Here is a 123,030-nt window from a genome sequence, read left to right as displayed (position 1 = left end):
TCTCCGTGGCCAACGTGAGTAAGACATTTAAACGTGTTAACCCTCGCTAGGCTGCAGGCCCAGTTGGCATCCCTAGCCGCGTCCTCAGAGCATGCGCAGACCAGCTGACTGGTGTATTCAGTCTCTCCCTATCCCAGTCTGCTGGCCAAAGTTGGCCACCGTTGTTCCTGTACCCAAGAACGCAAAGGTAACTGAACTAAATTACTATTGCCCTGTAGCACTCACTTCTGTCATCATGAAGTGCTTTGGGAGACTAGTCAAGGATCATGTCACCTCCACCTTACCTGTCACCCTAGACCCACTTCAAGTTGCTTACCGCCCCAATAGGTCCACAAATGATGCAATCGCCATCACACTGCACACTGCCCTATCCCATCTGGACAAGAGGAATACCTATGTAAGAATGCTGTTCATTGACTATAGCTCAACATTCAACACCATAGTACCCTCCAAGCTCATCATTAAGCTTGAACCCCTGGGTCTCAACCCCGCCCTGTGCAATGGGGGTCCTGGAATTCTTGACGAGCCACCCCTGGTGGTGAAATGTAGGAAACAACATCTCCACTTCGCCGATGCTCATCACTGGGGCCCCACAAGAGTGTGTGCTCAGCCCCCTCCTGTACTCCCTGTTCACCCTTGACTGCGTGACCATGCACACCTCCAACTCAATCATCAAGTTTGCAGACGACCAAACAGTAGTAGGCTTGATTACCAACAACGACGAGACAGCCTACAGGGAGGAGGTGAAGGCTCTCGGAGTGTGGTGTCATGAAAATAACCTCTCACTCAACAAAACAAAGGAGATGATCGTGGACTTCAGGAAACAGCAGAGGGAGCACCCCCCTATCCACATCGACAGGACAGCAGTGGGGAAGGGGGAAAGTTAAGTTCTTCGGCGTACATATCACTGACAAACTGTCAGGTCCACCCACACAGACAGTGTGGTGAAGAAGGTGCAACAGCGAAATTTGGCTTGACACCTAAAACCCTCACAAACTTTTACAGACACAGAATTGAGAGCATCCTGTCGGGCTGTATCACTGCCTGGTACTGCAACTACACCACCCACAACCGCAGGGCTCTCCAGAGGGTGGTGCGGTCTGCACAATACATAACCGTGGGCAAACTACCTGCCCTCCAGGACACCTACAGCACCCGATGTCACAGGAAGGCCAAAAAGATCAAGGACAACAACCAACCCGAGCCACTGCCTGTTCACCCCGCTACCATCCAGGAGGCAAGGTCAATACAGATGCATCAAAGCTGGGACTGAGAGACTGAAAAGCAGCTTCTATCTCAAGGCATCAGACTGTTAAACAGCCCTCACTAGCACAGAGAGGCTGCTGCCTGAATACTGACTTGAAATCATTGGCCACTTTAATAAATAGAACACTAGTCACTTTAATAATGCCACATTAATAATGTTTACATATCTTGCATTACTCATCTCATATGTATGCACTGTATTCTACACTATCTATTGCATCTTAGCCTATGCCACTCTGACATTGCTCATCCACATATTTATATATTCTTATTCCATTCCTTACTTAGATTTGTGTGTATTACGTATTTGTTGTGGAATTTTTAGATATTACTTGTTAGATATTGCTGCACTGCATTTCACTACACTCACAATAACATCTGCTAACCATGTGTATGTGACCAATAACACATATTCAAAACAACACTGTAGGCTACTTGAAACAACACTATGACTCAAGAAGATCTAAATGCATATCCCCATGAAACTGAGACTGTGTTTAAAGTAGAAAGTCCCGCACATGCGCAGAAGCTTCGGGACCTTAAACTGTCTGGAAGAAGGGTTCAGAAAAGTCGTATCCGCAGACACTGCCAATTCATTTTGGCAGGGAAATTATCTCTAGCAATTTGCTGTAGGACTAACGAGCTAGGCGACAGGGGATATGGCTGAGACATGAATATGTTGCCAAAACATGAGTCCCTGTCCAAGCATTTGCTTTTCTTAACGGCCATTTGCAATTGCAAAATCAATGCAACATGAAATCAACTACATACACATTAACGGAAATAAACGCTGCAAAAAAACTAGAGAATGTCCAACTGTATTTAGCAACATGAGATAGCAGTCTCGTTCCTTCACTCAGCCATTGCTGATGGATGCCGGATCTAATAACACCTGGATAGGCATTTTACGTATCAGCTAAGCACGTGATGGTCGTGTTTCTCTCATCAGACATTGCTGACCCATGCCAGATCTTACAACGCCTTGATAGGAATTTTAGATATCAGTTCATCACATCGTATGTTATAACAATCTGTTGCCCGGCAGCACTGTCGATGACGTAGCACCCATTGGTTGATGCACGCAACTCCTGAGCAGGGAACACGACCACTTTGTAAGAAGAGGAAATGGAGCGCTAGCTATAGTCACGTGTGCTGATGGTTGTCTCGGTGCTCATGATCACACTTTGGAATAAAATAGTCCTCCTAGAACAGGCCTACACATTTGTGGGAAATCTGTCTTTTCAGAGAGCAGAAACAGACTGTAAAATCATATTTGTGAAGGAAATAGAGGTAGGCTAAAGGTAGGCCTAGCTCAGGGCTCTCCAACCCTGTTCCTGTAGAGCTACTGTTCTATTGGTTTTCACTCCAACCCTAATCTAGCGCAGCTGAATCTAATAATTAGCTGGTTGATAAAACGAATCAGGTTACTTACAACTGGGGTTGGAGTGAACAGCTTCAAGAGTGTAGCTCTCCAGGAACAAGGTCGGAGAGCACTGGCCAAGCTATTTCACAAACGTCAAACCGCTCGGGAATCAATTCGAGTCACACATCAAAACCATTTTATCACTTTATATGGTTTATTTGAATTACATAATGTATGTGTATCATAGATATTGAAGAACATTGGTTGGTATTAAATGAAATATATTACGTTTAATCTGACATGGTTAAAACCCTGTACAATCATATGTTGTGGCTAGAAAAGGTATGTTGCATTTTGACAATACCGTTAATGAACAAAGCAGATAAACATTTCATTTGGCAACATCATGATAGGGGTTTAGTTGCTTCGTATTGACTTAAACTTATATTTGCCATTGGTTACACTTGTATGCAGACCTCCGATTCGCTGTTTTAATGTATACTGTATGTCAAAGCAAATTGGTTCATTTTTTTTAAGCGACAGATTAATAGAAACAGTAGTAAACAAACACAGTTTGCAGTAGAATTGAGCTAACAAATCAAATGTACAGTAGCCTAAGGAATCAATCTCCTGGTCCATTTTACTGTTCATGCCTTTCTTTCTGAAATGTTTGAACACCATTGTGGGTTTTGATGTTGTAGTTGACAAGCAGGATTCGTTTCAGAAAAGATCTGTGCTCCAAAGTGAGGCAATGGCATCTCTTTGCTATCCCTTAGGTCATGGCCTAAAAATGTCAGTAGTTCCACTGAATTGATACAATTGGTGTAGCTCCACTTCTGCTCTGTCAAGACATTCTGTATTGCATTCACTTGGGGGTTAACATCAACATTCCTCTTCTCCACCATCACATTCAACTTCCACTAACACTCAACACCTCTGTTCCCAACAGAAATACAAGCTGCACAAATGGCTGGCTGAATCATTACATGTGAGATTAATTAAAGATGTAAGTAGCGAACAATAACACACTGAAGGACATGAAGACGTTGCCTTGATTGTATTAGTACTCTATGCAGCAGAGCAAACAATCTTGAACAAATGGAGAGTCAGCAGAACTATTTTGTAACCAAGCAACAAATATTCTATGCCATTGTTTCGAATAATAAAGTAAGTGATCCATTCATGTATATTGGACGGTCATATCATTGCTGTAGCCTCGGACACACCCAGGACGCATTTATTGATCTGAAATCAAAGTGTAGGAAGACATTTAAAAGGCAATATTCATTCTGTCTACGTTATAGAGACCATAACATTCTCAGGCATTTGTGTCTGTGATGGCACTTGGGTGACAAAGTGCAGCAAGTGCATGCTAAGCCGAACACTCCATAGAAGTAGCTGAACTGTACTGAAGGAATGTCGTTTGAGTTTTAGTCAATGAGGACAAAGTTATTTCTTTATACTGTACCTGGAACAGTATCATCAGCATTCATTATATCCATTCAAGCAGTGTCTGTGAAAATCACTCCAAGACTATTCCGTGATGGACCACATGCTGGGGGTGAGGTGTCAAACCACACAGTGTTCCTACCTCCAGACTAGCTGCACACTGGTCAACAGCTGTGGTCACTGGCTGATGTGAACATGCAGACCTGACTAAACCAGGTTGGTGACAGTGGGTGTTGGGGTAAGGGGTTGGTCATATGGCTGCTGGAATGATCTGATGTGCTGGTTGATCTAATAGTCATGTGTCCACTACAGTCCATGTGGTTGTGGAGTGGACAGGTAGAGTGAAGCAGTTACACTGGTGTGACATAGTTCCCTGGGAAAGTCCCAAAGGCATGTGTCCTTTCTGACGTACCTAAGGAAAGAGCAGAGCACATTGTAAACCAAAAGACTGTTCTCTCCTACTTTACATCATACAGCCAACCATACAACCCTGGTCCGTTCATCTGACTACATAAGTAATACTTGTAATATCATTTGCTGCCCGATAGGGGGCACACTTGTATTTAATTTGACTTAACTTAAGTGGCAATCCGCTGCCGAAACAATAACAAAGTGTCCTCCCCAGCACATTCCGCTAAAAAGCTGAGGGGCGGGGCTGGAGAAATGTAAGCACTCTAAAATTCAGTCAGAGCTATGGATGCAAGGACAGACCATCCATGAAATAAACATAGTTTTAACCATGTTTTGAGGCTATATAGTGTTTGTTTACATGTTAGTTTGTTTACAAACATTTGTGTGAAACAAGCTTATATTTTGGGTGCTGATGGGTATGATAGCTGAACAAAGCTCATGAGGCATTTAGAAGTTACATTCATCAAGAATCAATGGGTACATATCATTAATATATAAAGTCCAAAAATAGATGTAGCTACTGCAGATTGCCCCTTTCAAGTCTTGTGTAAATGTCTTACCTACAAACCAGCCATCATCACACTTCTCCATCACTTGTACGATGTCCCCCTCTCTCAGTTCCAGCTCATCTCTGTTCTGTGGGTTGTAGTTGTAAACTGCTTTGTATCTGAGTGAGAGCACAGACCAGGGTGTGTGATTTGATTTTTGGCATGGTGAGTAGACTGTGGCAGTGAAAAATGAGATAAACAGTACCTCAATTACATGACATAAAATCTGATTTTCATTGGCAAAAACATTTGACTCACGGTTGGCGTTGCACTACTGTTGAGCCAGCATTGTTGGTCGTTTTTGTTTTGGGGATGTTGTTCGGGGCTGCTCCTCCCCTGTGGGCAGATGGGGACATCTGATTGGATGGTGAATCAGCTCTGCCAATGGAGTTGTGCAAAGCCGGTTGTGCTCCTCCCCAGTGGTTGCTCTGGGGGGTGGGGGAGGCAGGCCCAGAAGTGGGGTGTGGCCAGTGATTGGGTGCTTCTTTAGAGAGTGAGGGATGAAGGGATGAACGTGAATGGGAAGCTACTGTCCCATGGGATATGGGTGAGGACGGCTTCAGGGGGGAAAATCCTGGTTCAGGGCTGCGGGAGGAGGGGGTCAGACTCCGAGGCGAGCGGGTCAAAGGAGAGCAGGGTGAGTGTAGAGGACGCCCTGGACTCATTGGCTCTGGGGATGTGGGTGACATGGGGCAAACTGGGTAGTCGTCAGAGGATGATTTGGTGCGGGGCAACTTGTTAACCTGGACATAGTTGGTGGGGAAGATGCCACTCCTGGTAGTCCCTGGTACCCGGCCCTCCAACCACCTGTCATCCACACGCCTGGTTACACTGATCACCTCGCCCTGAGATAGAGGAGCAGGGACATCATGGTTCATGACAAAAGTTCCATAACTCTCACGTAATACATTCAAACCTCAGGTAATAATTGTCACCATCTATGTAATTCTGAATACAGCTGTGTATCAACCATAAAGAAGGAAACACAGGCAGTGTAGAGAGGGAATACTTTGAATTATTAAAATATTCTAAAAGGACAGTCAACATCCTAAAGCTAAAGATGAGTAATACGTTATTAATCCCAATTTGGGAAATTGTTTTATCACAACATGCATCATCAATGACTTACAATGACAGGACACGCAACAATGACCAACACATGATAAAAAACAAAACACTGAAAGGCACATGTACCATAGTGTGGGGGGGGGACCTCATAAAACAGGTAATCAATTACACGTTAAAAAGGCTGTGGGCAGAAATGACCGTCTAAACCTCTCTGTGGAACATCTGGGCAGGATGGACCTGCAACTGAAGCTGCTCCTGTGTTGCAGTACTGTGCTGTGGAGGGGGTGTGTTATTGTCCCGTCCCTGTGTTTTTACTTGCAGCCTTTTTATGAACATGTCCTGCATTGATTCCAGGCTGGCTTTCTTCAGGATTTAATACAGGTATTAGGGTGTTAAAGATAGAATACATAGTAGGATGCTCACTTTACGGAAGGATAGCTCAACAGGCAGGTCTGCATTGAAGGTGAACAGAGCCACTGCCTGTCCGTAATCCAGCACCTGGATGGTGGGAGACTTGATGGGTGTGGGCTTCTCTGTAGGAGGGACAATCTGGGGCGGAAATGAGTGAGGTTCAGAATGACATGTGGAGCGCATCACATAAATCGACACTCAGAGGTTAGTTGGATGCACACCCACCTCCACATAGGTTGTGGGGAAGATACCGGCTCTCCCATGATGCTCTCCTTCAAACCAGTTGGCGTCCACCTGCCTGAGGATGTAAACAATGTCTCCCTTCTGTAGAGACAGTTCCCTAGGAAGAGGAGGATAAAAGTCAGACTGTGGCTCGAGGGACATGCATTAGATTAATTGAAGAGCTCAGCTTTACTAACTCGATATTAACATTATTGGGCTTTCTGAGAAAATCGGTTTGGTCAAATTAGGTTTGACTGGCCTAAATGTGATATAATTACATTGAGTGTGTTTCTTTTCACTGACAATACAGTTAAACGGACATGTGAGAGGGAATGGTTTGCAGCCGATCAGCAGGAATTATAACTCACTTGGGGGACTGAGCCTGGAAATTGAACTTGGCTCTTGCTGCTTTCATCTGCACAAACAAACACAAAAAAAGTTTATTGGCGAGATGTGAAAGTCTGCTTCTCACAAGGGCACAGGCCTGTTCCAGCTTGCAGTTGTTGATAGTTATAGCAAGATCCTAATCAGGGCAGCTAAAAGAAAACAAAACCATATGTTCATATATACAGATTATTTTCAGACCACAATACATAAAGCACCAAAACCTTCCGATGAACCTCACTCCTCAAAGAGCATAGATACAATTTAAAAATGTTTTCACATTGTGTACAGAATACACAGGTATGTATAATAATTGCATATCCCAACACCAAGAAGGATAAAGACATCTACCTGCTTCTCCTGTCTTTTGGGTGGGAACTCCATGACTTCAGGTGCAGGGGAGAGGCGTTCTATTGTAGAACAGCATGGAGACGTGGAGAGCAACAGATGAGAGTGAGGAAACAAGACACGGGTCAAAAGAGTGGAGCAGAATCACAAGGTTCATCAGGAAATTGTATAGCCTCCCAATCCAGCTTTTGATGCTTTAAGAGTAATTATATCAAGTCGGTGGGAAGATATGTAAACATTGAATGAACCCTCTCCAGTTCAATGTATGTTCTTCTAAAGAAGCCAAACCTTTGGGCTGGTTCTCAGACTAATCTCCAAGAAAAACAGTTGGATAAAGCTGATCTATAATCAAGGTTTCCGGCCAGCAGTCCCTATTTTCTGTGCTACCTCCCCACCCATACACTACAGCTCTTTCCATGCTAAAAGTAAGAAACCTCTCCTCTCACTAATCCAGATCAGTTTTATATCAAATTAATTCAGACAGATCAGGAAAGTCTGCAGGAAATGACAAGGAATCACAGACTTCAACAGTAGTCCCATATTGAATTACTGTATTCCGTTAGTAGAGGCTGTTTTTCCATGGAAGTATCACAGATTAGATTTTAAACATTAGTCACTATTAAAATGAATCAATTCCAACTACAGCATTCAAGTACACAGCAGTATTATACATAACCTACTGTTACTAGTCTTTACTGGGCCATTTTACGGAGACTGCATGTTGAGTGGCCTAGCCTTAGCACCACTCTTTATGAATAAAGGTTTTCATGTATGGATTGGATCCAGGATCAACTCCTACATAGCCTTACCATGTGTGGGACTAGGGTCTGCCCTCTGAGAAACAGCTGTTGTGGGGACAATGGGAGGATGGAGAGGTTGCTTTGCTCCAGTCAAAGAGCTGGAAAAAAATGACAGGAAAAGAGAACAGGTTTACTATATGACTGTATGCTCCCACAAACTCCAGTATGCTCCCACAAACTCCAGTCAATTAGATGTTTCCCAACATTAACAGCCCACATGGTGGAGCGCCACACGGTATAAGGACAGGGTACTGTGTGCAGTAGTATATACATTTGTCATGCAGATTTGGCCTCTGGCCACAGCTGCTGGTTTGCATATAAAGATCAAACAAAGTTGAAACAGATGACAAAATTGAGAGAGAGAGGAGACAGGAGAGAGAGGAAATTACTCTGGGGACCTTCTGCCTTTGGAGAACTTATAGTCATCATCATAGTCGCTGACTTTATTACCGTGTGTAAATGACAGGGAAACATCATGCAGGGTTCTCCAATAAATGTGAAGTTAAAAGACATAGCAGCATGAGCAAATCAGTATCATTATTAAACAAACATGTATCTGAGAAAGTGCATTAGATCAGTAAACAGCTGTCCACTGTCTGAACCAGATAAACACAGTCACAGAAAGGCATCACACCTGCCTATTGATCCAGTCAGAGTCTGGCAGCTGGCTGTGTCTGCCTGCAGCCAAACAGGAGGCCTGGACAACAGGAAGCCGTAAAAACCTGCCATATTCTTACTGTTGTATGTTTCCATTTTACATCTCCTTAGCAACCTGCTCAGTAACCGGACTCTGAGGTCTCGAGGTAGGAAGAAGGTCGCTTGGCCAAAACACATGAGCTCAGTTTAGCAAACAACAACTAGGAGAGATCTGTCCAGGAATGTATTACACAGTAGGCAATAAATTAACTGAACTTCAATTAGTTAAAAAGGTATGTAGCTCAACTATTAAGTATTCTATAAGAGTGTCTACTAGGCAGCAAGACTAACTTTACTTTGCTAAGTTCTCATTTCTAACTGATAGGGAACCAACGACTGTAAAGACTGTAACTTATTGTAAGAGTAGTGTGATGGACAAGTGCATGTATCCATAGTGGATGAAGAAATGTGTAACTGGATTAAGAACGTGGGAGTTGGGCTCAGAGGAGGTCTGGTATGTGGCCCCCAGCCAGACTGGGGCTCAACCATTAACCTGGCATGTCCTGGTGTTACCTCCCTCTGCAGTTCACACTGGCTTCATGCTGCACACTAACAGCACAATCTGGGATAATTTTGGAGAATATCTTTAGAAAGTCACAAGCTTTTGAATTGCATTGTCTTAAAAAAAAAACGGCATTGTTACTGTCGGGCGGTTATTTCACATGCCTGCAAAAATGCATTGACTGCAATAATTTGAATCATGGCTTAGACTTGCTTCATCTCTCTGCACTGGTCATCAAGCCGCAGTCTAGCTAGACTCTTCAATGACCAACCTGCCAGTGCACAGACACATGCCTGGGGAAGTGGGTCCCACCCGTTAGTATCAAGACAACAGCAATCCAAACGGTTGTAAACAGACTTGTAGATGCTTAGTCACTGAAGAGGCATCAGTCATCCAACTGTAATGCGCAAGCAATAGTCTCAATACCATTGACATACATGAATCTTGTAGGAACAACATGTGGATTTTCTACTCATACCCAAGTGGTATATTGAGTCAGAAATGATGCACACAGGTCAATAGTGCATCTGTAGCCTCTGTGGGACAATAAAGTTATTTTAAAAAAAACTTTATGGTCTAAAAACAAAGCACAATTCATGTCAGTGAGACCAACTGCCAGATTTGATCTTTGTCCAAAACAAAATATTGTCTGGATAAGGAAGCTTAAGAAAGGCCCCAATGATTTGAAAAAAGGCTAAAAGATTTGCTGAGTAAATCCCCTGTCATGAACAGATTTGTCAGAGCAAATTAAATAATGGCGCGTGAATCAGTAGATGTTGACATGGTTTTGGGGACGCAACTATAGTAGCAGGATACAACAATGAACAGTATAATAACTGTTTCCTGTATCGACAACAATTCCTGTACATATTTCTCAACATCAGAAAAGTGATGCAGCTACACCCAATGACCTACCCTGTACAACTTGAGACATAGTTTTACTGAAGGGATAAAACCATTGTATGTACAATCACACCAACAGACAAAGCAACAATGCTGTCCCATTACTCACCTGTTGTCCTGTGTTGTCCCTGTCCCTGCAGAAGTTCCTGGATCAGCATTCCTGGCACCCTGGAAGCAGAGATCACATTGAAGGCTGTTCTCTTTTGGAGGAAATCTCACAGCTACTCAGACAGAGCAGAGGTGGTGACCACTCCCAAATGAGCCAGAGGGAGAGAGAACTCCCCTGGGTCCTACACTCCATTGAATACAATGACAAGGTTGGTAACAGTATCTTTCTGTGGCATCTTTGATTGAGGACTGGCAGTATACAACCACATACAGCTGATTAGATGAGGTGCAAATTAAGGTTGTGAAGAGAATCAGCATCAACTTTTGAAGAGTGAAATGAAATCCTTCAATTTAAAAGCATACAAGGCATACAGTGTTGCAAACAGTTAAGTTCTTCATTGAATTGAACCTCTTTTTCTACAGAAAGCGCGAGGGAAAAATATAACAAATGCGTGTTGGATTTGCAGTCTGATTTAGATTTGTGGGGGGTTTAGATTTGTAGATGTGTGATTTGAGGCAGACACATCCAAGTGCAAGGCAGGCAGGTCCTGGGGGTAGCAGGGTCACAGGGCAGTGTCGGGGTTGGCATGCAGGCCTGTCTGTCTTTCAAACAGTCCTCACAGGAGGGGGAGATGGGGAGATAACAGGGAGGTATGGTATTGACATTATCCATGCAAGCAACCTGACCTCCTCTCAGTGTATTTCTAGAGGAGTGTGATAGTGAGGAGAGGGTTACAGGCAGGGTAGCAGGGAGGAGGGTTGCTTCAGCAGAGTCACAAGGGGGGCCTCAGTACCTCACCCCGGCCTCGCCGCGTCTGCTTCTTCTGGGAAAGCCTCCTCTCCAGGCCCTGGATGTCCGAGTCCAGCTCAGCCTCAAAACAGCTCAGCTCAGAGAGCAGAGACTCCTGGTCAACGCAGCATGGTGGTTGGAAGGAATGAATCAATCAAATATCCAACTAAATACAGTAACTCATGGTGGCCCCATACTTTCATGCTCCTGGCATGATTCAATCTGTCCATGCTAACTTTTCCTTTTTCTTTGCTAGCTCATTAAAAAAATCACTGCCTTTGGCCATCATGGTGGAGGTTATGACAACTATCATATCACTGTGAGCACTCACCTCGAAAGCAGATGGCTTAGACGGCTTCTCTATGGGGGACCAGGGTTTCTCTGTGGGTCTGTGCTGGGCCAGCTGTATCGGAGGCTGCTGGGCCAGCTGTATGGGAGGCTGCTGGGGCTTCTGGGCTGGCTGACTCTGAGGCTGGGGAACACAAACATATAGACTCTGAGCACACAGTCAGACAGGGAGACCTGAGAGTTGGTCATATACAGTGGGGCAAAAAAGTATTTAGTCAGCCACCAATTGTTCAAGTTCTCCCACTTAAAAAACCCCGCAGTTTGATTTACAGTAAAGCATGATCATAGTTTGGGACACATACAAAACCTGTGTTCTTTATGTAATTCAGCCAAACACAGAAGTGCGTTTCTGTAGACTACTTTATAGTCAGTCAATCTGATTCACTTCATTAACTCTACATCCACATAAATAATTCAACAGTCAGATGAAACCGAACTCATTCCCTCATTAAAGGCTCAATGCAGACATTTTTATATCAATATCAAATCACTTTGGGGTAACAATTAAAGGTCCATGTCACCAGGCAGGCCAAAACTCCAACGGAAACAGGCTGAAATTTCAGGTGGTCTTTTCAAACAGCTCTTACACTAAAAAGACATGACTATTATTTTCACAATTTCACAGTATTATTCCAACCTTAGTGTGGAAATATATATAAAACACAGGAAAATCACATTCTTGACTGCACTGGGTTTTTAAATACATTACCATACTAGTTTTCCAATAAAATTGACAAAAAGCTATTTCTCAAGCAATAATTTTGCTAGGACTGTCTGGGAGTGGGGAAGGAAAACTAAAAACTACCTGTTATTGGCAGGTTTGGAACTGTCTTTGTTATTGGTTTATTTACCAATTTACCACATTGTATAAACGAGTCATCCCGCAGTGTTTGTGATTATACCCTGATGAAGACAGCTTGGCTGTCGAAACGTTGGTATTAAATTTTTGCATCTGAGCTCCAAGAGTGTGCGGCTTTCTTTTATTTTCAAGTTTCTACTCCGCTGGCCAGCACCTCGTCTTAAAAGGTGTGCGTTTCTTTTTCTTCTAGATTGTATTTTCAAGCAGCAACTATCAGGAAATAACAGAGATCACATTTTTTCCCCAAAAAATTCAGTGTCATCAGCCAATGCAAAACACAGGCAAACTGGATTTTGACTGCACTGGGCCTTTAAGAAGACATATGTTCCAGTACCTTACACTAGAAAGAATTGCTACACTACTTTAAAAGGGTATAAACTTAAGAAACCTTCAACTCCCACCCCCTTTTTCATGTTCCTTGAAATACCTTGGCAGACTGAGTTCCTGTGAAAGCCAAAGTATTCTCTCAGTCAGTAGTCATCACTACAATCACAGGCAATGATATCACTACTCAGGAGTTCAGCACTTGATTTGGTCTGTCCTCTGTAATTGTGTGATTCTCTGTACACAGGCTGGCCTGAACTGAGTAGAGGAGTTGCTGGAGGTAGAAGCTGTACCTAACCACAGATCTAGGATCATATTACAATACCTCCAATCCTTAACCATTAGGGGTATTAAACACATCTGACCCTGTATCAGTTGGTGAGGGACAACTTCTACCTATTCTAGAGCAAGCCTGGTGATGACCTTCAGAGTAAATGAAATACGCCTCCATACTGTGAAACATTACGCACCACAAGAGGTTAACAGGCATAATCAGTATCACAAGACGCCTGGGTCCTGTATTTGTTTACTTCCCGCTGTGAGACGCCAGGCTCAATTTGCTCCAGATCTGGGGCTTGGTGACAAGAGCCATTCAAAACGTCAGCCCAGAGACAAACACACTCCTCTCTAAAACACTCAGAGTATTTTAACAGACAGATATACAGTATTCAAAGGGCCTCACGCACACACACACACACACACACACACACACACACACACACACACACACACACACACACACACACACACACACACACACACACACACACACACACACACAGTCATGGGTAGTTCCGAGTCACTTACTCATTTTAGTAAGGGCAGAAAAGTTAGATACATTTCCAAGGGAACACATGCATCAGAGACAGCAATACATACACTGTTGACCATCCAGTAGTTTATGGCAGTTCATGGTTAACAAACACTGTCTTCATGTTCTTTTGTTTGTTCTACAAATTATGATCTCGAAATTAAGAAGAAAGCCGGAACACAGCTGGTGTGGGTTTGCCATTGTAGCAATGATCGCATTAACAACTTCCTGATTACCTGGCGTGAGATGCTTTTAGCTGAGAAGCATTCCAGGGTATTGACACAAACTAATCCTAATAAGAAAGGGATAGGGTTTTTGCCACCATGAGCAGCTATTGTAGGCAGCCCACTCCACACTAACAAATACAGTACAAAGAAAACATCTCAAAAATAGTTCTGAAGCTAAGCCACAAATCTTTTGAAAACCTCAATGAAAAACATGTTGCTTTAAAATCAGGAATTATTTGCCACAGTGCAACCTTTAAATACAAACAAATATGTTCAATCCAAGTACCACCTATATTAAAATGTGTGATATTGCTACATGTTAAGCACCCTGGTAAAGGAGGGTAAGGCCTAACCTGGCTGTGGACCTCTGAGGTGGTGCTCTGTCCAGGCTCAAAGTCAAATATGCTCCTGGGTTGTGGTGGCTCCCCCCATCGGTCTGAAAGCTTATCTTCAACCCCCAGCTCACTCCTGAAACACAATCCCCAACAACACACATGCACGCACACACACACACACACGCACACACACACACACACGCACACACACACACACACACACACACACACACACACACACACACACACACACACACACACACACACACACACACACACACACACACACACACACACACACACACACACACACACACACACACACACACACACAACACAACACAACTTAATCATGGTTTCATTGTCAATGCCTGTAGGAACAGATCCAAACGTGTCTACCTGGCACTTGTTTTTGTCTCTCCCCACACTCCTTGTCTTGGGTTGGGGTTTGGAATTCACGCTTATACCATTCACCCAATTACCAGGTTGACTGAAGTAGCACGAACTGGGTGTTTCACAATGACTGACCACATGCTTCTGATATGCTGTGAACTTGGTCATGGTTATACAGTAACAGAAACAAATACATTCTAACATTCTCAACATGACCTCTACTGTTGGTTTAAATGAGGAGGTTGAACGTGGAATCTCCCAGTCCTATTCAGTCCCATCAGTCTCTCCCAGTCTCACCAGTCAGGGAGGGCTCCGTAATTGTCCATATGGGTCTGAGTCTGCTGCCCACCGGCTGAGTCAGCAGCAAGGGCCCGGCTCCCTGAGGATCAGTAAAAATTAGTGTTAGCAAAGACTGGCCATCTGACAGAGTAGATAAGTTACACCCCAGAACATGGCTATGTTATTTCCACTTTACTCACGTTCAGCAGACCATCGCTCAGAGTCCTCGTAGGTTTCTAACAAATGGGTAAAGATAGCAGAGTTAGAGGGATTTAGAGAACATTAATCATAAATAGTACACTCACCCCAACTAAGGGGCCTAGCCTGAACCATGAAAAACAGCCCCAGACCATTATTCCTCCTCCACCAAACTTTACAGTTGGCACTATGCATGCGGGCCGTTCTCCTGACATCCGTCAAACCCAGATTTGTCTGTCGGACTGCCAGATGGTGAAGCGTGATTCATCACTCCAGAGAACACGTTTCCACTGCTCCAGAGTCCAATGTTGACTTTACACAGCTCCAGCCGATGCTTGGCATTGCGCATGGTGATCTTAGGCTTGTGTGCGGCTGCTCGGCCATGGAAACCCATTTCATGAAGCTCCCGACGATCAGTTCATGTGCTGACATTTGAGGTAGCATGAGTGAGTGTTGCAACTGTGTTGCAAACAATTTTATGCGCTACACGCTTCAGCACTCAGCGGTCCCAATCTGTGAGCTTGTGTGGCCTACCACTTCACGGCTGAGCTGTTCTTGCGCCTAGATGTTTCACAGCTCTGGCAGGGCAGAAATTTGACGAACTGACTTGTTGGAAAGGTGGCATCCTATGACAGTGCCACAATGAAAGTCAATGAGCTCTTTAGTAAGGCCGTTCTACTGCCAATGTTTGTCTATGGCGATTGCATGGCTGTGTGCTGGAATTGCCAAATCCACAAATGTTAAGGCATGTTCATGTACTTTTGTATGTTATAGTGTATATTCTATTCAGTAGGGCCCGGATTTCGAATTCCGTCTCAAGTTAAGCTCACGTAAATGGACGTTATTCCCTCTCTATATATGCGTATTCTGACCTTGAACTTAAGCATGAGAATAGCGTGCTATTCATCCGCTATTAGTTTGGGGTGGAGATCAAATAAATGAAGGAGTGGCAGAGGTGTGTCTACAGAGATGCCGTATTCTGACCTTGATTTAATTCCCTCATAATTCCACCACCTTTACACGTGAGGAAACCACGAATAAGGTCGAGCAATCTGCCAGACCCAGGTTGAAAAAGCATCTACTTTATTTTTTCTGTTAGAAATAACAGCATTCTCCATGCACTGTAATTTACAACTTGAAAAGAGCTATTGACAAGAGCTATGTAAATGAGTAATCCGATTGGATAAGGGAGTTGTAAATATAAATGACACTTGTTTTAGATCTATTTTACCTTATAATCGATGGAGACAAATGTGAAACCAGTCATATGAAAGCAAACTGAAGCATATCAACATATCAGCTTTCCCACAGTAAAGTTTATGAAATACTGTGCCATTACGCTGAATTGAAATTATACAGTCTTTTAATTTGCAAGGATGGGCACTTTCAAATCTCTTAGTTATAGACTACCCCGACTTTCTCTGTTTCCTGTTTCTATCATGTTAAATATTAGCCACTATCGGTACCGACCCTCAGTAGGCATAATAACAACATATATTCAACTGCCAATTTATCATTCCATTTAATTACATTGTTTTTGTTAACTTCATTTGCTTTCTCTGTAAATGCCATCACGGTCATGTGGTTGTTGAAAAGGATGATTAGTAACAGTTAATAATATAAATATATATATATATATATATGCTAATTGAATTGTTATGGAGTGGAGTGCAGATCAAGCTGTAACAGTTTGAAGCTGACGCATTGTGCAGTACTTGGCTGTGTGATCACACAGTTCCACGGTTAGTGCAGGCAATAGATGAGGGTATAGCCTACTATTGTACACTATTCTACCTATTATAATGCTATGTACACTAATCTGCCCAGCTGCCCACTGCACTGAGGCTAGGTAACACGGTCACCACTGATAAATCCATGATAATCGGAAATTTCAATAAGCATTTCTCAACGGCTGGCCATGCCTTCCTCCTGACTACTCCAACCCCGGCCAACAGCTCCCCCCCCCCCCCCCCCCCCCCCCAGTTAATAAACAGATCACTGACCATTTCGAATCCCACCATACCTTCTCCGCTGTGCAATCCGGTTTCCGAGCTGGTCACGGGTGCAGCTCAGCCACCCTCAAGGTACTGAACAATATCATAACCGCCATCGATAAAAGACAGTACTGTGCAGCCGTCTTCATCAACCTGGCCAAGGCTTTCGACTCTGTCAATCACCGTATTCTTATGGGCAGACTCAATAGCCTTGGTTTTTCTAATGACTGCCTCGCCTGGTTCACCAACTACATTGCAGGCAGAGTTCAGTGTGTCAAATCGGAGGGCATGTTGTCCTCTGGCAGTCTCTATGGGGGTAACACAGGGTTCAATTCTCGGGCCAACTCTTTTCTCTGTATATATCAATGATGTCACTCTTGCTGTGGGCAATTCCCTGATCCACCTCTACACAGACGATACCATTCTGTATACTTCTGGCCCTTCCTTGGACACTGTGCTAACTAACCTCCAAACGAGCTTCAATGCCATACAACACTCCTTCCGTGGCCTCCAACTGCTCTTAAGCAATAGTAAAACCAAATGCATGCTTTTCAACCGTTCTCTGCCCACACCTGCCCACCCGACTAGCATCACCACCCTGGATGGTTCCAACCTAGAATATGTGGACAACTATAAATACCTAGGTGTCTGGTTAGACTGTAAACTCTCCTTCCAGACTCATTTTAAACATCTCCAATCCAAAATCAAATCTAGAATCGGCTTTCTATTTCGCAACAAAGCCTCCTTCACTCACGCCACCAAACTCACCAAACTATCCTACCGATCCTCGACTTCGGCGATGTCATCTACAAAATAGCTTCCAATACTCTACTCAGCAAACTGGATGCAGTCTATCACAGTGCCATCCGTTTTGTCAACAAATCACCTTATACCACCCACCACTGAAACCTGTATGCTCCAGTCGGCTGGCCCTCGCTACATATTTGTCGCCAGACCCACTGGCTCCAGGTCATCTATAAGTCTATGCTAGGTAAAGCTCCGCCTTATCTCAGTTCACTGGTCACGATAACAAACACCCACCTGTAGCACACGTTCTAGCAGGTATATCTCACTGACCATCCCCAAAGCCAACACCTCATTTAGCCACCTTTCCTTCCAGTTCTCTGCTGCCAGTGAATGGAGCAAATTGCAAAAATCGCTGAAGTTGGAGACTTTTATTTCCCTCGCCAACTTTAAACTTCAGCTATCTGAGCAGCTAACCGATCGCTTAGTCCACTTAGTCCATCTGTAAATAGCCCACCCAATCTACCTACTTCTCCCCATACTGTTTTTATGTACTTTTCTGCTCTTTTGCACACCAGTTTCTCTACTTGCACATCATCATCTGCTCATTTATCACTCCAGTGTTAATCTGCTAAATTGTAATTATTCGCTCCTATTGCCTATTTATTGCCTACCTCCTCATGCCTTTTGCACACACTGCATATAGACTTTCTTTTTTTTCTACTGTGTCATTGACTTGTTTATTGTGTTATTGGCTTGTTTATTGTTTATTCCATGTGAAACTCTGTTGTTGTTGTCTGTGTCACACTACTTTGCTTTATCTGGGCCAGGTCACAGTTGTAAATGAGAACTTGTTCTCAACTAGTCTACCTGGTTAAATAAAGGTGAAATAAATCAAAAATAAAATAAAAATCTTCTAACATTACCATGGGTCAAAGAATGGAATATGGCAATTTTCAGAAGGAATCAAACCACTGTATATTTGATTCATCATTATATTTTGTGTGTAAAGGCTCTTCAAACCATTTTTAAAAAATTATTCCGTACTTTCCTAACCCCAAAATTTGCCTATATAATCTTCAAGATCAGATATTTTTTTTATCTAACAGTTGGTGTTGAAACGGAGACGAATATGCATATATTTGGATTTCTTTCATTGACCCCCATTTTCTGCCTTCTGGATATTTTCTGTACTCTGCCAAAGGAATCCATCACCTGCACATTAATAAGGTTGGTGCCTACATTTAATTAGAATTTTGTCAACAGACTAGAATACATCGAGAGAACTCTCGATGTATTCTAGTCTGTTGACAAAATTCTAATTAAATGTACACCGTATTTAAAGGGATGGATTAAAATGCACTGAAAACCCAATTGAATGAAAACTCAATGAGAAAATCTGTTGGCCAGCTAGTGGGAGGGGTATCACCGGTTCAATTACATTTATTCAGCGGAGCAAGGTAACCACACCTGCAAAGCCTGTTACGCACCTTCATAAGGTAAGGTAAGGTAAGAATATCAACTACTGAGAAGGGCTGAAAGGCGTGCCTTACGAAAGGCGTAATTTCCTAAGTCAGAATCGGGCCCTAGTGACATTCCAATGCAATTCTGATATGTGACTAATGCAAATATTTTCTGTACTCTGCCAAAGGAATCCATCACCTGCACATTAATCAGGTTGGTGCCTATGGCACAATGAACCAGCGCAGTAGACACTGCTCTCAGGAGGGATCAGTGGCTGTGAAACCTGTAGTGGGTTAAAAGCCAACTGCCTGGAGAGTGGTGACACCTGAGAATCAGTTTTAAACTCCATCCTGGCCATTCCTGTCCTGTCACTCTGAGGACCTGAGTGCTGCCTGTCAATACCACCAAGCAGACATATAACCAGAAATAGACTACTGATATACAACTGGATATAAGAACTGGTATGAAGGAATACATTTAGGATGGTGCTAGATATGTGGAGATACTGTAGATACGTTGGAATGATTGGGTATAGATATCAAAACATCTTGAGAGTTCTCCTGTCCCTGCAATAATCTGCCTTCTGGATCAGCTCTCTGGAGGCTGACATTGATAGAAAGGAATTCTCTGTCTGGGCTGCTGTGAGTGAGTGTGTGTGAGAGAAGGTGAGAGGGAGGAGAAGTCATACCTTCTGGCTTCTTGTGGATCTGCCTGAACATGCTTCTGTACCAGTCTTTGGGCTTGTTCACGCTCTGGTGTGAGAAAAGAAGGAAACATGACAAAAACACCTTGTTAGACATATGAGAAAAAGCTCTCAGAAGTTTCAGAGTACATGAATGAGGACATTTTGGCTCCAGGTAAATGACAACTACAGATGTTGGATTTTAATTTGACTACTCTTTTGTTGCTGAGAATTTTGCTGTACCGCAGGAAATGCAAATGAGCTTCATGTGTTACATAAATTCAATAATAATTTATTTTTTAAATGTATTTTTGGATGTATCCTTAATTTAACTAGTCAAGTCAGTTAAGAACACATTCTTATTTACAATGACGGCCTACCCTGGCAAAACTCGGACAACGTTGGGCCAATTGTGCGCCGCCCTATGGGACTCCCAATCACGGCCGAATGTGATACAGCCTGGATTATATTAACAGTATTGCACTTTTCATGTAGCCTCATTTTGGACAGCTAATATCCTAACAATCGATCAAGCACCATTATAGACTAAACGTTTAAATCCTGTTTCTGCAGGATTATTTTGCTGCGACAACACTGGTCAAATTAAGATCCTACACCTGTTTGAGTGTACCAGTTTTTATTATCTGCGTGACCAGATTAAGAAAAAGTCTGGGCCCTAGGGCGATATATGGTTATAATATAATATAAATATAACTATAATATATGCTACGTAGCAGATGCTTTTATGTATGGTTATGCAAGCTGCTATCTGTCTGTGTTCATCTTACTGATCTTGAGGCGATGGGCATCCCTGTTTCATCCACTGGGCCGATCCCAGAGAACTTGATGAGGCGCTCCTCCCTTGTAGCAACCCTGCGTGGCAGAGTGGAAGAGCCCCTGGTCTGGACTCCATTAGAAAGACCCCCTGTTACAGAAAGACAGGACAGACCTGTTATCAAAAGCAATTCTAACTGAATTGTTTTCTATTACATTTCAGCTGAGTAGCAGTATGAAGCCTTCTTCACCACCATTGCCACTGGGTGGCCACAGAGTGCCACTGTGAAATGGAGTTGGTTTTCATTTATGAAGCAATTGTGTGGTTAATACCCTGCATCGTATAATACATTTTAGGGTGATAATAATATGATTGTGAAGGCTTCATTAAAGCTGATGATAAAAAATACATTATATATACATTAAGCCTTGACATTTGAAACACAGAGTTCTGAGAATCTTTTAGCAGAAGATTGCAGACTGCGACCGCAGCACATATCAGTCATGTCTCCATTGAGAGTATTCCAGAGTGTTCTGTCTTCTCTCCCACCAAATATCCCATAATACTTTGCACATTCATGACAAACTGTAATGCTCTATATGATCATTTCAAGAAAACTATAATCCTACCATTTGATTGAGCAGGGCCATAGTATGATCCAAAACGAAGAGGGTCGGTAAGAGGGTCACTCCCATTGACCTCTGAAACCTAAGATGGAAAATCAATTAGTCTGATATAAATATTAACAGTTGGAAAGCATGTGATTGTATATATGAATTGTGTGTAAATAGTATTTTAGTTGTCTCTTGGTGTCTTTACCATATATAACTCTTTATTTATTTTTTTTAAAGTAATATCTTATGTTGTTCTTGTCTATTACTGTTCTGTATTTTGTCGTGTACTTGTATGTTCTATGTGGGCCCCAGGAAAAGTAGCTGCTGCATGTGCAGGAGCTAATGGGGATCTTAATAAACTAAACTAAACTGTGGAAATAGTCTGTAGTGCAGGACACATTATCATATATTGGATTAACCAACACAAATTCAGGTCCTCTATCAATATCCAGTATATTCCAATCCAGAGGCATAACACTGAACCTGTGATACTAGACAATTCCACAGAAAGGAGCCGTTGTCTCTCAATATAACGTGTGATCTACACAGAATGTACAAAGCATTAGGAACCCTGCTCTTTCCATGACATAGACTGACCAGGTGAATCCAGGTGAAAGCAATGATCCTTATTGATGTCATTTTTAGGCCTTGAGACAATTGAGACATGGATTGTGTATGTGTGCCATTCAGAGGGTGAATGGGCAAGACAAAATATTTAAGCGCTGTTGGGCTTTCACACTCAACAGTTTCCTGTGTGTATCAAGAATGGTCCACCACCCAAAGGTCACCCAAAGGTCTTAATTTGATCACCCTGTTTCAGGAGAACTTTCCTGCAATGCAGGACATTTAAAACCTTTAGTGTATTTGAGGTTGAACAAGGCCTCTGAAGTTTGCAATTTCCACTTAGAAATGTCAGACTTGATTTTCCCTTAAGAAAAATGTATCAACCCCTACATAAATGTACATTAATTATAATTCATATAATAATTCACATTTCCTACTGCTGCAGGATTATTTTCCTGCTGTAGCAAATTGGCCCGAATTAAGATTCTACATCTGTACAATAACCATGTGTATCACCTTAACAGTTTTGTTTGCCTTAATGAGCTCCACGGGTGGCAGTCTTGTGGAATGGAAGGGGCTGAGAAGGGGGGTGGGGAGCCCCGGGGAGATGACCACCACCTCCTGGGTCAGGTCTGGAGGGGACAGGTGATACTGCTGGCTGGAGGGAGGGCCATCGTCAGAGAAGACAATACGAGAGTCGTTCAGATGGTCCAGGATGTCCACACGTTGCTACAGGAGAGAGGCAGTTGAACACTACATCTAAACACAGCCATGTCATTTTGTTAATGCTCTCTCTCTCTCTCTCTCTCTCTCTCTCTCTCTCTCTCTCTCTCGCGCTCTCTCTCTCTCTCTCTCTCTCTCTCTCTCTCGCGCTCTCTCTCTCTCTCGCGCTCTCTCTCTCTGAGGGAGGTCGGGTGGGCTTGTTAACAACATTGTTTTTATGTGGACATTAATTGACCCTAACAGTGGGGCTCCTGGTGAAAAGGCCTCTCATTTATTTAAAGCAGAGCAGCAGAAGGATGTGCTGTTCCACCCACTTCATCATCTCCCTTGCAGAGGCTGTAGAAAGGGCCCATTCAGGACCTAGATCAGGGGGCTGAAACAGGAGAGGCCCATTATAAGCCCATTAACCATCCATTCAGCTGGGCCTTGTGTTCTCCAACTAGGGGGAGTGGCCCAGGCCGAGGGGGTCGAAAAGGGGTCGCTGATGTTGACCGCAGTGAAAGTGCACCAGCATTAGTGATTCTCCCAAAGCCCTCCCCTGCTCTCTAAGTTTCTGTGTCAACTGGTCAGCCTCCCTCCTTGCTGCCCAACACTGCCCCTCTTATCCTACTCCTGCGTGTTTGAGTCCACAAGGGGCGTTTCAGCTCTCTCTGTGTGAACTCTGGGGGTCATGGGAAGCTCTTGTGCCTCTCACACAGGATGAAACTGTATCTAGCTATTCTGAGAGATACCATTATGGAGCTAGGACTGAGGCATTTTCATGGAAATTGTAGCCTATAAATACAGTAAATAGCTGTTATTTTCATTCTAACTTATGTGTTGTTGTTTTGCCTTGTTGTATAGCATCTTTAAAAGGCACCTCTCTGTATGCTGTTCATGCCAACTCTGCCAAGGCAGACTTCAAAGATTATTTTCTCTGACACAGCAAATTCTATTTGTTTTTAATATCTCTATCAAATCTTCAATACTTTGGGTCTGCCTGAATATGTTCTTTCATAGAATTCAGTTCTACTAAGAATCTAGCTCTCTTCATGTGGAGTTAGAGAAAGATGTCAGTTTTACTCTCAAATCCTAAATGAAATTTGTGAGCCAAAATGCCTGTACCTGAGACTGCATTTCATTTGTTATGATCCTGGCTGGGGTCTGACGCCAAAGTCCTCGTGTTATGATCCTGGCTGGTCTATGACACCAAAGTCTTCGTGTTATGAGCCTGGCTGGTCTATGACGCCAAAGTCCTCGTGTTACGAGCCTGGCTGGTCTATGACGCCAAAGTCCTCGTGTTATGAGCCTGGCTGGTCTATGACGCCAAAGTCTTCGTGTTATGAGCCTGGCTGGTCTATGACGCCAAAGTCCTCGTGTTATGAGCCTGGCTGGTCTATGACGCCAAAGTCTTCGTGCAGCCGCCAAAGTATTCACCTGTGATAAACAAAACACACATACTGGTTAGATGGTGAGCAAATAATTGATATCAAGTCACTCACATGCAGAGAACACCACGGTAGCATATTCTCTTACACAACACCCTAAAAGGAGACAAACAGATTTATGGTCAATTACCTCTTATTCCAGAGACAATTGCATTATGCCTTTTAGTTGGGTCACGTCCAAGTTTTGAAGGCAAATAACCCACACTGGTTGAATCAACGTTGTTGTGAACCAATCTGGAATACACATTGAGTTGTCTGTGCCCAGTGGGAAGGGACTGACCAAAGAGCTCAGGAGCTGCCTGCACTGATAAAAGTCACTTACAATGCAACAAACTGTGCTTCTTCAGTTATTGGATAATTTTTTATAAATGCCGAACATCACTCCCAGAGATCTGAACTTTGATGCAATTCCCGGCAGAAGAGCAGGCAGGCATTCAAGACTGAATTGTGTGTTCTCTAAAGACGAGTGAACGCATTCCAGATCAAAATAGCATTACTGTCTAGAAAACGTTGCACGTCTATATTACATGTTAATGTGTAACGTCCTTTGTTGGGTCTCTGTGGGATTGATTGATTCATCCTATGCCACAGACCATTCTTTTCAATGGAACATTTAACATTTAATCTCTGAGTCATTAGTCTGTCTGCCAAACAACCTTTTCGTCCATAAATCAAAACTAAGTCATGAGTTGAGTTGACTGGGGTTCTATTAACCCACTGTCAAGGCATTCTGAAAGGAGAACGTTTGTTATCCTCCTATCCCTGTTACCACAGCAGAGGCCATTCAAAACATGAGTCACAACTCTCCCTAAACTCTTCCATGACATACAGTGAAAGAGAGCTGTGGGAATGGCCACCGTGGCGAGAGTGAGCCATGTCAGGCTGAAGTCAGGTCCTAATCACCAGCACCTTGGAAAATCAGATTAGCTGTTTCTACATCAAAAGCCTTTGGGGACTCAAAGGGAGGTCATTTCCTCTCCTCTACAGTGGCTCCAAAAGCCCATAATAACAGGGTTGGCATGGAAACGCAAGACCTGAAAAGATCTACAACTGCTACCATGGGACTTGAGAATTGATACGTGATTATTAAGACTTTCCATTTGAGATCAACTTTCTCCGACTTGTGCCTTGGCCAGGCGAGGCTGAGAGCTGTCCAAGTGTATTTGGGTTGATGGGTTTTCCATGTGGCCCGCAACTTTACGGACTGTAATCATTATGGTCAGTGCTTAGAGACAGATATATGCAGTCTGTCTGTGTACAGTACAACAACAACAAGACAAAATGTAGCAGAGAGATCCAATCAGTGTTTCTGGTTCCGGACAATGATGTCACTCTTTCTGACTCATCACCTCCGAATAAATCAGGTTACGTAAGAGGGAAAATATGGGAAATGGGGGATCATTGTCTACAATAATACCATTACAACTCAGATACAACACAGATGTTAAGACTGCACTAAAAGTAATCATGTTTATGTGAGGGATACTTTAACAGTATATCACACTTGCCAACAGTGTTAATCAGTTAGGCTTTCTGGTTGTTTTCACTGTGGTATTTCAACATAAATATTCACACTTCCAATGGCCTTTAGGGCAGGCAGCATTATAGATGTTTGACATCATGTTGGTTTCTTTGGATTCTGTGGCCATTACAACCCTCAGGTCTGGCTGTATGTGGTGCTCTTTGGGCTGACATTCACTCTGAGATCCCATCTCACTGATGGATAACTAGACGTGTAATTCATTGGCATTTTGGACAAATAATATTTCCACATAGGAGGACTGTTCAATCCAATACTCCAAAAGGGCAAACAATTGAGCTCCTTTTTGTTCCTAACACTGCTGCCATTCATGTCTCAACGTCAATCACTGCAGCAATAGGGCTGTCTCTTATTTCTACTTTTCATGTATAAATATTATAAATTGTGTTATTACTGGAGAGACATATCGAATCATGATACATGAAGAGGGGGATCAACATGCATTGACTGTTTTGTTACAGACCTTGTAAGAAAACAGCTGCAGACAAACAGCCTCTCAGTTCACAACAGAACACCATTACGATATCTGCTCTGAGTGTGGGATTCAGTGAAACAGCCACTGTGGCACACCCACCCACACTGCATACTGCATAGACATGCATAACGTATGCACTGCAAAAATGAATGTGTTTATTAGAATAGTATCCTTTAACATTTTCTGATTCACCAAATTACTTCATATGCACTTCCAATTATGGCAGTAACAATATCACTTCCTTACTGCAGGTTTGAAAGAATTCCAGCCTAGGTACTTTTAGTATCTTTGGCATCACAACAAAAACAACTTTAAGATCCAATGCAGTGTTTTTTAAAATCTCAATATCAAATCATAAGTGCCGTATTGTGATTGTTTTCAAATTAAAATGGTCAAAAAGAAACACAAATAGCTTCTTAGCTAAGAGCAATTTCTCAAGCAATAACTTTATTAACTTGTGATGTCACCAGGCAGACCAAAACTCCATCCCAAAACAGGCTGACATTTCAGGCAGTCTTTTCAAACTAAAAGGGCATCATCATAATTTTCAAAATTTTACAGTATTACCCCAGCCTCATAGTGTTGAAATATATATAAAACACAGGAATATCACGTTTTTGACTGCGCTGGGCCTTTAATATATAAAATCATAGGTAGAAGTATCTCCATCAGTATGCATTAGAAGCACAGAAAAAATGCTTCTCCTTTTGTCTGTGCATTTGGCCTCCACCATTCTCCTTACCTAAATGAGTCTGGATGGAGGATGGAGGTCTAACTCTATCAGCCAGAGCTACGCATATTACCACTCATAGAGCACCAAACATGATCCAGCCTAATAAGGCAAAATCAGCTGTGATATCTGGCAACAAATCCTGCTCCAGAACCTTGCTTCTCCCTGGGATATGTTTACTTTGAACACCCCACACATTCTTATCTGATTAGTAACGTTCAAATACCATGACTATCTCATTCACATGGAGCAGATTCCTCCAACAGTATTAAACAAAGTCAGATACAATTCTACTAATCTAAATGCAATATACTGTATATATGAATAAAAAACACCTGCAAAGCTCATAATGTCTGGTATTCCATATAGGGTTGAAAATCCAAGATCAGGGCTGGTTTACTACTAGTGAGGAATGTCAGAGTCTGTCAACTTGACATTGATGTCCAAGATGTTTCTTGTACTCTGGATACCATGATTAAGTCACACAGGTATAATTTGGAATGCTCTCGTAATTTCGAACATTTCTCACACATGCAATATCTTATGTCAGATTGCTAGAGCTGCAGTGTGCCTTGTGTAATGCCCTCACCATGTCTTCCAGCATCTGCCTTGTGGCCTTATGGGGCAACAACCAGGCTGTTTTGGGACAAGGAAAGAGGATAGATAATTGAAGAAATATGACAATAGGAGACAGGGAGGATGTCTGTGTGGTAATCTCTCTCACATGGCCTCACACATCTCTGCTCAACAGAACTCATTTCGTCCCTTTGAACTTTGCCAGATGCTTTGCAATAGACTCACATTTCAAGAGAATGGGGTTGTCAATCAATGTGACTTTACCATTAATACATAAGCAGTTGCCTCCCATTTAATGAGATAAATGAATGTTAGATACAGATACAGAGATCAGTAGAGACCAGTAGACTAATTAGATTGAGACAACAGGCTACTGTACATTGCAGAGAGAGGAAGTAGGAGGTGGTGTTAGTAACAGTAACAGTGCACTATGATGCAGTGAGACAGAAAAGTGTTAGTCAGCATGGGGTCACTGAACTTCACCACTCCCTGCTGCTGATTCCCAGGAAATCTATGGGACGTTTCCCTCACGGCCCAGAATAGCAACCGTGTAACTGAGTAGAATGGAGACGCACAGTTACATAGATCAAGGAACCGACTCGATAACTAACAGCAAAGCTGCTGTATGACTATATCAGTGACGTAGGGTCAGGGTAGGCAGGGTCAGGGTAGGCAGGGTCAGGGTAGGCAGGGTCAGGGTAGGCAGGGGCAGGGTAGGCAGGGTCAGGGTAGGCAGGGTCAGGGTAGGCAGGGTCAGGGTAGGCAGGGTCAGGGTAGGCAGGGTCAGGGTAGGCAGGGTCAGGGTAGGCAGGGTCAGGGTAGGCAGGGTCAGGGTAGGCAGGGTCAGGGTAGGCAGGGTCAGGGTAGGCAGGGTCAGGGTAGGCAGGGTCAGGGTAGGCAGGGTCAGGGTAGGCAGGGTCAGGGTAGGCAGGGTCAGGGTAGGCAGGGTCAGGGTAGGCAGGGGCAGGGTAGGCAGGGTAGGGGTAGGCAGGGTCAGGGTAGGCAGGGTCAGGGTAGGCAGGGTCAGGGTAGGCAGGGTCAGGGTAGGCAGGGGCAGGGTAGGCAGGGTAGGGGTAGGCAGGGTCAGGGTAGGCAGGGTCAGGGTAGGCAGGGTCAGGGTAGGCAGGGTAGGGGTAGGCAGGGTCAGGGTAGGCAGGGTCAGGGTAGGCAGGGTAGGGGTAGGCAGGGTCAGGGTAGGCAGGGTCAGGGTAGGCAGGGTAGGGGTAGGCAGGGTCAGGGTAGGCAGGGTCAGGGTAGGCAGGGTAGGGGTAGGCAGGGGCAGGGTAGGCAGGGTAGGGGTAGGCAGGGTCAGGGTAGGCAGGGTCAGGGTAGGCAGGGTAGGGGTAGGCAGGGTCAGGGTAGGCAGGGTCAGCAATGCTGTGATAATCAAATAAAAAGCTGTTATGAAAAGCCAAATAGAAAATATAATTGTATCTTTTTTTCATCATTCTTTTTTGTTATCTAATGTTTTTTCCCAATGATTCTGGTTGTTTTTAGGCTCAAAATCTAAAAATATGCTAAGAATGCTACAAAACCATAGGAAAGGTGTCAAGGTATGCATGCTTTCCATTCAAATCCATTCAAATTGTTGACGGGCGTGGTCGTTCCTGACTAATTTGGCGCTTGCATCCCTTGAACTGAACAAATGTAGCGAGCAAGTAAAAACAGTCTGACGAATGGACACTATACTGCACCTTCTAGGCAGAGTTCTGTGTTCTTTTGCCCATATTAATCTTTTATTTTTATTGGCCAGTCTGAGATATGGCTTTTTCTTTGCAACTCTGCCTAGAAGGCCAGCATCTGATCAGTTGCCTGTTCACTAGTGCCCACAAAGCTAAGGACCCTGGGACTAAACACCTCCCTCTGCAACTGGATCCTGGACTTCCTGATGGGCTGCCCCCAGGTGGTAAGGGTAGCCAACGACACATCTGCCACCTTAATCCTCAACAGGGGGGCCCCTCAGGGGTGTGTGCTTAGTCCTTTCCTGTACTCCCTGTTCACCCACGACTGTACTCCCTGTTTACACTGCTGTTACTCGCTGTTTACTATCTATGCATAGTCACTTGCTCCTACCACCATGTACAAATGACCTCGACTAACCTTTACCCCCGCACATTGGTTCGGTACCTGTACCCCCTGAATGTAGCCTCATTACTGTTATTTTTTTGTGTTACGTTTTTTTTTAAATTTAATTTAATACTTTAGTTTATTTAGTAAATCTTTTCTAAACTCTATTTTCTTAGAACTGCATTGTTGGTTAAGGGCTTTTAAGTAAGCATTTCACGGTAAGGTCTACACTTGTTGTATTCAGCGCACATGACAAATAAAATTTGCTTTGATTTGACAACATCCTTTGATGCATTTGATTAATCAAGCTCAAATTTTGTTTTGATGAGACACTTTTTTGATGTTTTGAATTGCATTTTTCAGTCATTTTGATTGTTGGACATTTCGTTAGAATCTTATTATATATGTGTGTGTAATAATATTTCACATAATAATAATATTATTATTTGTGTGTGTGTGTGTGTGTGTGTGTGTGTGTGTGTGTGTGTGTGTGTGTGTGTGTGTGTGTGTGTGTGTGTGTGTGTGTGTGTGTTTGCAGTGCATTGGAAGTATGTAAATCTATTGTGAAAGGCTATGGTGTTTGTGTTGTAAATTATACTGATTGAATGTGTCCATATATTGTTTTTTTAGTGACACCTATTAGTTGTTTGGTTGTAACTGTGGATGCTACATCGGTCTATGGCTGAGCTGAGTTAAGCAGTGTTTCATTTCGTCGGCTAATTTAAAATATGATGCCATCGTAGGCTATCGCTTGTGTACAGTATCTTTGCTACATTGGTATTTACATTTGGTGAAAATTGTTTGTCAATCTCAGTCAATAGCCTATGTCACTCTGGTTGTTGGAGCGATCTGTCGTATGGTTCATCAAGGTTTATTTGTGAGTAAATCTGTCTTTGATAATAGCTAGTGCAGCGTTTCCCAAGCTCAGTTCTCGGGACCCCAAAGGGTACAGATTTTTGCCCTAACACTACACGGCTGATTCAAATGATCAAAGCTTGATGATTAGTTGATTATTTGAATCAGCTGTGTAGTGCTAGGGCAAAAACCAAACTATATTAGCTTTCATCGTAGCCAATAACGTACAGGGACATTTTTCATATATTTGCTTTAATCTTCAATCCCATAAATACCTTTTATTACAAGAAGGTGTTTCACAACAGGATTTCTCTAAGCACCAGTATTTTTTATGGTCAAATGTTGCAATAGGATGATCTCATGAAAAATGAGTTGGCACTCTGTTTCTCTGTCACCCAGATTTCTCCTCTGCTCCTCTCCTCCTCTTCTCTGCTGTAGGAGGCCACTGGGCAAAAACTGGTTGAATCAACTTTGTTTCCACATAATTTCAACAACAACTTTCAATATGATGACATTGAATCAATGTGAAAAACTGATTGGATTTGGAAAAAGTCATCAGTGTAAAGGTGGTGCAAGTTCCCGAGTGGTGCAGTGTTATAAGGCACTGCAGACCCGGGTTCGATTCCAGGCTGTATCGCAACTGGCTGTGATCGGGAGTCCCATAGGGCAGTGTACAAAAGGCCCAGCATTGTCCGAGTTAGGTGAGGGTTTGTCTGCGGGGGCTTTACATGTCATTGTAAATAAGAATTTATTCTTAACTGACTTGCCTAGTGAAATAAAAATACAATGTTGTTTTCTTTCACCCAAATATTGACCTACATCCATGGTGAAATGTATTGTTGAGTTCACATTGAATTCATGTCAGTTGACAACTCAACCAAATGTAACATTGACGTTGAAATGACATCTGTGCTCAGTGGGGGTTTTCCTGTGACTCGGCCCAGCTCTGACCTCTTCCACATCACCTCCACCAACTCCTCATCCATTGCATTGTTCTCCCAGGGAGTATGGTTGTCAGGACAGCGACAAAATACACCTCATGAGTTGTTGTTTTGGTTGTCGCGGTGGCGACCCCTGAACTGCTACCAACTGTATCACCACAACAGGCAGCCTGCCAGAGCCCCAGCAGGGTAGAGGGAGAGTTTACAGTCAGTTGGAATAACAAAATAAAAACTTGTCTTCATGCCAAACATCATGGAAACATTTTTCAGCTTGAAAGAGAATGGACGAAACTCAACAATTGAATTGAAGCATTGATTCACACAATTTAGACATTTTTCATGTTATTTGACATAAACCAAAAAGTGCAGTTCATGGTAGTATCATATAGGGCTGGGAATTGCCAGGGACCTCACAATACAATATTATCACGATACTTAGGTGCTGATACGATATGTAGTGCAATTCTCACAATTCCATATGTATTGCGATTCGATACTGCAATTTGATGTTCTGAAGAGAGAGCATGATGGTAAAGAGAGAGTATGAGAGAAAAGAGAGAGTATGAGAGAGACGAGAGAGCATGAGAAAATTTGTTTTGATCAGTCATGGAAATAAATGCGCTGAAAACATGTTGGCTCACTATTTAAAAGAAGATAGAGAACAAGCTATAAGAAAATACAGGAGTTTGTTGTAGGTACATCTGACTAGCCCGATTTAACACTATCTAGCAAAACATTTTTATAATATCGCAATATATCATTTTTTCCCCCATCACTAGTATCATAGCTTGAGTATAGTGAAATTGGTGTGCAAAGTCACTTTATGGATAACTCGATTTGACACCTAAAAAAGTCCCTGCAACTAATCAAACTGGCAACATCCTCTCTATCCATTGGCCTCTGTGTGAGGGGCTGTGTTTGGCAGAAGGAGCAGGTTAATCATTGACTCCATAATGTTGTTCCCAGCCATGAGAACGGATCTAAGTCCTGCTCAGAGTTAGACTAATAAGGACAGACCAAAACACCGACATGTCTGCTTAAAGTGGTCATTTTGTTTGTTTGTGTGTTCCTGTAGTGTAGTGCAATACAGGTCCTGAAAACATCTTGGTTTTCTTTAATATCAGACAGCATAAACATCACTTCATCTGCATGTATCCTTTAATGGATATATATATTTTTTTTTTTACATTTGGGCAAAAACTGATTGAATCAACTATGCTTCCACGTCCTTTCAACCCCAAAACTCTATGTGATGACATTGAATCAAAGTGGAAAAACTGATTGGATTTTCAACAAATCATCATCGTAAGGGCATTTTGTCATTTTTTTCACCCAACTTTTAACCTAAATCCAATAACATGAAATGTTTTGTTAATTTCACAATGAATTCCAGTTAGTTGAAAACTCAATCAAATGTAAATAAAAACTGTCGTCTGTGCCCAGTGGGCCATGTCTGGTCTCGCACAACTACTCTCCGGATGAGTAGGAGGCAGGTAATGCCTTATCAAATAATCTCACACAATGTAGTAAATTCCAGGGGATAAGTTTCGTATGAAAGCAATAAACCTGTAAAGACCGTCAATATCTTTTTGCTTGAACAGGATGTAAGATCATCGCAAATCCTTTTCAAAGACCTGACGGGTGACTCATCATCAGGTTGTTATTATAAAGATGTTCTCTAAAGTATCCTACAAGGTTAATCACACACTCCTGCCTTGTCTCCAGACTGCAACTTGGCCCATGTGAACACACAGCCGTAGACCATACAAGGACCTGGACCCAGCCTGTTTATGACATGCGTTTATTGAGCGATACACACATTTATCAGAAGGAAACTATTCTGCCTCCTTGTATGGTGATCCCTCCCCTCAGCCTGCTGCTTGGGGGAGACATGGCTTCAGTGTTACTTGTCAATGGAGATACTACATGTTCCCTGCTAGATTAGATGCTCTTCATCAGACATACCATAGCCTCACTTTGAGGGGGCCGCTAATAATATGACGGCTGAACCAGAGAGTGTTTGGAGTTTTCAGAGAGGTTACTGTACTCACATCAGGGCTCATGCAGTGCTATGAAAGGTAGTTCAGCCTTTACACTCCTTTATTTTTGTAATTATGATTGATATGATTTTTTTTTTTCAGTGAGTATAGGCTGTGGTGATGGAGCACGAGAGATCTCAGAAGAGCTCAAAGAGGATCAGTGCAGGGTGTAGAAATCCTCCTGACATCCATAATAACCCCCAAGGTAAAGGGAGAACATGTCTGGAGCCAGTGGGCCCTGTGTTAGGGGCAGTGTCCCAGGGAAGTGTCCCTGACAGGGATGTTTATTTCCACATGTCACATCATGGGAATCACACCTCTATACAGAGTTAATAAGAAAGCTCCCATGATTACAGTACAGTATTTCCAAACCCGTGGGCAGAGCAGTGAGTAAGGACCATAATAACACAGCCCCCTCCTCTCATGCCCACCCTCTGTGTTCCTGTAATGTGACAGGGGGTGCCTCAGAGCTGCCCTCTCCTCTCCTCCACTCAATCATCCACATGCCACAACTCAGACTGCTACTCTAGGACAGTTCCTAAATCACAGCATTGACGTCATCACTGAGGGTAGCAGAATAAATCAGCCTCTTTTGTCAGAATGAGACAGCCTTAACGTAAGTATATTTATATTGTACTGGGTCTCGCTGTATGGCCATCCTCTCAGTTTACTGAGAGTCTCTAAAAGAAACCACGGACAAATTCCTGGGAAAGTCTACCTCACCAAATCCTGTGAAGCAAGTAAGCAAGGAGCAGACAGGCCGACGGGCAGGCTAATCAACTCTTCAATAAAAACAGAGCAAAGCTCAACCTAGCACAACCACGTGATTACATAGTTACATAGTTAGTGCAAAATGTCTGTCTGGCTATATCTGACAAGTGTATCTAATGCTATGTCATCCTACAGTACTGCCTCATCATAGGAAAAATGTAGGCTACTCACCTCTGATGCAGAATCCCAGGGAACAACACACCTCTCAAAGTCCTGTCTGCTCCGTGGTGCATGTAAACCCAATATGTTGTGGGCAGTCACTCTCTACTCGCGCTCTCTCTTTCCCGCCCACCCGCCCTCCCTCCCTCCCTCCCTCTCTCTCTCTCTCTGGACTTGCTCCGCCTGTGAAGGACTTCCCGGTTGACAGGCATAGCCATGGCAACCCCTGGGCCGTGTTCAAAAGGCACCCTCCTCTTTGCTTGTCATTGTGGGGCTCCTTCAATGAAGAGGGCCCATTGTTGTGATGAGGTGATATTTCACAGCGCAGGGTTAACCAAAGGGGAATGCAAATAGTTCATCACCTCCACCTCTCCAACACCCCACCCTATCACACACCTCTCTCTCTGTCGATTTCTCTCCCATGAATCCCTCTCTTTTGTGCTGCTGTTTGTTTGTGTCTGTTCTGTGCTTCTACACCTGCATTGCTTGCTGTTTGGGGTTTTAGGCTGGGTTTCTGTACAGCACTTTGAGATATCAGCTGATGTACGAAGGGCTATATAAATACATTTGATTTGATGTTGATTTGATTCTGCGGGCATATACAGGCCAGGTCTCTGTCCAGTCAAAGGGATGGGAGTAGAGAGGAGGGGAGGGGAGAGAAAGAGCTCTCTCAGTCCAGGGGGGTTCTCTGATGATCCTCTGGCATCATTAGTCTTTTGGGGGGTCCACCCCATGTATCCTACTGACACTGGAGCCACCACTAGACCCTAGACAGACAGACAAAGCTGGTCTCTCTCACATCCCCTGCCCTTCCACACATCACTGATATCCAACTACAGCACGTTAGTACGATGACTAAAGAGAAACTATATGTGAGGGTAGGTGAATCAATTTTAATATGCTTCAGCCACTGATAGCAATCCAGAGATTATGTTTTCAAATATCTAATTTGCCTTTCATAATATTTAGCCCTTGGGGCACACAGGCCATACATCAAGTGCATGAGATATTACAGTACATGGCACTATACTGTGTTAAAGTGAAGAGAGCAGCACACTCTCATATTCCTTAGTTGTTCTCTCTACCATACATGGAAAATTAGAACTGGGTTCTACAGTTTGTATGCAGTGTTTTCCAATGGAAAGAAACTGGATTAAACCCTGAAGTTTTGTATGCTGACATAAATGTTTCTGTCACATGTTTCTCAGGTACTGAGTTAACCTTTACACATCCCACGTTGCAGGTGGTAGTCCACTCACCTTTATTGCACTTTCCAGACAGACCAGCTATAAACTACAAATGATTTGATAAGCTGTGTGCGGATGCGTGTATGTGCGCGTGCGTGTGTGGAAGCCAGTTCGCAGTTCTCTTTGGCCAGTTCCAGGTTGGAATTGAAAGAGTCAACTCTTTTTTAATAAGTCAGTGGTCTGGCTCGGGACAGTGAAACTCGGGCAAATACCAGGCAGTATCCACTTACTGAGTCTTCACACCTTCTTTAGAGCTTGTTTTTGCTAAAGGAAAGCAGAGTTTTTTAGCTCTAGGAGAAGAAATGGTTCTGGATAGTTTGGCCTGTAGTGGAGTAGGCTATAGGTCCCAGTTAGGGAAGTCAGGCAGGCACAGTCCCCCGCTGTGACCCAATCCTGCACCCTGTCACTCTGTGGCTCAATGAGGTGCAAGAGGGGATCGCTGCTTTGGCCGAGGACCCAGCACCTCTCTCACAAACACTCCCCCTAACTCTTCTCTCCTTCTCTCTGCCCTGTACACATACATATCTTTCTCTCTCACTGCCATCTTGCCTGTACCTCCCTCCAATGAGAAATACTATATTTGGAGAGGTGGGAACTGTAGCTTGTTTCACTATCCCACTGAGTTCATAGCATGGTTTTTGTAACAGTGATGGGATCCTAATAACTTAACCCTAGCAACTCTCAAGCTCTGTACCAGACTGGTAAATCCCACCTAGCAAAACACATTCAATCCTGTCCTGACTCAGTGGTATGTCACTATGTTCCAGTATGTTTCTATCAAACGCTGTCCAACCTCAGTGGTATTTTCCTGGATGTTCCAGGATGTTTCTATGAAACAATCGTGTGGGTCATTAAAATCCCAAATGCCAAGCCAAGTGAGTAAATACATCATGATATAAATCTCTGTCACATACCAGTGAACTACCTCACTTGATGATGGCTATAGGCTGCATACTTTTACTACTGCTTAGGAAAAACATTTCCTAGTAAAGCACTAGACTACAGTATCTGAATTTATAGCAAAATAGAATCATGCATTTGGAATTAAACAATCAAAACTGCCCATAAAAGGAACTATTTGGTTTCCATCAAGCCTTTAAGATTTAATACATAGTAGTACAATCCTATTACAAAGTATTGCTGAACACTGAAAGACGTTTCATATAAAAACTTCAGCTGGTTTATCCTTAGGTGACCTTTGCCTAAATGATCACCACTGTCTCCCATACTGCCTAAATGATCACCACTGTCTCCCATACAGCCTAAATGATCACCAATGTCTCCCATACTGCCTAAATGATCACCACTGTCTCCCATACAGCCTAAATGATCACCACTGTCTCCCATACTGCCTAAATGATCACCACTGTCTCCCATACAGCCTAAATGATCACCAATGTCTCCCATACTGCCTAAATGATCACCACTGTCTCCCATACAGCCTAAATGATCACCACTGTCTCCCATACTGCCTAAATGATCACCACTGTCTCCCATACAGCCTAAATGATCACCACTGTCTCCCATACAGCCTAAATTATCACCAATGTCTCCCATACTGCCTAAATGATCACCACTGTCTCCCATACAGCCTAAATGATCACCACTGTCTCCCATACTGCCTAAATGATCACCACTGTCTCCCATACAGCCTAAATGATCACCAATGTCTCCCATACTGCCTAAATGATCACCACTGTCTCCCATACAGCCTAAATGATCACCGCTGTCTCCCATACTGCCTAAATGATCACCACTGTCTCCCATACAGCCTAAATGATCACCACTGTCTCCCATACAGCCTAAATTATCACCAATGTCTCCCATACATCCTAAACGATCACCAATGTCTCCCATACAGCCTAAATGATCACCAATGTCTCCCATACAGCCTAAATGATCACCACTGTCTCCCATACTGCCTAAATGATCACCACTGTCTCCCATACAGCCTAAATGATCACCACTGTCTCCCATACAGCCTAAATTATCACCAATGTCTCCCATACATCCTAAACGATTACCAATGTCTCCCATACAGCCTAAATGATCACCAATGTCTCCCATACAGCCTAAATGATCATCACTGTCTCCCATACAGCCGGACACACACTGAGTGAACAAGACAATAGGAACACCTTCCTGATATTGAGTTGCACCCCCTTTTCCCCTCAGAACAGCCTCAATTCGTTGGGCATGGACTCTACAAGGTGTTGAAAGTGTTCCACAGGGATGCTGGCACATTGTAACTCCAATGCTTTCTACAGTTGTGTCAAGTTGGCTGGATGTTGTTTGGGTGGTGGACCATTCTTGATACACATGGGAAACTTGAAGGTGAAAACCCAGCAGCGCTGCAGTTCTCGACACAGTCATACTCTGTTCAAAGGCACTTAAATATGTTGTCTTGCCCATTCACCCTCTGAATGGCACACACACACAATCCATGTCTTAATCGTCTCAAGGCTTAAAAAGCCTTCTTTGACTCATCTTATCCACTTCATCTACACTGATTGAAGTGGATTTAACAGGTGACATCAATAAGAGATCATAGCTTAAATCTGGATTCACCAAGTCAGTCTATGTCATGGAAAGATAATATTTTGTACACTCAGTGTACAATGTGACAGTGTTCTTACAATGCCTTTCAGAAGGACACAACAGCACCATGGGGGTTGTTGGTTTGTTTTGCTTGTACACAAACCTTTGGTGACAGCGGTCGGTCCATCTCCCAACCCTATGAGCCATAATGCTGACTGATGGTGAAGCCAACCATTCCCATGCATACCTCTGCTTAGACTCTCCTTAGAGGAATGCTCTTCTGAGAGTTAACCTATGATAAGAAACCTCTATTTTGTTCTCTCTGTCAGCACTGAGATGCACAGCACTTATTCACCCTGAGTATAAGAGTAGAGGAATGAACACAAGAAGATATGCTTGTGGTGGTTTGCCCAAAGAAGAATCTGAATAATCATTATCCATTTGTAGCTCTCAAGGTTATCTACTACTAGGATAAAACAACCCAGCTAGGGCATCCTGAGTGGCGCAGCAGTCTAAGGCACTGCATCACAGTGCGTGAGGCGTCCTTACAGACCCAGGTTTGATCCCAGGATGTGTCACAACCAGCCGTCCCATAGGACGGCGCACAATTGGCCCAGCGTTGTCCGGGTTAAGGGAGGGTTTGGCTGGGGGGGGGGCTTTACTTGGCTCATCGTGCTCTAGCGACTACTTGTGGTGGGCCGGGCGCCTGCCGGCTGACTTCGGTTGTCAGGTGAACAGTGTTTCCTCTGACACATTGGTGCCGCTGGCTTCCGGGTTAAGCGGGCCAGTGTTAAGAAACGCGGTTTGGCAGTTCATGTTTCTGAGGACGCATGACTCGACCTTCGCCTCTCCCAAGCCAGTTGGAGAGTTGCCGTGAAGAGACAAAATCAAAATTGTGGAGAAAAAAGGGGGTACATTTTTTTTTTTAAACAAGCTAAACGGAGAACAAGCACCAAAACCATAGAAGTGGAAATTATAGTTAAATTACTAGTAAGCCCTTCACATATGGGATGGTAACAAAATGATCATGATAAAACACTGGCATGTTGAATGAATGAATGAACAAATTAACGTATACAGTATGTGTACATGAACATGCACAGCATAACCAGAAGTGCAACACTGAAGTGGTTTCATTCAGCATAGCTCTTAGCCCAAAACAACAGCCATGGAAACAGCAGAAACCTGTTTTTCCTTGGAGTTCTGATTCCTATCTGCTCAACCATAGACAGTGAAAGATAGCTCCTCCCTAACACAATGTTAGAACTCTACCAGAACTACTATGCTGTTACTGTTTAACAATATTCAGACGAAAAGTAATTGACACACATGGAGAACTAAAGATAAACAGAGTTCCAGTTCCCACAGTTCAAGTGTATAATCCTGTCATTATGCTCCTGATCTCTTCAGTCCTCTAAGTGATAGAGCAGAAGAGAGAGAGAGAGAGAGCAGGAGTCTCACAATATGAACTGTTTTTTAGTCTTGGTGTGGAGCACCAGAGACAGACAGAGAGAGAGAAAGTTGTACTTACAGAGCAGTGCAGGCTGAGTAGAGAGGTGTTCTTGAAAAAGAAGGAGGGAGGGAGAGAACCACTGCTGCTCTTTCTCACTCTCTCCAGCCAACAGGGTGTCTTTTATCTTCTGCGAGCTTGAGTTTGAATGTTTTTTTTGTGTCAGTGAGTGACTGTATGTGTGTATGTATGTGTGTGTGGGTGTGTGTTTGAGCATGCACCCCCCCACTCCACTATACAGCGACTTTGTAATAGTTTCCATCTGCAGCTGGAAATAATAGAAATCCCCATGCAGGCACAGCCTCAGTGGCACCGACCTTTTGTGTTCCATGAGCAGGAACCGAGGAGGCCATTTCCATAGCCATCTAAATAAACAGACTTTTGTTTGAGATAGATTCAGTAATTGTATGGTGCTCCATGTGAGCAGCCTGGTCTCATAAACTAGACTTGACATAGTAAATGTAAATCTGACTTGCATGAGTATGATATGTTACGTTTGGTGTGGTTACAAAAGACAGCACGTTACTTGGTTGGGGTGGATGGGTGAGAGTATAGTGCGAGCGTCTAGCAACCCAAATGTTGAGAGTTTGAATCTCGCCATGGACTACTTTAGCATTTTTGCTAATCAGCAACTTTTCAACTACTTACTACTTTTGAGTTACTTTGCAACTACTTAACATGTTAGCTAACTCTTCCCCTAACCCTAATCCTAACCCTTACCTTAACGTTTTTTAGCTAACCCTTTCCCTAACTCCTAACTTAACCCCAACCTAAGCCCTAGCCTAGCTAACGTTAGCCACCTAGCTAGAATTCGTAAAATATCATACATTTGGCAAACAATACGAATTGTAATTTTTATCATAGTGGGGCAAAAAAGCATTTAGTCAGCCACCAATTGTGCAAGTTCTCCCACTTAAAAAGATGAGAGAGACCTGTAATTTTCATCATAGGTACACTTCAACTATGACAGACAAAATTAGAAGAAAGAATCCAGAAAATCACATTGTAGGATTTTTTATGATTTTATTTGCAAATTATGGTGGAAAATAAGTATTTGGTCACCTACAAACAAGCAAGATTTCTGGCTCTCACAGACCTGTAACTTCTTCTTTAAGAGGCTCCTCTGTCCTCCACTCGTTACCTGTATTAATGGCACCTGTTTGAACTTGTTATCAGTATAAAAGACACCTGTCCACAACCTCAAACCGTCACACTCCAAACTCCACTATGGCCAAGACCAAAGAGCTGTCAAAGGACACCAGAAACAAAATTGTAGACCTGCACCAGGCTGGGAAGACTGAATCTGCAATAGGTAAGCAGCTTGGTTTGAAGAAATCAACTGTGGGAGCAATTATTAGTAAATGGAAGACATACAAGACCACTGATAATCTCCCTCGATCTGGGGCTCCACGCAAGATCTCACCCCGTGGGGTCAAAATGATCACAAGAACGGTGATGATACCATCGATCACCACATTCTTTTGGAGAGATTGGAAACCCAAATTGGTCTACACGGACATGTTCTGGCCTGGTTTAGATCTTATCTGTCGGAAAGATATCAGTTTGTCTCTGTGAATGGTTTGTCCTCTGACAAATCAACTGTAAATTTCGGTGTTCCTCAAGGTTCCGTTTTAAGACCACTATTGTTTTCACTATATATTTTACCTCTTGGGGATGTTATTCGAAAACATAATGTAAACTTTCACTGCTATGCGGATGACACACAGCTGTACATTTCAATGAAACATGGTGAAGCCCCAAAATTGCCCTCGCTAGAAGCATGTGTTTCAGACATAAGGAAGTGGATGGCTGCAAACTTTCTACTATTAAACTCGGACAAAACAGAGATGCTTGTTCTAGGTCCCAAGAAACAAAGAGATCTTCTGTTGAATCTGACAATTAATCTTAATGGTTGTACAGTCGTCTCAAATAAAACTGTGAAGGACCTCGGCGTTACTCTGGACCCTGATCTCTCTTTTGAAGAACATATCAAGACCATTTCGAGGACAGCTTTTTTCCATCTACGTAACATTGCAAAAATCAGAAACTTTCTGTCCAAAAATGATGCAGAAAAATTAATCCATGCTTTTGTCACTTCTAGGTTAGACTACTGCAATGCTCTATTTTCCGGCTACCCGGATAAAGCACTAAATAAACTTCAGTTAGTGCTAAATACGGCTGCTAGAATCCTGACTAGAACCAAAAAATTTGATCATATTACTCCAGTGCTAGCCTCTCTACACTGGCTTCCTGTCAAAGCAAGGGCTGATTTCAAGGTTTTACTGCTAACCTACAAAGCCTTACATGGGCTTGCTCCTACCTATCTCTCTGATTTGGTCCTGCCGTACATACCTACACGTACGCTACGGTCACAAGACGCAGGCCTCCTAATTGTCCCTAGAATTTCTAAGCAAACAGCTGGAGGCAGGGCTTTCTCCTATAGAGCTCCATTTTTATGGAACGGTCTGCCTACCCATGTCAGAGACGCAAACTCGGTCTCAACCTTTAAGTCTTTACTGAAGACTCATCTCTTCAGTGGGTCATATGATTGAGTGTAGTCTGGCCCAGGAGTGGGAAGGTGAACGGAAAGGCTCTGGAGCAACGAACCGCCCTTGCTGTCTCTGCCTGGCCTGTTCCCCTCTTTCCACTGGGATTCTCTGCCTCTAACCCTATTACAGGGGCTGAGTCACTGGCTTGCTGGGGCTCTCTCATGCCGTCCCTGGAGGGGGTGCGTCACCTGAGTGGGTTGATTCACTGTTGTGGTCATCCTGTCTGGGTTGGCGCCCCCCCCCTTGGGTTGTGCCGTGGCGGAGATCTTTGTGGGCTATACTCAGCCTTGTCTCAGGATGGTAAGTTGGTGGTTGAAGATATTCCTCTAGTGGTGTGGGGGCTGTGCTTTGGCAAAGTGGGTGGGGTTATATCCTTCCTGTTTGGCCCTGTCCGGGGGTGTCCTCGGATGGGGCCACAGTGTCTCCTGACCCCTCCTGTCTCAGCCTCCAGTATTTATGCTGCAGTAGTTTATGTGTCGGGGGGCTGGGGTCAGTTTGTTATATCTGGAGTACTTCTCCTGTCCTATTCGGTGTCCTGTGTGAATCTAAGTGTGCGTTCTCTAATTCTCTCCTTCTCTCTTTCTTTCTCTCTCTCGGAGGACCTGAGCCCTAGGACCATGCCCCAGGACTACCTGACATGATGACTCCTTGCTGTCCCCAGTCCACCTGGCCATGCTGCTGTTCCAGTTTCAACTGACCTGAGCCCTAGGACCATGCCCTAGGACTACCTGACATGATGACTCCTTGCTGTCCCCAGTCCACCTGGCCATGCTGCTGCTCCAGTTTCAACTTCCACCTGACTGTGCTGCTGCTCCAGTTTCAACTGTTCTGCCTTATTATTATTCGACCATGCTGGTCATTTATGAACATTTGAACATCTTGGCCATGTTCTGTTATAATCTCCACCCGGCACAGCCAGAAGAGGACTGGCCACCCCACATAGCCTGGTTCTTCTCTAGGTTTCTTCCTAGGTATTGGCCTTTCTAGGGAGTTTTTCCTAGCCACCGTGCTTCTACACCTGCATTGCTTGCTGTTTGGAAACATCATGCTTTGGGGCTGTTTTTCTGCAAAGGGACCAGGACGACTGATCCGTGTAAAGGAAAGAATGAATGGGGCCATGTATCGTGAGATTTTGAGTGAAAACCTCCTTCCATCAGCAAGGGCATTGAAGATGAAACGTGGCTGGGTCTTTCAGCATGACAATGATCCCAAACACACCGCCCGGGCAACGAAGGAGTGGCTTCGTAAGAAGCATTTCAAGGTCCTGGAGTGGCCTAGCCAGTCTCCAGATCTCAACCCCATAGGAAATCTTTGGAGGGAGTTGAAAGTCCATGTTGCCCAGCAACAGCCCCAAAACATCACTGCTCTAGAGGAGATCTGCATGGAGGAATGGGCCAAAATACCAGCAACAGTGTGTGAAAACCTTGTGAAGACTTACAGACAACGTTTGACCTCTGTCATGGCCAACAAAGGGTATATAACAAAGTATTGAGATAAACTTTTGTTATTGACCAAATACTTATTTTCCACCATAATTTGCAAATAAATTAATAAAAAATCCTACAATGTGATTTTCTGGATTTTTTTCTTCTCATTTTCTCTGTCATAGTTGAAGTGTACCTATGATGAAAATTACAGGCCTCTCTCATCTTTTTAAGTGGGAGAACTTGCACAATTGGTGGCAGACTAAATACTTTTTTGCCCCACTGTTTCATACGAAATGGGTGATGGACATCCACAAATGAATACATACCATACGAAACGTAACATATAATACTAAATGGACTGTCTCGGATTTACGTACAGAATAAAAAGAAATGCTCTGAGAAAGGTTGGTGTGAGAGAATGAGATTCAGATTTGCTAAACTAAACCTTGAGTCATAATGTAAGTTGACACAAAGCAATGCAATGCTAGGGTTGCTATCTCTGCACGAATACACAAATTCAAAATACAGACCTGGGCTCACACTAACACACTTAGTCACACATTTACATGATATACACATGCCCAAAGCTGGAGGAGAAGAATCAGTGTTTCCATGGTCTGCTCCAAAATCAGCCATCCCTATGCTGCAAAGGCAGGCCTATCTTGCCCACCCAGTTTGGGAAGTAGTGTGTTGCAGAGGAAAGTACTGTAGTATGTAGCAGGACAGCAGTGTAAAGTGGACACATTGGTAACTGCTTTCTACTTTAGAATACCAAACATGCTGAAGAACAAGAAACTCATTGAATGTGGTAGTGGTTGGAGAAATGACCTTTAAACTGTTGTAATGACAGCTGTTATGACAGCAGTATAAACAACCTGTTTCTCAACATAAACAACCTGTGCAGAAGTAGAGATAATCTGGTCCAGAAAGTGTACTTACAGTACAGGTACAACGTTATTCCTCCTGTTTCGGTTCACAGAGTTCCTTAGTTTTGTTGTTATTCCTGACAACCTGTGATAGAGAGGCTGGCTGGCCCCTCTGACTTACCCAGCGTCTGACTCAGTCCTCAGATATTCTTCAGGCCCATGGTGGACTAGTGGATTCCTCCTCTCTCTGGCTCTCTCTATCTTTCTCTGTCCTGACTGCAACCCAGCTCCGCTCTGCCATCCAAGATAAATATTTAACAGCCTGGCTGTGCTGTGAGATTAACAACCCTTTCTGTTCCCCTCCGTCCACATTATCTCCTCATGAGAGAAAACCAACTGTTCCAGGCTTCCAGCATCATGTCACCTTACCATCAGCTGAGTCACACCAACCATAAATTAAGAAGAAAGGTGTATAAGAAATTGATATTTAGTGGGTTATGGCATTGGTTTCAATGTGGCTCAAGTCTCAAAACTGGTCGTGTTAAACTTGTGGCCTGTGATCTGCCTCTTGAATTTAGAAGGTGTAGCCTAACTCTTCATTAAGAGGGTAACACTGCCACTTAGTGGTCAGATTAAGTATTTACCCAACATCATGTTGCCTAAAGTAGGAGTTACGGGTTAGGGTTTAGGGTTATGGTTATTGTTAAGGTTGAGCCAGGGTGTTGACATGAAGCTAAGATTAGGGTTGGGGATAGCGATTTTTGGGCCCATTTCAAAATGCCTTTGAGGGGCCCCCCATACCCTACAAAAGAGAAACATGTCCATGGACATTATCTGCTTTGATTATTATTATCCCACAATTGAAAATAACTCTTTCAAAACCAATTTTAGAAGAGAAATTATGCTGCCACCATAATACATGAAAACACAGAGGGTTCCAATATGTGTTGTGTTGTATTAGATTTGACCCAAACCGGTAGTTTTTCATTTTGGCCAAAAAGTACGAATATTTGTCTTGCAGTGTTAGTTGAAGGCCTTGTTGCAGAAATAATGAATGATTTGGAGTGGATTTTTTTTAAACACAGGTTTTCTCCTTTTAACTTTGGCATACAGGCCAGTAATGTGGATTGAATACAATGAATACAAACAAAATACAATGACTAAATTGACAGAACTTGTAAATGGGATTAAAAATATATATATATTTCTGACAAGTGTAGCATACGTTGTGCACTCTGCAAACAATGTTTCCATTCTGACAATGATAATGGGAAGACTGGAATAATAATGTTAAATGCATTAAAATGAATGACCGTAACCAATGTAACAAACATTGTAGAGTCGAAATGATAGGAATTAACTGTACATTTACTACTGGTGATATATGTAATGGGGAATTGATATAAAATAAGTAACAATCGAAAGCAAACAATTCACACAGAGCCCCAGCTGTTTTGAGCCCCACCTGTTCAGCTAAAATATATATCTAAAAAAGTTGAATAACAAAATTTGCAAACAAAGGACCACCGTGCCACCTTCCTGTTCAATTGAGCACAGTACAACAAGGTGAGTCCAAAATGTCTTGTATGCTGCTGCATTAATGACTTAATATGCCAGGGAGATATGTATACTGTAGTTAAGAAAGTACTACTGATTGTATGTTGTGTAGTAAGCTGTTAGTAGCCAATGTGCATCACCCTAATAATTTGGTCCCTTTTCCACTGTTCTGACTTGGTGGTGCGCATGTAGCCTATAGCCTGTTTTAGAGAAATGTAATCATAGAATATTGTAAGAGGTTTCATTGTCTGCTTTATGTGCCCCCTTTATTTATCCTACGGTTCTGACTTGGTGTTGTCACGGATCCCTCCGGAACACCTGTCCCCTATTTCCACTGATTAGCATTTGTATATATGTGTCCTTTGGTTTCCATTTGGAGGGTCGATTATTGTTCCTATGTCCGTTGGTGCGTGTGAGTACCTATGCTGTGTGTTTTGGCTTTCGTGCCATTGTGGATTGCGCAGATGATTACAGGTCTCATCCTGTGTGTTAATCATTGTGCGCATTTGTTCGAGGTACTCCTCGCTCTTTTGTTTGGGTTTCAACCCTGTGTTTTTGTATAGTGTTTGTTTGGTCTTCGTCCCCGTGCCTTTACACGGCACGCCATAATTTGGGTACGATAAAAAAAAAAGATTACGCATTCCTGCGTCTGTCTCCCGATCCTTCATGCTAACTGACAGGTGTACAGGGAGTATACTGTAAGAACGGCCCATGTTTTCAATTCTGTTGCTGTACATTTCGAAAGTGCAGAACAAATAGTTAAATTGACTACGTCCGTCCTAGCTCACTCATTCATGTCTTAATCGGAATTATGGATTGCCTCTTATCCGCTCGCCGTCCCCTTATACCATAGTTTGTACATCTCAATTGTTAGTAAAAAAACACATTTGTTTAAGAAAATCAGCCATAATAGATATGTTTTTTTTAAAGGCAGTAAATGAGTCTGAATGAAGTGTTTTGCTGCCAGACAAGGCTCCCCTGATGGCCAGTGGTGTTGGGACTGCTGTTGGGACTGCTGTGGGGACAGTTTTGTGTAGGCCCTAGCAGTTTGCGAGCACCGTTTGTCAATGTTGTAGTGCAATTAATGTATTGTTTAGTGTTGTGTAGTGGCTTTGCTGGCATGCATCCCAATATGTTTTGGGGGAGCTTGCCCCACCAAGATGTACATGCTAAAATGGCCACTGGCACAAATTGGCAGGGAGAGCACATTCTGAAGAGAGAAGTGCATTGTGCATCTGGGCGCATGGTCAATCAGACGTCCGCGTTGGCCATGCGCATTTATGGTGATACGGCCTCAGCAAAAGTCATGGCAGGAATGGCCTCATTAGAAGTCAGGGTATTAATACTTATTGCCCTTCACAGAGCAGTGCAGAGCTGTTGTCAAGGAAGTGAGTTTGTGTTTATACAGGATGTACCGCCCCACCTACCATCAACCAATCATATCAATGCTGAATTATACAGAGCCCTCCACATTGTTAAACATTTTTGGGAGGCACATGGCGATGCGTTACAGAGCTCGATATGGCCTCTGCATGCCTCTGGAGGCTCCACAATTGTGTCACACCCTCCATATGGAGCCTCCAACCACATTTTCTAATCAAACATAAATTGGCTTTTAGTCTAGGCCTCCACAATGGATTAAGTCACTGAGATGGGTGCAAATATATATATTTGTTACTGCTCGACTAAAACCATCTCTGTCGACCAACAGCCTAATGACCAAACAATCGACCAATCGAGTAATTGGGGTCAGTCCTACTGGGTAATTTAGTTTGCAGGAAGCTCTTGATGTTCTGGCGACACAGAGGGCAGTTTCCAAACTCCTGGATCACGCTGATGGCACACTGGAGACACAGGCACTGGTGGCCACACTGCAGGCTGATACAGGCCTTCTGGCTCATACACACCGCATAGTCCTCCACGCTCTCACAGTCTGCAATCAAATGAGATACGCTCAGTTACATGACCTATTAGGTCAAGTGGGACTTGGCTCAGGGTGGCTAGTGTTGTTGTGTCCATAAGGTTGATCCGGGTGTCATTTCTGCTAAACCTAGGATATGGCAAAGTTACAGGGCTGGGGGGAGGTATTAAAAAAAAAAAAAAAAAAACGGTTAAAGCTCATATACTGCACTTCTACACAATTTCAAAACTCTAAAATACTATTTGGAGAACAGCAAAAACTAGCTAAACTGTCTCCAGCCATTATCACATTAGCTGCTGTGGCTTAATTCACCTCAACACATGTCATACAGCAATTAGCTGCTCCACCATAGCTCAGCACTGGGATTAAAAACGAGTTTAGTTTAATGTCAAGTCAAACATCAGTTACCTAGTGTCCTAGTCATCTACAGCCACCTTCCATCTCTGCACTGTTTTGAGAGAAAAGTCTTGCTGTCCACCAGCCAGCTCCGAGGTGTCCACATGGGCCTTAAACATGCTCTCTGCTACCGCGCCAGTCTGCTCTGAGCCATCTGCATGGTCCTAAAGCCAGCCCACTGATACCACTAAACTGCATTTGCCTTTTAATGGGGATTGAAATTGTTGGTGCTGAGAGCTAAGGTATGGCAACCGCCATACTCTGCCATACCCAATAGATGCCCCTGAGTCCTACAGTACGTGAGGCTAACATATACTGTATCTATGTCCTTGTCTGTTGGCATTCCTGAAATACATTCTACCGCCATGGGAGACCCAAAACTCCAGCTCTGAGCCTGGCAGGCAGCAAGTTTCAGGCACAGGAGCGGCCCAGTGGCCAGGGAGGTCTGTGAGGTCTGGGATGGCCAGGGACGGCAGGGCTCTGGCAATAGGAAGCACATTGGTGAAGCCCACACGCATGGCTCCAAGCCAGGTCAGCTTGCACAACTCCACTCGCAGACGCACCCTCTCCTGGGGCCGTACCGGGCGGCTGCTGAAAACCAGGCCGTGTCTGAAGGTGACCCCAGTCCTGTCTGCCTGCCTGGCCCCCTGGCTCAGGCTCACCAAGGCACCCATCACATCCTTATGGAAGGTCAAGGGGCCCAGGCAGTGGGGTCCACAAATGTGTGCTGGCTCAGACTCTAATGGAGATTAAAAAAGAGCAACTGCAGTTAATCATTGGAATGCTACAGTACCTCAGTCATGATAAAAAAGATGGTTGTGATCAAACAAAACTAACAAAGAATGTATGTCTGAAGGTGACTGAGAATGAAACTGAAACTGCTTTACTGAAATAAATAAAAATTGTGCCAACAAAGTAGATCAGTATAAAGAAGTCTAGTCAAGGGATCTGAATGACAACTTGTTTCGCATTCAGTAACTTTAAATCTCTAATGATATCTGGTGCCATTCTAAAGTGTATAATGGCTCATGATAACAATAATCAATACTAAATGTTACTTCTAAAATAAAAAATTTGATGAGTGTTATTAGCTAACTAGTACAGGGTGGATCCTTTGAGTTTTGCATTGAAACTGTCAGCAGGAAAGGCAGTTATAGGTATAGATACATAAATACAGGAGAGTAACCTGGTTAAGGAAGAGGCTTGTTCACATCACATACTTGTTTACAATGAAAACTCAGCTGTGGTAACATGACTGCAAAAGGGTTTTCGAATAACCCGTACCCTAACCCTAACCTTTTTAAAATGATCAACTTGGATTAGCTAACACAACGTGCCATTAGAACACAGGAGTGATGGTTGCTGATAATGGGCCTCTGTACGCCTACAGTATTTACAATGCACTCAGCAAGTTATCTGATTTTGGCCCCCATTACATCATATGTCTTAATTTGTTTCAATGTAATTCTTCAACAAAACATAAGTTGTGATTGAATATCACATTAATAATTACCTAACCCTCCTTTCAACCCAGATCAGACAAGCCTTTGGAAAGCAAATCTTTTGTCAGTAGTAAATTAACTTGCTAGTCATGCCAAAAAAGCAATAAAATAAAATACTTAGCCAATCAACTGAATAGATGACTGGTTGCCACACAATCTCTTATTCTACTGTCCTCTCGGAAAGGAAGTCAAATCTGTTAAAGATTTGCACAGCCATATGTAACTGGCCATGTACAGTATGTCAGTGCTGTGAATTACTGGCTGTACTGTCATCTGTGCCTACCGGAATCCCTTGACGAATATGTGTATGATTAATTGAAGGAAAAATACAAAATCTTTGAGCGGTTTCAGAACTGCAGAAGAAAGCTTTTCTGATCTACTTAGAAACAAACTCAGCAAAAAAAGAAGTGTCCTCTCACTGTCAACTGTGTTCATTTTCAGCAAACTTAATGTGTAAATATTTGTATAACAAGATTCAACAACTGAGACATAAACTGAACAAGTTCCACAGACATGTGACTAACAGAAATGTAATAATGTGTCTCTGAACAAAGGGGGGTCAAAATCAAAAGTAACAGTCGGTATCTTGTGTGGCCACCAGCTGCATTAAGTACTGCAGTGCATCTCCTCCTCATGGAGGAGTGAGATGTGAGATGTTACCCCACTCTTCCACCAAGGCATTGATTTTCCATAAAAGAATCTGCCGTTTCTTGCAACAATAGTAATTTACAACATTAACAAGGTCTACACTGTATTTCTGAAAAATGTGCTTTTCTTTCAAAAACAAAGACATTTCTAAGTGACCCAAAACTTTTGAACGGTAGTGTTTATATGTATATATACACTAATCAAAAAAAGAAACGTCCCTTTTTCAGGACCCTGTCTTTCAAAGATAATTTGTAAAAATCCAAATAACTTCACAGATCTTCATTGTAAAGGGTTTAAACACTGTTTCCCATGCTTGTTCAATGAACCATAAACAATTAATGAACATGCACCTGTGTAACGGTCGTTATGACACTAACAGCTTACAGACGGTAGGCAAATAAGGTCACAGTTATGAAAACTGACTCTGAAAAACACCAAAAGAAAGATGCCCAGGGTCCCTGCTCATCTGCGTGAATGTGCCTTGGGCATGCTGCAAGGAGGCATGAGGACTGGAGATGTGGCCAGGGCAATAAATTGCAATGTCCGTACTGTGAGACGCCTAAGACAGCGCTACAGGGAGACAGGAAAGACAGCTGATCGTCCTCTCAGTGGCAGACCACATGTAACAACACCTGCACTGGATCGGTACATCTGAACATCACACCTGTGGGACAGGTACAGGATGGCAACAACAACTGCCAGAGTTACACCAGGAACACACAAACTCCATCAGTGCTCAGACTGTACGCAATAGGCTGAGAGAGGCTGGACTGAGGGCTTGTAGGCCTGTTGTAAGGCAGGTCCTCACCAGACATCACCGGCAACAACGTTGCCTATGGGCACAAACCCACCATCGCTGGACCAGACAGGACTGGCAAAAAGTGCTCTTCACTGACGAGTCACGGTTTTGTCTCAGCAGGGTTGATGGTTGGATTCGCATTTATGGTCGAAGGAATGAGCATTACACCGAGGCCTGTACTCTGGAGCGGGATCGATTTGGAGGTGGAGGGTCCGTCATGGTCACAGCATCATTGGACTGAGCTTGTTGTCATTGCAAGCAATCTCAATGCTGTGCGTTTAAGGGAAGACATCCTCCTCCCTCATGTGGTACCCTTCCTGCAGGCTCATCCTGACATGACCCTCCAGCATGACAATGCCACCAGCCATACTGCTCATTCTGTGCATTATTTCCTGCAAGACAGGAATGTCAGTGTTCTGCCATGGCCAGCGAAGAGCCCGGATCTTAATCCCATTGAGCACGTCTTGGACCTGTTGGATCGGATGGTGAGAGCTAGGCCCATTCCCCCCAGAAATGTCTGGGAAGTTTTCAGCTGTGCTAACATAATTGCAAAAGGGTTTTCTAATGATGAATTAGCCTTTTAAAATGATCAACTTGGATTAGCTAACTCAACAAGCCATTGGAACACAGGGCATGGTTGCTGATAATGGGACTCTGCACGCCTATATAGATATTCCATTGAAAATCAGCCGTTTCCAGCTACAATAGTCATTTACAACAGTAACAATGTCTACACTGTATTTCTGATCAATTTGCTGTTATGTTAATGGACAACAACAAAAAATATTTTCTTTAAAAAACAAGGACATTTCTAAGTGTCCCCAAACTTTTGAACGGTAGTGTATATATTGTACTACTAATGTTTGTAGATATAAAGATCAACATGGAACCATTATAATATAAGTGATAGTTCTGTATCTATGAAAATGTCCATATAGCGTTATCATTTTCCTCCTATAACAATTACAACACAGTTGTCATCATTCATCAATAAGAGGCCATCCTTACTAAGGCTTCTGCTGACCATCTCCCTCACCATCTTGTACTTGCTCTTCGTATGCTCTGCAATCTATAGTACATACACCTACAATAGGTTGAGTATAGTTCTAAGATGGTGAGAGTGTTTGCTGTTTTGATCCTCCTCTCAGTCCATGTGCCTGTAGTTTATACACAGATCATAACTCATCACATAAGGAAAGAGAAAGGGGGTGGCTAAGGGGAGGGACAGTTCTCTGGAAAATATCAACGTTCTAACAACGGATGCTGCTTATTTCTTCTGGTGCTAACACTCACTTGACTCTACGGAGTCATGTCAAGTCAAAAATCAAATCTATCATATGATTACTACGCTTTAGTTATTGTACTAAAATTGACGATTTTTTTATTCGTTTTATGCAACACCATTTTACATTTTATGATATCTTTGAAAACAGTACACATTTTTTTAAAGCATGATCAAACTGTTGTAGGAAATAAACCACAGTTTCTAACATCTATAGCACATCATATAGGTATCAAGTTAGAGTTGTAATCACTTTCATTTCACATCATTCAGATCTAACAAGGTTCTTTATGTACAGTGCCTTCAGAAAGTATTCACACCCAATGTTCCGTCTGATTGTTTTCGGCACTGAGCAAATGTCAGGTCTGCTAAGCTCAAACTTAGAATTTTCACTATGTTCGTGCAACTTCCGTCGTGTGTTTACTGTGAACACTGAGGCTGTACCCACTTTAAATGACAGTTTTAACAGTGGCCAAGTAGGCTACTGTGGCTTTTTGGTCATAATGTAGGCCTACCAGAGTGGCTTACCATCATAAACAATGGAGTAAAAGGCATCCCCATAACATTTTCACATGGAAATAGCAGTTCTGTCAGTAGCAGCAAATGTGTGGTGTTGAATGTAGGCCTACATTCCATGAGCTTTATGAAAAAATATGCAGGGCTTGACATTAACCTGTTTGTCCATGTGTCCTTCAGACAAGGAGGTGACTGAAAATGTTGTGTTATTTGATGCAAGATACCACTTTACAAAATAAAATGCGTTATTATTCTAATACCAATTTTATAGAAAAAACAGACAAATGATGCTACCCTCTGCCTATTGACTACTTAGCTTATTTAAGACCGTCTCAAAATTCAACACTGCCCCTTTTAAGACATAAAAAAGCTCTTTACCTGACTCACTTTTCAAATATGGCTAGAGATGTACACATTCTGTGCTCTTGTAGGAAGCAACCACTCCCCCATTGTTGACTAGAAATGAGCTATAACTGGGCTAATAATTCACTAACCAGCAAAGAATATGAACAAATGTGCAGAGGCGGCTGGCTAAATGCAGCTTTTGATTTAATATTAAAACAAGCGCATCTAATCGTGCCCACTCATGCTATAAACACAGTCCAGTTCAAAGTGAAGCACAGTTCAAAGTGAAGCACATATCAAATCAAGTCAAAGTTTATTTGTCACAATACAACAGATAGTCCTTACAGTGAAATGCTTACTTACAGGCAGGCTTTAACCAACAGTGCCATTTTTATGTTTAAAAAAAGTTATTAGTTGAACAATAGATAAGTAAATAAATAAAAATAGTACAACAGACAGTGAAAAATAACAGTAGCGAGGCTATATACAGTAGCGAGGCTATATACAGGCACCGGTTAGTCGGGCTGATTGAGGTAGTGTGTACATGAATGTATAGTTAAAGTGACTATGTATATATGATAAACAGAGAGCAGCAGTAGCGTAAAAGAGGGGTTGGCGGGTGGTGGGTGGCGGGACACAATGCAGATAGTCCAGGCTGCCAATGTGTGGGGTCAACAGTCTATGACTGGGGTGGCTGGGGTCTGACAATCTTTAGGGCCTTCCTCTGACACCGCCTGGTGTAGAGGTCCTGGATGGCAGGCAGGCAGCTTAGCCCAAGTGATGTACTGGGCCATACGCACAACCCTCTGTAGTGCCGAGCAGTGATATATGGCAATGGCTATTTGCATATAAGCCTACTGCAGCTCTGATCGGTTATCAAATAAAATAAAATGTTTTTGATCACATACAGTGCCTTGCGAAAGTATTCGGCCCCCTTGAACTTTGCGACCTTTTGCCACATTTCAGGCTTCAAACATAAAGATATAAAACTGTATTTTTTTGTAAAGAATCAACAACAAGTGGGACACAATCATGAAGTGGAACGACATTTATTGGATATTTCAAATTTTTTTAACAAATCAAAAACTGAAAAATTGGGCGTGCAAAATTATTCAGCCCCCTTAAGTTAATACTTTGTAGCGCCACCTTTTGCTGCGATTACAGCTGTAAGTCGCTTGGGGTATGTCTCTATCAGTTTTGCACTTCGAGAGACTGAAAACAGCTCGAGCTCAGTGAGGTTGGATAAAAAAATAAACAATTGAAAAATCACATTTAAATAAGTATTCAGACCCTTTATTCAATACTTTGTTGAAGCACCTTTGGCAGCGATTACAGCCTCGAGTATTTTGGGGTATGATGGTACAAATTTGGCACACCTGTATTTGGGGAGATTCTCCCATTCTTCTCTGCAGATCCTCTCAAGTTCACTCAGGTTGGATGGGGAGTGTTGCTGCACAGCTATTTTTAGATCTCTCCAGAGATGTTTAAAATCTTGGCTCTGAATGGGCCACTCAATGACATTCACAGACTTGTCCCAAAGCCACTCTGGCATTGTCTTGGCTGTGTGCTTAGGGTCATTGTCCTGTCGGAAGGTGAACCTTCACCCCAGTCTGAGATCCCGAGTGCTCTGGAGCAGATTTTCATCAAGGATCTCTCTGTACTTTGCTCCATTCATCTTTCCCTCGATCCTGACTAGTCTTCCAGTCCCTGCTGCTGAAAAACATCCCCAAAGCATGATGCTGCCACCACCATGCTTCACCGTAGGGATAGTATTGGCCAGGTGATGAGCGGTGCCTGATTTCCACCAGATGTTATGCTTGGCATTCAAGACAAAGAGTTCCATCTTGGTTTCATCAGACCAGAGAATCTTGTTTCTCAAGGTCTGAGAGTCCCTTAGGTGCCTTTTGTCAAACTTCAAGTAGGCTGTCATGTGCCTTTTACTCAGGAGTGGCTTCCGTCTGGCCACTCTACTGTAAAGGTCTGATTGGTGAAGTCCTGCAGAGATGGTTGTCCTTCTAGAAGGTACTCCCATCTCCACAGACGAACTCTGGAGCTCTGTCAGAGTGACCATCGGGATCTTGGTCACCTCCCTAACCAAGGTCCTTCTCCCCCGATTGCTCAGTTTGGTCGGGCGACCAGCTCTAGGAAGAGTCTTGGTGGTTCCACACTTCTTCCATTTAAGAATGATGGAGGCCACTGTGTTCTTGGGGACCTTCAATGCTGCAGACATTTTTGGTACCCTTCCCCAGCTCTGTGCCTCAACACAATCACGTCTCGGAGCTCTACGGACAATTCCTTCGACCTCATGGCTTAGTTTTTGCTCTGACATGCAATGTCAACTGTGGGACCTTATATAGACAGGTGTGTGCCTTTCCAAATCATGCCCAATCAATTGAATTTACCACAGGTGGACTCCAATCAAGTTGTAGAAACATCTCAAGGATGATCAATGGGCTTCCGAGTGGCACAGCTGTCTAAGGCACTGCATCTCAGTGCTAGAGGCGTCACTACAGATCCTGGTTTGATTCCAGGCTGTATCACAACCGGCCGTGATTGGGGTCCCATAGGGCAGCGCACAATTGGCCCAGCGTCGTTAGGGTTTGGCCGGGGTAGGCCTACATTGTAAATAAGAATTTGTTCTTAACTGACTTGCCTAATTTAAAGGTTTAAGGTTTAAAAAAAATGGAAACAGGATGCACCTGAGCTCAATTTTCATAACAAAGGGTCGGAATACTTATGTAAATAAGGTACCTGTTTTTCATTTTTAATACATTTGCAAACATTTCTAAAAACCTGTTTTCACTTCATCATTATGGGGTATTGTGTATAGATTGATGAGGGTAAAAAATAATTGTATCCATTTTAGAATAAAGCTGTAACGTAACAAAAAGTGAACGGGTCTGAATACTTTCCGAATGCATTGTAAATGATAGAGCCAAAAGAAGGAAGCTTGTACAGAATCCAAATATTCCAAAACATGCAACCTGTTTGCAACAAGGCACTTAAGTAATACTGCAATTAACTTTGTCCTGAATACAAAGCATTATGTTTGGGGCAAATCCAACACAACACATCGCTGAGTACCACTCTTCATATTTTCAAGCATGGTGGTGGCTGCATCATGTTATGGGTATGCTTGTCATTGGCAATGACTAGGGAGTTTTTTTTAGGATGAAAAGAGACGTAATACAGCTATAAGCACAGGCAAAATCCTAGAGGAAAACCTGGTTCAGTCTGCTTTCCAACAAACACTGGGAGATGAATTCACCTTTCAGCAGGACAATAACCTAAACACAAGGCCAAATGTACACTGGAGTTGCTTACCAAGATGAGATTCAATGTTGCTGAGTGGCATAGTTACAGTTTTGACTTAAATCGGCTTGATAATCTATGGCAAGACTTGATAATGCCTGTCTAGCAATGATCAACAATCAACTTGACAGAGCTTGAAGAATTAAAAAAATAATAATGAGAAAATATTGTACAATCCAGGTGTGCAAATCTCAAAGAGACTTACCCAAAAAGACAGCTTTATTCGCTGCCATAGGTGTTTCGACAAGGTATTGACTCAGGGGTGTGAATTCTTATGTAAATTATATAGTTTTGTATTTCATTTTCATTAAATGTGAAAACATTTCTAAAAACATGCTTTCACTTTGTCATTATGGGGTATTGTGTGTAGATGTTTAAACCATTTTGAACTCATGCTGTAAGACAACAAGAAATGGAAGAAGTCATGGGGTATGAATACTTTCTGAATGATGTTACAAATCATACACAATTTTAAAATGACTGCTTAACCAGAAATGACAGTCTTTCTACAATAATGAATTCCCCCAAGTCAAATAAGTAAACATGTAAAGTATGGGTGCTACCTACAATGCAAACCACTATAGGCATTGGTTGAATAAAAACTGTGGGGAATCGTTTGTTACAAACAAGTTTTTTTTTAAAGCAGTTGACTCAGCAGTACCAATGCTGTTCATACCTGGAGCATACTCCACATACATGGTTCACACTGGGATGAGATGATCAAGATCTACCATCTACGGCTGTGTCAGGAGCCCAGATGGAATTTCCACTGATAGAGATTTACAGTTATCTAGGATCTATGGGACAGGTGAAGAACATGGGGGTTTTTCCTCCTCTATGTTGGATCCACTTTTTGTCTAGCTCCTGTGATGTTGTTGTTCTTGCAAGAATAAGGCTGCATTGTTGGTGCCACTTTATTTATATTACCATATCCACCACACAATTTTTGTTCATAGGAAGAAGAACATTTGCAACAGTTACTTGACAATTGTAAAATTCACAAAAGAAGTAATCAACTAAAAAGTACATGTAATCAGGGATGTAGTGGAGGGTATACGCACGTAAACGCAGTTTATGCATATTTTTATTTGTGAAATAGCGTTTAGGCCTAACTCACCTTTTTATTTTGTTAATGATCATTTACCCACTTATTACTGCATTTCTAGCATTGATCAAATGTTCTAATCGAGTTCTAATCATGCCTGCTTCTGCGAATTAGTGGAAGGCATGCTCATTATATTCACTTTCTCCCCAGATTTACCTTGTTAGCAGCACATTCATAGAGCTCGCCAGCCCGGAAATAAGTTACCTCTGGTTCGTTCAGGGCCCTCACCTCCTCCCTGTAGGCTGTCTCTTCATTGTTGGTAATTAGTCCTACTACTGTTGTCGTCTGCAGACTTGTTGATTGAGTTGGAGGCATGCGTGGCTACGCAGTCATGGGTGAACAAGGAATACAGGAGGGGGCTGAGCACGTATCCTTGTGGGGCCACATTGTTGAGGATAAGCGAAGTGGGGTATTGTTTCCTACCTTCACCACCTGGTGGCGGCCCTATGAGCTTGGAGAGTACTACGGTGTTGAATGCTGAGCTATAGTCAATGAACAGCATTCTTACATATGTATTCCTCTTGTCCAGATGGGATAGGGCAGTGTGCAGTGCGACACCGATTGCATCTGTGGATCTATTGGGGCGGTAAGCAAATTGAAGTGGGTCTAGGGTGTCAGGTAAGGTAAAGGCGATATGATCCTTAACTAGCCTCTCAAAGCACTTCATGATGACAGAAGTGAGTGCTATATGGGGCAATAGTCATTTAGTTCAGTTACCATACTTTCTTGGGTATGGGAACAATTGTGGACATCTTGAAGCATGTGGGGACAGCAGACTGCGATAGGGAGAGGTTGAATTTGTCCGTAATCGCTCCGTCCAGCTGGTCTGCGCATGCTCTGAGGAGGCGGCTAGGGATGCCGTCTGGGCTCGCATCCTTGCAAGGGTTAACATGCTTAAATGTCTTACCCACGTTGGCCATTGAGAAGGAGAGCCCACAGTCCTTGGTAGCGAGCCACGTCGGTGGCAATGTGTTATCATCAAAGCGGGCGAAGAAGGTGTTTAGCTTGTCCGGAAGCAAGGCGTAGGTGACCTGGCTAGTTTTCCCTTTGTAGTCCGTGATTTTCTGTAGACCCTGCCACATACATCTAGTGTCTGAGCAGTTGAATTGCGACTCCACCTTGTCTCTATACTGATGTTTTGCCTGTTTGATTGCCTCACGGAGGGAATAACTACACTGTTTGTATTCAGCCATGTTCCCAGTCACCTTGCCATGGGTAAATGCGATGTTTTGCTCTTTCAGTTTTACGCGAATGCTGCAATATATTTACATTTTCTGGTAAGGGTAGGTTTTAATAATCACAGTTGGTGCAACGCCTCCTATATACTTCCTAATAAACTCAGTCACTGTATTCGCCTATGTTATTCTTGAAGACTACCTGGAACATATCCCAGTCCGCGTGATCAAATCAGTCTTGAAGCGTGGATTCCGATTGATCAGATCAGCGTTGAGTAGTCCTTAACAAGGGTACTTCCTGTTTGAGTTTCTGCCTATAGGAAGGGAGGATCCACATGGAGTCGTGATCAGATTTGCCCAAGGGAGGGCGGGGGAGGGCCTTGTAGGCATCCCGGAAATTGGAGTAGCAGTGGTCGAGTGTTTTAGCAGCTCGAGTACTACAGGCAATGTGTTGATAGAACTACGGTAGCATTTTCCACAAATTTGCTTTGTTAAAATCCCCAGCTACAATAAATGCGCCTCGGGATATGTGGTTTCCATTTTGCATAAAGTCCAGTGTTCTTTGAGGGCCATCGTGGTATTGGCTTGAGGGGGAATATACATGGCTGTGACTATAACCAAAGAGAATTCTCTTGGAAGATAATACGGTCGGCATTTGATTGTGAGGTATTCTCGGTTGGGTGAACAAAATAACTTGAGTTCCTGTATGTTATCACAATTACATGAGTAGATAATCATGAAACATACACCACTGCCTTTCTTCTTCCCGGAGAGATATTTATTCCTGTCTGCAAGATGAACTGAGAACCCAACTGGCTGTACGGACCCACACAGTATATCCCAAGAGAGCCATTGTTCCGTGAAACAGAGTATCTTACAATCCCTGATGTCTCTCTGGAAGGAAATCCTCGCCCTGAGCTTGTCAACTTTATTATCCAGAGACTGAACATTAGCGAGTAATATACTCGGAAGCGGTGGAAGGTGTGTGCGCCTCTGGAATCAGTTCAATTTCCCTGGGGGGTATGAACAAAGAATCCAATTCGGGAAAGTCGGATTCCTGGTCGTAATGCTGGTGAGTTACTGCCGCTCTGATATCCAAATGTTTTTCCCGGCTGTAAGTAATAACACATTTCCTGGGCTAATAATGTAAAAACAACACATAGAAAAACAAAATAATGCAAAGTATCCTAAGAGCTAGAAGCACGGCGGCCCTATCCGTCGGCCCATTTTGTCTCACATAAGACCACTAGGTTTTTATGGGTATTATGACATCTCCACTGTGGGGCTCTATTCACCACTCTGTCCAACGGCAAACTCTGTCCACATGACAACTACCTCAACCAAGATGAACAGTGGCATAGAGACATCGCTGACATCGCTTTACGGCCCTCGACTCCTGCCGTGTCAACAGACTTCACCCAAACAAAAAAAACGGACTCTCGCAGAATGAATGTACAACTGATAAATAGTCACTGATATTTCAGTCAGATGGCTAGCTAGCTAGGTTAATCAAGGGCTCTGGCTGTTAGCCAGATCGCTAGCTAGCTGGCTAGAAGGATGAAGTTAGAAGCTAACATTCAAATAGAACCTGACCTCAGCAGGAACTGTTGACTGAAAATAAAGTGGAACTGACAGCGTTTTAACTACTTTGCAGATATGAAACAGACAATCATAATATCAATCAAAAATATCAAATTCCTAGTTTAGGCTACAAAGCCAACTTTATAAGAGGTTTAAAAATAGGTTATATTTGACTCAAAACTCCATGAAGGCATTGTTGGCAGAATAAATTGATGCAGTTCAATGCATGATTAATATAATTCACCAATACATTTCTTGGTAGTCCCAAAAATATTGCAATCAGGTTGTAAATCACAGCTGGTCTCGTACATTGTGTGCTGCCTCCACTAAATTTTGCAGTCTGGTTTCTGTCTGGTTTTTAAAGCTTAACAATTAATAACCTAAAATCAAAACCTGCAACAAAATACCATGCAAAGGAGAAACATGTAAGCTAGCTATGTATTTATCAAGCTAAAAACACGGAGCCTGACATTAGCTAGCTAACCGCTGGGAGGATGTCATGTCATTGGAGGAGTGGGTGAGTGACCGACTTTTCCCCCTCATATAATTTTTTAAGTGGCTACAGCTAGAGATGCAGATGTCATGGTTAGCTAGCAATGTGAATAACTTTACTAGCTAGCTACTGGGTTGTCAGGTCTAGCTAAAATGTCCAGACCAATGACCACTCAAAACCAGCCCAAAAGGCCTGAGAACTAGCCCCCCAAATATTTGCGCACGAAGAGAGGAGTTTATTTATTCTACCTTCATATAACTAGGCAAGTCAGTTAAGAACAAATTCCTATTTTCAATGACGGCCTAGGAACAGTTGGTTAACTGCCTAGTTCAGCGGCAGAACGACACATTTTTACCTTGTCAGCTCGGGGATTCAATCTTGCAACCTTTTGGTTACTAGTCCAATGTTCTAACCGCTACCTGCCGCCAGAGTTGCCACCATCTATACAATAAACCCTTTTTCTATAACATTATCAGCCAATTAAGAAAGAATATTGAAGTAACTTATTACGAGGTTAGAAGTAAAATTCAGTTTTCATCCAAATAATAACTTCTCATATAATGTGACGTAATAAAGGAATTTAAATATGTCTTAAGATAAAATATAATTTTCTCATATTAAACTGGCCAGATGATTTTCCATCAATGGAGATCGATTTAACTAGTTTGACTGCTATGATTGTCACACCCTGATCTGTTTCACCTGTCCTTGTGATTGTCTCCACCCCCTCCAGGTGCCGCCCATCTTCCCGATTATCCCTTGTGTATTTATACCTGGATTCTCTGTTTGTCGCCCTCCTGGTTTTGACCCTTGCTTGTGCTGACTCTGAGCACACCTGCCCGACCACTCTGCTTGTCCCTGACCCTGACTGCCGACCTGTACCATTGCTCCACCTCTGATTTACTGACCCCTGCCTGCCTTGACTTGTCTATTGCCTGCCCCTGTTGGAATATTAAACCAATTCCACGGGTTGTCTGGAAGGCCGCCTACCACGGTGTTAACCCCACAACTCCTCAGCAACTCAGCTGCTAGCAACACCGTCTCATCGGTCACTCAACCTTCTCGGGTGCGGACTTACCTCCTCCGGAACGCTTCAATGGAGAGTCGATTACCTGTCTGGCGTTCCTAGCTCAGTGTGCCCTCGTCTTCGAGCTTCAGCCCTCCTACTTCCCTTCCCTCACTCCAAGATAGCCTACCTCATCACGCTGATGTCCGGGAGGGCACTCACGTGGGCTACTGCCATGTGGGAACAGCCGGCCACGATCGCTAGTCTGGAGGGGTTCGTTCGAGGTTTTTGACGTTCCATTCTCCGGAGGCTAATCCAGCATCGGCAGGACTCCCGCAGTGTAGCTGATTATGCGGTGGATTTCCGCACATTGGCAATGGAGAGTGCTTGGAATCCAGACGCACTGTTTGATATGTTCCTGCACAGTGTATTGGAGGAGGTCAAGGATGAGCTTTCAGCCCAGGAGCTACCTACTGAGATCGATTCCCTCATTGCTTTGACCATCCATATCGATGGGTGTTTACGGGAACAACGGAGGGAGAGGAAATTGGATTTTGCTCGCATGCCCAGGGATCCCAACTTACCTTCAAGTCATCCCGGAAGCTACCAACGGTCTCATTGCTGAGATAAACCGAGGCTTCCCGACCTGCCCCGAGGGCTGCAGAAGACGGCCGAGTCATTGCTTCCTGAGCCTATGCCACGAGGCAGAGCTGGGCTGCCGCCAGCGGAATGGCAACACAGGATTGAGATGAAGAGTTGTCTGTATTGCGGGACTCTTGGTCATTTCATGTCCTCTTGTCTTTAAAAAAAAACAGGCTCACCGGTAGGAGTGAGTACTCTGGTGGGCTATATGGAGAACTTTTCTGCTTCCCTTGCTTGCACCCCATTTCATGCCATTCTGCTGTGGGGAGACCAGTCCAAATCTCTCTGGTTTCTCATTGACTCTGGGGCTCACAAGAGCTTTTTGGAAGCTACCCTGGCGTCTGAGCTGAAGATCCCCACTCAGCCCCTCTCCATTCCCATGGATGTTAGAGCACTGGATGGGTGCTCTATAGGCCGAGTCACCCACAACACCACTCCCATCAACCTACGTCTGTCAGCGAACCACAGCGAGGCTATCCAGTTCCTGCTCATCAAGTGCCCTCAGATTCCCGTAGCATTGTGATTCTCCTGGCTCCAGCTACACAATCCCCTCATTAACTTGACTACTGGTGCCATCATGGGCTGGATCCCGTTCTGTCATGCCCATTGCCTGAAGTCAGCACAACCTGCCTGGGACATCTTCCTGGGGGCTCGGATGGTGCCCCTGGCCTCTCCGTCATTCCAGCGGAGTACCAGGACCTCCGGGAGGTGTTCAGCAAGGCCCGGGAAACTTCGCTCCCACCGCACCGATCTTCTGAATGTGGGATTGACCTTCTCCCTAGCACGACTCCGCCCGGGGACGACTGTACTCTCTGTCGGGACGAGAGACCAAGGCGATGGAGACCTATATTGGGGACTCCCTTGCTGCAGGATTCATCCGTTCTTCTTCTTCTCCCGCCGGGGCAGGGTTCTTCTTTGTGGAGAAGAAGGACATGACCCTGCGCCCGTGCATCGACTACCGGGGTCTCAACGACATAACAATGAAGAACCGCTATCACTCATCTCCTCTGCCTTCGAGCCGCTCCAGGGGGCCACTGTGTATTCCAAGCAGAATCTACAGACATCACCGCAGTGTGCAAATGGATCCCGGGAAGGTGGATTGGCCCCAGCCTACTTCTATGGTGCAGCTGCAACACTTCTTGGGGTTCGCCAAATTCTATTGCCGCTTTATCCAGGGTTACAGCACCCTAGCTTCACCCCTGTAGCTTGAGTCCCCTGTAGCTTGTAGCACCTCGTCCAAGGTTTCGTTCAGATGGTCTCCAGCTGCTGACCGGGCGTTCCGGGACCTCAAACATCGCTTCACCGCAGCTCCCATCTTGGTTCCTCCTGACCCTTCCCGTCAGTTCGTGCTGGAGGCTGATGCTTCTGATGTCGGAGTGGGGGCGGTCCTGTCCCAGCGTTCTGCCCTGGACCTCAAGCTACATACCTGCACCATCGTCTCCCACTGCCTCAACGCCACGGAAAGGATCTACGATGTGGGGAATCGTGAGCTTCTCACAGTGAAGATGGCATTGGAGGAATGGCAGCACTGGCTGGAGGGGGAGGCACACCCATTCATCATGTAGACCGACCACACGAACCTGGAGCATCTCCGCACTGCCAAGCGTTTCAACTCCAGGCAACCAAGATGGGCCCTGCTTTTCACACTGTTCACCTTTCCCTCTCGTGCTGAGAATGTCAAGCTGGATGCACTGTCCCGCCACTATAGTCCCACGGGTACAACCCCGGAGCCCAAGACCATCCTTCCTACCTCGTGCCTGGTGACGGCACTCAACTGGGGTACAGTGAAACAGGTCTGGGAGGCACAGCGGTCACAGCCGAACCCTGGAGGGGGCCCTGATAATCGGATGTTTGTCACTGACGCTGTACTCTCTGCGGTCCTGGAGTGGGCCCATTCCTCCATGCTTGCCTGCCACCCGGGCTCCCATCGGACCGTGGCCTTCATGCGACAATACTTTTGGTGGCCTATGATGGTTCTGGATGTCGCCACGTTTGCCTCCGCCTTCAAGGTCTGTGCTCAGAATAAGACTCCTCGGCAAGCTCTGGCTGGTCTTCTGCAACCACTGCCTGTCCCTCATCGTCCCTGGGCCCACATATTCCTGGATTCGTTACAGGTCTCCCCCCGTCTGAGGGCAACATTGCCATCCTGACTGTGGTCGGCCAGTTTTCCAAGGCCTCTCACTTCATTACTCTCTCCCAAACTACACTCGGCCAAAGAGACGGCCCAGCTCATGGTGCAGCATGTCTTCCGGATCCATGGACTGCCCGTGGACATGGTGTCTTACCGGGGGCCTCATTTCTCGTCCCGGTTCTGGAAGGCATTCTGTGCCCTCATTGGGTCGTCGGCCAGCCTGTCCTCTGGGTTCCACCCCCAGTCCGATGGCCAGTCGGCGCAAGCCAACCAGCTTCCTGGTCTCTGCCAACCCCACCTTCTGGAGCCAGCAGCTGGTGTGGGTCGAGTACGCCCGCAACACCCTTCCCTGCTCCGTGCCTATCTCCGTTTGCCACGTGTCTATCTCCGTTTGAGTGTTCCCTGGTGTATCAGCCCCCGCTCTTCCCCGAGCAGGAAAAAGAGGTCGGCGTACCTTCTGCCCAGATGTTTGTCTGCCGCTGTCGTCGTACCTGGAGGAGAGCCCAGTCGGCCTTCCTTAAGACTACCTCCAGGTATTGACGACAAGAGGATTGCCATCGGACTCCGGCTTCCCGATATCGTCTCGGGTTAAATGTATGACTATCCACCCGGGATCTGCCCCTCCAGGTGGAATCCGGCTAACTCTCCCCCCGGTTTATAGGTCCATTTTCCATCTCCAAGATGATTAGCCCCTCTGCTGTTTGTCTTCTGTTGCCCCGTACCCTTTGTTTACATCCCACCTTTCATGTGTTCAGAGTCAAACCTATGTCTCACAGCCCTTTGTCTCCTGTTTCCAGGCCCACCCCTCTCCCCTGTCTCATTGACGGCCAACTAGCTTACTCTGTGAGGCGTCTCCTGAAAGTTCAACCTCAGGGCAGGGTGTTCCAGTACCTGGTTGACTGGGAGGGTTATGGCCCAGAGGAAATGTGCCGAGTCCCCGCCAGGGACATACTGGACCCAGGCCTCATTGCGTATTTTCAACTCCGACACCCCGGTCAACCAGGTATGCACCCAGATAGGATGCCAGGTGGTGCCCCTAGAGTTGGGGGGTACTGTCACACCCTGATCTCTTTCACCTGTCCTTGTGATTATCTCCACCTCCATCCAGGTGTCGCCCATGTTCCCCATTGTTCCCCATTATCCCCGGTGTATTTATACCTGTGTTCTCTGTTTGTCCGCTGCCAATTCGTCTTGTTTTGTCAGGTCAACCAGCGTTTTTGTTCCCAGCTCCTGATTTTTTCTAATCTCTCTTTTCTCACCCTCCTGGTTTTGACCCTTGCCTGTACTGACTCTGAGCCCGCCTGCCTGACCACTCTGCCTGCCCCTGACCCTGAGCCTGCCTGCCGACCTATACCTTTGCCCCACCTCTGGATTGTTGACCTCTGCCTACCCTGACCCTGCCTGCCATCCGGTACCGTTGCCCCACCTTTGGTTTACTGACCCCTGCCTGCCTTGACTTGTCTATTGCCTGCCCCTGTTGGAATATTAAAACATTATCAATTTTACGTGATTCCTGATAATGATTAAGCAATAAGGCATGAGGCGAGGGAGTATGGTATATGGCCAGTATACCATGGCTAAGAGTTGTTTTTAAGCATGATGCAAAGTGGAGTGCCTGGATACAGCCATTAGCCATGGTATACTGTCCATATACCACAAATCCCCAGGGTGCCTTCTTGCTATTGGTTATCAACGTAATTAGAACAGTAACAACGATTTTTTTTTGTCATACCCCTGGTATACCACAGCTTTCAGCCAATCACATACACATGGTTAGCAGATGTTAATGCAAGTGTAGCGAAATGTTGTGCTTCTAGTTCCGACAATGCAGTAATAACCAACGAGTAATCTAACTAACAATTCCAAAACTACTACCTTATGCACACAAGTGTAAAGGGATAAAGAATATGTACATAAAGATATATGAATGAGTGATGGTACAGAACGGCATAGGCAAGATGCAGTAGATGGTATCGAGTACAATATATAAATATGAGATGAGTAATGTAGGGTATGTAAACAAAGTGGCATAGTTTAAAGTGGCTAGTGATACATGTATTACATAAAGATACAGTAGATGATATAGAGTACAGTATATACATATGATATGAATAATGTAGGGTATGTAAACATTATATTAAGTAGCATTGTTTAAAGTGGCTAGTGATATATTTTCCATCAATTTCCATCAATTCCCATTATTAAAGTGGCTGGAGTTGAGTCAGTGTGTTGGCAGCAGCCACTCAATGTTAGTGGTGGCTGTTTAACAGTCTGATGGTCTTGAGATAGAAGCTGTTTTTCAGTCTCTCGGTCCCAGCTTTGATGCACCTGTACTGACCTCGCCTTCTGGATGATAGCGGGTGAACAGGCAGTGGCTCGGGTGGTTGTTGTCCTTGATGATCTTTATGGCCTTCCTGTGACATAAGAACGGGAAGCATAGAAATTACTTACATTGAACAGGTCTATGTGAATTTGGTCGGGTCGCCCAAAAAGTTACATCTTGTATCTTTAGAGGTTGTGGAATTGGCAGGTTCAGCATCATGTGTGACAGGACACAGACCATTTACAGTACGTTCTACAATCACATTTTTTGGAATGTACTTGGCAGATTTATAGTAAAGAGAAAGAGTAACAAAAAAAATGATCTACATGTCACATCTTTCCTCCCACTAAATTGCCCCAGGACAACTCTAAACGTCAGGATTACACAAGAATATGCAATGCCCTTGGCATTTCCCCCTTACTTTTTCATCTTCCCTGGCAAGAGCAAAGTGTTTTGAATGTGCCTATATAGACAGCTACAGAAATCAGAGCTATATGTGTGCATATTACAAATACACCAGTTAATGATGATGATAATAATCATTTGTTTGTTACATTCTGTAATAAATATACCCTACTACATGTAGTAAGGATTTTAATTTATATGCACAGTTGGATTTAAATAATCTATTTAGGGTTAGGGTTAGAGCGTTATTTCCATAGAGCGTTAAATACATTCCAATATAGACAAAGGACAAACAAATGTAGTTGTATCTATTCATCAAATTAGTATGAAGAGATACAGAACACCATTAAATATGATGCATAAAATGGACAGAGGGTAGTCACTGAATGTATCAACATTATAATCAAACTTACTGCAAAAGATAAATCCAATGATTCCTTTGTGCATCAATACATTTTATAATAACCACTGTTCACAATATCTTACAAAAAAGGTAAAGATGATACAGAGCTATTGTTTTACGATAAAGCTGATCCATCACAATATCAGTCTTTCCCAAATTAGTGTTCATACGCCATACTATGGACAAAAACAGAATCATTCTAAACCTGTGTGTTGAAGCTGCTTCTGCCTCAGCACCACAGAGAGCCAGCCATGGCAGGTCATCAAAAAGCAACTTGTTCCCACTCCACCTGTTCAAAACGCTATTAATCTGCTGCCTTCCAATAGAAGGCTTGGCTTTGTCCCGGGAGCCAATAGAAATACGAGAGCTGCGGGACCGACCAATCCAAGGCAGCATTCTAATATGTCCTTTCTTTATCAAGGTGCCACTCCACTTCAAGATACTGCTTATTTATGACCCCCGAGGAGAGAGCAGGGAGGAGATATTTGTCTTAAGGAGCAACTGTGAACACTGTTTCTCAGGTTGCACAACACCTGATGTTGATTTTGGAACTGTCACCTTCAGTACTATGGTACAAAGCAGGTGAAGGAAGACAGTGAAGAGGTTTTATGCTGGCACCAGCCCTCTGCTGTCATAGCCAGCTAGAGAGACACCTCTGCAGATACCAGTGACCTGGTGTAATCTAGTCCTCAGATGACTGGCATCAGCATCATTTGAACATCAACAGACTGGATTAAGAAATAAGAACACAATCAACGAACCCGTATTCATCCAGTCTTGGTGAGAGAGGTAAACGTCAACCTTTGTGGGCCGCACTGGGTCTTTTCATGACTGGACCTTGTTAGGTGAGTTGGTGAAATCTAAAAGTGGAGGCACTTCTCATGGATTCCAACATACCGGGGTCTTTTCTGTTCAACAACAGCCTGAACCAGTTCTCCTCGGACTTAAAGGCACCTGTGTGTCAGTACTCAGTGCCCAACTCCTACTACAAGCTAAACCCAGGCCTGAACAGCCAGCTGCAGGCAGCAGGCACACCCCACGGCATCAGTGACATCCTCAGCCGTTCCATGATGGGTGCTACGGGCACTACCACCCTGCTCTCTGGATACCCTACCATGGGGGGCTTTGGCACCGTGGCCACCCCGGGGGTCTACTACAACCGTGCAGACTACAACCCCTCACTGGGCGGCTTCACCAAGCCTGGCGCTGAGTGCCCCGTGAAGGGTCGCAGTGGCAGCTGCTGGGTAGAGAGTGGGTACGAGTGGAGAGGAGGGAGGCAGCAGTGCAATAACAGTGAGTAACTCCGCACTATAGTCACCTAAACATCACACGACTCACACACCAACTGACTGAGGCATGGCTTATATCACCCATCCATAATACTCAGAGAACTGTATTATTAGCTAGATTCTTATCATGTTTTTTTCTCAAAGCTTAAACAAATGAATATATTTGGTGTAAATTACTTTGTAACTCCTCTGTTTAATTAAAAAACAAATATCTTAAAACATTTGAATAACTTAATTTCTCACAAGTTTTTAAATCAAGGTTTTGTTAGTTAAAGGTGTAAATATATTTTTGTATAAAGTGTATGGCAGTCTATTGTAATCTATAATGTAATTTGATGTGTCATTGTTTAAATACTGGTTATCACTAACCATTCAGTCTTTCAGTAAAGATAGTGTACGTAGAATTTGGCTGACTCATTCACTTAACATTCAAATATCTGGAATCTGATTACATGCTATACAAGGATAATGCTGCATAGGTCACATAAAACATTTTAAGATGTGAAAAAAGTTTGTATTGAGAAATGTATCCAATATTATATCGGATCATCTCTGCAATACAAACACACAAAAAAAATAGTACAATTGGTTATATATTCATTTTTATTCCTCCAATATGAGTATTTGACCAACTACTACTAATATTTTACAGATATGTAAAAATATCTATGTAATTGACCATCATTATTTACCTCACTATTTGTATGCAGTCTCCAAGTGACGTAAATTGAAAATAAGTGTAATGCACACTTCATTTCCAGACATTGGGCATCTAGAGGATATTTCAGGCAGGAAGAAGCACACCAGACCTACATTCAGTGGACATCAGATATTTGCCCTGGAGAAAACCTTTGAGCGGACCAAGTACTTGGCCGGGCCAGAGAGAGCTAGACTGGCCTACTCCCTGGGCATGACAGAGTCACAAGTCAAGGTAAAGCAAAAGTCCCTATATAGACAGATCTAAATGCATGCACTGACTATACACTTCATCTGAATTAATTTAGTAAAAAGGATGACAGTATTGTATAACTGAATGTATGCTGGTTAAAATAAGAAATCCCACTAAGTAAAGAAATTATTTAAATCAGGTATGGTTCCAGAACCGCCGCACCAAGTGGAGGAAGAAGAGTGCCTCAGAGCCCAGCTCCACCCAGGCGATGCGGGGTGAGCAGGGAGGGGAGGCCTCGGAGAACGAGGTGGAGGATGAGGAGTACAACAAGCCTCTGGATCCCGACTCGGACGACGAGAAGATACGACTGCTGCTGCGCAAACACCGCCGGGCTTTCTCTGTACTCCGCCTTGGACCACATCACGTCTGACACATAAACACAAAAGCTGCCACGCACACAGACACACACGCACACATCAGATGTGCATGTTGTAGCAAGGGGTAGCATTAAACACATTTTGTAGTACAGACACACAACTAAATATTCAAGCATGTTCAAAATAAGGCACATTTATAATACAGTAAGTTTAAGGAGAAAAAAGGGTAACGGTTCACGTGAAGTGATGCCTTGACGTACCATATTTGTAACCATAATGGAAACAGAGGGAAGATGTTACCATTAAATGATGGGTGAAACAGTTTAAATTGAAAACAGAATTCATCAATGCCTTTCAATGAGGCAAATGGTTAACTGTTATGTAGGAAACCCATCATTACCTATTATCCTCAGCTGCACCATGGTGGTTGCATCAAAAAGGAAATAGTTTCTCATGTGTACATACACATTATAGCAGACCAAAGCTAAATAGATATGTAAACCATGGATAATGCAGTTGACAGTACCTGTTTTATTTGAGTAGAATAAACACTTCAGGTCAAGGACTTTTTGTTTCAGTTCATCAAATTAATTTGCTTGTTGTACTCTTAATATTGAATGTCCATTTGAACTTGTTTCAGTCAACTGCTGTACTATGAACACAGAATATTTCTATTATTAACTCTGATTCATTTAATTGAGAGCCTGGCGATGCTGTTTTTGTTTTTTAACACTGGCGTTGAGGGTACACATATCAAGATAAGTCTTGACCTTTTATTTTGACTAATGTGTTAGCTAATGTCATGCAGACATGCAAGCTTTCATGACATTTGAGGGTTTCTGCGCATCCAAATTAAGTTGCATAAGGATAATGTAAATGAATGATGACATTTTTAATTGTACAATAAATTATTGTGAATTATTTATTGAATACAATGGTACAATGATTGTGTCATGCCTTGGTTTTTCAGTAATTGTTTTCATATAAAAGACAACAATCCCCAAACAAACAACTTATACTGTGCTGTATCTGACATCTAAACAGACATTGAAGTCTATATCAGCAATAGAGTTGTTAATAGATTAAAAGCGACAGTTTAGACAGATGGTGGGTAGAAAGGCACAATAATTGAGTAGAAGTGAGGGGTCAAAGGCCAATCCCAAGGTGATCTATGTAGTTACCAGGGTGCTGGAATTGGACTGGCTGAACTGTTCTGTGTAGAAGACAAAGCCATCAGACCCATCCACGCCATCACAAAAATCAATGCTACTATTCTATTTCATTCACTAATTGAATATCTCTCACCCCTGGCCCCTGCAGCTCAGTGCTGTTTGTCATTAGGACAGATGCTACGGAAGTGTGTGAGGGTGTGCCCAGCACCAGGGAAAATATGCATTGTGCTGGTTGTACTGTTGAAACAATTATGCAATTGTTGATAGTAAAACATCAACAAGATGCTAGTCTCCCTAGGCAGACGGGTTGCCTCCCACAATGTGAACAATGCTCCAGGTCTGGGATTTCTGAGGCTAACAAGACGCTAACGTCAAGAGTTAGGTCGCTCTACAGTTCAGGATAGAGATATGTTAACAGCAACAGCATACAGACTACAAACTTTGAGAATATAACCATATGAATATGCTATACCAGATACCTTTCTACTACTAAAAGTTCTATACACAGGAGAGAAAAGGCAGGGAAACCCATCTCTGAGAAAAGCTGAAGAGCAACATTGATATCAGTCTTGGCATGGTTGGGAAACAAAGCCTGTGCTGTATCACTGAATCTAGGAAACTCTCAGAACACTTCAGTTCTTGTGCAGCTTCGTATGAAAGTGAAGAAAGAAAAAAAAAGATTTCAAAGAGCCCAGTTCTGTGAAACTGCAAAAGCTCTTCATAAATGAGACTTGCATATTCATGGAATCTGCTTTACTTAAATCTTTCAGCATCTAGGCCAGGACAGGTAATTTCCATTGTTTTTAGTGCGCATTTTACATTTGCTGACTGCAGACTGTACTTTTTCTGCTGATTATTTTGCCTAGCACTTGATAAATCCAAGGCAACGGTATTGGATCAACATTTGTCCTCCAAAATGCAATAATTGTGAGGATCGGATTCAGAGCAACTCACAATTTCAGTTGGCTTTTCCTTTCTGGAGTTTTAAAGGGTATTGATCGAAACAACTTGGCCAGTTCTGACCGTCTGAAACAGCCAGCCCATTCCACCTTGAGAGGGCACGTTTAATATCCCATCTACTTCATACAAAGTCCTATCAATACGCAGCCTCACTTTCTCTCTCCAACCAAAGAGGCAAGTCTCAGGCTGGGCTGGATTCTCAAACCATAGAATGGGAAAAAATAACATGGCCATAATAAGTTCAAGTTGAGTGTGTAAGGTCCAGATGGACATTTAGCATGAGAATAATCAAATAAAAGTTGACCTATTTCAGCATGACCTCTCCAAAACACCTTGCAGTGATCTGTGTGTGTTCCACCCTGACAGCAAGTATAACCCATTGTAACCCAATTGATAGGAACTATTTAAGGACACTCCACCACGAGCATGGGAGATTCCAGGCATTCTCGTTTCATGCATTAGGCCTACATTAAAGGAGTGGTACGTCGTCGGAGATATGTTACAAATCAGCTGCATCCAGTGTTGTCGATAAGCATTGGAGTGAAACCATACATAAAGAGCTTTATTTGAAATCACATGGCAATGGTTGTGTTATGCAGAGCACTGGTGTGACTGAAAGAGAAAGCCCAATAGTGATCAGAGTTACCTGCCAAAAGGAAAACCCTTGCACAACTCTGAGATAAATTGCAAGTAGAATGCCAACTGAAAAGAAACAAGCTAGTAGCTCTAAAATTGATATTGATTTTGCAAAGGTAGAATCTCATGAAGGGAGAGTTATACAGTAATGTAATTGCAGTGGTCAACATTTATTTACAAAACTGGAAGCATTACAAGAATGTAGTGTTTGTTTGTGTTCGACCAGAAATGACAAACATTAGTCCACTCCATCTAACAATACTACTGGCCTCATGTTGAACTCCAAACCAAGAGCATTCCCCGGAGGGCATTATTAGAATATGTTGACCATACCATGAATCAACTACTACAAATATGTTATTGACAGGTGGGCCTTGCACTTTCCACGCAGACACATCAATCATTAATTGTAAACAACCGTAAGGAAATTTGAGAGGATACAGATTAAAAGGATCTATACATTTGAACTAATGAATCCTGGTATTATCAGTCTACAATTACTTCACAGCAGATTGAGTGTAAATCAGTCAACACATACTACAGAGGAAGATTGATTACAAATTATGCATTTTCTACCTCAAAATATAGGGAGTATAACAGTAAAATAAATAAGTAATTAATATGCATTGATCATTTAAGTGCATTCTGAATAACACATACACCTATAAAATAATATGAAAACCATGATTATATATTAAAAGTCTTTGAATTAGTCTAATAAAACAAAATTATGCAAACCAGCCATCCATTTCATACAAAATACAGAGGATGAACAAAGATCTGCTGCAGCACAAATCAACATAGAACACGGAAAATAGATAAAATCAATAAAATCACTTCAACCAAAATAATATAGTGGTTTCAAGCTTAAAATGTTGTGAACTTTGCGTGAGTTTGTGTGAGCATGTGCCTGGGTGTGCATGTGCGTGCTTGCATGTGATTTTGTGTGTGGCTGTGGTATCAGACATCCATTCCAGACGCATTCATTTAAAATAATTGTATGGTAAACAAGTTATAGTGATTTGGCAGAAGTTAAACTGATCACAGGAACTGAAACAGTAAAACAATAGATGGGTCGTTCCACAAAATGAGTGCCTTTTGCGTCCATTTGATATTTTAAGAATAGATGATGCACAAATATTTCATTTTAAAAGCCAGTTATATTCAATGAAGTGCCCTTTAATATAGACCACACAGATAATTCAATAAATCAGATGAGTAAAGACTCTAAACATCTCTCCGTGTACCCTCTGTGACCTCTAGGAAGATTAACCCACTTAACCCCAACACTTCTCCAAGTTTTCACAATCATTGTAAAGCCCTAGCTATTTAGTTGCTTTGACAGTCATTTCTGAAGATAATTTATTTAATGTGATTAGTAATTAATTTATGTCTGTTACTCATTTAAGGGCCACCATGTTACGTGAACTGAACTCTTCATTTAATATGGTTAAACTACTCCTTTGTAAATATATTTTTTCCAAAAGAAAAATGAACATCTAATTGTCAAATCAGTGTAAAAGCAGGTGAGCTGGTTCTACTCTTTTTGTCCATTTTCTGGTGTTTTGTGGTGGAGAACTGAGCGGGTCGAGAACAACACGTCAACCCTGTTACCCACATATAGACAGTCTACATTTAAAAAAAAAATATTCCCCGTCACAAGGGGATTTGCGGCTGATTTACAGTGGCAAGAAAAAGTATGTGAACCTTCTGGAAATACCTGGATTTCTGCACAAATTCGTAATAAAATTTGATCTGATCTTCATCTAGGTCACAACAATAGACAAACACAGTCTGCTTAAACAAATAACACACAAACAATGATATGTTTTCATGTCTTTATTGAACACACCGTGTAAACATTCACAGTGCAGGGTATGTGAACCCTCCACACATAGTGTTGTATGTTCCATCCAAACAACTCAACCGTAGTTTAATCTGTCCACAGAATATTTAGCCAGTAGCGCTGTGGAACATCCAGGTGCAAAAAACGCGCAGCAATGTTTTTTTTGGACAGCCGTGGCTTCTTCCATGCTGTCCTCCCATGAACACCATTCTTGTTTAGTGTTTTACGTATCGTAGACTCGTCAACAGAGATGTTAGCATGTTCCAAAGATTTCTGTAAGTCTTTAGCTGACACTCTAAGATTCTTCTTAACCTCATTAATCATTCTGCACTGTGCTCTTGCAGTTATCTCTGCAGGATGGCCACTCCTAAGGAGAGTAGCAACAGCGCTGAACTTTCTCCATTTATAGACAATTTGTCTTACCGTGGACTGATGAACATCAAGGCTTTTAGAGATACTTTTGAAACCCTTTCCAGCTTTATGCAAGTTAATAACTTGTAATCTTAGGTCTTCTGAGATCTCTTTTGTTCGAGGCATGGTTCACATCAGGTAATGCTTATTGCGAAGAAAAGCAAACTCAAATTTTGTGAGTGTTTTTTATGGGGTAAAGGCAGCACTAACCAACATTTCCGATCTCGTCTCATTTATTGGACTCCAGGTTAGCTGACTCCATTAGCCTAGGTGTTCACATACTTTCCCCAACCTACACTGTGAATGTTTAAATGATGTATTCAATACAGGCAAGAAAAATACATTAATTTGTGTGCTATTAGTTTAAGCACACTGTTTGTCTATTGTTGTGACTTAGATGAAGATCAGATCAAATTTGATGACCAATTTATGCAGAAATCCAGGTAATTCCAAAGGGTTCACATACTTTTTCTTGCCACTGTAAGATTAAATTGTCAACCCTGTTACTTTATTTGGCACTTAATAGGCGCTTTCTATAGTAATTGTTTTATTAAACCTCTTGAGATGTTTGTGTTTTTTATTACGTTGACCATGTGCTCTTTATGACAGAATGTTAAAATTAGGTGAATGCATCATTAAAAACAAAATAACATTCAGCCAGTTCCCCTGAACAAGATAAATCTCTATTAGCACACTTTGAGGAGCTACTTTAAAGGACTAGCCCATATTTTGTGGAATAAAGCACTTGATGGTAATAACGTAGCTGCGTACCACAGGCAATACACATCAGAAATGAAAACAGACTACATAACTGCCAGCTATCATGGTGTCCTGACTTAATGTCCTGTAGAGTAGGGACTAACCTTACAGTTGAACCATAATAAGTTTGTCCATTACATGGGCCCACCCCATAATATGTCAATGTACAACCCGCCAGAGAGCACACCCAGCAGAGTGGAGTAGCAGGCAGGCAAAGCCCAGTGATAATCAGTATTCAGCAGCATGTAGATGTTATATTTTAGAGTCTGTGGGAATCCAAGTTAGAGGTCCGATGGGGGAGGGAGGGCATTTCCGTTTTTCATACTGACCTGATGGGCTCCCAGCCTGAATCTGGTCCCACTGGTCTTTTACATGATCTTATTGATTTAAGCTGAGTTATAACCATAGTTATGGAAGGAGGTTAGGAAAAGAGACCTCAGCGTGGCATTTTTTTAAAAAGTAGACTGTTCGAGGGATGAGCTGGGATAGTATGTACAGTGCATTCAGAAAGTATTCACACCCCTTTACTTTTTCTACATTTTGTTGTCAGAGCCTGTATTAAAAATAGGTTACATTTAGATTTTGTGTCACTGATGCACACACAATACCCCATAATGTCAAAATGGATTTAAAAAAAAGAATTCTTATGAAATGAATAATAAATTTAAGGTTCAAATGCCTTTAGTCAAATAAGTATTCAACCCCTTTGTTATGGCAAGCCTAAATAAAAAGCAGACGCTGTCAAATATCCCTTTGAGTATGGCGAAGTTATTAATTAGGCTTTTGATGATGTATTAATACACCCAGTCACAAAAAGATAGAGGTGTCCTTCCTAACTCAGTTGGAGGAGAGAAAGGAAACTACTCAGGGATTTTGGTGATTTTGGTTGTGATATGAGAAAACTGACAATGGATCAACAACATTATACTCACTCCACAATACTTATCTTGTCTCTATGGGGGTGCCACAGGGTTCAATTCTCGGGCCGGCTCTTTTCTCTGTATACATCAATGATGTCGCTCTTGCTGCTGGTGATTCTCAGATCCACCTCTACGCAGACGACACCATTCTGTATACTTATGGCCCTTCTTTGTACACTGTGTTAAAAAACCTCCAAACAAGCTTCAATGCCATACAACACTCCTTCCGTGGCCTCCAACTGCTTTTAAATGCTAGTAAAACTAAATGCATGCTCTTCAACCGATTGCTGCCCGCACCCGCCCACCCGACTAGCATCACTACTCTGGACGGTTCTGACTTAGAATATGTGGACAACTACAAATACCTAGGTGTCTGGTTAGACTGTAAACTCTCCTTCCAGACTCACATTAAGCATCTCCAATCCAAAATTAAACCTAGAATCGGCTTACTATTTCGCTACAAAGCCTCCTTCACTCACACTGCCAAACATACCCTCGTAAAACTGACTATCCTACCGATCCTTGACTTCGGCGATGTCATCTACAAAATAGCCTCCAATACTCTACTCAGCAAACTGGATGTAGTCTATCACAGTGCCATCCGTTTTGTCACCAAAGCCCCATATACTACCCACCACTGCGACCTGTATGCTCTCGTTGGCTGGCCCTCGCTACATATTAGTTGCAAAACCCACTGGCTCGTCATCTATAAGTCTTTGCTAGCACCATAGCTGGGTTGTGTTCCGGAGGATGCACGGCTCTCGTACGGGAGTTGCAGCTTTGAGACAAGACTAACTACCAACTGGATACCACAAAATTGGGGAGAAAAAAGGGTAAAAAGGTATTTTTTTTCTCATAAACCACAAGGCCAAATCTACACTGGAGTTGCTTACCAACATTACATTGAATATTCCTGAGTGGCCTAGTTACAGTTTTGACTTAAAACGGCTTGACAATCTATGGCAAGACTTAATAGCGCCTGTCTAGTAATGATCAACAATCAACTTGACAGAGCTTGAAGAATTTTAAGAGGTATAATGGGCAAATATTGTACAATCCAGGTGTGCAAAGCTCTTAGAGACTTACCCAAAAAGATTCACAGCTGTAATCGACTTTTACAAAGTATTGACTCAGGGGTCTGAATACTTACATAAATGAGATGTTTCTGTGTTTCATTTTCAATACATTTGCTAAGATGTATGAAAGCATGTTTCACTTTGACATTATGGGGTATTGTGTGTAGATGGGTGAGATTTTTAAAAATTTAATCCATTTTTGGAATTAGGCTTTAACACAACAACGTGAAATAAGTCAAGGGGTATGAATACTTTCTGAAGGCACTGTATGTACTGGTGAAATGTATGTTTTGAACAAAAGACAACACAACATGAGAATGCACAGAGAAATGTGTATTATGCTACTGCTCTATTCTGAAGAGGGACGCAACCTGGCCAAACATGCTGACGGTGCATTGAAATACTGTAGTAGCTTTTGTTTATTGTGTTTCTGAATATTTGATTTAAGCATACTTATATTGATAGTAACCAGTTAAAAGTTAGAAAATAAATAGGTAAAATGAAAGACTACTAAAATACAACTGAAAAGCATGCATGCATATTCCATTCAGGGATGTCAGAAGGAATACTTAACCGTAGACCCTTGACACTTGAAAACCGTTTGATCAGCTGAAGTTAGGGTATTTACTTGGCAAGATGCCAGTGTGTATGTCCTCACATGTCTCTTTAATCCCATTGGGACAGACCGGTGCCCTCCATGACAAGACCAGCAGTCCCACATTGTCTTTTCGTTGGCCCTATTCCATCCAGCAAACTGCCACACATACTCTGGTTCCAATGGTCGAGCACTGAAGGTAGGACTCCAGAAAATACCCCTGCATCTCTGTGTATTTTGGGGTCAGACAATTTAAGATATATGGCCGAGCACAGGACAGAGCAAATTGTCCGTCAAAAAAAATCCATAATGCTGATGATCAAATCTGTGGTGATGTCACCCAAGCCATGGCAATCAATAACTTGGAGTGAGAGGAGAAGAGAACATGAGAAACCTGGTTGGGTGGATACTGACTGACTGCATGTACATCAGGGAGAGGCTGGGTCCCGTGACTGGCTAGGAGCTGTTCTGTTTATCCTCTGGTACAGATAATGGAGTGGGAGTGTGATGGTGATGGCCAGTGGGACTTGTGTTGGATAGATACTGGCATACCTAAAGGGAGAAAAGTTAATACACTGTTTACCATCCACAAGGAAAACATAACATCTATAAATAATTAGTTATTTCAATGTGTAAATGAATGATATAAGATTGGTAAAGGAGTTCTAAAAAAATAAAACACAAAAGTCCAAATTGGGTGAAATCTTACTGGATTCATAGATGGAACCAGGATAGGCATGGCAGACCAGATCATCACATATGATTTGGAATGCTGTCCATCTCATTGAAAAGCTAATTGACAGCCCTAAGTTCTTCCGATGCATAAAGCAAAGCCAGTTCAGAAAGGGAACCTGAGTGCATCTAATTAGATACTAGTAACAATCCCGCTTACCTTATTTGGCGGTCCATTGAAACTGACGGGATCTGTTCAAACATCCTACTGCCGCTTGCTGCTACTGCTAGTATGCGTTTGCTCCCACCACCAAACCAGCTTCCACCTGTTAGATTCTGTTTTCCTGCTGGTGGATTGGTATAGCCATCCACGCTCACTGCTTGTAGGTCATTTTATATATTGATGCTTTGCTTGGGCTGTGAGCTACCCTGAAGGAGCAGAGCCTATATCACCAAGACTTGCATTATTAATTTTTTAATAAATGGTTAAACATATTTTTATGTGGTGTTTCCTTTCTGAAATGGCTTTCATCACCTTTAGATCCTCCTGAAGAGGAATCCTCATAGAGGAGAGAACCATCCTATGAAAAAGCCATATAACAGGCAGCAAAACAAAATCACGGGTGTAAAAATGCCAATACACTGCTCTGCACGATGCATGTCTCTCTGGCCGGCGATCTGTCTGGTACTGAATGAACAGAGGTCCCACATTGGGCTTGGTGTAGCTACACACAGTGACAGAAGAGAACATTCTATAGACATAGATCAACAGGAAGTGACATTAAACTACATTATGCACAAAGGAGACAGTTTGTCCACAGAGCCACTTCATCTTAGTTCATCCCCACAGCACTCCACTGGACCAGCCTGGCCTTTGGCTCTCTGGGGAATAAGGCCCAGGAGCTGGAAATGATTTTGGCCTGTAATCGCTCTTTCAGAGTGACCCCCTGGTTATGGTCCTGTATACCTACACAACATATACTACACACTCACTAGCACATATACTCTTACCATTGAGCGGGATCCTTGTCAATGGCCATTCGTCTTCAGTGCAAAGGACAAGAAGACAGGCTAGGAAAAAAGGAGGAATACACAATGGTACATAAGTTTCCTTCTGTTTATCAAGGGCCATTTTCAAGACCAGACATGTTACATTATATAAAAACAAACATTACCTTGTGGTCTCCCATGCAGACATTAGGGCCCATTGTGTTGTAAACAACACTGCTCGCTCCCTCATCTCTCTAAAATGAAGCACACAGCTGTTTAATAGGCCTGTAGAACATGGATCTATGGTAAATACATCAATTAAACCATGAAGTGTGGATGGCAGAGTGTTGCCAAGTGACTCACCCTGTGGATGATATCTTGGGCAGTGTGAGACATGAGAATGCGGTCACACCAGGAGGGGCAGCGAGTGTTCATGTACTGGGTGGGTTTAGTGTAGTCCTCACAGTATGGGTAACTGACAGACAGACACACAGCATGGCAGTTATAGTGTCAGCAGTAACACTCCTTAGGCATAGTAACAGGGATTGATCGTAATAGTGCCAGGCCTGCCAGGGATGAGGCTTACCTGGGTGGAAACAGAATGTCTTCCTCTGTAATGACATCTTGAAAGGCTGAGATCTCCTTGTCATACTTCAGAATCTGAGGGATATAGAAGGATTAACAATTACTGGAGGTCTGAAAACATGGTATCTGCAAACCATAAAGATCTGCATAATGTGAATATTCAATTTCACCTAGAATTCACCATTACTTGAGCAAAAATATTTTATTTATTTATTTTTATTTATTATGCAACAATTTCAAATGTTTTACTGAGTTACAGTTCATATAAGGAAATCAGTCAATTGATCTAAATTCATTAAGCCCTAATCTATGGATTTCACATGACTGGGCAGGGGTGCAGCTATGGGTGGGCCTTGGAGGGCATAGGCCCATCCACTTGGCAGCCAGGCCCACCCACTGGGGAGCCAGGCCCAGCCAATCAGAATGAGTTTTTACTCATAAAATGGCTTTTTTACAGACAGAAATACTCCTCAGAATGAAGTCTACCATAACAGTTTTCATTAGGTTGGGTTCATTTCAATCCTGGCCACATGCCCACAGCTGGCAGCATCCAAGTGATTGGATCGGGTGCAGCTGAACCCAACCCAATTATAATGCCCATGGTCAATTTAGTTTGACATTCGATATCCATATCAGGCTAGTTAGGGACCATCAGTAAATTACACAATATATTTTTTATGTCAATAGCTCCAAATTTCAATGACTTAAAAACCTAAAACCAACTATAAATTGTCAAAGTTCATATACAAATATTGAAAGCATTTAATGAGGCAACTAAAAGATGTGCAACATGAAAATATTGTCCCATTTACATTGTGTAATTTATTGATTGTTCCCAACTAGCCCTAGAGATTGGCTACCCAATGTCAAACCAACTTTGCCACCGTTGCACACCAGCCGGCTGAAGCTAATTGGTGAAAGAAGTTGGCAAGTATTAGCTAGCCTAGGTGACTTCAAGACAAGACCTGGTTAGACTGTTTCAAGTTATCTAGAAGGGTGAATGACTAACTGTGTACTGTTTTGACAGAGTAAATGTACACACTCTTGCCATGTGCAACCACACACACACATACACACGAGACACCCAAATTAAACCACCATCACAAGACGTGTGGCTTCAGTCATGGCCGCTGCATTTCTTACGGACCAAGCCAAAAAATTTGGCAAAATAAGGAAGTTCAGCCCGCATTTAATGAAGTATTTTCTGTGGTTGTTTTCAGTTTAGAACTGGCAGGGACGGGAAAGGGAAATGGTCTCCCTAGTCAGTTGGATACTGAATGCATTCAACCGGAATGTGTCTTCCGCACTCAGCCCAACCCGTCTGAATCAGAAAAGTGGGTGGGTGGGTGGGGGGGGTGCTGCCTTAAACGACATCCACGTCATCGGCGCCAAGGCATTAATGATTGCTGTGGTAGCCCATGAGATTAATATGGGTGGGGTTGATGTATACAGTAGATAATGTTCTCACCGCTCTGCCGTTGTCCTCTGTGAACACTGCCTGGTGCAGGTAGGCAAATATCTTGGTCTCAATATGGAGAAGAACCTTGAGATGAAGCAACAGGGGATACAGTAAACCTCCGAATCTGAATAACAACAGGGAAACAGTAGGATGGAAGAAGTTGATGGGTGTGGAGACTCACCTTGTGGTCATTGTCCTTTTGCTCACAGATAATTTTTTCCACCTCATTACTGCTGTCCTTCTTCACTGTCTGCACCACTGCTGAAGTGGACAAGTTCTGGAACACACATACAGTTCGGTCAACTAAAACTCAATAGTCATCTAACCATTAGTAAAGATTCTCGTGAAATTCTTAAGGAAGTGGGCCATGTAATAATACCTGGACCAGGCTAAGGGTGTCCAGGCGGAAGTTGAAATCCCCAAACAGGAAGAAGGGGAGTGGGGTGTAGCTGCTGTCTGATATCCTGGAAGGAAATGACAGTGGTATTAATCGAAGTGGGCTCAATGCAAAAGCCTTATATATCTCTTAAGTAGTTGCACTTGAGTTGTTCTCCAAAGCTGAGAATGGACAGGCCTACCTGTTGATGACATATCTCAGGGCCTTCTGGCGGTTGTCTGAGTAAATGGAGGGACTGGCGTTACAGGCAATGAGGTTGGAGGCATCATGGAAGAGGTGTACGTTGACTAGGTCCAGACCCCTGCCGAGAGCACACACATGCACGCACGCACACACACAAAGTGAGAAGTGGCAGGCAGATCTATGAAAAAACTAAATTATTGGGAAGATATTTGTTATTGCCTTCTATCAAATCTACACGTGTGTATGTGTGGGAACTGTTCAGTGGTAGTTATGAAGAGCTTACTTATTAGTGAGTGCACTCGACGTCCATGCTAGTCCACAAAGAAACACATTTGTCTCCTGTGCCAAGCATTAACTCCTTTTCTGCTGCTGCCACCTGAACACAATTAATGTGCATACAACTGGCAGGCTGTGTTTACTTACAGGGTGACCTTGTAGCACTCTGCCCATGAACTCCTTTTGTCTAAGACCCGGTGGTAGTGACACAGGAGGGCAAATAGTAACTATTGTGCAGAGGAAACCGAGGGTGTTTGCTGAGCTTCAGCTTCAACCACTGCAGTAGCAGTGAGCAATGGGCTGACAGCTGGCTGTGACTGTTCGAGCAGCCTCTCTCTCTGTGGGTCCCTGTCTATTGATGAGCTGTGATAGTAGACAGTAGAGTAGAGTAATGTAGAGTAGAGTAGAGCACGTACTGGTTGTGAATGATCCACCGGGTCCTCATAAAGCCCTTCCTAGACCATTTGAACTGCAAAACACATCACACAACAGAAGCTATACCGATGAATGTTTTGTATGTGAAATGTTCAACAAATAGCACCATTTAACTAACTCATTGGAGGGCCATTCTGGTAATTATTGATTATTCAATACAATTTGTCTCATATCCCTGTCAGATTGGGCAGACTCCCCCTTCAGCCCCTATAGACCCATTTGTCCCAACACATCCCGGCCCACCCTGACCTCTCCCAGTCCACACACACACACACACTTACATCGGGCCAGAAATTCTTCAGGAATTTTTCTTTCTCCACTGTGGTTACTTCATCCAGGGAGCCTACATACTTGTTCTGTCCAGACACTGCTTTGAAATCCTTAACTGTGAGGGGGAGAGAGGCGTGGAAGGGTAAAATAGTGAGAAAACATGCAAACACTAATCAATAAAGTGACGTTCAGCTTATAACAGCACCATATGTGATCAGAGAACCTATAATCAGGCCATTAGGCAGTGTTTGGTCACTGTGCACTGATCTGACTGGCGACACAGAACATGGCAGGCCTGGGATGTTAATGGCTCTTCCATAAGCCTTTTCTGAAGAGCTTTTTCCATGCCTAACGTGACTGGACTATGCAACAAGAAAATAATACATCCCACTTTCAATTCAGATTCACTGATACGTCTGGGCCAAAAGAGGTGTCCATCCCCCGGCGACATTCAAAAGATGATCAGACACATTGTATAAAAATACAGACAGGAATCTCCAGACTGACATACAAAATTGATCTTGCTTCCTCCTAAACTCTTTTGTGCCAAACTCTAATTATATTATAATCATGATATATTACAAAGGGCCAAGTTTGCACACCAGGACTGATGCAGATGTTCTGAAATTATCGCCATGTGCAGGGCCTGAATGGAAGTGATCCATCATAAGGTGATAACAAAATGTCATTAATCTTTTGTTATTCAAAGTCAATAATGATGTCATACAGATATGATTGTAATGTCCTTACCATTAAAATCATATTGGTAGATGTTTTTCAATGACTTATGGATGAAGTACATGCTTCCCAAGGCCTGTAAGGACAAATAATAAAACACAAGCTCATTTAAACAATCGCTGAGAATGGCAGTTTGCTGTATTGATGATAGTATAGAGTTTGATTTAAGGTTGCAATTTTATTATGTACATTAGCTAGTACAGTACAGGTAGACAGATTTTTTTTCTTCTGTTAGTGAATATAGAATGTCTGATTTTCCAATATTGCATCCTTCAAGAAATACCTTGTATAGTTCTCACTTATATTTTGAATCCATGCCAAATAGTTATTTCAAGTTTCAACCTTATAATTTCTTGCGAAACAGCTTCATTCACTTCGACATGCTCAGGAGACATGCTAGACCATGTTGGTCAGACGCAGCACTCAGGCTTCAGTGGTAAAATACAGTCATAATGACTTAAAGAAACAACCCAATGTCTGAGTCATCCAACATGATCTGATTCTGATCCCATTATTATCATGAACCATCCCAATCTACAGTAGATCTAGTCTCCTGCCACACACACCCGGCCTTCAATCCTCCCCTTTTTTCAAGCAATTATATTATGCTCAACTCACTCTTCTCCACAGAAACATACAGTTTTACTGCAATAACATGTACACAGTACACACTCAAACGGGCACACGCACATATACACACACGCACATATACACACACGCAAGCACACAAACACACTTTAGCACCTAATCATCCCTGACATGGGCTGACAATTTTGATTGTACTAACTGCCTGCTTCAATGATCTGATTAATCAAACCCTGAGATCAATAAAAACAGAAAATTAAAACAATTTAAAAGGTATTAAGCAGTACGGCTGCTGACTGCCGCCTTGGCGGCTGCGACTCGGGGACGAAGAAAAATACGGCGGCACCCAGAGGGTCTCAGGCGTGACGGCAAGAGAGATCTCTCCCTGAAGAGAGCATTCATCTTCACTGCCAGAGCAATCCTCATTTAATGGGATGGAGCTGTCCCTACTCCAACTAGCCCGGGTGACCAGCGATTAGGGACAGACCTGTCCATGTTATGTTGGGGGAGGAAGGGGGGTTAGCTGGGGGTTAGTAGAGAGAGGGGGGGTACGGACTAAACGGAGGGTCTCGCAAGTTCGATCTAACATCGACTAATTTAACTGAATTCCTTGGTTATAGCAGTTATTAAATTACATCACATTTGATTTTGCTTGAGCATTAGCTCAGTTTTGAAGAAAACATGGTGGCAGTTTTCAGAGTGTTTTTCCCGACCTAAGAAACATTGTATAATGTATTCTATATATAGTGAAGGTATCAGTAGCATTGGATGTTTTTGTTGTTGATATTCTTAAAACCATAAAACTGTTTTATGACTGTAAAAGTCTGCTGTACCTTTTCTCAAAAACCTTAATGTCACACACACACACACACACACACACACACACACACACACACACACACACACACACACACACACAAAGGTTCTCCTCCACATACTCTGCCAACCACCTATCTTCATCAATCAGGTTTGTGCACAGTTTAATAAAAAAACTATCGACTTACAAGTGATTTTTTATCAAAACACCATTTGTACAGGGAATGCCTGCATGCCTGCCTCCCTCCCTCCTCACAGCCCCTTTGAACAGAGACCCCTCCCCCCTATCCCTCAGCCTCTCCTGGCCAAGGAGCTGATGATCCACAGCCAAAGAGAAACAAATTGAAAATCAATGTGGGTGGCACAGGAGAAATGAGAATGAGGCATTGGGGGCTGCAGCCCTCTTAGGGCAGGGGAGGAGGGGCGCAAACACCCCAGCACAGCGGAAACAGTCCCAGCTGTCCGCCACTCCCCTCAGCCCTTATTTATTGTTTACAAATGGCCTGGGATCAATAGTTTTAATCTAGAGTTAAATTTATTGACTTTGGCCTGTCTCCCCACACCTGGCCATTGACTTTCCCCTCCACTTCACACACTCTTGAGTGTGGACAGATCCATTGACCCCCACTGTCAGGGCTCCAGTGTTAGGGTCTCACCTGGGTGGGGTTAGGGTTAATCACACTCTGCACGTGATAGGGATGGACCCTCCCAAGACTGGATTTATGCAACAACTACTGTGTTGACCTGCCAGACCATTAGGAACCAGGCTCTACTATGACAGTTACAATGTGGCTCAGAATTTAAAAACGCTGGCAAACAGTCCTTATTCCAGGTACAGAGGCCATTGGAAAGGAGGCTGAAGATAGAGTTGGTCTGAGAGCTGGCAGTATGACAGGTGTGGAGATTGAGACAGCGTCCATGACCGAGACAGCCTCCTACAGCTCTATAATGGCAGTTTAGTGCTGTACTGACGCACAGTCATATACTGTAGTTACATTTAGAGAGAGGTGGGGCGCCAGAGGATAGAGCCAAGACAAAGTGTATAAACCAGCCTTTACAAGCTCAACATGTAACCCAAGGTCCTGCCTACACACGGAGATCAAAACCAGACGGAGATCACAGACGGAGATCAAAACCAGACGGAGATCACAGACGGAGATCAAAACCAGACGGAGATCACAGACGGAGATCAAAACCAGACGGAGATCACACACGGAGACCAAAACCAGACGGAGATCACACACGGAGATCAAAACCAGACGGAGATCACACACGGAGATCAAAACCAGACGGAGATCACACACGGAGATCAAAACCAGACGGAGATCACACACGGAGATCAAAACCAGACGGAGATCACACACGGAGATGACACACGGAGATCAAAACCAGGGAAACATCCAACTGGGATTTAGGGAAAACCAGGGAATTTATTGAAAGTTCCAGGAATTTTGCAACCCTAGGTCAAACTATACTGAACAGACACTGTATATAAAGGCGACAAGCAACAATTTCAAAGATTTTACTGAGTTACAGATCATATAAGGAAATTTAAATAAATTCATTAGGCTCTAATCTATGGATTTCATATGACTGAGAATACATACAGTGGGGCAAAAAAGTATTTAGTCAGCCACCAATTGTGCAAGTTCTCCCACTTAAAAAGATGAGAGGCCTGTAATTTTAATCATTAGGTACACTTCAACTATGACAGACAAAATGAGGGGGAAAAAATCCAGAAAATCACATTGTAGGATTTTTTATTAATTTATTAGCAAATTATGGTGGAAAATAAGTATTTGGTCAATAACAAAAGTTTATCTCAATACTTTGTTATATACACAGAGGTCAAACGTTTTCTGTAAGTCTGAAAATCCTACAATGTGATTTTTCCCCCCTCATTTTTCTGGATTTTTTTTCTCATTTTGTCGGTCATAGTTGAAGTGTACCTATGATGAAAATTACAGGCCTCTCATCTTTTTAAGTGGGAGAACTTGCACAATTGGTGGCTGACTAAATACTTTTTTTGCCCCACTGTATATGCATCTGCTGGTCAAAGATAACTTGTAAAAAAACAGTCAGTATTTGGTGTGAGAAAATGCATCCCATAACATTTTAACATGGAAATAGCTGTTATATCATTCAGCATTCAGTAGTATCCAATTTGTGGTGTTTAATGTAAGCCTACATTCCATGACAATTTAAAAAAAAACATCCAGGGCTTGATATTAAACTGTTTATCCACTTGTCCTTCAGACAAGGAGATGGCTGAAAAAGTTATTGTGTTGTTTGATGCAAGAAACCACTTTACAAAATAAAATACCATTACTACAGAGAATCAGACAAATTATGCTGCCATCTGCCCATTGGCTACAACACTGCCCCTTTAAGACAAAAAAAAGAAATTTACCTGACTTTTCAAAGATGTCTAGAAATGTATACGTTTTGTGCTCTTGTAGAACGCAATCACTCCCCTATTGCTGACTACAAATGATCTAGAACTGGGCTAATAACTCACAAAAGCAAAGGATATGAACTAAATGTGCACACGTGGCTACATACAGCTCTCGCTTTAATCTCAAAACAAACGCATCTACTCATGACCGCTCATGCTGAAAACAAAGTCCAGTTCAAAGTAAATGGCACAGATACATATTTTGCAATGGTCTATTTGCATATAGGCCTACTGCAGCTCTGATTGTTTATGCCGCATTGTCTGTGTAGAGTATGAGCTGAGTAGTGCGTGTCAATGCAATAGAATCCTACTCTGATGTGTTCTGCCTACAACAAAATCTCTTGCATAGTTCATTCTGTTTTGGTATGTTGCATTGAAAGTGGCTAATATTGAGTTGATTCGATCACAATTGCCACAGTAAAGGGAAACGTTAACAGTGTTAACAGGAAAAACTCTAGAACAATGGTCACCAAACTTTCCTGAGTCAAGCAAAAAGTAAAGAAAAATTCAAGCTGAGATTGTAGTAGCCGGGCTGGTAAAACACTGGATCACTGCTACTCTAACATCTGTGATGCATGCAAGGCCCTCCCCCGCCCTCTGTTCGGTAAATCCGACCATGATTACATTTTGCTTCTCCACTCCTATATGCAGAAACTCAAACAGGATGTACCCGTGACGAGGACCATTCAACACTGGTCTGACCAATCGGAATCCACGCTTCAAAATTGTTTTGATCACGCGGACTGGGACATGTTCCGGGTAGCCTCAGAGAATAATATAGATTTATACGCCGATTCAGTGAGTGAGTTTATAAGGAAGTGCATAGGAGATGTTGTTCCCACTGTTACTATTAAAACATACCCTATCCAAAAACCGTGGATTGATGGCGAACAACCGTATTTAACCATGGAAAGATGACCGGGAATATGGCCGAATACAAACATTGTAGTTATTCCCTCCGCAAGGCAATCAAACAAGTGAAACGTCAGTATAAGGACAAAGTGGAGTCGCAATTCAACGGGTCAGACAAGAGACGTATGTGGCCGGGTCTACAGGCAATCACGGACAACAAAAAGAAAACCAGCCAATAGGTGCACAGATGATGCAATCACCATCACACTGCCCTATCCCATCTGGACAAGAGGAATAACTATGTAAGAATGCTGTTTATTGACTACAGCTCAGCATTCAACACCATAGTACCCTCCAAGCTTATCATTAAGCTTGAGGCTCTGGGTCTCAACCCCGCCCTCTGCGATTGGGCATCCTGGACATCCTGACAGGCCTCCCCCTGGTGGTGATGGTAGGAAACAACATCTCCACTTCGCTAATCCTCAACACTGGGGCCCCACAAGGGTGCGTGCTCAGCCCCCTCCTGTACTCCCTGTTCACCCATGACCGCGTGGCCATGCACGCCTCAAACTCGATCATCAGGTATGCAGACGACACGACAGTAACAACGATGAGACAGCCTATAGAGAGGAAGTGAGGGCACTCAGAGTGTGGTGTCAGGAAAACAACCTCTCACTCAACGTCAACAAAACAAAGGAGATGATCATGGACTTCAGGAAACAGCAGAGCGAGCACCCCCCTATCCACATCAACGGGACAGACATGGAGAAGGTGGGAAGTTTCAAGTTCCTTGGCGTACACATCACGGACAAACTGAAATGGTCCACCCACACAGACAGTGTGGTGAAGAAGGCACAACAGCGCCTCTTCAAACTCAGGAGGCTGAAGAAATGTGGCTTGTCACCTAAAACCCTCACAAACTTCTACAGATGCACAATTGAGAGCATCCTGTCAGGCTGTATTACAGCAGGAAGGCCAAAAAGATTATCAAGGACAACAACCACCTGAGCCACTGTCTGTTCACCCCACTACCATCCAGAAGATGAGGTCAGTACAGTTGCATCAAAGCTGGGACAAAGAAACTGAAAAATAGCTTATATCTCAAGGGTACCAGACTGTTAAACAGCCATCACTAACACGGAGAGGCTGCTACCTATAGTTGAAGTCGGAAGTTTACATACACTTAGGATTGAGGCATTAAAACTAATTTTCAACCACTCCACAAATTTCTTGTTAACGAACTATAGTTTTGGCAAGTCGGTTAGGACATCTACTTTGTGCATGACACAAGTAATTTTTCCAACAATTGTTTACAGAGATTATTTAACTTATAATTCACTGTATCACAAGTTGACATACACCTTCAATCTCAGTGCCTCTTTGCTTGACATCATGGGAAAATCAAAATAAATAACATTTTAGACTTCCACTAGTCTTTTTCATCATTGGGAGCAATTACCAAACGCCTGAAGGTACCACGTTCATCTGTACAAACAATAGTACGCAAGTATAAACACCATGGGACCACGCAGCCGTCATACCGCTCAGGAAGGAGATGCGTTCTGTCTCCTAGAGATGAACGTACTGTGGTGCAAAAAGTGCAAATCAATCCCAGAACAACAGCAAAGGACCGTGTGAAGATGCTGGAGGAAACAGGTACAAAAGTATCTATATCCACAGTAAACGAGTCCTATATCAACAAAACCTGAAAGGCTGCTCAGCAAGAAAGAAGCCACTGCTCCAAAACCGCCATAAAAAAGCCAGACTATGCTTTGCAACTGCACATGGGGACAAAGATCATACTTTTTGGAGAAATGTCCTCTGGTCTGATGAAACAAAAATAGAATTGTTTGGCCATAATGACCATTGTTATGTTTGGAGGAAAAAGGGGGAGGCTTGCAAGCCTAAGAACATCCCAACCGTGAAGCACGGGGTGGCAGCATCATGTTGTGGGGGTGCTTTGCTGCAGGAGGGACAGGTGCACTTCACAAAGGAAGGAAAATTATGAGGAAGGAAAATTATGTGGATATATGTAATATATAATATATAATCATGTAATATACTAACTGTACTAACTATTACTCTTGTTAAAAATATGAAATGGTATTACATTTGGTGAAGAGCACATTCATCACCTGCACATCTATGACTCCAGTATTTTATTGGTATATTGTAATTACTTTGCCACCATTGCCTATTTATTGCCTTTACCTCCCTTATCTTACCTCATTTGCACACACTGTATATAGATGTTTTCTATTGTATTATTGACTGTCTGTTTGTTTATTCCATGTGTAACTCTGTGTTGTTGTTTGTGTCGAACTGCTTTGCTTTATCTTGGCCAGGTCGCAGTTGTAAATGAGAGCTTGTTCTCAACTAGCCTACCTGGTTAAATAAAGGTGAGAAAAAGAGCACATTATGACTTGTTTAGGACTTGAAACTCAAAGTTAAAGACTTGAGACTTGACGGTCTTGACTTGAGACTTGAGTGCTAAGACTTGAGACTTACTTGTGACTTGTAAAACAATGACTTGGTCCCACCTCTGCTTTCTGCACATGTCACGGTCAGTGCGAATCGGAGTGACTTGACACAATGCTGGTCAAACAAGAGTTTGAGTTAAATGATTCCAGTCTGCCGTGAAGCGTTTATCCAATGTAAAGGGTAAGAGTCTAGCTACATTTTCAGATATAAGTTTCTAATTTGGTCAAAAAAGCGTTTTTATTGCAAGTTAAAGTGTACTGTTATTTAGCTAGCGAATGTTAGCTTACTGGCTCGCGAGTTAAAGTTACATGTATAATCTGTGTAGTAATATTATTCTAATCAGAAATCTATTTGCATTGCTAGTTATAGCCTAATGTTAGCTAGCTAACATTGAACCTAGTTTGTTAGCTTTAGCTACCTGCAGATTCATACTACACCTATGACAATGTTTGTATTGGTAGTAGTATGAGTTGGGATTGTGCCGGTTCATTGTTTAGCTAGCTAGCTATGTAGCTAACTACATGTCTAAACAAAATACTCCACTTCGTCCGGATTATTACACTACCCATCAAATTAGCCAGGGGTGATTATGGCCATCTATTGTATTTTATGAACATGTGTACATGTCTAGACAATAGTGACCCATCCACTTAGCTAGATGGGGCTGGGGGGTGGTTATAGCATTTCCTTCACAAGACCCATCAATTTAGACAAGTGTGTCGGGTAATAATCTAATAATTATAAAATATTATAAAAATATGTATCAAATATTTTGATCTGGACACTTTCTTATTTTGATATTGCTATTATGCAAGTAACCATCTCAGTGTACCGTTTACACCATCTGTATCCTGTGCATGTGACAAATAAACTTACATTTTATTGACATAGTATGTGTTTACCAGATTGGCCTCACATGTGAATCCTTAAAGAGATGGGTGGGGCTAAGGCTTAAGAGGGTGTGAACGATGCGGAATGGGTGTAGACAAAGAAGAGCTCTCCTGTAGGTGTACCAAAACATTCAAGGGACATTTTCTCAAAAGTGGGGTTACAAGTTGATCAACATTCAAAGCAGAATTACTTTCCCATTGTTCCTCAACTGCCGTGTATGACATAACATTTTCTAGCTCGGCGTCTCTACATTTATCCAATGTAAAATTTGAGAAATTAAGCTTTTTGTGTGTATGGAAAATTTCCCGGGATCTTTTATTTTTGCTCATGAAACATGAGACCAACACTACATGTTGCATTTAAATTTTTGTTCAGTCACCCTAGTTTCAATGGTCAAATAAACTGCGAGACCCTAAGTCGATGATAAACCTGAGCTTTCCGGTGGGTTAGGGTCCACCACCATTGACTGCCTTCATGTTGTTGAAGCTTGGTCCTCAGATTATACTATTGAGAAAAGCAGATACTTATATATTTAATGACAAGCTTTTTGTAAAATAAATATGGCTACCCTGTCTATGTAATGAAACAATAATGTAAAGCCTCACCCTATGATCATGTTTAAAATACTCATATCATGTTCAACAAGGTGAGTGTATCAGGTGTGCTTGAAAAGAAATGTCAAATTATTTAAGACCTTTACAGAACGGATGTCCTGAAGATAGCATTTTGCTTTGGCAAGCATAAAATATATATTGATATTCTAATATGCAATATTCCCTCTGTTTCTCAGTCTAAAAATAAACAACAGGGCATTTATAAAGGGCCTCTGGCCCTCAGTAGAGCAGTAGTATGGAGCAGGGCCCCACCTTGTGGTCACAGAGGTACACTGCTGTCTGAACAATAATTTGACTGTCGTAGGAGATACAAGCTCTTCTAAAGGCTGGCACACATTCCACCGAATATGGATCTAGCATTTATCTACTGATCGTTCACCGCACTGTGTTTTAGGGATCACCCGCTGTAGATGTCTGACAGCCTCATTTTCACACGATTCTACATGTAAAACTCAGATCACAAATTATGTTCAGAGGTGCTAAGTAATCTCGGCCAGCAAATGCTATTAGTGTGTCTGAGCCCTAAAGACAAAGACACCAATGGTAACTGTTGGAAGGATTTACACAACATGTCATTGCTTTACCTAGGCGTCATGTCCATCAACCTCCACCGCATTACTATATTGATGTTCATGTCAAACAACTGAAATTGGTGTAACCCTAGACCAAGCATGGTGGTTACAGAGAGTCTCTCAATTCAACTTCAGTCGGTTGATCACTGTAGAACTTACAGTGAAGCTGTCCACGTTCTTGAAGTGGTTGTCCACATAGGTGCAGACCCTGTCAAAGTCCCTCATCTCCTCATTGGACTCAATGTTACTGAAGACCAGAGGAGAGAAGAATAGGCTGAACATATTGCTGCATACAATATCACAGTATCATTACTTTTTAGGGACTTGGTTGTCTGGTGGGAGGTGTGGACAGTAGATGTCTGAGGTTATGATAACATCATATAGTCTTTCACGCAGATTTTATAAAAATGTTCACAGTTAAAATCCCTTCTGGCACATCACCTTCCAGATAAATTATGAGAGTTATACTGCTGATCAGATAAAATAGTCAGAAAACTATAATCTAGGCAGCATTTATGAATACTTTGGCACATGAACCATGGAGTTTGGCACAGTGATGTGAGTGATATCTTACCAAAAGAAGTTCTCTGCATGGCCCATGTTGACCATGTAGTCCTTCCCTCCAACCTCCTGGAAATGCAGGGCGATGAAGCGTGGTTTGTGACTCTGGACTGTCTGTGAAAAAACAGAGACATCAGACAGGCTGTCAATCTACCACAAACATGTGCCATAATCGTGGTAAGTGTGGGGCTAGCTACTGAATTCTGGTAAGTAAATATTATTTCTTAAGATTACTTTTACAACTTTGGACTTTTATGAGGCATACTGTGTTGGCTAAATAGTAGAAAGTGTATTTTCCACCTTTGGGAATGGAGCCAGTATCTAATGACTGATATTGAAAAGCTTGAGTAACAAGGACAGGTTATAATGCCCATATCTGGTCAAAGTCCACCATCCAGGAGTGCTCATGGTTTGGTCACAGAATGAGTGAGTGACTTAAGGTGTTTGCATTTGAACAGTAAAACAGCTGACCTACGTAGTAACAGTAAGGAAGAGTCACAGAGATATTTGTTTTACTTGAGGATCCATTCTATAGTGGACACCTGAGAGGGATCCAAACTCACCCCAAAGAATTCTCGCATCCAGTCACTCTCAATCTCACCCACCTGTTGGTGTAAAAACATAAACATTTTAAATTCACACATGGTCTCTACCACTTAGCCTACAGTCAAATATAATAACTGAACAGTTGAGACATACAACACAAAGGGCATAAAAATAATGGTTTAAATGAGATCTCAGAAGTTATCATGTCAACCGAGGTGTACCAATCAACCTGACCAGGCACCTTCCCTCTCTACTGACCATGTTTAATAATATATTAGCATTTGACAGTGGAGGATATAAAACATGCAGAAAGGTGGATAAACACAACACAGTCTTGTCAAACATTTTGGTGGGAAATACAGTAAGGTTTAGGCAGACACTCACCATGATTGACCAAACAGGTAAGATTATATGTTGAACACTTAACTAATGCAATACACAATGTTAATGTGAGACTAAACTAGCTATTTGTCCTTCCATTTTGTTTCACCTCTTAAATGTGAAGTCCCCATGTCTGGTGACCCGATTAGATTTTTTTTATTCAATTCAGTCTGGTATGAGAACAGTAGCCCCTATCTGCAAAAGCAGGGTGTATGCGGAAAGCTGAGTGTCTTGGTTATTGATATGTGCCTTAATCTTTGGTGTGATTTACTACCATATATTGGCATACGAATGTATAAGGGCAGGCAGAGCAGATTACCTAATTTCAAGATGGCTGCTACCTACATTCCGGTTAGCGTTGTGAAGCATGAACGAAATAAACAGGAAATACGTTTATTCACACCGAAAGCCGGAACTCCACATGAGGATGTCTTATTTGTCAGCTTGTGACCTACTGTTATTGATCACAAGCCCCGAGAGTCAAAATGTTTATTTTACACAACGTTTATATCAAACATCTTACAAGGTAAGCTTCGATTTGGTCTGTGTTTGAGCTATAACTACATGGGGTTATGAAATGAATCCTTAGGTTGGTAGGAACAAATCTAACATATTTCCAATATTATCTGATGATGTATGACTTAATGGCAACATCGAATGTCAACCGAGTGATATCTTAGCGCATGAAAAATATGATGTGTCCTGCTTACGTGGCGTAGCCATCCATTACGCAGGGGATTGGCTACTATGGCACATTGACAGTCTTGTAGCCAATGAGATAAGCTTTCCAGGGATATGCAGTTGACCTGGGTGGGACAAAGCAAGGCCTAGAACCTTATGTATAACGTTTCGATTACACCGACAGCATCCTTGCGCAAAATAGCACGCAGCATCATCTGGATATGTATGCAACAAAAGTAAAACATTCACCTTCTGCTATCATTCCTGTCAAGCCATCACACATACAGTTTGACACATATGTTCGATAAATCTAAAGTATGCACCACTCTACAACTGCAACGCAATGCTGCAAGGCAAACGCAGCATTTCACTGGAAATGAATGTAATTCTGATGTACCAAAATGCAATGATGCTGTCGGTGTGATCGAAGTGTAATGCGAACCATTGCTACCTGGCTCAGAGACGAGACGCATCGGGCACGCTACATTACATTGTAAACAGATTTCATAGCTTTAATTTCATAATTTTTGCATAAAAGATGGTTTCTCAAGGGGGGAAAAAAAGGTCAAAAGTAAGAATATCGAACAGGAAGCTAAAAAGAGGCAGTTCTGAAAATGTATACTGGAGTTGGACTCGGATCAGGGGAATGATTTGGACGAGGATTTCGACTCGGCCGACAAAGATTGTTTTCTAGAAGGATTGGATCAAATTTTTGATCTGTAAGTCAATTATTTTCATAACTTTAAATAGCTAATTTATTATATTTATTTCATTTTTTTAAAATATGTTGTCTGATTTTTGTGCTTTAGATTTAGTTTATAGGCCTATGTAATAAGTAATTTCAATGTTATATAATTCCAAAGTAGTTACTGTCCATGTTTCATATTAATTCACTGTTATTAGTTTAAAAAAATTATCTTTGGAGAGACCATTACACTCTCATGGCCATTGTTTATTTGTGGTTCTCACCTCTGCCTTTGTCTCCAAACTGTTACTGTTTGCAATGTGTGCGTGTGTGTGCTTCACACCTTCTATGCGAGTCAAATCAGATCAAATTGTATGTTACATGCGCTGAATACAAAAGGTACATTTTAAATGCTTACAAGCCCTTAAACAACAATACAAATAAGAAAAACATGTTAAGAAATTATTTACTAAAATAAACTGAAGTAAAAAAAAATAGAAAAATAGAAAAATAACAATTAAGGGGCAACTATAAAATAACAGTAGCGAGGCTATATACAGGGGGTACCAGTACAGAGTCAATGTGTGGGGGCACCGGTTAGGTGAGGTAATTGAGCTAATGTGTACTGATAGGTAGAGGTAAAGTGACTATGCATGGATAATAAACAGACTGTAGCAGCAGCGTAAAAATGGGGATGGGGGGGGGGGACAATGCAAATAGTCCGGGTAGCCATTTGATTAGTTGTTCAGGAGTCCTAAGGCTTGGGGGTAGAAGCTGTTAAGAAGCCTTTTGGACCTAGACTTGGTTCTCCGGTACCACTTGCCATGAAATAGCAGGGAGAACAGTCTATGACTAGGGTGGCTGGAGTCTTTAGGCAATTTTTTGGGCCAACCTCTGACACTGCCTGGTATAGAGGTCCTGGATGGCAGGAAGCTTGGCCCCCGTGCTGTACTGGGCCGTACGCACTACCCTCTGTAGTGTCTTGTGGTCGGAGGGCGAGCAGTTGCCATACCAGGAGGTGACGCAACCATGCTCTTCATGGTGCAGCTGTATAACTTTTTGAGGATCTGAGGACCTATGCCAAATCTCCTGAGGGGGAATAAGCATTGTCATGGCCTCTTCACGACTGTCTTGGTGTATTTGGACCATGCTAGTTTGTTGGTGATGTGGACACCAAGGAACTTGAAGCTCTCATCCTGCTCCACTAAAGCCCCGTTGATGAGAATGGGGGCGTGTTCGGTCCTCCTTTTCCTGTGGTCGACATCATCTCCTTGTCTTGAGCACATTGAGGGAGAGTTTGATATCCTGGCACCACACTGCCAGGTCTCTGACCTCCCCTATAGGCTGTCTCATCGTTGTCTGTGATCAGGTAGTGTCGTCAGCAAACTTAATGATGGTGTTGGAGTCATGGGTGAACAGGAAGTACAGGAGGGGACTGAACACGCATCTCTGAGGGGCCTCTGTGTTGAGGATCAGCGTGGCAGATGTCGTTACCTAACCTTAGCACCTAGGGGCGACCCGTCAGGAAGTCCAGGATCCAGTTACAGAGGGAGGTGTTTAGTCCCAGGGTCCTTCATTTAGTGATGAGCTTTGAGTCCTGGTAATCCATCTGGCCCTGCGGCCTTGTGAATGTTGACTTGTTTAAAGGTCTTACTCACATCGGCTACGGAGAGCGTGATCACACAGTTGTCCGGAGCAGCTGATGCTCTCATGCTTCAGTGTTGTTAGCCTCGAAGCAAGCATAGAAGGCATTTAGCTTGTCTGGTAGGCTCGTGTCACTGGGCAGCTTGCGACTGTGCTTCCCTTTGTAGTCCATAACATTTTGCAAGCCCTGCCACATCCGACAAGCATCGGAGCCGGTTTAGTACGATTCAATCTTAGTCCTGTATTGATGCTTTGCCTGTTTGATGGTTCGTCGGAGGGCATAGCGGGATTTCTTATAAGCGTCCTGCTCCCTTTAGCTCAGTGCGGATGTTGCCTGTAATCCATGGCTTCATGTTGGGGTATGTACATACAGTCACTGTGGGGACGACCTCATCGATGCACTTATTGATGAAGTCCATGACTGATGTGGTGTACTCAATGCCATCGGAAGAATATCGGAACACATTCTAGTCTGTGCTAGAAAAACAGTCCTGTAGCTTAACACCTGGGTCATCTGACCACTTCCTTATTGAGTGAGTCATTGGTACTTCCTGCTTTTGTTTTTACTTGTAAGCAGGAATCAGGAGGATAGTTATGGTCAGATTTGCCAAATGGACCGAAAATCCAGCCAGCTGTATGTTATCTATGTCATCGTTCGGTATTACAGTTTTTAATGTCCAGTTGGTAGGATAGTCTTGATCGGAGCTCATCCATTTTGTTATCCAATGACTGCACTTTGGCTAATAGGACTGATGGTAGAGGGGGATTACTCACTCGCCGTCAGATCCTTACAAGGCACCCCGGCCTACGTCCCCGATATCTCTGTCTCTTCTTCATGCGAATGACAGGGATTTGGGCCTTGTCGGGGTCTGAAGTAAATCCTCCACGTCTGACTCATTAAAGAAAAAATCTTCGTCCAGTATTAGGTGAGTAATCGCTGTCCTGATATCCAGAAGCTCTTTTCTGTCATAAGAGACAGTGGCAGAAACATTATGTACAAAATAAGTTACAAATAATGCAAAAAAACACACACAAAAGCACAATTGGTGAGGAGCCCATAAAACGGCAACCATCTCCTCTGGCACCATCATCACTCACTGTACAGATAAAGTTTAGGCTTTAAAAAAAAAAAGTGTTTACTCACAGTAATGTACATTTTGTACATTTTGTCAACTGTAATTCTGTGTGTCTTACAACAATATCCCTTTTTTTATTCACCACAGAGTGGAGAATGCAGATGATTTGGATGGTGATGTTTGGGAGCCACCTCTCTCAGCAAGCGCCCCCAACGGTCAAGGTTTTTACCCCCCACTGCTATGTCAATCACCCCATCTGATGGTTCTCCATCCACTTTTCATAGACCTCTTGAAAAAGAAAATGGTGTTTGTGGCACCATTCGTCCTAACAGAATCGGGTTCCCCAAGACCAAGGTAAAAGACATGACAAAGACAGCAGAGAGGGAGACCATATGTTGGATCAGGACTAACAAGCTGCTTTTTGTGAAATGGAAGGACACTAGGGAAGTAACCATGCTCACCACACAGCATAAGGCATTCAATAACAACCATGTCTCAAGGAGGGTGAAAAAGGAAGAATGTCCCTATTCCTGTTTCTTGTGAAGGACTACAATGCCAGCATGGGGGATGTCGACCTATCTGATGCTCCGATAGGCTACTACCAGGTCCTCCACAAGACCAGGAAGAGGTATGACTTTTTTTTTACTACTTTGTGGATATTGCAACAGTAAATGCTTCCATTCTCCACAAGCAGATGGCCAAAGCAAAAGGTCAAAACCCTCTCTCCCAGTTGGTCTTCCAAGAGCAGCTGGTATTGGAAATGGCTGAATTGGGGGACCAAAGCAACCATCACAATACCCCCCACTCAAGGTGAGCGCCACTATCCAACACACATGCCAAAAGAGAAAAGGAAGAACTGAAAGCGTTGAACAAAACACATGGGGGGGGGGGGGGGGGGATGAAATGACTGATCTGTCCGAAATGCCAGTTTGCTTTTTGTTTCCTGGCAGAGAGGGACTGCTTCAAAGACTATCACGACATGCACAAGCTAAGTTGAAAGTGAAATATAATTGTCTACACCTGGAATGTAAAACGAACACGAATGCCATTTGTAAATAGTTCAGCCTATTTCTATATTTGCACCTTTTTTAGTGAAGGACACGTGTGTAGCCAAGTTTGTTTGATAAAACATGCTTATATAGATTTTTTATGTCTCTGTTGCTTTTATATTGTTTTTGTTAACAGTTCATTTGTATGTGGGACCAATACATTGGATATGCCTAGGCTACACATTCAGGCACTGAAAACAACTATTGGATATCCCCTGTATGTCCCCCGACACCACCACAATGTTTGAGAGAGGGTGATGTTGTAGAATTTTGTTTTTATAGTGAACACTAACATTTAGGCACACCCAGTGCAGAAACAGTGCAATTACCACATTCAGACACTTTGAAGCAGTTGAAAGGACACTTGAATGTATCCTGCATACACCATAACACCACCACAATGTACTGAACAAATAGCATTTAGGGAATGCGAATATGTAATAGCACTGTAATTATCTAGTTTAGACATTTCCCACTTTGGAAAGGTTTAGGGACACCACTTACTAGAACATCTGCCCATTTCTAGTTGTTAGGTCTATCAATCCCATTTTTCTTCTGATATTGTTCACATGTTGTGGAAGCCATCTGATGTGTTTCCAGCTCTGGGCATCAATAATGCACTTAGATTACTTTTAAAATAAAACAACTGTTATTTTGTGTGTGCTTGGTCTTGTGTATTCTGAACTATGTAGCTCCTATATTCTTATCATTTCCTCAATCACCCAGATCTCATCTTTCCAAATATACCAAGTGTCAAATAGCAGTTATTTTGGGGTGTCTATTTAGGCGGAAATCAACATTTCGCAATTGCATCCTAGAGGTTAATGACTGTTATTCAATGAAACATTTCCAGGGAAACCCTGTGAGCAACTGAGTATCCAGAGTACTGTGGGTGTTTTGGTGTTTCCCCGCAATGCCAGACCAGAATGCAGATGGTGTTGTCTTTTCCAGGGCCAGCCTGATCCAGGCCAACCTGCCAGAGTAGTAGCAGCACCACACTGGCTTTGCATAGGGCATTTGCATGGCTGAATGACTGCTGCTGCCCACCGTACCCAGGCTATGAGACCTGACAGGAGGGGTGCTCATCCATAATACAGGTGTCTGACTGAAGAAGCCCAACTGCTTGTGTCCTCATGTTTCATGGGACAGTATTATCTTTGTCCAGCGAAACTCATCCATAAAAACATAATAGTTAGGTCTAACAGATGCTGAGATACAATTTCAAATTGCAAAGCTTTTTATTGAAGGTTTGGTGTCTGAACCAACATTTCATTACAGTGCTGTATTTCCATTTTCTTCTGTTTCTTAGGGTAGAACATTTTATACAGACACAGCAAGATGTAACAAGGTAAAAATTCAGAATCCTGAAAACCCACCCAAAGATCATATGAAATGACAAACAAAAGGATCCAAGGCACTCTAGTAAATCCCTCTGATCTTGATCTGAAGTCCTTTCGAAGTAACAGAAAGGGTTTGCTACAGAAAGTGAAACTTTCCCTATTCTGATCCAAACACAATATTAACTGACACAATGCTCTTTAAAAGGTAGAGAACGCCAAGATAAATGTATGTCCATCTAGGGTTGCACATTTCGGGGGAATATTTAGGTGGAAACTTTCTGTGGGAATTAACAGGAATATATGGGAATTAGTATTAATACCATTTCAAATGTAGATGTTTTTTGCATTGGATATATTTACCATATCATAGGGAGACAGAAACATAAGGTAAAATGTTTATCATAAGTAGACATAATTGCAAATAATGAAACCCTTCCAATAGAAATAAAATGTAAAATATTAGTTACGAATTGAACTTTAATTGAGTTGACTCATTCATCGTATCTCCCAAAAACGTTTTCAACATACATCTGTAAAATAAGAGTCTAGAAACTAAAGCTTGGTTGCCTTCCTCTCAGGCTTCCGTGTCTTCTCCCTGGACCTCATCAATGTCCACCTCTTGAACATCAGACTCTGAGGCCTTATCTTCACTGTCACTTGTTGGCACAGATGGCCACCAATTTTTCAACCCTTGTATTGGTCAGCCTGTTGCGTGCTTTGATGTGTGTTCCCAAACAAGGACCCGTTACTCTCTGAGGTGGCTGATGTTGGTGGGATTCAGAGGATGATGAAGGCAACAGGGGAAAGAGCCTCAAATCCACAAAGTCCCTTCCACCAGGTGGCTGATGAGATATGTTGGCACGACTGCCATATTGCATCTCCATCCCAAAGCCCTTGATTGGAAGTGTACCTCGCCAGACTGCCAAGAACCTTGCCCTTATCCAGGCCAAGGTGGTGAGACACGGTAGTGATGGCACCATAGACCTAGTTGATCTCTGCACAAGACAGGATGCTCTTGCCAGCACACTTGAGGTCCAACATGTACGCTGTGGTGTGTATGGGCTTCAGGCAGAAGTCTTCATAATTTTTTATGTTTTTCAGAACTGCAGTTTTCTCAGGTTGGAGCAACAATGAAGTGGGCAGGGCAGTACAGATTTCTTCTCTTACATCTGCAAGCAGAGTCTGAACATCAGACAGGATGGAATTGTCTCCCTCAATCAATGCAATGGCTACTGCTATAGGTTTCAGGAGTTTCAGGCTGCTTACCACTCTCTCTCAAAATACATCATCCAGGAGGATCCTCTTGATGGGGCTGTCCATATCAGCAGACTGTGATATGGCCATTTCTTGGAGAGACTCCTTCCCCTCCAGAAGAATGTCAAACATGATGACAACACCACCCGTTGCTGGGCAGCTTCAATGTGGCGCTCTTATTCTTCTCACTTTGCTTGGTGAGGTATATTGCTGCTATAATTTGATGACCCTTCACATACCTAACCATTTCCTTGGCTCTCTTGTAGAGTGTATCCATTGTTTTCAGTGCCATGATGTCCTAGGGGAGCAGATTCAATGGGTGTGATGTGAGGGTAGTTCTCCTCCACTTTAGACCAAGCAGCCTTCATGTTCGCAGCATTGTCTGTCACCAGTGGAAATACCTTCTGTGGTCCAAGGTTATTGATAACTGCCTTCAGCTCATCTGCAATGTAGAGACCAGTGTGTCTGTTGTCCCTTGTGTCTGCTCTTGTAGAATACTGGTTGAGCGGTGGAGATGTAGTTAATTATTCCTTGCCCACAAACATTCGACCACCCATCAGAGAGGATTGCAATACAGTCTGCTTTCTCTATGATTTGCTTGACTTTCACTTGAACTCTGTTGAACTCTGCATCCAGCAAATGAGTATATTAAGCATGTCTGGTTGGAGGGGTTTATGCTGGGTGACGGACATTCAGAAATACACATTGCCTGTGAGCATCAGTGGTGAACTAGTTGCATACACAGCTCGAGCAAGACATTCATCAGCATTTCTCTGACTACGTTCCTCCATCGAGTCAAAGTGCTATTGATAAGGTGTCCGATTCATTATTATTATTTTTTTACCTCAAATAGAAGTAGAGGGAATTTTGTCAGAGGTTGCTTGTTGCGAGTGCGGAGTGAACTTCATGCACTGGGCCAGATGATTCTGCATCTGTTGCATTGTTCACATATTATTTGCACAGTATTTGCAAATGTATACAGCTTTTCCTTCAACATTAGCTGCGATGAAACGTCTCCCAACATCAGAGTGCCTGTGGCATATTCCTGTAAAGATTATAATTATTATTTTTTTTAACCCCAGATACAATTCCATGTACAGATAAATAGTTAAATTAAACAACTCATTTGTAAGATAAATGTTTAAAAATGAAACATGAATGGAAATAGGTGAATTAACACTCCTCAGTTAGCAGGCTCAAGCAAGCTAAAACCCACATGGTAGCAAAAACTAACCATCAGAAATGGTTCAAAAGTTAGAAATGATTTAAACACTTTTCTGTAGGTTACTATTTACTGGTTAACAAAAAATCATGTATGTCATAAAATACACTGCTCAAAAAAATAAAGGGAACACTAAAATAACACATCCTAGATCTGAATGAATGAAATATTCTTATTAAATACTTTTTTCTTTACATAGTTGAATGTGCTGACAACAAAATCACACAAAAATGATCAATGGAAATCAAATGTATCAACCCTTGGAGGTCTGGATTTGGAGTCACACTCAAAATTAAAGTGGAAAACCACACCACAGGCTGATCCAACTTTGATGTAATGTCCTTAAAACAAGTCAAAATGAGGCTCAGTAGTGTGTGTGGCCTCCACGTGCCTGTATGACCTCCCTACAATGCCTGGGCATGCTCCTGATGAGGTGGCGGATGGTCTCCTGAGGGATATCCTCCCAGACCTGGACTAAAGCATCCGCCAACTCCTGGACAGTCTGGTGTTGCGAGACATGGTGTCCCAGATGTGCTCAATTGGATTCAGGTCTGGGGAACGGGCGGGCCAATCCATAGCATCAATGCCTTCCTCTTGCAGGAACTGCTGACACACTCCAGCCACATGAGGTCTAGCACATGGAGGGCTGTGCGGCCCCCCAAAGAAATGCCACCCCACACCATGACTGACCCACCGCCAAACCGGTCATGCTGGAGGATGTTGCAGGCAGCAGAACGTTCTCCACGGCATCTCCAGACTATGTCACGAGCAGACACATGCACATTTGTGGCCTGCTGGAGGTCATTTTGCAGGGCTCTGGCAGTGCTCCTCCTTGCACAAAGGCAGAGGTAGCGGTCCTGCTGCTAGGTTGTTGCCCTCCTACAGCCTCCTCCACGTCTCCTGATGTACTGGCCTGTCTCCTGGTAGCGCCTCCATGCTCTGGACACTACGCTGACAGACACAGCAAACCTTCTTGCCACAGCTCGCATTGATGTGCCATCCTGGATGAGCTGCACTACCTGAGCCACTTGTGTGGGTTGTAGACTCCGTCTCATGCTACCACTAGAGTGAAAGCACCGCCAGCAATCAAAAGTGACCAAAACATCAGCCAGGAAGCATAGGAACTGAGAAGTGGTCTGTGGTTATCACCTGCAGAACCACTCCTTTATTGGGGGTGTCTTGCTAATTGCCTATAATTTCCACCTGTTGTCTATTCCATTTGCACAACAGCATGTGAAATTTATTGTCAATCAGTGTTGCTTCCTAAGTGGACAGTTTGATTGCACAGAAGTGTGATTGACTTAGAGTTACATTGTGTTGTTTAAGTGTTCCCTTTATTTTTTGGAGCAGTGTATATTCACCCCACCCATTATTGTAATCAAAACATACCAGAAAGCATGTAGTCCTTGGCTCAGACAGTGTAGTAGTGGCCTCAATAGCATCTCATTAGTGAGCAAGATCTTGAGAATCAACTGTACATGTGATGGAAGAATGCACTGGGCATGCAGAGCAATTCCATTGAATTGGGGATAGTTTAACCAAAATATGCCACAAGACCTAAAATTGCCATGTGTATCCCACAAAAAAAGGTTCACTGTTATAAGCTAACTTATTTTATGAATTTAAGCAAAATTCCCCAAATTCTAGGGCTCAACTTCCCATGGAAAATTTACCGCAAAGTTTCTGACCCTATGTCCATCTAACATTGACTGTTTTTCTGACCAGGGTAATTATATTATTTCCATTGCTATGACCTTAACTGTATACTGTGCCAACAGGATGTCTGCTGACAGAGGCAACAACACCAGGCATGTTTAATAGCAAAAACCTGTAATTGATCCTGACCCATCATCCATGTCCTGTACAACCATCAATCTCTGCTCAATCATGCCCTCTAAAGAAAAGTCAGCCAACATAAAAATTATTCTAAACCTAGAGGTGATTTATACTGTTCTCCTCAACAACAAAATGTCCTTTCATTTCATGGCCTGGTGACTTTCATGTCCATTGATTTGATTTAAATGTACACATTAGCCCTAACAAACCTTGATTTCCAGTGCAGACCCCTCACTTTTTTCCTTCATGTAAACAGGCCCTAAAAAGCAAGGCCAGCCAATGGGATCTAACATGTTTTCAACAGTGCCATATACGGCAACGGGAAACATGGTCCTGAGCCAAATTTCCATGAGTATAAGTTCCTCCCTCCCCCTCAGTCACAATGACAGCCAAGCCCCTTTTTCCCAAACATCACAGCCCAAAACTAAAGACTAACGAACATGGAGTTTATCAGACCACAACCACCTAAAGTAGGGCTAGAGTGATTCCTCACAAAACCCAGACCAAAAAAAAAGACTGAGGTTTTCATATAATGCATCCATAGAATAGTCTTTGAGTAAGGATTGTTGACTTATATTTGACATGTGCATCTAAAAGCATAACTTCAAAATAATTTATCAAAGTTGGCGGGTTGTTTCAGCAAGCCATGACACCCACCATCTCAGATTGTTATGAAATCGTTTCTGTAGTTGGGGCTCCCGAGTGGCGCAGCGGTCTAAGGCACTGCATCTCAGCATCTCAGTGCTCGAGGCATCACTACAGACACCCTGGTTCGAATCCAGGCTGAATCACAGCGTTGTCTGGTGTAGGCTGCCAAATTACTAAATGACCTACATGAGTTTCCAGTCTATGGAAAGGTATGACAACAACCCATGCTTTGGTTTCGTTTCCCTGGCCACTGTTTCAAATGCTAACGTTTGAGCATTTGTGGCACAAATCCAATTCAAGTCAATGGTAACTAAATAATTTGGGCGTTTCATATCCAAACCATCTATAAGTAACATTGAGTTACACAATCTATTGTTGTATACTTTATGATGGATGATTTGAACATGCTAATATACAGTACCAGTCAAAAGTTTGGACACACTTACTCATTCAAGGGTTTTATTTTATTTTTACTATTTTCTACATTGAAATAACATACTGAATCATGTAGCAACCAAAAAAGTGTTCAACTCTGGGTCTTCCTTTCCTGTGGCGGTCCTCATGAGAGCCAGTTTCATCATAGCACTTGATGGTTTTTGCAACTACACTTGAAGAAACATTCAGAGTTCTTGACATTTTCCGGATTGACTGACCTTCATTTCTTAAAGTAATGACGGACTGTTGTTTGTCTTTGCTTATTTGAGCTGTTCTTGACATAATATGGACTTAGTCTTTTATCAAATAGGGCTATCTTCTGTATACCACCCCTACCTTGTCACAACACAACTGATTGGCTCAAACGCATTAAGAAGGAAATAAATTCAACAAATTAACTTTTAACAAGGCACACCTGTTAATTGAAATGCATTCTAGATGACTACAGCATGAAGCTGGTTGATAGAATGCCAAGCGTGTGCAAAGATGTCATGAAGGCAAAGGGTGGTTACTTTGAAGAATCTCAAATACAAAATATATTTTGATTTGTTTAACACTTTTGTGGTTACTACATTATTCCATCATTTTAATGTCTTCACTATTATTCTACAATGTAGAAAATAGTAAAAATAAAGAAAAAACCTGGAATGAGTAGGTGTCCAAACTTTGACTCATACTGTAGGTACCATTGACTAACATTGGATTTCTGCTACAAATGCCAAAAAGGTAGCATTTAAAACAGTGGCCACCAAAAACCAAAGCATGGCTTGCTGTCATACTTTGTCAATAGACTGCTTACAGGGTAAGGAAACCATTGTAATTTTGTAATTTGGGTGAAAAATCATTTCAAAATAAGGGGGGGGGGGCTTCAAACTTTTCACCTAATAGCAGGTACTGCACAATCTAGTGGTCAGAAACGGGTAATATCAGGATGTAGGATGGGACATACAGCTAACAACTTCAATGACTAATTTTTCTGAACAGGGAAAAAAAAAACACATCACCAAATTCACCGAGAATACATTACATACAACAATACTTGAGCCGCAGCACCCTACTACTTGTCAGACACAGATAACTGATACTATATATTTGTTGTTGGGGTGGGATTGGTGTAGGGGGTCCATGGGTGGCTTTTCACCATTCCTCTGGATTCCACATGTCTAAAACTCACTGTTACAAGTTTGGTACAGGTACTATGTCAGGTACGATAATTATTGAATATTATATGAATCCTATCAATTTAAAATGGCCCATTTGGATGCAATCAATTAGCTTCATTTGTCAGAGATCAAATTATATTTCAACAAAATAATGTTGCAGGAATGCTCATTTTATCTGTTTCTAACAGAAACTATTTCAGAACAATCTGAGATGGTGGGTGTCAAATCCTCTTTCTTGTGCTTTTTGAAGTGGAAAGACCATGGAATATTTATGACATTTTCGCCTTACCCAGGCCTCCTTTAAGACTCCATAGTGTTCCATCTGTTGGTGTTACAAAGCAAACATTGGTGTCATATGAAGCTTTACCACTTGCTCTGTAATATGATACTGCTTTCAGATAGGATTTATGGTATTTCACATGTAAAAACAAATTGGGCAATGTTAATATGACCTCCTTACAAACAGGCCCATTTTTACCATACTTTATAACTCCCATGAGCATGCCGGCAACGAATGGTATTAGTGGAGTGCAGATGTGGGTGGGCGTCTATTTTAATAAATCTATTGAGAATATACACCATCAAAAATAAATCCATGTATTTCTTTAGGCAATTCCCAAGAAACATTATAAGACTAATAAAATGCATTTTCAAAAGAATAGAATGGCACATTTTGAGTTGATGTTACTGGTGATGTTACTGGTGATGTTACTGGTCTGTGCAGACTATATGTCTGCAGCATGGACTCAATAGTTATTTTGTTAATTAAACAGACAAGACACACTTAGGCTACCCCGATCACAGTCAACACACTCATATTTCATACTAGGTTAAGAATATAATGAAATAACTCAAATACAAATTTTATTTTTACCACAACTTGCATCATGGCAACCGCTGTCATAAAAAAGATATATTTTGAAAATAGAGCCCAAGGCATGACCATGCTTTTTTAATCCACATTTCATATCTTTCTTACCTTCACTCTGCTTTGTTAGAGAGAAGGTGTAGGGTCTAACATTGAGAGTATCTTCATAATGATACTGACAGAAAATAATAGCAATCTATATTGAAGCACTGAAGTCTCGTTCATATTTCACAACCTCCGCAGGCTTGTGGAGTTTCCTAAACGCGACCCAGCAAAATAATAGACCTACACTAGATTTAGGCTACATTATTACATGCTAAATGTTTCTGATCAGTGATAGATGAGCAAACAAATAGATGAGCTACACCACTTACACTTATTTGCCCCGCCATAGAATTAACCAAATATACTGACAGAGATTCAGTGAAACAAAATCACATTGATTGATTAAGACACGTCACAGGGTTTTGGTCAGGAGTAGGCCTCGGCTACTAAGTGACTGGAGTGAAGAGCAAAATAATCCACTTGTTGAACTACATAACATGCTGGCAACATTTTTTGACCAATGCTAATAAATGAGCCAATGAGCTTGTGGAAGGCCAAAATGTAATAAATATGCCAACTTTGATAAATTATTTCACAATTATACTTTTAGATACAATTGTGTCAACAATTCTTCCTCCAAAGGACTATTCTACTGATTTTTGTGAAAATCCCCCAAATCCTAGCCTTTTTTTTGTCCTGGGTTTCCAGAGGAATCACTCTCTACTCATATATTATATTGATTCCTTACTATTATTTCCACACACAAAGTATCATATCATTAAGGCAACCGTCTCCATGATTTCAAATCACAATACGACTAATAAGGCTGTGGCAGTGGTGTTTCCAGTAGCCTATCACTATCAGCATCTGAGATGCTTAAGATCATACAGATCGGTAAATGTATATATTACAGGTAATTGTGACAAGGGTTCCTGGTGCCTACAAGCAGAGTATGTGAATAAAATCTTCCAGCATAGTAGCCTAACTCTAGATCATGACCCAACATCAGATTCAGCATGGCCATTAAATCTAATTTCATTTGTCACATGTGCCGAATACAACAGGTGTAGACCTTACAGTGAAATGCCTACTTACAAGCCAACAATGCAGTTAAGGAAATTCCCCCCCCAAAAAATGTAGACTATATACAGGGGGTACCTATACAGAGTCAATGTGCAGGGGCACCGGTGTCGAGGTAATATGTACATGTAGGTAGAGTTATTAAAGTGACTATGCATAGTAGCAGCAGCGTAGAGGGGGAATGCAAATAGTCTGGGTAGCCATTTAATTATCTGTTCAGGAGTCTTATGGCTTGGGGGTAGAAGCTGTTCAGAAGCCTCTTGGACCTAGACTTGGCGCTCCGGTACCGCTTGCCGTGCAGTAGCAGAGAGAACAGTCAACAACTAGGGTGGCTGGAGTCTTTGACAATTTTTAGTGCTATCCTCTGACACCGCCTGGTATAGAGGTCCTGGATACAAGGAAGCTTGGCTCCAGTGATGTACTGGGCAGTACGCACTATCCTCTGTAGTGCCCTGCGGCCAGAAGCCGAGCAGTGGCCATACCAGGCAGTGATGCAACCAGTCAGGATGCTCTCGATGGTGTAGCTGTAAAATATTTTGAGGATCTGAGGACCAATGCCAAATCTTTTCAGTCTCCTGAGGGGGAATAGCTTTTGTCGTACCCTCTTTACGACTGTCTTGGTGTGCTTGGACCATGATAGTTTGTTGGGGATGTGGACACCAAGAAACTTGAAGCTCTCAACCTGCTCCACTACAGCCCCGTCGATGAGAATGGGGGTGTGCTCAGTCCTCCTTTTCCTGTAGTCCACAATCATCTCCTTTGTCTTGATCACATTGAGGGAGAGGTTGTTGTCCTTGCACCACATGGTCAGGCCTCCTCCCTAAAGGCTGTCATTGTCGGTGATCAGGCCTACCATTGTTGTGTCATCGCCAAACTTAATGATAGTGTTGGAGTCGTGCCTGGCCATGCAGTCATGAGTGAACAGGGAGTACAGGAGGGAACTGAGCACACACACTTGAGGGGCCCCCGTGTTGAGGATTGGCGTGGTGGATGTGTTGTTACCTACCCTTACCACCTGGGGGCGGCCCGTTAGGAAGTCCAGGATCCAGTTGCAGAGGGAGGTGTTTAGTCCCAGGGTTCTTAGCTTAGTGATGAGCTTTGAGGACACTATGGTGTTGAACGCTGAGCTGTAGTCAATTAATAGAATTCTCACATAGGTGTTCCTTTTGTCCAGGTGGGAAAGGGCAGTGTGGAGTACAATAGAGAATGCGTCATCTGTGGATCTGTTGGTGCAGTATGCAAATTGGAGTGGGTCTAGGGTTTCTGGGATAATGGTGTTGATGTGAGGAATGAACAGCCTTTCAAAGCATTTCATTGCTACAAATGTAAGTGCTACGGGTCGGTAGTCATTTAGGCAGGTTACCTTAGTGTTAGTGTTCCCACCACTAGTCTCTTGAAATATTTGACCAGATTTAGTGGATAATCAGAATTAGTTCAAAGAAAATAAAATGTTGTGCAAACATTTTAGCCTCACAGTGTTTGTCACTGCCTTCCTCAGAATGAAAGGAAATTAATTAATTCACAATAAATGTTGTCTAGGGAACAGAGGTAATTGCATTAGGCTACCGCACAGTGTGCATAATGTGAGTACACCCAACATACCCAAGTCTGACCAATTCCATGCTGACCATGATCAGTCTACTACATTTCAGTCTATACATGTGTAAAATACTTATGTAGTAACACTGTAGGCCTACTCTGGTACCAGCATTGTTTGTGATATGTTGTTACACTGTAGGCCTACTCTGGTACCAGCATTGTTTTTGATATGTTGTTACACTGTAGGCCTACTCTGGTACCAGCATTGTTTTTGATATGTTGTTACACTGTAGGCCTACTCTGGTACCAGCATTGTTTTTGATATGTTGTTACACTGTAGGCCTACTCTGGTACCAGCATGGTTTTTGATATGTTTTTACACAGTAATAGCAGGTGTTAGGCCCACGTTATTGAAACAATATGCTATAGGCAAACAAATCTAATTGCCAACACTGTAGCCTAGGTTACAAATGATATAGTAGCTGAAGCAGAGGGAGCTTGGTGACTGAAAAAGTTATGCACTGCACTTTCGCTGCAATAACTTAAACGGAGAAGTGCACTATTTTACAACTTGATGGTAGATGGTACCAAAACCTGAAAATAGTCTAAAGGGCCAGGAGCAAAGGCAATCCATGGTTCAGTTCCTTAAACATCCATTACAAAGTTCAGCTAACTTTTGCCACCACTAGCTAAAAATAAATGGAAGCTAGATAGTCCTCTGTAGCTCAGTGGCTAGAGCATGGATAGGGGAATATGAGACAGTGGAACACAAGAAAGTGGGTTCGACACCAGGACCACCCATATGAAAAAGGGGGGGGAAAGTTGCTTTGGATAAAAGCATCTGCTAAATGTCATGTTGTAATGTCCAAAACAACTGAAATCAACTCCATATTTGGTTTGATGTTTCTTAAGTCCGATGCAGACTTTCTCAATTTCAAATCATTTCTGAGTAACAATGAAGTACTCTCCTGTGATTGTTTTCCATTCAAATGGTCAAACGTTTGACTTGAACTAGACTTTATTCTACTGTGCTGTAATGTACTATACTGAGCTCTACTGTGCTGTAATGTAATGTACTATACTGAGCTCTACTGTGCTGTGCTGTAATGTACTATACTGAGCTCTACTGTGCTGTAATGTAATGTACTATACTGAGCTCTACTGTGCTGTAATGTAATGTACTATACTGAGCTCTACTGTGCTGTGCTGTAATGTACTATACTGAGCTCTACTGTGCTGTAATGTAATGTACTATACTGAGCTCTACTGTGCTGTGCTGTAATGTACTATACTGAGCTCTACTGTGCTGTGCTGTAATGTACTATACTGAGCTCTACTGTGCTGTAATGTACTATACTGAGCTCTACTGTGCTGTGCTGTAATGTACTATACTGAGCTCTACTGTGCTGTACTTTGATGTCCAAACTAGTGAAACATGGACGTCTTTGATTGGTTCATATTTGGTCCAATTCAGACCAACCAAATTTGGTCGTTTGGTGGCAGAGCTCATTAAAATAATAGCCTGTGTGTGGAATAATACCCAAATATGCAAAGAAGGATATTGCGTATTTCTACCTATTTAGGATACATCACCATGAAGAGAATTACATTTATATCCATAATTATGCATTTCTGTGTAGTACAGATCAGGGACCCACGAAGAACATTCTGTTACCGCTGTTACTTGGTATAAATCCACTTCCCTTACTGTAGTTTAATAACCAAAATATTATTTTTTTCAAACTCAAGGTGTCATGTCATAGCTAGCACCTTATTCTTTCTGCAGACATCTTTGAATTTTAATTCAAAGCAGATATTTAAGGTTTTCGATAATCTGGTCACTTAACAAACGAAGAGAGATTTTACCGAAAAACTTTGCAACTGCAAATTTATTTCAGTAAATGTGTCTTGTAAAATGTTCAGTGAAAATTGTTAAAAGTAGTTATTGTGCATTGAGCTGTATGGTTTGTTAAACTTTCAAATCATTGGTTTTTGTTTGGCATACATTTTAAGTGAAAAATCGGAGTCTCATTCCGTTACCATGGAATTGCTCAGTTGTGACAAGCCTGCACACATTTCAATGGTGTCTGCAGTGCTCAGTGGATGTTTGAGAAAATTCTCTGTTTTCAGTTATATGAAATGGTGCCAATATTGTACTTTATGATCATATTTGACAGTTATAATTAAGGTGAAATCTTATAGTAAGTTGTTTATCATTTTATTGTTACTGTATTTAGAACGCATTTGTCATTTCAAGCCCTATTGCCCCAATTTTGTTGAATAGGGGAATCATGATTTTTTCATAATATATGTACTTCAGCTTGTGTCTTCAAAAGTGAGTACACCTCAGCAATGTATAAACTTTTTTTTTAACCAGAAATGTGAGTTCCTGACTAGACCTTTCTAAAAAAAAGTATGCAACATTGCCAGTTATGATTTATGGCCATGAAAAATAGTTACATCTATTTAGGCAGAAATCTAAATATTGCCCTATCAAAAACAGAACGATAGACTAGTTTATCCTGGCCCATAGACTACTTTCAGGGTGAATCAAACATCAAGTTCGAAAAAAATGAATTAAAAAAAAGTTATCTTCTCCTTTAAATATGACGTTGTTTGCACGCCATCAATTTCCTGTTTGATTTAAACTGTCTTGGACCAGTTGTTGCTTAATGGTTCTCTCCGCGGATCTGATGTGAGAACACTCACGCAACCTCAATAATCATGCCGCAAAAAAACTCGGTAAATACGGAATGAGGATAACTAGGCAGAGGACTTGCAGTTGTATAGGCCGAACGAAGTAAATAACAAAACAATTATGTCGTCAGAAGCCGCAATAACAGTGTCCAAAGGCGCAGCTACAGCGCGTGAAGTGACTTCAAAGTTATGATCCACATATCGATTGAAAATAAACCATTTAGGCTACATAAATAATGTTTTTCATGATGAAAATGAATAGTCAAAGGAAGCCTGATGTTGAAAAATAACTCATTTTATAAGGCCTATTAATGATACATTTAAATAGTGGATTGGATCGCATGGCCGATGACAGACTGGGATTTGAATTCGTCTTCATTCGAATCTATGGAATGTTGCTACAGGCAGTAGAATTGGGTCTTGTACGGTTCTAGTGTTCTCCGGCAGATCTAACTGCTTACATAGGAATATCGCTGTTCCACTGGAAAAAAAATCGCCATTCAAAGTGACTTAAAACAGTATATAGTCAAGTAAACATGTGTGTAATACTTACATTGTCGAATAATGATCCAACATTTGCAGTGACAAGTAGGACGTCAGTGTACATTTCCATGATAACGATCGAATTCCAGAAATAGTCCGCGGGAAGAACTCCGTTAGACGCGATGGCAAAATCCTCTGCGTGTGTTACAAACAGCTTACTGATACGGTGCTGTATTGTATATGTCGCTGAAGAAGTCGGTCGTATAATTCATCTTGATCATTTGTTTCTGCTGTTTTTAACTTGCCCGCTTTTGGTTGATGGCGGGAGTCGTCTGTCGTCTTAACTCCTGCTCAAAGATAGACTTATCTTCCATGTCTGCTGAGAAATAGCAGGACAGGATTTCTATCTATCTTCGTTGTAATTGGATTTATACCTGCTGCCTGCGCCAGAACAGTTCCTTCTGCCCCGCGCGACCAGATCAAGCAGTTGTTGTCAATGTTGTGTCATGAACTTCGGAGCTCCGCCCACGGCACCCAGTTATTAAAGACACATTCCAACAATTTCTGAAAAACAATATCCCAGGTTGTAAATACAGTAATGTACACCCACTATGGTAAAACAATGTGTTTTGCGCAAGTGTTTCTTTAGACACAAGTGCAAACTTCATGGAGTAGTAGGACATTCAAGGAGTTGTTGGTCTGATGGTGCCCTCTGAGTCTCATGTCTTCCGTCTCCCGCTTGCTTGCATGAACTGATGGGGCAGAAGTTCTTGAGTTGTAATTCTGGATGGCCAGATAGCTACCAACAATGACAAGAAACTGCCATGTGGGGAATCGTTAGTGACTCGTTTCAGCTAGTTATTGATACCATGTCTTCTTGACTGATTTCATGTCAATGCTAATTTGGCACAAATGCACTTGCTAGGTAACCAACAACTGTAACGATGTATTTGAAAGACAAGTGCTCATTGTGCAAATGTATCTGTTTTCAATAAACATCGGCGAAGAAATATAGTTTACATATTGTCAACAACCTAAGCCACCCGCCTGTTTTGCCCCATAGTTCGCACGCGTCAGTCAGTACAGATACAATGATCGATATTTCACCAGATGTATAACTGAGAAATCCTGTTGGCGTTTCTACTCATTACCAAATATGGTGGTGAGAGGAAACTCAGTGGCCGGCAGTGGGAGAAGATGGAGTGAGATGCTAATTTACTAATCGATTAAACATTTGATCTCAATACAATTTTCTGTGTTGTAGACTTTACCCTTTGCGAAAGCTTTAAACAATTGCATTGTTTAGTAGTGCAAGGCCGAATTGAGTTATTGCACATGCGTGCTTCAGAGTAGGCGTTCCCTTACAGAAATATGCAAATACATGCTAGAACACGCCAACAGGCTTTCGCTAGCTCGTGCTTGGCTCTGCCCACCTTGCTTGTTCTGCCCACTATGATTAATTTGCTCCTATTGGAAACAACAGGCCGTGCGTGGTCTATCTTGGGTTAGTTATACAAATCTTTGGCGTTGATTTTGTAGCTAAACAACCAACCTGTCAGTAGAGGAGAGGTGGAGAACAAAAGAGGAATGCCCCCCCCACTTGTGCCATGCCATGAGGATACCCGGACCATCTATTGAGATGTGCCCTTTGGTAAGTAAAGCAGGTGTGAGCACACATCAAATGTTATTTCTTACATACAAGTGTTTAGCAGATGTTATTGTGGGTGTAGTGAAATGCTTGTGTTTCTAGCTCCAACAGTGCAGTAATATCTAACAATATACACAATCTAAAGGAATGGAATTAGAATATATAAATACTCGGACAAGCAATGTCAGAGCGGCATAGACTAAAATACAGTAGAATAGGATAGAATACAGTATATACAGATGAGATGAGTAATGCAAAATGTAAAAATTAGTGACTAGTGTTCCATTGTTAAAATGGACAGTGATTTCAAGTCTGTGTATAGGGCAGCAGCCTCTAGTGGGCTAGTGATGGCTATTTAACAGTCTGATGGCCTTGAGATAGAAGCTGTTTCTTTCTCTCGGTCCCAGCCTTGATGCACCTCTACTGACCTCTCCTTGATGATAGTGGGGTGGACAGGCAGTGGCTTGGGTGGTTGTTGTCCTTGATCTTTTTGTCCTTCCTGTGACATCGGGTGCTGTAGGTGTCCTGGAGGGCAGGTAGCTTGCCCCCGGTGATGCGTTGGGCAGACCACACCACCCTCTGGAGAGCTCTGCGGTTGCGGGCGGTGCAGTTGCCGTACCAGGCGGTGATACAGCCCGACAGGATACTCTCAATTGTGCATCTGTAAAAGTTTGTGGGTTTTAGTTGCCAAGCCAAATTTCTTCAGCCTCCTGAGGTTGAAGAGGCACTGTTGCGCCTTCTTCACCACACTGTCTGTGTGGGTGGACCATTTCAGTTTGTCAGTGATGTGTACTCTGAGGAATTTGAAGCTTTCCACCTAATCCACTGTGGTCCCGTCGATGTGGATAGGGGGGTGCTACCTCTGCTGTTTCCATTTAGGTTTTGTTGAAATAGAGTGAGAGGTTATTTTCCTTGCACCACACTCCCAGGGCCCTCATCTCCTCCCTTTAGGCTGTCTCGTCATTGTTGTAATTCAGGCCTACTACTGTTGTCGTCTACAAACTTGATGATTGAGTTGGAGCTGTGCATGGCCATGCAGTCATGGGTGAACAGGGAGTACAGGAGGGGGCTGAGCACACACTCTTGTGGGGCCCCAGTGTTGAGGATCAGCAAAGTGGAGGTGTTTTTTCCTACCTTCACCACCTGGGGGCGGCCTATCAGGAAGTCCAGGTCCCAGTTGCACAGGGTGGGGTTCAGACCCAGGGCCTCAAGCTTAATGATGAGCTTGGAGGGTACCATGGTGTTGAATGCTGAGCTATAGTCAATGAACAGCATTCTTACATTGGTATTCCTCTTGTCCAGATGGGATAGAGCAGTGTGCAGTGTGATGGCATCATCTGCAGACCTACTGGGGCGGTAAGCAAATTGAAGTAGGTCTAGGGTGTCAGTTAAGGTGGAGGTGATATGATCCTTAACTAGCCGCTCAAAGCACTTCATGATGACAGAAGTGAGTGCAACGAGCGACAGTCATTTAGTTTATTTTCCTTGGTTACAGGAACAATGGTGAACATCTTGAAGCATGTGGGGATAGGAAGAGATTGAATATATCCGTAAACACTCCAGCCAGCTGGTCTGCGCATTCTCTGAGGACGCGGCTAGGGATGCCGTCTGGGTTAACACGCTTAAATGTCTTAAGTCAGCCACGGAGAAGGAGAGGCCACAGTCCTTGGTAGCGGGCCGCATCGGTGGCAATGTGTTATCCCCAAATCAGGCGAAGTGTTTAGCTTGTCAGTAAGCAAGACGTCAGTGTCCACGACGTGGCTGGTTTTCCCTTTGTAGTCCGTGATTGTCTGTAGACCCTGCCACATACGTCTCGTGTCTGAGCCGTTGAATTGCGACTCCACTTTCTCTATGCTGATGTTTTGCCTGTTTGATTGCCTTACTGAGGGAATAACTACACTGTTTGTATTCGGCCATATTCCCAGTCACCTTGCCATGTTTAAATGCAATGGTTCGCGCTTTCAGTTTTGCGTGAATGCTGCCAACTAGCCACGGTTTCTGGTTAGGATAGGTTTTAATATTCAGTGGGTACATCACCTATACACTTCCTGATAGACGAACACACTGATATGATGACTGAGTTTGTTGTTCTCATAGGCAACACAGAACATATCCCAGTCTGCGTTATCAAAACGATCTTAAAGCGTGGATTCCGATTGGTCAGACCAGTGTTGAATTGTCCTTAGCATGGGTACTTCCTGTTTGAGTTTCTGCCTATAGGAAGCGAGGAGCAAAATAGAGTTGTGATCTGATTTGCCAAAGGGAGGGTCTTGTAGGCATCCTGGAAGTTGGAGTAACAGTGGTCAAGTGTTTTAGCAGCGCGAGTACTACAGTCAATGTGTTGATAGAACTTCGGTAACGTTTTCCTCAAATTTGCTTTGTTAAAATCCCCAGCTACAATAAATGCGGCCTCAGGATATGTGGTTTCAAGTTTGCATAAAGTCCAGTGAAGTTCTTTGAGGGCTGTCGTGGTATCTGCTTGAGCGGGAATATACGTGGCTGTGACTATAACCAAAGAGAATTCTCTTGGGAGGTAATACGGTCAGCATTTGATTGAGGCATTCTAGGCCGGGTGAACAAAAGGACTTAAGCTCCTGTATGTTATCACAATCACACCATGAGTAGTTAATTGTCGTGTCTTTGGCTATGCCGGATTAAGTGATATGACATGCTATTCTATAAAATAATTTCTCCGTAATTACTATTACCTGATTCAGCTAATCATGTAAATGTAATTAACTAGAGAGTCGGGGCACCATGAAATAATATTTATAGAGCTATGAACAGATATGACAGCTGGTTGCACAAAAGAAAAGGGCTGGGTTTGAGTGAAAGAGCGGGAAGACTGAGGAACAAAGGGCGAATCTGTGCTATCGTAAATACAGAATCTTATACATTCTAAATTACCGCCCATTTGGAAAAGGAAAATGCAATAAATATTTACTCTGAGCTGCGCTTCGGTAGGTTGGTGGTAGATGGAAGGCCGTGTTGCACAACCGAGTCCTTTGAAGAATGTCTCTGCTGGTAAATTGGATACATTGTAGTAGTTTTAGTGTGGTAGATGGGATGCTCTGTCTGTTCCTTCCTAACCTGCATTTGCTGTTGCTAACTCAACGGCTAGGAGGTATCACTTCTGTAGTGAATAAGAGTTCAAAGTTCATACCATTTGCAACCAAAGCTCACGCTGATGTTGGCTTCGTTCTGTAGTTATTATCTGAACCGTTCTGACATCGGACCGTCATCCTCGGAACAGCAGGTTTTTTGTTGTCAAGGCTTTATATAGGAAGGGAGAGGAGGGCGTGTTTGAAAAGTTTTATAGCCCATGTCCCTTCACAGGGGCGGGCCACTGATTGAGCAGAGCCCTAACCTTATAAAAAAAACTATTCTCACATTTTAGAAGCTAAAAATCACATTTCATCCCATCAAATAATTTCATATTCAAACATTTAAATTGAACAACAATTCCATGTGAATCCGATAACTCTGTGTAGACTTTCCACTGTAGAGTTTGTCATCTTATCATTGATGAGAACGTCTCAGATGACAACCGAACTGACATCATATTTATTAAGTACCACCACATATGTTCAATTGGTCGGATTACCAGAATATAGTTCATTTCCCCCCACCTTCTGATGTTCCCAGAATCTATATGTTAACCAAGGTGTTTGCAAATGTAACATCAGTAGGGCAGAGAGGAAAAAGGGGGGAAGAGGTATTTATGACTGTCACAAACCTACCCCCAGGCCAACGTCATGACATTATCATGAAACATACACCCCTGCCCTTTTTTTATCTAGTGTTGAACATTAGCGAGTAATATACTCTGAAGCGGTGGATGTTGTGGGCACCTCCTAAGTCGGACTAAAAAGTCCACTCAGAGTACTTCTTTTCTGCAGACGGTGTTTTGAATCAACGTTGTTTCCACATAATTTCAACAAAATTACATTGAATTTACGTGAAATAGACTTTGAATTGATGTCTGTACCCAGTGGGTGGACTTTAATGCCTACCTATTTTCTTAGTCAAGTTTAACTAAAACCACATCCAGTCCCTAAAAACAATAGGCTAGTAGTAGCATTTATACAGATAGTAGCCCATTAGGTTACCACATTAACATATAACCCACACGTGTATGTCTGAGACTGGGGGAAATTATCATGAATGGTTGGGCCTATCAAAAACCAGATATTAAGCTACTTCACAAATAAACAATTAAGCAACATTAATATACATGTAACCTATTAATTTATAGAGATTGTGGATCATGTTCATTCTGTTATTATCAGTGGCCTGGCAAAATGTTCAAAGAATAGAAGATGAAAGACCAGACGCAGTTTTCTGATTAAAATTATCCATCAAACTCAGACACTGTTGTTGTAAAACATAACTGACTATTTTCAATGATGGAAACAAAAGAGCAGAGCGGTGTACTTTTAATTGGATTGAGCTCATCTCACCATCCTTTTATTCGTGACTAGCTCCATTTGGACATGTGCCCACCACTTTCTGCCACCATGCCTGACAAGGCAGAACTATTACGTTTTTCAAGTGTTTTGACTGAATATGCTCCATTTTGGCTTTACACTATGCCTTTGAGCAGACCATTGACAGTTCTGCACTAAAACAGCCACATTCTTGAGTGATACACTGATATTGTGAAAGAGCAGAATTCTGCCCCTACCTCATGTTGTCATAGACCTCACAGCCTACTCTATTGGGCTTACTTGATAACAGGATAAACAACACCCCACTTATTATGGTGAGCTGTTGAATAACCCGGTCAGACCTAAGGAAGTGTATAAAAATGGCATAGGCCTATTGGGAAGGTCAGATAAAATGTTTAACTTTGTGGTGAATAGGCCAGATAATTCAAGGATTAGGTGAAGCTCTCAGCAGAAGCACTATCTTTATTAAATGCAGTACATTCTACAAAAAGTTGCTTTCACAGTTCCTAACCATGTATTTTTCTTCCAAGTGGGGTTGCAACCATTATTTTGGTCTTGAACTTGCCTCAGTCTGAATTTACACAGAACGAGTCAAAATAGTAAAGCACTGAAAGGGTGCAGAGGCCAAAAACATCTTCTCCATAGTGCTTGCAACGAGTTGATAAAGGTTGGTTGTGTAAACCAACCTGTCATGGTTTGAGGTTTTCACACTGCTTCCTCTTGCTCCTCTGTGTATTGCATGCTGGACAATGTATCCATTTGAAGCCATTGCAGCACACAGAGGCAGAACATAATGCTGCCCTGTCCATCAGCAGTGGAAACAAAGCCACCTAAAAAGGGAAATTCCCCTGAAAAGCTACTGAGGTAGTTCCTCACTGTTGGGATGCCACCTGGGTACTGGATGGGGTCTCAGCAGAATCACTGGCAATAATTTACTCTGGCTGAAAGGAGTCCTGGCTGGACAATATGTCACTGAGTGCATGGCAAGATAATGAATCAATATAGAACAGGGACCCCCTCCAAGGCAAACCATCGTACGTTAGCACACTTATCTTTTCATTAGATGACTGAATGGAAAGGAGAAATAATCATTATTTTCACATCCTAAATTATAATTGGAAGAGAAAGTCAACTACCATAGCCTATTGCGACACTTAAAATCCTACTACACCGACTCTGACGGTCGTTGGATGTGGCAGGGCTTGCAAACTATCACAGATTACAAAGAGAACCCCAGCCACGAGAACTGCCCAGTGACGTGAGTGTACCAGACGAACTAAATGCCTTATGCTAGCTTGGAGGCTAGCAACACCGAAACATGCATGAGAGCACCAGCGGTTCCGGACGACTGTGATCACTCTCCATAGGTGATGCGAGAAAGAACTTTAAACAGGTTAACATTCCCAAGGCCACAAGGCCAGACGGATTACCAGGACATGTACATGTTTCAAACAGACCACCATAGTCCCTGTGCCCAAGAATGCCAAGGTAACCTGTCTAAATTACTATCACCCCATAGCACTCACATCTATAGCCATGAAATTATTTGAAAGGCTTGTCATGGCTCACATCAACACACTCATCCCAGGCACCCTGGACCAGGGGTCTCCAACAGGTCGATCGCGAGCTACCAGCACA

The 123,030-nt window shown here is 42.7% G+C and overlaps 4 protein-coding genes across 13 annotated transcripts; 1 reads left to right on the top strand and 3 right to left on the bottom strand.

Moving 5' to 3' along the window:
* Positions 1-2,820: 2,820 nt before the first annotated feature.
* On the bottom strand, positions 2,821-44,595 carry LOC109894906 (vinexin). Of its 7 annotated transcripts, XR_004210773.1 has the most exons (21): positions 34,196-34,294; positions 23,708-24,019; positions 22,397-22,609; positions 21,332-21,410; positions 20,716-20,852; positions 19,934-19,997; positions 15,046-15,081; positions 14,864-14,945; positions 14,192-14,306; positions 11,601-11,741; positions 11,274-11,384; positions 10,481-10,539; positions 8,280-8,368; positions 7,474-7,532; positions 7,107-7,153; positions 6,742-6,856; positions 6,529-6,654; positions 5,296-5,882; positions 5,050-5,156; positions 4,098-4,490; positions 2,821-3,874 (listed from the first exon to the last, which is right to left on the bottom strand). XR_004210773.1 is itself a non-coding variant. In XM_031830077.1 (20 exons), the coding sequence occupies exons 2-20, from the start codon at positions 23,717-23,719 to the stop codon at positions 4,429-4,431; spliced, it is 2,241 nt and encodes a 746-aa protein (XP_031685937.1). In that variant the 5' UTR covers positions 23,720-24,019; positions 44,394-44,475; the 3' UTR covers positions 2,821-4,428. The 7 variants fall into 7 exon arrangements, 6 of the variants coding, with proteins under 6 accessions (XP_031685937.1, XP_031685938.1, XP_031685936.1 ...); XM_031830077.1 differs by lacking the exon at positions 34,196-34,294 and adding an exon at positions 44,394-44,475 and having other exon boundaries at positions 2,821-4,490; XM_031830078.1 differs by lacking the exon at positions 34,196-34,294 and adding an exon at positions 39,500-39,523 and having other exon boundaries at positions 2,821-4,490.
* A 2,994-nt stretch (positions 44,596-47,589) lies between these two features.
* On the bottom strand, positions 47,590-52,182 carry LOC109894907 (E3 ubiquitin-protein ligase NEURL3-like). The gene is made up of 3 exons (XM_031829425.1): positions 52,152-52,182; positions 48,505-48,933; positions 47,590-47,810 (listed from the first exon to the last, which is right to left on the bottom strand). Exons 1-3 carry the CDS (start codon positions 52,180-52,182, stop codon positions 47,590-47,592), a joined length of 681 nt encoding a protein of 226 aa, XP_031685285.1.
* Positions 52,183-66,773: 14,591 nt separating this feature from the next.
* On the bottom strand, positions 66,774-116,050 carry LOC109895893 (inositol polyphosphate-5-phosphatase A-like). 4 transcript variants are annotated; one of them, XR_002256044.2, is made up of 17 exons: positions 115,367-115,801; positions 95,188-95,229; positions 94,638-94,738; positions 94,223-94,310; positions 84,810-84,873; positions 84,071-84,174; positions 83,771-83,823; positions 83,077-83,196; positions 82,878-82,962; positions 82,680-82,775; positions 82,508-82,582; positions 81,041-81,114; positions 80,818-80,929; positions 80,640-80,708; positions 80,476-80,535; positions 79,685-80,189; positions 78,513-79,344 (listed from the first exon to the last, which is right to left on the bottom strand). XR_002256044.2 is itself a non-coding variant. In XM_020489970.2 (16 exons), exons 1-15 carry the CDS (start codon positions 115,424-115,426, stop codon positions 80,494-80,496), a joined length of 1,185 nt encoding a protein of 394 aa, XP_020345559.1. In that variant the 5' UTR covers positions 115,427-115,801; the 3' UTR covers positions 66,774-67,145; positions 80,476-80,493. The 4 variants fall into 4 exon arrangements, 3 of the variants coding, with proteins under 3 accessions (XP_020345559.1, XP_020345558.1, XP_020345557.1); XM_020489970.2 differs by lacking the exons at positions 78,513-79,344; positions 79,685-80,189 and adding an exon at positions 66,774-67,145; XM_020489969.2 differs by lacking the exons at positions 78,513-79,344; positions 79,685-80,189 and adding an exon at positions 70,377-70,486.
* nkx6.3 (NK6 homeobox 3) lies at positions 68,329-74,558 on the top strand. Its single transcript, XM_020489972.2, has 3 exons — positions 68,329-69,155; positions 69,913-70,082; positions 70,240-74,558. Exons 1-3 carry the CDS (start codon positions 68,744-68,746, stop codon positions 70,468-70,470), a joined length of 813 nt encoding a protein of 270 aa, XP_020345561.1. The 5' UTR covers positions 68,329-68,743; the 3' UTR covers positions 70,471-74,558.
* Positions 116,051-123,030: the final 6,980 nt, after the last annotated feature.

This window comes from Oncorhynchus kisutch, linkage group LG8 (assembly GCF_002021735.2).
Source record: "Oncorhynchus kisutch isolate 150728-3 linkage group LG8, Okis_V2, whole genome shotgun sequence".
Classification (NCBI taxonomy): domain Eukaryota; kingdom Metazoa; phylum Chordata; class Actinopteri; order Salmoniformes; family Salmonidae; genus Oncorhynchus; species Oncorhynchus kisutch.
Note: the sequence above shows the minus strand (reverse complement) of the source record. Positions and strands in the feature narration are given on the sequence as shown.

Excerpts from the sequence above, each read along its gene's own strand:
- nkx6.3 (XM_020489972.2), top strand. The coding sequence starts at position 68,744 with ATGGATTCCAACATACCGGGGTCTTTTCTGTTCAACAACAGCCTGAAC. Across the intron at positions 69,156-69,912 it reads GAGGCAGCAGTGCAATAACA|ACATTGGGCATCTAGAGGAT; the intron begins GTGAGTAACTCC and ends CTTCATTTCCAG. Across the intron at positions 70,083-70,239 it reads TGACAGAGTCACAAGTCAAG|GTATGGTTCCAGAACCGCCG; the intron begins GTAAAGCAAAAG and ends TATTTAAATCAG.
- LOC109894907 (XM_031829425.1), bottom strand. The coding sequence starts at position 52,182 with ATGGTGAGGGAGATGGTCAGCAGAAGCCTTA. Across the intron at positions 48,934-52,151 it reads GATGGTCAGCAGAAGCCTTA|AGTCTGAGCCAGCACACATT; the intron begins GTAAGGATGGCC and ends AATCTCCATTAG. Across the intron at positions 47,811-48,504 it reads AGGACATAGATACAGTATAT|ACTGTGAGAGCGTGGAGGAC; the intron begins GTTAGCCTCACG and ends ATTTGATTGCAG.
- LOC109895893 (XM_020489968.2), bottom strand. The coding sequence starts at position 115,426 with ATGGAAATGTACACTGACGTCCTACTTGTCACTGCAAATGTTGGATCA. Across the intron at positions 94,311-94,637 it reads CATGCAGAGAACTTCTTTTG|TAACATTGAGTCCAATGAGG; the intron begins GTAAGATATCAC and ends TCTGGTCTTCAG. Across the intron at positions 80,930-81,040 it reads GACATTCTGTTTCCACCCAG|TTACCCATACTGTGAGGACT; the intron begins GTAAGCCTCATC and ends TCTGTCTGTCAG.
- LOC109894906 (XM_031830077.1), bottom strand. Across the intron at positions 14,946-15,045 it reads TGAGCGATGGTCTGCTGAAC|GGAGCCGGGCCCTTGCTGCT; the intron begins GTGAGTAAAGTG and ends ACTGATCCTCAG. Across the intron at positions 11,385-11,600 it reads CTAAGCCATCTGCTTTCGAG|GAGTCTCTGCTCTCTGAGCT; the intron begins GTGAGTGCTCAC and ends TGCGTTGACCAG.